The 144,179-nt window shown below is 40.1% G+C and overlaps 1 long non-coding RNA gene across 1 annotated transcript; it reads right to left on the bottom strand.

The window, feature by feature from the left end:
• Positions 1 to 71,158: 71,158 nt before the first annotated feature.
• Positions 71,159 to 131,795, bottom strand: LOC148045493 (uncharacterized). The gene is made up of 3 exons (XR_015696596.1): positions 131,501 to 131,795; positions 90,807 to 90,886; positions 71,159 to 71,463 (listed from the first exon to the last, which is right to left on the bottom strand). It is a non-coding gene; the product is annotated as an uncharacterized LOC148045493 (long non-coding RNA).
• Positions 131,796 to 144,179: the final 12,384 nt, after the last annotated feature.

Here is a 144,179-nt window from a genome sequence, read left to right as displayed (position 1 = left end):
GAAAGTGGGCACTGCTTAGGTGCCACTTGTTCTATAGATCCCATTTACCTTACATGTAGGAAAGGAACATGCATTGCTTTGAAATTTACCCTCAAAGGAGTGCTTCACTTGAGCATTGTTGAAATAGAACATAGCCTAAAACCATGGCCCAGTACTAAGAATATGTAAGGTATTAGTATGGCTTCATATTCTGAAGAATACTTTTGATTTACAATGCATAACAACTTACTCATATATTTATCTTACACACAATGCTTTCCAAAATTCTAACCTTCTAAATGTGTCAAAAAATAACATAAAAGCAAGGGCTTGCCAGTTAAAAGCCAAAGGGAAGAAAAATATGTTTTCAAATCTGCTGAAATACAAGAAATGGATCAGGTATATATGTTTCTTGAAAGGGAATTCCATAGGGAAGTACTGTTGTCAGGAAAATCCTCTCTCTTAATGCTAACTCTTAAGGCTGTCATGGATGTGCCACTGAGCAAAATTTCTGGTGATGACCGAAACTAAGAAGCATGCTCAAAAGCATACAAAGATTCCTTCAAATATATAAGGATTTTAAAACCCAAAGCAACATTTTAGTTGGACTTGGAAAAGTGCCACCAACTAGTACAGTCAACACCAACCTTTTTTTGATACTAATCAGCCAATAGCTGGTGGATCGTACCAAAAATTAATGCTTATGATGTATCATTTTCACTACATGTGAATTTGAATAACATAATGAACACTGGAGTCATTCACAGAATTTAAAAAATCACTAATCATATGGAAATATGGTTTCAAGGAACCTCACAAAATAAACGTAAAGTTTTGTCAGGGGACTCCCAATAAATAAGCAGCAATTCTAAAGGACTGCCTTTTTCTCAGTTCTTCTCAGATGCATCATTGGCTTTAGTTCTAATATAACTATAACTATGAGCATGCTTGTAAATAATAAATATACTCATTTGTGACAAAGAAGAATTTTTTTCCAGGTGAATAGGTGCAAATGAATGCAAAGGTATTGTTCATTTACCAATGATATAAAGGGTCACAATATATATACAATAATTCATGATATATTTGTGGTAAATTAATAAATTAGAAATGCTATGTTGATATTCATCAAGATGTTCCTTTGAATTTAAGGTGCGTAACTATTCTACTGAGAAATACTGTTTAAATAAGCAAGTTACAACCTTTAAATCTCACCTTTTAATGAATTTCTGAATGTTTCAGAAAGAATTTTAACCTACTTGTTTCCAGAAATAACTTTGAATTCCAGAACTGAATCCAAAGAATGTTAATTTAAATGCTCCACAGAACTAAATCCAAAGACTATTAATTGAAATCCTCCTCACACCACATTCAAGGTGTAATATAAGGGAGATAGGCTCCCATAGGCTTCTTTAGCTAATCAAAAGATTTCTCATGATTTACAAAAGATTAGACTTAGCAAAATGAAAAAGCTTGGCAACTGGTTCATATTTATGACTGTTGTGATGGCCAAAGATCATGTGATCACCTTTTGCCACCTTCTGACAAGCAAAGTCAACAGGGAAGTCCAATTCACTTAGCATTCACATTATTAACTTATAAACTGCAGTGATTCACTTAACAACTGAGGCAATAAAGGTCATAAAATGGGGACAAAATTCACTTAACAAATCTCTCGCTTAACAACATAATTGTTGGACTTAGTTGTGGTTGTAAGTTGAGGAGTACCTGTAGTGATATAGCAGCAGTCAATAAGATAGTAGATAAATGGTGCATGTGTGCTTGGCATTCAGCCCAACAGGACCTGAAGCTACGTCACTAAGCAGCAGAGGGAAGAGGGTCCAGTTGTGATCAGCCAGCAGAACTGGCAGCAGATTCAGACAGTGAGGAGGTTGGGGAGCAACATGAGCCAGTCCTGGAGTCTGGGGAAGGCTCTGATGAGGACTCAGCGTCAGAGGCAAAGATGGGGCCAGGGCATCTGACAGTTATCAGCTGCCTTCGGAGTCAGACATCACTGAGGCAGACAAACAACTGGAGCCTGTTCCCAGTGTGTGCATGAGCAGAGTTACTAGACAAAGGGAATAGCTAAGGAACAAGGGTCAACTTGGGAGTAAGGCCACAGGTGGATGGTGAATGGCCCTTACCATAAGGAATAAAAGAGGAGAGGTGTTTACAGGAGACAATTAGTTCATTCCTGCATTCTTGCCAAGTATTGTGGTGTCTGAAAGATATCAACCTGGCCACTCTTCAAGCCTGATAAAGTTGGTAATTGTTGACTATTTTGAAAGACTGTGGGCTGGGACTTTGCTGGAGAGGAATTCACTGTAAATTAAATAAAAGGGGTTTATCAGGATGGGGACTCGGTCTTGTGCTGCTGGGGAAGCCACTAGAATAGGTCCTAAAAAGGATAGTTGTAAGGTACCAAGTTGTAAGGTACTGATGCGGTGGCTCAGTGGCTAAGATGCTGAGCTTGTCAATCAGAAAATCTGGCAGTTTGAATACCTAGCGCTGTGTAATGGATTGAGCTCCTGTTACTTGTCCCAGCTTCTGCCAACCTAGCAGTTCAAAAGCATGTAAAAATGCAAGTAGAAAAATAAGAACCACCTTTGGTGGTAAAGTAACAGATATAGATATACTGTAGATGTAAATTAGAAAATAAATCAGAATGAAGATATGGAAAATAGGACGGGTCTAGAATCAAGTAACAAGACACAGATATAAAAATAATTAATAAGATATATATGATTAAGGAAATAAGGCATAAATCATAGGATAGAAATAGACATACTAGATAAAGAACTAAGATACATGTTTCTCTACAGGATTAAGGTGTCTAGAAAAAAAGGCCCATGTCTGGAATCTATAGACATCGTAACAACCTATAGACATAATGGATAAAAATTAACAGAAATTCCACAATTTCATATATATATTGAAAGTGATCTTATTGCTCTTCTCTAATATATATATATATATATATATATATATATATATATATATATATATATATATATATATATATATATATATATATATATATATATACATACACACACACACACACACACATACATACATACATACATACATACATACATACATACATATTCAATTTCAGATTCTTTTTCTTTTTGTTTGTAATTGTTATTTGTTTTCCCTTTTTTCTTTGCATGTTGTGAATTGTTCATTTTCATATTGTATATACTTGTTTCTAAATAAATTATTTTAAAAGCAACTAAATTAATGAGATAAATTAATATTGAATTAATTAAAAAGAAAACAAAAACAAACTTAAACAAACTTGGTGGACCACTGAGTCTTTTTTTGCAGTTAGTTACCTATGTTTCTATATTCCGTTTGAGGTATTGAGAGCCAAACAGAGGATGGACTTTGTAATTGAAATATGGTTTTTGGCTAACTAGCATGAGTTTTCTTGTATTTTAAATTTGCTTTTTCAATTGTATTGCTAATAATTTCTCATAAGTCTTAATCTGTAAGAAAAAGCCTCTCTTTCAGAAACCAGGAGTGGCAGGAGAGCATTCAATACATTGTAGATAGCAGTTTCATTTTTAGCTGTTCTCATGTCTCCATGAACAACAACAGCAACAAAAAGTCAAGCCAACTTTGGAAAGCATTGAGAATGTACTTACCCAAACCCATTTTGATGTTTTATTTTGCAAATGTTTCATTTACTTTTACTCAGGATACAATGCTCTTTTCTATGGCTGTGCTTACATATTATTGGATGCTGTAATTCTTGTGATGTAACTGAACAGGTAGCTATTTCTAAACCAATCAATTTTTGCTTTTAAGTTCTTTGTTGTGCTAACTATGAAAGTAAATGTAATCCATTTCTCAAGGTTCCCCCTATTCACTAAATTTTAAAATGCAAACATAGCAGCATTAATAATCAAAAATTATAATGTTAAAATGTTAGATTAATATAGCATAATAAATAAAAATGGAAGATCTTTACCAACTTAAAAATTGTCGTGGATAAAACTGTTACACAAATAGTATGAAACAGTTTTCTTTGAGCCAAAGAAAATATTTTGCAGTTAAAGGCCAGAACCTATTTCATGTTTCTCAACCTTGACAACTTTAAGATATGTGGACTTCAAGTCCCAGAATTCCCCAACCAGCTGAGAAACCCTAATTTATATATTCTTCCCCCATCCATGAAGCCAGCAGCAACCTTACTACTGTTTTAAAAGATGGTCAGTAAGAGGCTCAAAGGATCTGTATCCTAATGATGTATGGAATGCTGAATAAATACATCATACATTCAGTTCCCTAGATTTTGCAAGCTGGTCCTTTTTTCCTTACAATAAATCTAATAAAATAAGACCCTGCGAGAATCTAGTTTTCATGGTTGTGAGCAACTGCTAAAGGCTTGACATTTTGCAAGAGCTTAAATATAGCCATTATGAAAGTGCTCTCTGTAACACAAACCATCCAAGCATATCTTTGGGGTTCTTGGAACTAATAAGAGGGTCTGAGAAAATAATCTAAAGTGATAGAGAACCTTAACAGGAAAAAAATATCTCATTAGATTCCCTAATTTAAAACTATTCAGGCTTTTTAAACGTCTTCACCACCCTTTCCACTCTGCCTGGATGAAAAGCAAGTTCTAACAACCCAGGTTTCTTCTGAATTATAATTTTTAAACAACCCTCAAATTTTTTTCAGCAGATTGAAATAAATGCACATTTGATTATTAATAATCAGATGTACACCTTCCAGAAGTGGCACCATCATTGCACTAATATCAGATATAAATATATATAAAAAACAGCCCTTGGCAGTCATATAGCTCTAGAGAAAAACATCTTATTATAAGCCAATAGCATCCAACAACAGCTACTGTAAGTGATAGATACTGGTTCAGTTTTACTGAGCATTTCTAACCTTGTTCAGTCAGATTCAACCATTTACCATCTCCAGACAATAGTGCAGAGTCTTAGGCACCCTGGAATAAGACCTGGTCATCCACATTGGTGATACAGTGGTTCAAATTCAGCAATGATAGAGCAATACTGAATAGCAGCATGGGTTCAAAATAAAACTCTCTGAGGAATACCATCAGCCAATATCACTTCTGATGTTGGATCTTCCAAAACTAACGCCAACATAACATCTTGCTGCAAGATCCCAATGCTAGAACCTCAGAGGTAGGTTGCTCCCAGTTTGGCCCGGATCAGGCAAACCGGTAATAGCGGCAGCGGGATGCTCCACCCACCCTCCTGAACACTTTTGTGCATGTGCAGTAGTGTTGTATGAGCACGCCCGAACTGGTAGTAAAATAATTGGCAACCCACCACTGCTCTGGACAATATCTATCTTAATGGTAAAAGTAATGAAAGATCCAGTAGAATCAACATAAGGGTGTAAGGGTGCCACTCATGCTACCAATTCCTAACATATATTATTTTGCTACACAAACAAGACTGCAATGAATTGATTTTAGACAGATTTTATCAGATTTTGTTTCATCTATTTTTTTCCCTGAGGTTTAGGGGGAGGGAATCCCAAAACAAAAAAGTTTCTCTCATTGCATCATTAAACTCCTCCTAGAGTTCATTAGCACTCAATCTGGATCTTTCCTATCCTAGCCCACTGGCAAGAAATTTGTACTCTTGTTACCTATTCTGGAAAGTTATTTCAGGATGATTTATCATCTTTGGAGAATGTGTCTGTGCATGCACTTTCTCTCTTAACATCAAAAGCAATTCTGTCTTAATACAAGCTTTAGAAAAGTTGAAATAGAATACCACATAGAGGTTCAATCTCAGCAGCAAAACAGTCTGTTTTAAAAACTGTCAACAATAATCTGAACAATTTATCAAGATAAGATACTATGGACTTCTACCACTTTATAAAAACTATGCAAAGGCTGAACTTTCAATAGCAGTACAACTCATTCAAAAGCATACATTAATTCTTTAAAATCTAGGAAGAAGTGGCTCTTAACATACTGCTTCTCCTCTATAAAAGTTATATTTTTAAAAATCACATATTACTGATTCAGGATGTGTAAATAAGTCATTTTAACCGTTTCAAGATATCAATTCCACCTATGATTCATTTTTGTGATGATAAAATAATAATGGAATATTGCATTTGGGACTTTTAACCCTTAAAGTATTATTATTCCATACTTATAATTAATATTGGCAAAATAGCAAGGGACAGATTTACCAGCAATCATTGTTTAATTCCTAACTAGGAATTTCCAATATAGGATGGAAAAATTACTGGTGAAAACCCTACCAGGATTGTTTTTAAAAGATCAAAAATTCCAATGATGTATTTCTACCATTATGAATAATGATAAAAATAGTAAATATGTAAAATAATACTTAGATAGTTTTATTTTGAAAAATTGATTTACTAAACTCTTATGATTTTTTTTTCAGGGCAGGAAGCATAGCAACCACATCATGCTATACTATCTGCAGTTATATTTACATTAACAATACTTGCAAGATATACTGTCTATCAGTACATTGGCATTCTGACATTTTTGTTACATAAGGTAACATATCTATTGTGCATGTTCCAGACTTCAGATGTACTCAAATAATATTATCAGAATTCCACTGTCCAGAAATGAAAAACAGCAGAGCACACTGTTCCCATCTTTTTATAATACATCCATCGGTGAATCACCTCACTACAGACTGTACAAGATCTGCGCACTTAGAAAACTGCAATTGATTAACACAGGAACAATCTGCTCCTTGTAATGCAATGTAATCTAATGTAAGGAAATACATTTTTAAATAGGGGACCATTCCATTATTCAATCCTCTGAAGTCATATGCAAAGTTAAGAAGAAATATAATGTGAACCTTCCATGATATATCTTGGCTTGAGGAACCAATCAGAAACATGGAGGTACCTCAAATAAATAAAATTATTAACTTCTTAGGAAAGATTTCCTATGCCCATGACTTTGTGCTATTGTACTCAATTAATGTGACAGTCAGCTACGATACGATGTACTTCTGTTATTTATGAGTGCTAAGTAGTAATAAAAAGTAATCCAGTAATGAATATGATTGATAAACAAGACTGATCACAGAATTTTTAGTTGATTACTAATCAGAATTTGTACTGCAATTTTTTAAACATGACCTCCTTTTTGTTATATTGGAGATAATTTACAATTAGGAAACAAATACATAATTTCTACCACTTATCAGAATTTGAACTTACTGATCAATTAAATAATCTTCAGTCATCCATACCTTTGCTTCTATATTATCTAGAAACATTAATAGGCTAGTAGAGCTTATAATATTCATGAGACTTTCTTTAAGAAAGAAAGAAAATTATTTTGTTAATGTCAAACCTCCAGAGAACCATATCTACCTCCTATGTATACAAGGATATATATGTCATTTTCATTAGTAATTATTCTAACTTAGCACATAGAGATAAAATTATATTCCCTAGTGTAGGTAAACCAGAAGGCAATTATTCATTTAGTTTTTCAAATGCATTTTTATATTGATTGTGTTTAAGAGGGTTTTCCCATGTGATTGTATATAGTTCCATCCATACAAATGAGACAAGATGATGGTTGGAAAATAGAACAAGTATTTAAATAGAATAATTTATGAGGTTTAAAATCTACTAAGTAAATTTTAAGAAATCTATTTATATATTTAAAGATAAATACAATTAAGTACAAGCAGAATATTTTAGCAAGTTAGTTTTGCATAATCTTACATAACAATGGCAATTAAATGATGAGGTTTTGAAAATGTATCAGGTTGATGCAGTTTGTAGCAATATTTTATATAAATAGCTGCATGTGGTCTGCACACATTAAATGAAAAGCAAATGACCAGATGCCTTGTTATAATAGATCAACAGGCACAAGGAAATCTTGCTGAGAATGCTTGAAATATCTGAACACAAAATTAATAGTTCCTATTAATCACTTTCTCTAAGCCAGTTTCTTGATGAGAGCGCAAGATACGCAGTATAAAGGGAAGATGCTAACTTTAGTTTTCTTTGGACTCAGAACTGCCTTGTAGGGTCTGAAGAAAGGAGCAGATTAACATGTTTTAACCTATTTAAAGTCCAGTAATGCAAATCCTGGGCCAGATTATATCAACTGCTTGGCAATATGGCATCCTCTTTCTTGTAAAAAAAACAAACGAAACAAACACAGTGGAATTTAGATTTTATATATATATATTTATACAAGAATAATCCATAATAATTATTAAGCAAATGCATTAAATGCATTAAACATATAATTAAGACACACATGAAATAATTAGATATATCCCTCTTCAGTAACCACTCATCCATAAAGAGATTAAAATAATACTCCTTCTCAGCTGTATCTCAGATTGCAGATGAATAGACATATGTCTGAATGCTCCTTTAAATTAAAAACAAACAAACAAAACCACTATGTGCTGAATTAATACATAAAAAGAGGTTTAAATCTAATCTAATAGAAACAAGGAGTTTATTATATTGATAAATATTCAGGGACCATCTGCATACCTATACAAACATTCACCCATATATAATCTAAAGTGGAATAATTTAATATATCTCATTCCATTTTGCTTATTACAGTACTGATTCTTGCATCATCTTTCAGAGCGTGGATCAGCACTGGCCAGCATTATCTCAGTGAACTGCAACATCACTGAACACAAAAGATAAAATATTCATTTTTACCAGCACTTTTGAAAAGATGACAAAAGATGCATCTTGATCAGTACTAGGCAAATATCTTGATAATTATGGGCTAGGATCCTAGATATTACAGCAATAAAGGCAGCAACCCAGTCAGGAATTATGTATTTGCAAAGCCATTGAAGTAATCACTGCTTCTGAAATTGTTACAGTAAAAGAGGGGATTCCCGTTTTCCTTATATTGATTGCCATTGGTAGCAGCTGGCCTTTTCCACTGGCAAGCTGCATGAATTGCTGCTGCCTGTCACTATGTCAGTAAAGTATGTACTGCATGGAAATTGCATGTTAACTCGCGTCATCACCAAAGCACTCTGTCTATAAACAATGCTGGAAGTACACAAAAGAGGTTTCCTGACACTTAATTTTTTTCATGCGGCATAGAATTAGGTAGACTGTCAAACAATGGGAAGATGTTTTCTGACACCCTTTTCATTTGAAAGCATGTCTGAACTTTACCACACCATGAAGAAGAGGTTATATCCTTGCCTTCATCTATGCACTGCTTATTTTTTTATAGAATACAAAATGAATGATCTATACTCTTATTTTTATAAAGAATCATCATTAAGGCTTATATTTAGCATTATTTTGCATTTGTGCATGTATAGGAGGTTAATAAAACTTAATAAAACTTCTTCCCTAAGAATGGAGAGATAGTCTTCAACTTACAACCACAACTGAGGCCAAATTTTATATTGGTAAGCAAGGCAGTTGTTAAGTGAGTTGCATGAGCCATGATGCCACAGTGGTAAAAGTGGTGCAGGCTATTTCTGTTGCCGGATGCCTGCAATTTGGTAATTCAAATCTCACTAAGGCTCAAGGTTGACTCAACCATCCATCTTTCCAAGGTGGGTAAAATGAGGACTCAAATATTGTTGGGGGCAATATGCTGTCTCTGTAAACCACTTAGCTGTAAAGCACTGTGAAGTGGTATATAAACCGAAGTGCTATTGCTATTGCCATCCTATTTTACAAACTTTTTTTTGCCACAATGAAGCAAAGCTCTGCAGTTGTTAAGTGAATCTGGCCTCTCCCATTAACTGTGTTGGTCAGAAGCCAGCTGGGAAGGCTTTAAGTTACAAATGGTCATCACATGACACTGCAACAGTACAACTGTTATAAATACATGTCAATGGCCAAGTGCCCAAATTTTGATTGCGTGACCATGGGGATACAACAACAATCATAAGTATGAAAAACGATCATAATCCACTTTTTCCAGTGCTGTTGTAACTTGAGATGGTCACTAAATGAATGGTTGTAAATCAAGGACTACCTGTAAAGTCAACAATTCAGTTTCAAGATATAAAAATTCACCATCTAAAAATGACAAAAAAATATTATTTCTATCCTGATAAAACTTCACAAGTTTACTGGCCTCTATAACAGTGCAAAATTGCTAAGCCTTTTAAATAAACTGCAGTTTAAGTGCAGGCTGAATGCATCCTGATCTAAACCAGCTGATCATATAATTGCTGAATTCCAATAGCCAAGCTAATCATGGCTTAGAGTCTAAACTGAGGTTTCCAAAGTACAAACGGAGCCACATTTTGAGTTGCTTGATTTCCACATTATATTTATTGAGCAATATTCTATCTCGGCATAATTGTTTTATAGGCATCATAGATTGTCACTGTTATTTTATCAATCTAGACTGTACTTCAAATGTAAGTCTGATTTGCATGTAATATAACAGCAGTATCATAATCAGCCATTGCTTACAAAATTCCCACTTAGAAAATACAGTTATAGCATCTAATTCTAGGTCAATCAATGTCAAAACCCATAGTTTGTCAATTTAGCCATAGTATAAAGCAATACATCAACTTTATAAAACCATGATTTGACATGACATCTTAACTGAGCAGATGAGTCTGGAACCAGATAATAGCATATGTTTACGTCATGCCTTATTTACTTAGCAATGTTATAAAATATGTTTTACACCATCTTTATGAATATTTGGGACTACACTGCAGTGTATGGAGCACTGAGAGGTCAACAAATTATATTTTAAGAAAGCAGTTACTAAAAGCTGGAAAAATTCAATTTGTTATTGACAAAAGAAATAGTATTGAATCCTCTACTGAGAAAGCAGAACTTGTATTTACAGGTTTCTATTGAACATGCCTCTGAAATCCAGTGATCAGTTAATATTACAAATATAAAAACTGCAGTATTGTACGTATGTTAGAAGTTAGGTAGATTACTCAGTTATGTTCTTCTTCTCTTTGTTCCTGGAAATAGGTAATCTCAATATAGTTAAGGCAAAAGTCTTGTAAGTAGCTCTGACAATAATACATAAACATTCCATTTCTTACTGTACAACCAGCAGACATCAAAACAGTGAAGAAACACTGAGGCATAAATTATAAAGATCAAGTTGTTCAGACAGAGTGTACATCCACATTCCCTGAGAATTGGTAATAATGTTGTAAATCAGATGTGCACATTATGTTTAACTTAAGAGTGCTTATTGTTTTCAATTTATCGTTTGAATTTCCCCTTTTATTACTTTTAACAGGATTCCATAACTGCATCCTAGTGAGACAGAGAAAGTGTATATGTGTATACGGTGTGTGTGTGTGTGTGTGTGTGTGTGTGTGTGTGTGTGTGTGTGTGTAGTTATATCAATTCACCCACCCCTAAAGTACTCTAAGTATGATGGTAAATTAATGGTACCTAGAAGACTAGTCTTTATACTGTAATTTAAGATATTGGTATAGGATGGTGCCAAATATGTTAATTACAGTCAGAAGAAATTGAATCTTTAAGTAACAATCTCATCAGATATCTAACAATACTTAAGAATTGACAAAATAAGATTCTGATATTCCAGCAATTCCCTTTCATGTGCTTATTTCATGTGATGTTAATGCCCAGTTCTGTTTTGTAGCTGGCCAAATCATTTTATGTATCATATTACCACAGGGGATAGAAGAAGCATTCCCTTTTCTTTCTGCACCACCAGAAAAAAATCAGTCTCCTCCAGAGAAATGTTCAGCTTTTATATCAGCCAATATAAATCAGGTCTCCACAGAGTATTTCCCTTGTTTTACAGTGACATCTATCCTGCAGTTCTAGGGAATCCCCAGGTCATTCACTCAACATCAGCACCGTTTAGTGTGGACAGTTCCCCTCTGCAGTAATTCTAGGACAATTTGCCATTCCTTCGCTATAAAAAAGTCCAAATTATAGCTAATTAATTAACCAAATAAATAATACTGAAAGTACATTCCAGTTCAGACCAATGTGAAGCTGTAAGAAATTATATCAAATGAAAATGACAGACAACATTTCTGAATTTGACTGAGAATTATCCTTCTCCAGCACCTCTGCTTCTGTCTTTCTGCCCTCTATCCACACATCTACTCCCCGCGACAATGCAAACATTAAATAGTACTGGCAAGACTAAATTTCAGGTGTTATAAACATGACTAGGCACTCCACTGACAAACAAACAACTTAAAGCAAGCATCTCACAATCACTTATACGATGCCGATGCATTTAGAAAAGGAGTAGGAAGAAGAGACTGAACATTTTGCAGCCCCTGAAATAACAGAATCAGCATATGAGAAATTGCTTAATATGGTTTACGTTGATGGAAGCAAATTTTGGGAGTTGGGGGGGGGGTGTGAATCAAATGACATTAAGGTTGCTCTCACATAATGACTGGGCCCCATCAAGGATCAAGCAAAAATATCTGTACAATGTCACATGTCAAATACTAGGGAAGTACTTTATACACAGAATAAATTGGCAATATTGTACAGTATAAAGCAAAATTTACCAGAAGCTGGAATTGTCACCCTCACTAAAGTTAGCAATCAAACACACCAAGACAAACAACGTCAACATCCAAAGCCTAATCCGGCCTGCTTTCAAAATGCTTCCTTTTTTTTTCTTCCCAAAGGAGGAAAATGCACACCTGAGGCCTTTTCGGATGAGGCAAAAAGGAACCATCATCCCGCCCCCGTCCCCCTGCAGTGTCTCTTCCTCTCCTGAGGGCCTGAAAGACTTCACCAACTATAGCCAGCTCTACCTTTTCAAAACACAACAACGGCCAGGCAAGGGAGAAAGCCTTCTTTCTCACAATCTCCAAAGAGGAAGAAGAGGCGAATGCTTGCTTGTTGCTCCGAGAGCTTTCTCAAAGTTTCCCACCCTTGTCACTCAACTTCTGATGGGGAAAAAAATCAGCCATCGAAACCCACTTGGAAAATCGTTGAACCCGCGACAACCCAGCACCACCGTGCAAAATCACATAGAAAACCCAGGGAGCGTGAAAGTGGGGAGGGGAGAAAATAAGGAACCGGACGGCCGACTTTAACAACCCTTACCCCCCTTTTTTCTTCTTCTTCTTTTTCTTCTTCTTTTTGTTCTTCATTCACCTCCCATCTCCCCTAGGCGATCCGGGCCAGCCCAAGCGACCTCTTTATTTTCTCCCCCTGCCCCGTCTCTTTTTCCAACCGCCGCCCGCTGACTTACCACATCCCCGGGTACACAGCGCCCTGCTGACCTCCTTCTTGAGATTCCTGCCCGTCTCCAGGGGCGGGGAAGACGCTCGGAAGAGCGGCGGCGGCGACGACTCACTGCTGTTCCCGCCCGAAGCTGCCACGGGCTCCATGAAGAAGACGTAGCGACCCTCTTGCTTCAAGGCGGTCCCGCAAGCGGAGCCCCGCTCTCCGAGCAGCAGCCAAAGCAGCGCGTTCTTCCGCAGCCCGCCGCTTTTCGCCGGCCACACCTGGTGCACGCGCACTCGAGCTACGGCGGAGGCGGGCGCCGGGCTGGGGCTGCCGAGGTGCGGGAGCGGGGGGCTGGGAGCCGGCGAGGAGGGGAGGAACGTTCCTGAGGAGGAGGAAGGGGAGGAGGAGCTGGTGGTGAGGATGATGGTGGTGGCGGCAGGTTGCCCGGACAGCCTCAACGGCGGCGGCGACCCCAGCGACGTCGTTTCTTCTCCTCCTCCTCTTCGGCCAGCCGTTAGTTCGGCCACGCTGTGAGCCAGGACCTTGCCCTCGATCACCACGGAGGCGAGCCGGACCAGCCCCTGCACCGAATCCTCGCCGAGTGGCGAGGAAGAGCACGACGCGGCCGCCCCGGCCACCAGGGCCGAAACCCCCAGCACCAATAGGAGACTCGGCAGCGAGCGGCTGCCGTTACAGCAGCGGCGGAGGAGGAACATAGTCGGCGGGGAGGAAGCGACCGCAGGGCGCTCGTAAGGCAGCCCTTGAAGCAAATCCCGGCCAGTTCCCGCCAGCTGAGCCCCCCTCACCCCTGCGCTGCGTTCCCGCCACCTGCGCGCCGCCTGGTCTTGCGGAAGGGAGGGAGGCGGGGGGAGGGTGCCGGTGGTGCCGCCGCTCGCTGAGGAGAGGAGGAAGAAGAGGAAGAAGGCGGGAAAGCGCCTGAGGGAGGATGGAGGGCTGCTTATTCCGTAAAGCCCGGAGGGGGGGCTCTTCCCCTTTTTTCCCACCGAACCTCTTCGTGAGGTGGAAAAGGGAAGCGGCTTCGAAGAGCGCCCAACTGTTAACAATCCTCTCAATGCCGGAGGTGGCTCCCGCAACGCCTGAAGCCGGGGCAAAGAGAGAGAGCCGAGAGGCCGGGAGGCGGCGGACTTGCCAAGAGGAGAGTAAGCGCGGCCACTGCCAACAGTAGCGGCAGAGGCCACGTGTTTCCCCGGCTCTGTTTACCTTCGGCTCGGGCTCTGTGTGCGCCCGCTTTGGCGCGCATTCTGCCAGCAGCTGCTCAGTCGGACAGGGAGGCGGGGAGGTGTGTGTGTGTGTTTGTGTGTGTGAGAGAGAGGTTTTGTTTTGCCCTCGCACTTTTTCCTGCTTCACCTGAGAGAAAGTTCTCCTGCTCCCTTTTTCCTCCCCTCACTCCCAGCCTCCTCTCCATCCTAAAATAGGGGTGTGTCTGAGGTTAGTAATAGCACTTAGACTTATACTCTGCTTCACAGTGCTTTCCAGCCCTCTCTTAGAGATTTAGAGTCAGCATATTGCCCCCAACCATCTGGGTCCTCACTTTACTGAAGGACTTGGAAGGATGGAAGTCAAGTACATTCAGTACAGGTAATCCTTGACTTACAACTCCAAAGGAGCCCAAAATTTCTGTCACTAACTGAGACAGTTTTGCCCCATTTTACCACCTTTCTTTTAAGGTAGTTGTTAAGTGAATCACTGCAGTTGTTAAGTGAATCACTACAGTTGTTTAATAACACAGTTGTTAAGTGAATCTGGTTTCCCCATTGATTTTGCCTGTCAGAAGGTGACAAAAGATGATCACGTGAGCCTGGAGCACTGCAACCATCTTAAATATGAACCAGTTGCCAAGCATCTGAATTTTGACCATCATGGGGATGCTGCAACAGCCTTAAGGATAAAAAATGCTCATAGGTCACTTTTTTCACTGTCGTTGTAACTTTGAATGTTCCCTAAATGAACTGTTGTAAGTAAAGGACTACCAGTACCATGCTCCATACTGAGAGCAGATAATCTGAGGTCTGTATCTCTCAGTGACCCTGATTTGAAAGTTTGCTTCTTCCACTTTACTGGGAACTTATTTCTGAATATGCCTATCAAAGATTAGGTATTAAGGTAAAGGTAAAGGTTCCCTTTGCACATATGTGCTAGTCATTTCCGGCTCAAGGGGGAGGTGCTCATCTCTGTTTCAAAGCTGAAGAGCCACCGCTGTCCGAAGATGTCTCCATGGTCACGTGGCTGGCATGACTAAATGCCGAAGACGCACAGAACGCTGTTACTTTACTACCAAAGGCATTTCCTATTTTGCTACTTGAATTTTTACATGCTTTCGAACTGCTAGGTTGGCAGAAGCTGGGACAAGTAACAAGAGCATACTCTGTTACATGGTGCTAGGAATTCAAACCACCGAACTGCTGGCTTTTCTGATCAACAAACTCAGCGTCTTAGCCACTGAGTCACCGCATCCCTATCAAACATTATAGTATACCATATCCATATAATTTGATATGACAATGAGCAACTCATCTTGAATGCAGAATGAATTCACTAGTCTCCAAACAGTTCAGCTTCAGTGATTACAGGGTTAAAGGTGTTTTGCAATACTTTAATTAGGTAAACCAATGTTTAGGCTATTTTCTCTTCAAATACTTCTGCTACAATTGGATCACTTCACCTGAAAAATCATAAAATGATGTAAGAAAAAAATTGTCAATCAAGCTTATCATTTGGGTTCTTCCTTGCACTGATATGAGCCATTTAAATTGATAAAATTATGATGAATTCAGTTTGGTGGTACAATTTCCTGTGTACCTAAAAATTTGGTGCATGTAATGAAAGGGAAAAATAATATGTCCTTTTGTAATTCAGAATCATGACTTTCATCTCACTTTCCCTTCTCTTATCTAGTTGTTACATGGTATAAATTGCAGTTTGCTAATTTGTAGCATGAGAAGATGTTTACACTAACAATATAGAGTTGGTACAAAGATCTTCCTAGAAGTACAATACAGTGCACTTTTATCTAGGTGGCTGTGCAAACATAAATAATGTGTCATTAATACATGCACATGTTTGTAAACGTGGAGGTGGCATGTAGAATGCATTTCCAGTTATACAAGTTGATGTGTTGCCTCCCACTTTAGTCAGGCATATGAAGGTTGTTTATGGAGAAGATTTTATATATACTCTCAACAGATGGCAGCACCTGGCTTATTTTGTCTAGATTATCCTTCATTGGGAGAATACCAGGGAATCCCAGAGTTTGAGACTACCCACTGATGTTGGAAAAAAGTAGAATTTTTCTTTTTAGATTTTTTTATTATTCTAATCAGACAAAACCCCTGTTTTATCAATTAATGAGTTATGAGAGGTTAGAGCAGCATCTTGTCTTCTATTTTTTTTTCATTCCAAAGATCAATACCCTAGAATGGAAATATAAATTAAGAATGCTTTTAAAATAATCCCTAAAGACACAAAAACTTTCAATGATGAACGGATTACCTTGGGAAAATGTGTGACCTTGATTTACTTTGACTAAATAAACCTTTGTCTGGATTAAACATATCTTTGTCCAAATTGGACTTTAGAAATGCATTAAAAATCTGATTTTCTCCTCCGCTGCTGGAGCTCAGATATTGGCATTCCTGTCTGGAGGAATGTAACAGTTGCAAGCTCCTGATTGCCTACCATGGGTTTGTTTTCATTTTAATTAAATTGTTTATTTGCTTTGCTTATTTTGCATTTATTGTAAACTTCTCAGAGTCCCAGTGTTTGAGTTCAGCAGACATATCAATGTCTTAAATAAATAAATTGCATTATTTAGGGATAGATCTCTGCAGGATATGCTTGTTGTATAAAACTTCTGTGTTGTAAACCTGCAGTTTTGCTACAGACTGCAATCTAATATTTAAAAACTACCAAGGTACCAAGCTATAAATCATGAGTTCTAATCCAACTGGGCTATCTTGGGCATAGTCATACTCTCTCAGCCCTAGGAAGTAAGCATTGCAAACATCTAAAAATGCCAAGAAAACTGCAGAGACTAATCCAGGCTATTGTCAGGAGTCAAAAAGTGATTTGAAGACTCATAAAGTTGACATTGCTTTTCATTTGTAAATTTCGTCATTTTTCTCTATGGTTATTGTTGGCATAGGGTTGCAAATTGAAAATAATAATTTTTATTTTCATTTTTATTTTCATTTTTAAGAAGTACTGCATATGGAGATTTTAATAGGTGAAGCTATATTCCGCTACATTATCACTTAATCATTTATTCATCTATCAACCTACTGTAGACCAAAACCAGACCAAGCACAGTTGCAAGTGTGCAACTGCTCCTAATCTGTCATATTTATTATGGAATTAGTAGCAACCCATTTTTTAAAAATAGAATGAAGAAAAGAGGATGACTGAACAAGGAAGACAATTAATCTCTGATCTGATTATGGCTTCAGTTTTATTATATACAAAACAGTAATGGCTGGCAAAAATCATGCATCAGGAAAAAAAACTTGTATTACTTAGGCTTTAGTCTCTGTTGAATTCATTTTATGCACTCAGACACAAACTGAAACCACTTCTAACTCCATGTAATGAGCAAATGGCAGGTTTTTCCCTCACATTAAAAATGTTACAGGAACAATGTCGTTATCCTATAACAAACATACAGTAGTTTATTAGGCTGTTGGAAAAAAGCAATGCACAATAAAAATGCAACTCTTCCCTATAGTATTAGTGTCCTTATCTTCAAAGCATATTGTGGATGTTCTTTACAGCTACCTTAAAATTTAAGAGAAAATTATGGCTAGTTTTTATATAGTTTATTTCGGAAACATCAAATTGTGTTGAAAGGTTCAAATCATTTGCTGCAAAGAATCCTGCAAATTCTTTGAAAATTTGATTAGGAAATATTATCAAGAGACCTAAGTACACTTCCAAGTTTACCCCTGGTGCAAAGCAGCCCTCTGCTAAGAATACCGTAACTCTTTGTGTGCTTCTCAACTGCTGAGTGAAAGAAAACAGCTAATCAACAGCTAGATAGGCAGCATGAAGGAAGTGCCTGCTTGTTACATGCACTGCATTAATGTGCTCCCATTGCTTTCATAGTTAGCTAGTTATCTCACACATCTGCTTCGTCTTTTTAAAATGAATGCATCATCTGATTTTTTAAATTTTGGCCATAATAAATTATCCCTTTTGAACTGGAGCTAGAGTATGTGAACTTTTAGGGTTACAGGGAAATAATTACAGCAACCTTATTTCTCTGAATAATGTCTTTAATATCCCCCTGCTTTTACAAGGTTCTGTCTGATATAACTGAGGACATTTTAAGAACACAAACTGAATTAAGATGCACAGAGAGTCAAAATGCCCTGAAGACAAGCAAAATATTTGTACCAGATGTCAGCCCTGTGTGAGAGGGATTCACTGAGCAGTTTTCTGTCAGATTCTCCTACTGTTCCAAGACGCTGAATCGTTATATCTCGTCTTCATAATGTACCAATTTTGACCTACAACTGGCATGAGGACTTTATCTGTAGTTGCCAGGCAACTTTATAAAATTCCCTTTATTGCTGCTCACATTTGAACTCAGGCTAACCAAAAAGCCACTTGGAATTTTTCAGGTCCAACTTCTGGCAAGACTTAGTCCTAAACATTGGAGAAGCAGTAGGAACTCGAGGGGAACCAAAGGAGGAAAGGATAAGGCTTCTTCATCTTTGTATCTGCATATTTGTGCACAGATAATTTTGTCACCAAGACTGAGGAAATGGACTAAATCTTCAAAGTATAGTAACAAACAAAAGAAATTATATTCCGGACTGCTTGTTTCCAAAACCAAGAGGGGTGTTCTTTGTTTTTATTAATATCATGATTTGCAATAATCATTTCTTACATTTCTTTACCACCCAGATCAGTGGTTATATAGGTTCTGCAGAGATCAGTTAAAGATATTATATACAGTAAAACGTCCTGAAAAGACAATAGAGAAAACAGCACAATAATCAAGATAAATTCATAATCAGTTATTACTTTCATCACAGTGTGCAAATAGTGTATTTTATTTAACATATACAGTATTAACAAATATTAACACATTTCAAATAAATATAATAAATAAATATTTAATGTTGCCCTTAAAACCCAAATATATAAGATACAATTTAAAAAGAAAAACAAATCTGAGAAGGGAAGGTGATCTTGAACAGTGTGGAGCAATTTTGACTTTACCCAACAATCCCAGCCAAAATGACTAGATTTGTGGTCTAAGGTATCTGAAGGGAAATAGGTTGGGGAAAAGAAAATTGGGAGAGAGAAAAGTCAGATAATATAATCAACCAGTATAGGATGTGTTCTTGTTCATGTGTGTATACCCTTGCACAAGCACACACAAACAGGCACAAAAAGTTATGCACTATAGAGAAAGAGAAAGCTGAAAACTGAAAATAAGGTTGTTTGATACTCATAGCTACTGCTAACTCCTTTTGGCATCTCAATCATACTCTTCCTGTTCCAGGTAAATGTATCCTATATCCAACTGACTCAAAATAAAGAGAAATAGATCTGGATTTAGCCATATTTAAATTGATTTTTGAAATCCTGGTGAACTGAACTTCCATTGATTTCAGTGTGTCTTTCCTGAATGATTTAATCTGGATCCAGCTCCTGTTTTCCTGTTCTCATAATTGGAGAACAATGTTTTAGTCATTGATTTCTCTTTTCCCCAAAAAACCATCATGTTATTCAATCGTAACATGAATTTGACTGTGAAGAGACATATAGGATTCTTCCAAACATATTTTTGCTGAAACATTAGTAAATATTTGTAATTTTAATTCACCAGGAATGTGTCTAATCCCGTTTTGAATCTACACATGTCATTACATGTCATGGTATATCCTAATAGGTAATGGATTCTACAGAATAAGTGACCGCCAAATTATTTTTCCATCACCAGTTTGCTAAAATAGTAGTTACCATCAGAAACAAATACTCTGGATAGCCTCTGGATTTTGTGATGGGACCGAATGCCAAGTTTATCCAACCATCTGTTTTGTTTTGTTTTTTAAAAATATCATCTTTGTAGTCTTGGCTCCTATTTTATTGTTCTACTTTTTGCCTAAGGCTCAAAACATACGGGATTAGCAATGTAACTGCAACATGGCTGATGATGCTATAGGCTCTGTTCCATGTACAAAAAATAAGTATGTAATAAACCATGGTGGGAGAAGTTTTGAATGTGATAGCTATGTTGACTGCCCCCAAAGGAGTGGTAGCTGTAGTGTGATCCTCTTAATTGCATGGGAACTGCTTTTTCACAGCCTGTTAGTTCCATGAAATAAAACCAAATGAGATCTTACATTTGAAATATGGAACTACATGGAAAAGGCAAAAAACCTGGTGAACATTTTATCAGGCTTCCAAATCCCCAAGTAATTTGTATTGTTTTATTCGTTGTTGCTTTAAGCCACTAATGCTTCATTGCTTTTCAACCACAGTCCAAATTAGTGAAGCATTTGTTCCAAGTATAGCAAAAAATTAAAAAAATCCTTGTCAGTAAAAACATAATATGAGAAAAAGTTGAGGTTTGGCAGGGTCTTTACCCAGTATCCAATTTCTGTTCTTCCTTTTAAATAATTTCATTTAGCTTGGTTAATCTTTCAGGAAGTTTCTTAATAGTGTATATGGATTTTAATAATCCCAAACAGTGAATTAAAAATATGTTGAAACTATTAAGTATTCATTTGTTTTTATCCCATTTTTATAATTAACTCAAGATAGAAAACATACTTAATACACCTTTACCCTTCTACGTTCCCCATAATCCTGTGAGGTGGCTTGGGCTAAGAGAGAGTGACTAGCCCAATGTTACCCAGCTGGCTTTCATGCCTAAGGGGGGGACTGGAAATCATATTCTCCTGGTTCCATCTGATGCCTTTATCACTACACCAAACTAGCCCTCTGTCTAGAAAATGTACTGCATGTGTGCGTGTTGACAAGTTTTATCTTGTTTTTATTATGCTTCATTAAAAGGTTTTCAGTTAAACAAAGCAAAACAGTATTAACATAAAATCATGAATGCAGAACATTATGGAGAATATATTTAGAATTTCAATCTTTATTTTTCATACACAGAAGTCCAGGTGATTCTCCTTGTGGGATATGATTTCAATAACGTTAATAATTCATTTTAGCAATTGATGGATGGATTATGTGCCACCAAGTTGATGTTAACTCCTATTAGCCACATAAGTAGAACTTGGGGGATACATTTTTAGCACTAGTCTTCAAATTGGTTAAAGAATTTTTAGCATTTTGCCAACTGTACCTTGTACAGTCTATATGAAACTTTTCTCCCAACCTTCATCCTCCAAGATATGTACGTGCATATATATCATTAATTTCTTTTTCCTTTTCATTATGTTAATCAATAGACTAATCTAAAAAGCACAACTAGGACCTGCATGCTTACAATGTACAATCAGAAATTAACATTAACTAACTTCTACTTTAGATTTTCAATGCTGCCAATTTGAAGAAACATAATATTTCCATTGTCAAAAGACAGGCCAGCCACATTAGAAATTAACTAATATAGCACTTCGTTGAATGAAATAACAGTATTATTTTCATCTCTACGCTCAACTTGGTGTTGCTTCAATCTGGCTGCAGAAGTCTGAACAACCACTAGATCAGTGGTTCTTAACCTTTTTGAAAGAATCGCCCCCTTGAGCCATTCAGGAAGTTATCATTGCCCCCTCCCCCAACATAACCTCTCAGTCACAACACAGGGAAATAATTCTTCAATTTATGCAAACACATAAATTTTGTTTTCTTTAAAATTGTCATCAGGACATATCAATGCAAATAATTTATTTCAAGTCTTTTTCTCATATTTCAACTGTGTGAAAATTCTGATGCCACCCATCACTTTACTCCCAAACTTCATGATACATGTATTTCATTATTATCTTATTTATTCAAGACACTTAAATGCAATGACTACTGAAAAGAAAATTCAATTGCAAGAAAATGAAATGCCCGAAAAAAAGGTCTTCGAAATGAAAGGCACTAACTGCAGATTAAATTTTCAACTGCACTGGAACACTATAAAACACATGTGGGCTCAATAAACCTAGTTTCAACAGTTGCATTGACATTTCAGCTGACATCACAGGAAACAGCCACTCAGCATGCGATGTTTCAAAAGAAGCATTCACCCCTCCATCACTGCCCATTCTGGCCAATGGTGCGCCACTGTATGGGTAGAGTAATAGAGGATGCTGCGCAACGCGCATGAAGATGAGCGATGCATATTCACATATGTACGGCGTTCTGTACTGAAGCTAGCTGGAGGAACATTTTAAAACACAGTTCAATCTACTAATAGTGAGTGATCTGATGTTTTTGTACGACAGAAATACAGCGGTTCACTGTACAAAAAAAGTCTCAAAAGTGTCCCCCAAACTTCTCGCTCCATCGCCCCCATATCGCCCCCCCTTCCGTTCCTTCATCCCCGTGTCGCCTCTTTTCATTTCATCACCCCCCCTGAAAAACAAAATAGCCCCCTGGGGGGCGATATCGCCCAGGTTAAGAACCACTGCACTAGATGACATAGAAGAAACATAGAGATACTACTGTACATTAATCATTCACTTGGAACTTGTGGAGCCCAGATCTGGCAGCCCCAGCTTAAAGTAAAATCAGAACCTCCTTATTGACCTAATCACCTATAGTTCCCAATTACTGAGAGGTATAGAAGCAGAGCAGTAGAAACAATAAATAACTTACAAAATATACCAAGGAATGAGATTTCTTACATGGATCAGTAACTTTTCAATGACATTGCTATGAGATCTGATTCACAGTGTCGTCCAAGTTTCAACATTGCACAACTTGCCAATTATTTTAGACAGATGAATGTGAATCCTAAACATTCTCATTGTATTACTTTATCTCTCAAAGGTAAATATCCTGCCTCAATAGTTTAAATACTTAGCTTAAATATGTAAACTGAATTGTCCTTGATCAGACACCATAAATGAATATAATTGTAATTTTGTCATTTCTTTTGTTTCTCCTTCTATATGAAGACAATGATTGTTGTTTTTTAAAATTATACTGTTTCATCTAATTATGTCTTTACAAATTCCCCATATTTATTGCTGTTCATTTCTGCAATTTAAAAAAATGTCAAAACATAGTAGATAAGATTATCAGCCTCAAAACAGAATGATCTTTTTGTACATAATGAGAAGAATTTTTAGTGCATGCAGCTTTATTTTTTTTAAAAAAGGCTTAGAGATGCTGAGGATTTTAGTCCTTGCAAATTATAAAATGACCTGATTGATTGATTGATTGATTGATTGATTACATGCCATTGAGTTAGTGTTGACTTTTAATGAGTACATAGCTATATCTTCTCCAGGATAATCCATCCCCAAACTGGTTAGTTAGTTAAGTATTCCAATTTTCCAATCTTCACTGCTGTAATCAAATCCACCCACCTGGTCATCCTTTTCTCTTTTCCTTTCATCCTCAAGCATGATGAACTTCTTTGGAGTTGACTATACAATATTTCATCTAGTTCAGGGCTGTCGAAATTACAGCCCATGGGCAGGATGCATCACACACTGACCACACCCACACCCGATTTAACAAAGGGGGGGGGAAGTCCCAATATGTCACGTGATGCTGCCATGGTAACCTAAGTTTGACACTCCTGATCTAGTTGATTATGTATCATTAAGTAGTTTTTTACTCCTAACAGCTACATTTAAGCTACAATGATTACATTTCTCCATGACAATCGGTCTCTAATTTAATTTTAGGTTACCTGATCATTGACTTCATTGTATCCAAGTAATATATTTACTATATCCTTCCTGAATATAAAAGCATTGCTGTTCTTTCTTTTTTATGTGTTGAGTACTAAATATTAAGACTTTCTGATAAAAGGGTTCAATTCCAGTCGATTTCTATTTGCCAGTGCCTAAGATACTAATGTTTGTTTTATGCAATTCAACTTTCACTTTTAAGCTTTCCCATATTTTGGCTTCTTCTGTTCCATGTTCCTACTGTAACTGGATTCTCTTTTCCTTCGTGGCAATAAAAACTAGACAGTTTTAATCTAATTGTGTCTATAACACTAGTCCTACTCCAAAATATTGTAAACTCTTCTTCAGCATGCCATCCAATAACTTTATCTTGCCTATCCATGTGATTTTCTTGGAAAAAATACAGGGATGCTTCATCAATGCCTTCTCCTGCACAATATGAAATTATGCCTTTTCCATTATTACTAGAATAATAATCCATCTGCAATGTCATCCTTTATAGCTGCTGCCCAACATGGATACCTGTTTACTTTAGCTATGCAGCTGGGTGTTGTGGCCCACCAGCGACCGGCGGAGCTGGCAACAAGTCGAACAGTGAGGAGGTTAGGGAGGAACATGGGCCAATCCTGGAGGCTGGGGAAGGCTCGGACAAGGGCTCTGTGGCAGAGATAGGGCCAAGGGTGTCTGGCAGTTCTCAGTTGCCTTCGGAACTAGACAGCAGTGAGGCAGAGGAATAGCTAGAGCCTGTTCCCGTGTGTGCATGCGCAGAGCTGCTAGAAGAAAAGAACAGCTAAGAAATCAGGGTCAACTTCGGAGTAAAGCCACAGGTGGATGGTGAATGCCCCCTCCCATAGGAAATAAAAGAGCAAAAGGGGAGTGGGCTTTTGCAGGAAACAATTCATTCATTTGTTTATTTCAGGAGTGTGAAGATTTGTCTGTGAATCTCAGAGACTCTGTGCCAAGTCTTTCCTTGCACAGCACTGCGTTTGGAAAATATTTACATGGCAGCTTTCCAAGCTAGATAAGGTCTGTGTTCATAAATTCACCTTTGAAAGACTGTTTACCAGGCCTTTGCTGATTGTGAATGAGAGGAATTCACATTCGTTTAATAAAAGGGGTTTTGTCAGGACCAGGAATCTGCTTCATGCTTTTTGGGGAAGCCTAGGTCAGAACACTGTGATCTTCATTTCTTGGGTGACTTTGTATATGCTCTCAGAGTATATTCCCAGCATTCTTCATGGATTCCTCCCTGGAGGAATCAGGCAGCAAAGCAGGATTTGAAGAGGACCTGATGTTTACTTAACAAAAGTAGATCAGAGGTACATCATATTCCACGAATCTTCAAATGCTGAAAGTACAATTTCCAGTAAATTCATATGAAAAAATTATGTACAAGCATGCTGAGTGGGGGGGATTCTCATTTAAATATATTTTTCTAGAAGAGGCATATTCAAATACATTTTTAAAAAAGACATACTTGGAGAGGATCTTTTTTTAACATAAGGATGAGGGTAGAAATGGAACATAATGAAATGATAGTAATAATTGCTTCTAGAACATCTTGAATTTCATGACCATTTGGTGACATTGTTTACCATTTTGTTCCATTCATTTTCTTAATTAAGTTCAGCTAGAGTCACACTTCTGAGAGTGTGGGCTCGAATTCTGGAGAACTTGTCACCAAAAAAATCTGTTGTTCCTTAAACTGCCATATGAATCTTCCTTGCTTTTGTTGGAATAAAGCACTGGTGTCATCATTCCTTTGAGAAGATGGTTAGGTGCTCTTTAATTATCTTGGATTGCCATTCCTTCTGTCTGCAATAATTCTTCTTAGACAATTTGACCAAAATTCCTTCTCAGAAAGTATATGATCCCAGTGACTCAATGCCGTTCAGGTAGTAGAGAAAATGGAAAATGAACATTTTTCACCCAATACATAAACATTTATGAATGTATTTGATTCAATTATCCTTTTTCATAGTCTTAAATAATATCATGTCCTCCATCCCACCCTCACAAACACATACAGATAAAAGATACTTTGTTTTACAGCAGTGATAGTTCAAAACTGGATCCTTGACTCACAACAAGCAATTACTAATTGTGCTATTACTTTGAATAGTATTATGATTTGTGGCACTGTCAGTCAGGTGTTTAGATGTGTTCAGCGTTTTTACCCTCCTACTTATTATTATATACTTTATTCATTAAGCATGAAACTCAGCCAATTGAACATCCAAAAATGCATTACAAATACCAGTGACTGGTGTTAATGGTTGATACGGTTTGCTGCCAGCGTCCTAGGTATCAACCAAGTACCTTCTTAAAGTATAAGATGTTCCGAGTAGCGCAGTTTTTTGCAGCTCCGCTGGTGTTCTTACAGGAAGCTGTAATTTGTTGATGTATGTTGTAAAATTCTTGAGAAATGGTGCCAAGTGCCCCGATGACAATGGGTATCACTGTTACATTCTTCATCCATAGCCATGTAGTTTTGATGGCCTGGTCACAATATTTCATTATTTTTTATAGTTCTTTTTCTTCAATTCTGGCATCTCCAGAAACAGCGATATCAATAAACTGTACACTTTGGCCCTCTACACCTGTGATATCTGGTGTGTTGTGCTCCAAATGATGATCCGTTTATTATTATTATTATTATACGATTGTATCACAGCGGCCAGTTGTTTCACCGGATTTGGCATTGGTTACTAGTCGGGCCCCACCCAGGGGCCTAGGACATCATGACTTATTTTCGTAATATGCGTGCAGATCCAAGCAGTGCGGCTTTCACCATTTGACTGATGGTGATTTTGTCAATTTTTAACTGTTTTAAATGTAATTCCAGTGCTTTGGGAATAGCAGTGTGCCAATTACCACTGGAATTACCACTGCTGGTTTGTGCCATAGTCGTTGAATTTTGATTTTTAAGTCCTGGTATTTTGCTATTTTTTCATGTTCCTTCTCAGCGACCCTGCTATCACCTGGTATTGCGATGTCTATGATTGTGACCTTATTTTTCTCAACCAGCGTGATGTCTGGTGTATTATGCGCCAGTATTTTGTCCGTTTGTATACGGAAATCCCACAAGATCTTGACCATCTGATTTTCGGTGACCTTTTCAGGCTGATGTTCCCACCAGTTTGTTGCTGTTTTAATATTATAATTTTTGCACAAATTCCAATGGATCATTTGTGCTACTGAATTGTGCCGCAATTTATAATCAGTCTGCACGATTTTTTTACAGCAGCTGAGTATGTGATCAACAGTTTCATTAGCTTCTTTGCAAAGTCTGCATTTGGCATCATAAGAGGATTTTTCGATTTTGGCCTTTATGGCATTTGTGCGGATAGCTTGTTCTTGTGCAGCCAGGATTAGTGACTCTGTTTCTTTCTTTAATGTACCTGTTGTTAACCATAACCAAGTTTGTTCACTGTCTACTTTATCTTTTATTTTTTCCAGAAATTGGCCATGCAGTGCTTTGTTCTGCCAACTCGCCATTCTTGACTTTATCACATCTTTTCTGTATTCTTGTTTCGTCTGTTGGGCCTTCAGTAGATTTTTGTTCTTTACTTCGATTAATAGATGTTCTTGACTTTCTTTTAAATAATCAGCCAGTGCATGTTTTTCTTCTTCAACTGTTTGCTTAACTTGTAATAATCCTCTGCCACCTGATTTTCGGGGCAGATATAGTCTATCAGTATCACCACGTGGATGTAAACTGTAGTGCATTGTCATTAGTTTCCTGGTTTTTTTGGTCCAAAATGTCCAAATCAGCTTGTGTCCAGTTAACTATACCAGCTGTGTATCTTATAACTGGTATTGCCCTGGTATTTATGGCCTTGATTGTATTTCCACCATTCAATTTAGATTTCAAAATTTTCCTAACTCTGTTGGTGTACTCTCGCCTGACAATAGTTTTTACTTCTCCATGCTTGATGTTATCCAACTGCAGAATGCCTAAGTATTTGTAGGCTTCATTTTCATTGCATTTAATTAGTTGGCCATTGGGCATTTCAATTACCTCACATGCAGTGATTTTGCCCCTTTTTATAGATACTGTGGCACATTTTTCCATGCCAAACTGCATTGAAATATCGGTGCTGAATACCCGGACTGTATTTGTCAATGATTGGATTTCTATTTCTGACTTTCCATAGAGTTTCAAATCATCCATATATAGTAAATGTGAAAATTTTTCAGCTTCTTTGGCTGTTTTGTAGCCTAGTTTCATTTTTTTAAGATTACTGATAGTGGGATCATTGCGATGATGAAGAGAAGAGGTGAAAGTGAATCATCCTGGAAAATTCCGCGCTTGATGTTAACCATTCCGTAGATCTCATTCCCTACTGCCAACTCAGTTCTCCATTGTTTCATCGCCTTTTCAGTAAAGGATGTAATATTTTTGCTAATGCCAGTTGTTTCTAAGCATTTTATGATCCAACTATGTGGCAGTGAGTCAAATGCCTTTTTGTAATCAATCCAGACCATATTCAAGTTTGTTTTTCTGTTCTTACAATTTTCTAATATCATTTTATCAATTAGGAGCTGATCTTTTGTGCCCCTGCTCCTTCTTTTGTTGCCTTTTTGCTCTACTGGCAAGATGTTGTTTGTTTCCAAATAATCCATCATGTTATCTGCAATAATGCCTGTGAGTAATTTGAAGGTTGTTGGCAAGCATGTTATTGGTCTGTAGTTTTCAGGTGTTGTTCCTTTAGTTGCATCTTTCTGAATCAAGTATGTTTTTCCAGTTGTCAACCATTCATCAATTTGGCCCTTTCATTCAGTTGCCTGGCCAATATTGCATGTAAACTGGTCAGATATTTGAGCCAGAAACCATGTAATTGGTCCTTTCCAGGTGATGTCCAATTCTTTACCTTTTTTACTCGATTTTTGACCATCTCAGTTGTTATTTCTAATACTTGCATTTCATTTTCATTTATTTGACATTTATAGGCCGCCCTTTTCCCTGAGGGGGCTCAGGGCGGCTTACAATTAATGGGAAGGGGGTGCAAGACAAGACACAAGGAAAAAAAAGTGTGAATAAAAAAATAAACCAATAAAACACAACATTCATTCAGCATTCGGGTGGGGCGAGGTCAGAGTCTTATCCCCAGGCCTGACGGGATAGCCAGATCTTAAGGGCTGTGCGGAAGGTCTGGACGGTGGTGAGGGTACGAATCTCCACGGGGAGATCGTTCCAAAGCGTCGGAGCTGCAACTGAGAAGGCTCTCCTCCGCGTAGTAGCCAGTCGGCACTGACTGGCAGATGGGATTCGGAGGAGGCCTACTCTATGCGATCTGATGGGACGAAGGGAGGTAATTGGCAGAAGGCGGTCTCTCAGATAGTCAGATCCACTACCATGAAGGGCTTTATGAATGGTGAGTAGCACCTTGAAGCGCACCCAGAGATCAACAGGTAGCCAACGCAGCTCACGGAGGATCGGTGTTATGTGGGCGAACCGTGGTGCGCCCACGATCACTCACGCGGCCGCATTCTGGACTAGCTGAAGTCGCCGGATGCTCTTCAAGGGCAGCCCCATGTAGAGCACATTGCAGTATTCCAGCCTAGAGATCACAAGGGCTCGAGTGACTGTTGTGAGGGCCTCCCGATTCAGGTAGGGCCGCAACTGGCGTACCAGGCGAACCTGGGCAAATGCCCCCCTGGTCACAGCTGACAAATGGTGGTCAAAAGTCAGCTGAGGGTCTAGGAGGACTCCCAAGTTGCGGACCCTGTCTGAGGGGTATAAATTTTGACCCCCCAGCCTGAGTGATGGAGCGTTGGCCAAATTGTTGGGAGGGAAGCACAACAGCCACTCGGTCTTGTCCGGTTGAGTACCAGTTTGTTAGCTCTCATCCAGTCCTTAACGGCCTCGAGACCCCGGTTCATCACGTCCACCGCTTCATTGAGTTGGCACGGGGCGGACAGATACAGCTGTGTATCGTCCGTGTATTGATGGTATTTTATCCCGTGCCTCCGAATGATCTCACCCAGCGGTTTCATGTATATGTTGAATAGTAGGGGGGATAAGACCGAGCCCAGCGGCACCCCATAAGTTAGGGGCCTCGGGGACGATCTCTGCCCCTCCACCAACATCGACTGCGACCTGTCCGAGAGGTAGGAGGAGAACCACTGCAAAACAGTGCCTCCCACTCCCACCTCCCGCAGTCGTCGCAGAAGGATACCATGGTCGATGGTATCAAAAGCCGCTGAGAGGTCAAGGAGAACTAGGATGGAGGCATGGCCTCCATCTCTGGCTCTCCAGAGATCATCGGTCAATGCGACCAAAGCGGTTTCTGTGCTGTAACCGGGCCTGAAGCCGGACTGGAAGGGGTCAAGGTAGCTAGCTTCCTCCAAGGTACGCTGAAGCTGGAAGGCCACCACCTTCTCAACAACCTTCCCAACAAAGGGAAGGTTGGAGACTGGACGATAGTTATTAAGAACGGCTGGATCCAAGGATGGTTTCTTCAGGAGGGGTCTCACCACCGCCGCTTTAAGTGCGGCGGGGAAGTGCCCCTCCCGAAGGGAGGCGGTAACAACCGCCTGGATCCAGCCTCGTGTCACCTCACTGCTGTTGGCAACCAGCCAGGAGGGACACGGGTCCAGTATACAGGTGGAGGCGCTCACAGCTCGCATAGCCTTGTCCACATCCCCGGGGGCAACATCCTGAAACTCAACCCAGAGATGGTCTGCCAAGTTATTCCCCTGTGTCTCAGCTGGATCTGCAGGGGTGGAGTCCAAGTCCGACCGAAACCGAGCAACTTTGTCCGCCAAGAACTGGACATAATCCTCAGCCTTACCCTGTAAGGGGTCCCCTGCCTCCCTCCTATTTAGGAGGGAGTGGGTTATCCTAAACAGGGCGGCTGGGCGGGACTCGGCGGACGTAACCAAGGTGGCAATGTGTGTTCTTTTAGTTTTCTTTAGTGCCCGGATGTATTCCTTGGTGCATGCTGTCAGAAGTGCTCGGTTCGATTCGGACCTATCGGACCTCCACACGTGCTCTAGGCGTCTCCTCCGGCGCTTCATCTCCCGGAGCTCCTCGGTGAACCAAGGAGGCCTCCGGGATCCGCCGACCCAGAGGGGCCGTAGTGGCGCAATCCGGTCAAGAGACTCTGATGCTGCCGAGTGCCAGGCAGTAACAAGAGTCTCCGCCGAACTGTGGGCGAGAGTATCAGGAATAACCCCAAGCTCCGTCTGGAACCTTAGGGGGTCCATAAGTCGCCTGGGGCGGAACCACCTGGTCGGTTCCTCCTCCCTACGGTGGGGGTTTGGCCTCCGGAAGTCTAGCCTCAGTAGGCAGTGGTCTGACCACGACAGGGGTATGATCTCATTACCCCTCAGACCAAGATCACAAATCCACTGTTCCGAGAGGAATACGAGGTCGAGTGTGTGACCCGCTGAGTGGGTTGGGCCTCGAATTACCTGGGTCAAGCCCATGGCTGTCATGGAGGCCATGAACTCCTGCGCTCCATCAGAGTGTTCACCGAGCGAAGGCAAATTGAAGTCCCCCAGAACCATAAGCCTAGGGAACTCAATTGCTAGCTCGGCTACCGACTCGAGGAGCGAGGGGAGGGCTGCTGCAATGCAGTTGGGGGGCAGTTAGGTTAGCAGCAGACCCACTTTACCCTTGAGGTCCAGCTTCACCAGTAGGGACTCACATCCGACAAGCTCCGGAGCAGGGATCCTACGAGGTGCTAAAGACTCCCGGACAACAATAGCCACACCGCCACCCCTTCCCTGGGCTCTCGGCTGATGAAGCACCTGAAATCCGTCTGGGCACATCTCTATGAGGGGGACTCCTCCCTCCATGCCCAGCCATGTCTCAGTAATACATGCCAGGTCTGCCCTCTCGTCTAAAATTAAGTCCCGGACGAGAGGAGCCTTGTGAACAACAGACCTGGCATTTAGCGACAGCAGCCTGAGACCAGGGTCCTGATTACTCGCGCCATCTGACCTTGGAGTGGGACTCATAGGGCCGGAAGGAGTGATCTCTGTGGTGTAGCGAGCCCTCCTTCCCCGGTAATGGCCAGCCCTAAAGTCCCCGCCATACCTGCCTCTCCCTGTTATGACCGCAATGCTCCGACCCTCTCCCGTGGGCGTAGTCCCCCCAACCACCCCAATGGCCCCCGCATACCCCGGCAGGTCCTCCGAATCAATCTTTCCCAGGCACTCACTCAAACAGTCCTCACAGAATAGTTAAAAACACAAATTACAGCAGTAATAATAATAAAAGTGAGGTCATTCACACCATCCCAGACAATCCCATGCACTCACATACCAGATTAAAAATTGAAGATTAAAAATTGCGCAGGTTCACAGAGTCCGTACTAGACTTATGATAGTCCAAAGGTGTCTTCCGCCCTCTCCTAGGGGAGGGCCACACCTTGAGGGGGGCTTCTCTAAAAAGTTCAGTATAGTCCAAGGAGGGGAGGGGCTGGGAGATAGGGTGAGTTCGAGTATCAACTGCAGTAATGAGAACTGGGAGGTTAACCATGATGTAAAAAACTTGGTGGATAAGTTCATTCCAACAGCCTCTTTCAATATCATTTCCAAGGGTCGAAAGAGTCGAAAGAGGGAGGGAAGAAAGCTTGTCTCCGATGGAAGAGGAGGGGGGGGCGTTCCATTCAATGATCGAGCCCAGCGTTCTTAAGGGCCCCAACGCGTCCGAAATCAAAGTCCAAGGTGGTCAGTGTAAAAGGCCAGCAATGTTGGTGTCCTTCGAGGCTGGCAGCCCGGAAAACCAAGTTTACCGGTCCGCTGTCAGCTCTAAGTCACAGGACATGTATATCACTCCCCCACTCCCTCGACTCAGTCCCAGGGGCCAATTTCCCTCTCACCAGCTCTCCTTTTGTTTTTATCAATCTCCGCAGTCTCCACAGGTTTTTTGTTTTTCTTTCCTTCAAACCACGATGTTGGGCGGCGTTAAGCAGCTTCCGCGGCAGCAATGTCGGCGGGCAGCAATAGCAGCAATAACAGCATCTCTCAGTACCCGTGTCACTTCTCAAACTCCCCCTCTCGCCAGCTTTCTTTTTGCTCGTCCAGTCTTCGCCGTCTCCGCAAGTTCTTTCCGATCAAGCCGCGATGATTAGGTGGCACTAGGCGGTGTCTGCGGCCAGCGATATCAGCAGCTGGCAATGACGATGTCTCTCGGCGCTCTCGGCATTCTTCGAGGCTCGGCGTCTTTCCGAGCTGGCAACTCGGAGAGATCGAATTCTCCGCTGCCGCTGCCAGCCCCAGGACCATTAGATGTTTAGGCAGCCTCACCTCCCTTGGGTCGAGTCTCGAGTGCCGAAATCCTCCTCTTTACAAGATTTTGTTCTAGTACAGAAGCCGAGCGGCAAACCCGGCAGCCATCTTTCTCGCCCATGCGCAGTAGAAGCATTTGTTTGTTGCCAATGCTTTTCTCAAAGTCATGTATCTACTTTGCTTCCTTGTTGTAGTCCTTTGCATTTTCCCACAATTCTTTCCAGAATTCAACTGTGGCCTGTTTTTCTGGTTTTTCACTTTTGGTGTCGCCATTCACATTAAGACTTTGATAAAAACGCCGTTGGTCTGATCGAAATTGCTGATTTTGTTTATATTGGATGATTCGTGCCTCATATCTTTCAATTTTTCTAGCTGTTTCTGTTATCCGCTGTTTTACAATCTCTACAGCTTCATTGATGTTTCTTGTATCCAATCTATATCTTCTGATTAGCCGATCTATGGTTTTGTTGTTTTTAAGCCGTTGCTCATGCATGTTCTTTAAGTTACTAGCATCTGCCCTTAATTTTTTGACTTTTTGTTCTAATCGGATTTTCCACTTTGGCTTTGATGCTTTTTCTGTTGTGTGACTAGGTACTTTGATTTTAATGCCTAGTTCATTGGTGACTATTACAGCTGCGCTGTACATTAACTGGTTCGTTTCCAAGATGGATCTCGATTCAATTGTTGAAAACACTGCATTAACCATTTTCATGATAGGGGCCAAAATTTTCTTAGGCACATTTTTTAGTGATGGTAAATGTTGCCTTTCCTCATTAAGCAGAAAATGCTCCATGATCTTATCCTTCAATTCTTTTTGTTTTTGAGTTAGTTCATCAGTTGGTTCAGTGATAACTGGTTCTAGTGGTGGTGGTGTTATTTCCTCCCCGAGAGCTTCTTCTGGGAGTTCTACTATAATGTCTTTAGTTGTGTCTTGAATATCAGTTATTTCCGCTTGTGATATTGTTTTTTTGGTTTTGCAATTTGCCTGAATTTTCTCACGTTCAACTTCACTAAACACTTTATTCCGTATAATAAATCGCCTTTGATCTGCTAGTCGTTGTTCACTAACATTTGAATCTGGATATTGTTCTTTCCATAATTCATACATTCGCTTTAAATAACCTCTTTTTTCTGGCTCTGAGTTGTAGTAACAGGCCATTATGGCACCGTTTTCATCTGCACTATATTTTTGTCATTTTGTTGGCTGGTCCACTTGTAGCCCACTTGTCAACAGATGTCCAGGGACTCCAACATCCGCCATGGCCCTTGTTAACCCGTGCAACGACCGATGTGGTATAAAATTTTTATTCGTTTCTTTCACCATATTGTATGGGTTGGCGGGGTTTTTTAATGGGGCCAGTTGCCAACCTGACCCCAACCCTCCTCCTTTCCCTTCTGGGCTTGGGACCGGCAACGGCTGAGTTGTTGTTGTTGTTATTGTTGTTGTTGTTGTTGTTGTTGTTATTATTATTAAATTGTATCACAGCGGCCAGTTGTTTCGCCAGATGTGGCATTGGTTACTAGTCGGGCCCCACCCAGGGGCCTAGGACGTCGTAATGTATTTTCGTAATATGTGTGCAGATCCAAGCAGTGCGGCTTTCACCATTTGACTGATGGTGATTTTGTCAATTTTTAACTGTTTTAAATGTAATTCCAGTGCTTTGGGAATAGCACCCAGTGTGCCAATTACCACTGGAATTACCACTGCTGGTTTGTGCCATAGTCGTCGAATTTCAATTTTTAAGTCCTGGTATTTTGCGATTTTTTCATGTTCCTTCTTGGCGACCCTGCTATCACCTGGTATTGCGATGTCTATGATTTTGACCTTATTTTTCTCAACCAGTGTGATGTCTGATGCGCCAGTATTTTGTCCGTTTGTATACGGAAATCCCACAAGATCTTGACTATCTGATTTTCAGTGACTTTTTCAGGTTGATGTTCCCACCAGTTTGTTGCTGTTTTAATATTATAATTTTTGCATAAATTCCAATGGATCATTTGTGTTACTGAATTATGCTGCAATTTATAATCAGTCTGCACGATTTTTTTACAACAGCTGAGTGTGTTGTTGTTGTTGTTGTTGTTATTATTATTATTATTATTATTATTATTATTATTATTATTATTATTATTATTATTATCTATTATTATACAATTGTATCACAGCGGCCAGTTGTTTCGCCGGATTTGGCATTGGTTACTAGTCGGGCCCCACCCAGGGGCCTAGGACGTTGTAACGTATTTTTGTAATATGCGTGCAGATCCAAGCAGTGCGGCTTTTTGCATTTGACTGATGGTGATTTTGTCAATTTTTAACTGTTTTAAATGTAATTCCAGTGCTTTTGGTATAGCACCCAGTGTGCCAATTACCACTGGAATTATTACTGCTGGTTTGTGCCATAATCGTTGAATTTCGATTTTTAAGTCCTGGTATCTTGCGATTTTTTCATGTTCCTTCTCGGCGACCCTGCTATCACCTGGTATTGCGATGTCTATGATTGTGACCTTATTTTTCTCAACCAGTGTGATGTCTGGTGTATTATGCGCCAGTATTTTGTCGGTTTGTATACGGAAATCCCACAAGATCTTGACCATCTGATTTTTGATGACTTTTTTCAGGCTGATTTCCCACCAGTTTGTTGCTGTTTTAATATTATAATTTTTGCACAAATTCCAATGGATCATTTGCGCTACTGAATTGTGCCGCAATTTATAATCAGTCTGCGCAATTTTTTTACAGCAGCTGAGGATGTGATCAACAGTTTCATCAGCTTCTTTGCAAAGTCTGCATTTGGCATCATCAGAGGATTTTTCAATTTTGGCCTTAATGGCATTTGTGCGGATAGCTTGTTCTTGCGCAGCCAGGATTAGTGACTCTGTTTCTTTCTTTAATGTACCTGTTGTTAACCATAACCAAGTTTGTTCACTGTCCACTTTATCTTTTATTTTTTCCAGAAATTGGCCATGCAGTGCTTTGTTCTGCCAACTCTCCATTCTTGATTTTATCACATCTTTTCTGTATTCTTGTTTCATCTGTTGGGCCTTCAGTAGATTTTTGTTCTTTACTTCGATTAATAGATGTTCTTGACTTTCTTTTAAATAATCAGCTAGTGCATGTTTTTCTTATTATTATTATTATTATTATTATTATTATTATTATTATTATTATTATTATTATTATTATACAATTGTATCACAGCGGCCAGTTGTTTCGCCGGATTTGGCATTGGTTACTAGTCGGGCCCCACCCAGGGGCCTAGGACGTCGTAACGTATTTTCGTAATATGCGTGCAGATCCAAGCAGTGCGGCTTTTTGCATTTGACTGATGGTGATTTTGTCAATTTTTAACTGTTTTAAATGTAATTCCAGTGCTTTTGGAATAGCACCCAGTGTGCCAATTACCACTGGAATTACCACTGCTGGTTTGTGCCATAGTCATTGAATTTCGATTTTTAAGTCCTGGTATCTTGCGATTTTTTCATGTTCCTTCTCGGCGACCCTGCTATCACCTGGTATTGCAATGTCTATGATTGTGACCTTATTTTTCTCAACCAGTGTGATGTCTGGTGTATTATGCGCCAGTATTTTGTCGGTTTGTATACGGAAATCCCACAAGATCTTGACCATCTGATTTTCTGTGACTTTTTCAGGCTGATGTTCCCACCAGTTTGTTGCTGTTTTAATATTATAATTTTTGCACAAATTCCAATGGATCATTTGTGCTACTGAATTGTGCCGCAATTTATAATCAGTCTGCGCGATTTTTTTACAGCAGCTGAGTATGTGATCAACAGTTTCGTCAGCTTCTTTGCAAAGTCTGCATTTGGCATCATCAGAGGATTTTTCGATTTTGGCCTTAATGGCATTTGTGCGGATAGCTTGTTCTTGCGCAGCCAGGATTAGTGACTCTGTTTCTTTCTTTAATGTACCTGTTTTTAACCATAACCAAGTTTGTTCACTGTCCACTTTATCTTTTATTTTTTCCAGAAATTGACCATGCAGTGCTTTGTTCTGCCAACTCTCCATTCTTGATTTTATCACATCTTTTCTGTATTCTTGTTTTGTCTGTTGGGCCTTCAGTAGATTTTTGTTCTTTACTTCGATTAATAGATGTTCTTGGCTTTCTTTTAAATAACCAGCCAGTGCATGTTTTTCTTCTTCAACTGTTTGCTTCACTTGTAATAATCCTCTGCCACCTGATTTTCGGGGCAGATATAGTCTATCAGTATCACCACGTGGATGTAAACTGTAGTGCATTGTCATTAGCTTCCTGGTTTTTCGGTCCAAAAGGTCCAAATCAGCTTGTGTCCAGTTAACTATGCCAGCTGTGTATCTTATAACTGGTATTGCCCAGGTATTTATGGCCTTGATTGTATTTCCACCATTCAATTTAGATTTCAAAATTTTCCTAACTCTGTTGGTGTACTCTCGTCTGACAATAGTTTTTACTTCTCCATGCTTGATGTTATCCAACTGCAGAATGCCTAAGTATTTGTAGGCTTCATTTTCTTTGCATTTAATTAGTTGGCCATTGGGCATTTCAACTCCCTCAGATGCAGTGATTTTGCCCCTTTTTATGGATACAGTGGCGCATTTTTCCATGCCAAACTGCATTGAAATATCGGTGCTGAATACTCGGACTGTATTTGTCAATGATTGGATTTCTATTTCTGACTTTCCATAGAGTTTCAAATCATCCATATATAGTAAATGCGAAATTTTTTCAGCTTTTTTGGTTGTTTGGTAGCCTAATTTCATTTTTTTTAAGATTACTGATAGTGGGATCATTGCGATGATGAAGAGAAGAGGTGAAAGTGAATCACCCTGGAAAATTCCTCGCTTGATATTAACCATTCCGTAGCTCTCATTCCCTACTGCCAACTCAGTTCTCCATTGTTTCATTGCCTTTTCAGTAAAGGATGTAATATTTTTGCTAATGCCAGTTGTTTCTAAGCATTTTATGATCCAACTATGTGGCAGTGAGTCAAATGCCTTTTTGTAATCAATCCAGACCATATTCAAGTTCGTTTTTCTGTTCTTACAATTTTCTAATATCATTTTATCAATTAGAAGCTGATCTTTTGTGCCCCTGCTCCTTCTTTTGTTGCCTTTTTGCTCTACTGGCAAGATGTTGTTTGTTTCCAAATAATCCATCATGTTATCTGCAATAATGCCTGTGAGTAATTTGAAGGTTGTTGGCAAGCATGTTATTGGTCTATAGTTTTCAGGTGTTGTTCCTTTAGTTGGATCTTTCTGAATCAAGTATGTTTTTCCAGTTGTCAACCATTCATCAATTTGGCCCTTTTGTAAAATTTCATTCAGTTGCCTGGCCAATATTGCATGTAAACTGGTCAGATATTTGAGCCAGAAACCATGTAATTGGTCCTTTCCAGGTGATGTCCAATTCTTTACCTTTTTAACTCGATTTTTGATCATCTCAGTTGTTATTTCTAATACTTGCATTTGTTTGTTGCCAATGCTTTTCTCAAAGTCATGTATCCACTTTGCTTCCTTGTTGTAGTCCTTTGCATTTTCCCACAATTCTTTCCAGAATTCAACTGTGGCCTGCTTTTCTGGTTTTTCACTTTTGGTGTCACCATTCACATTAAGACTTTGATAAAAACGCCGTTGGTCTGATCGAAATTGCTGATTTTGTTTATATTGGATGATTCGTGCCTCATATCTTTCAATTTTTCTAGCTGTTGCTGTTATTTGCTGTTTTACAATCTCTACAGCTTCATTGATGTTTCTTGTATCCAATCTATATCTTCTGATTAGCCGATCTATGATTTTGTTGTTTTTAAGTCGTTGCTCATGCATGTTCTTTAAGTTACTAGCATCTGCCCTTAATTTTTTGATTTTTTGTTCTAAACGGATTTTCCACTTTGGCTTTGGTGCTTTTTCTGTTGTGTGACTAGGTACTTTAATTTTAATGCCTAGTTCATTAGTGACTATTACAGCTGCGCTGTACATTAACTGGTTTGTTTCCAAGATGGATCCCGGTTCAATTGTTGAAAACACTGCATTAACCATTTTCATGATAGGGGCCAAAATTTTCTTAGGCACAGTTTTTAGTGATGGTAAACGTTGCCTTTCCTCATTAAGCAGAAAATGTTCCATGATCTTATCCTTCAATTCTTTTTGTTTTTGAGTTAGTTCATCAGTTGGTTCAATGATAACTGGTTCTAGTGGTGGTGATGTTATTTCCTCCCCGAGAGCTTCTTCTGGGAGTTCTACTATAGTGTCTTTAGTTGTGTCTTGAATATCAGTTATTTCCGCTTGTGATATTGTTTTTTGGGTTTTGCAATTTGCCTGAATTTCCTCATGTTCAACTTCACTAAACACTTTATTCCGTATAATAAATCGCCTTTGATCTGCTAGTCGTTGTTCACTAACATTTGAATCTGGATATTGTTGTTTCCATAATTCATACATTCGCTTTAAATATCCTCTTTTTTCTGGCTCTGAGTTGTAGTAACAGGCCATTATGGCACGGTTTTCATCTGCACTATATTTTTGTCGTTTTGTTGGCTGGTCCACTTGTAGCCCACTTGTCGACGGATGTCCAGGGACCCCAACATCCACCGCGGCCCTTGTTAACCCGCGCGACGACCGATGCGGTATGGAATTCTTATTCGTTTTTTTCACCATATTGTATGGGTTGGCGGGGGGGGGGGTTTACGGGACCAGATGCCAACCTGATCCCAACCTTCCTCCTTTCTCATCCGGGCTTGGGACCGGCAACGGCGGAGTTGTTATTATTATTATTATTATTATTATTATTATTATTATTATTATTATATACTTTACTCATTAAACATGAAACTCAGTCAACTGAACATTCAAAAATGCATCATAAATGCCATTGACTGGTGCTAATGGTTGATATAGGTTGCTGCCAGCGTCCTAGGTATCAACCAAGTACCTTCTTAAAATATAAGATGATTATTATTATTATTGTTGTTGTTGTTGTGCAAATTTATATGGCTGCCCAACTCACGCAAGATGACTCTGTGGCTTACAACATTAAAAATCCACAACCTAAAAATTCCTAGAGCCCCACCTGCCCCACCCCCTGAGCAGCAAAATAAACTGTCATACCAATCACTGGATCAGCTACATATTACCCTGTATTCCTCTAGTTGTTGACAGAACATGCGTTCAGGATCTTTCAGAAGAGTAATAAGTAGGGCAAATCTTATCACTGGAGCAATGATATTTGGGAGAGAGCCAGAGAAGGGCCTTTTTCTTGGTCTAATGAGATATAATTTCCCAATAGATGGTATGATATTCCTTGCCTTCCCACTCTGGTGGTTTGGAGAGATGTAATGGGGGAGGTGAGCCTTCAAAAAAAACCTATGACATGACTGAATTATTCCTTTGGAAGTATTTACCCCCAGTTTAAGAATCACTGAACTACAATGCCTCTCTGCTTAAACAGAATCTGAGCCAATAAGTCATCTACCTTCCTGGCAAGGAGAGATAAATGTGTTAGCTACACGTAGTCTCTTAATTATATTAATTTTGCACAGTTCACAAAGCATTCAATTTATAAACTAGTTCAGCTTTCTTAAAGGAATTATTACTTGCCTTATATTAAAGGTAAGCCATATAATAGCTAAACAGATGGTACTTGTTAAAGATAAATTCTGGCCACTAATTGTCAACAATAAAAAATAAAAAGGAGATGGGCCTGCTGTTTGGAAAACATGGTAGAATGGTAACATGTTATATGGATAGCAAAATGCCTATTTTGTTCCAGTCTCCCTCCCTAAAAGGAATCTTGCTCAAATTGTCTAAAAAGAATTAATGCAGATGGAAGGAGTGACAATCCAAGATAATTAAAGAGCACCTGACCACCATAAAGAAATTTTAGAGCCATGGTAGCACAGTGGTTAGAATGCAGTATACTTCTGCTGACTGCCAATAGCAAGCAGTTTGGCAGGTCAAATCTCACCAGGCTCAAGGTTGACTCAGCCTTCCATCCTTCCAAGGTCAGTAAAATGAGGACCCAGATTGTTAGGGGCAAGAGGCTGACCTTGGAAACCACTTAGAGAGGGCTGTAAAGCACTGTGGAGTGATATATAAATCTAAGTACTATTGATATTTAGTGTCCAGGTCCAGATTATTTACATCCAAGGATCTTCAAGAAGTCTGTGCTTGCCGTGTTAGAGATAAATCTATGAAATTTAAGAAATCTCATAGAGGTTAGTTGCAATATTAGAGGATAAATATAATTTTATGTATTTTTAATAAGAGGAGGATAAGAGGAAAAAAGAGAGCTCAGGTTATTACAGAGAGGTCAACTTGACCCTGTTGCCAACAAAACTTTGGAACAAATTATAAACAAATCAGTTTATAAATATTTAGGAAATACGCATTTCTTGCCAGTAGCCAGAATGAGTTAGCAAGTCATGCCACACCAACATGTTCTCCTATTACAATAGAAAGACAAATTTAGTTATCTATTAAAATGTGGTCAGTACAGAGAGCTAGACTGCTACAGAAAATTTAAGTATTGAAAATTAAAACCACTACTAAATGTTATCACCAAATGTCTAGACTCAGTTCAAAATCTGTCATGAAATGCTAATACAGAAAATGCTGAAATGAGGATGGATTTTGCTACCATTAGATACATACAAAGTTGATTAAATAACTCTATCCAACAAGTGTGTATTAATGCTTCAGAGTCAAATGGAGGTTATGAATGACATACAACAGGACTCCTTCTATATCGTGTACTAAACAACATATGTATAGGCAGATAATGGTACAAAAATTGGAAGAACTGGAATGTAAAAATATCTGTTATTGATATCCCCAAATTATTATTATTATCATTAGATGGATTTGGGAGAGAAACAGCACTCAGATCAATTGAATTCATCAACTGTTTCTTTATCATCTTTCTGTAATTAAGAGGCCCACATTTGAAAGCAATGCAAATATTGCTGTTTGAAATTTTCAGCATTCTGACCCTAAGTTAGCAAACTCAGACAGTTCCCTTGAAATGATGATCAGCAAGTAGAAACTCACATATTTGGGACATGTAACATGGTGGCTCAGTGAGTAAGGTGCTGAGCTTGTCGATCAGAAGTTCGGCAGTTCAGGGGTTTGAATCCCTAGCACTGTGTAATGGGGTGAGTTCCCATTACTTGTCCCAGCTTCTGCCAACCTAGCAGTTTGAAAGCACATAAAAATGCAAGTAGAAAAATAGGAATCATCTTTGATGGGAAGGCAACAGCATTCTGTACACCTTCAGCATTGAGTCCTGCCAAGCACATGACAACAGAGATGTCTTCAGACAACACTAGCTCTTTGGCTTAGAAATGGAGATGAGCACCGCCCCCTAAAGCCTGAAACAACTAGCACGCATTTGCGGGGAAACCTTTACCTTTACTTTGCTATTGATGCAGCAGGAAAAATTATTTTGATAGGCAAGGTAGAAGAGAAAGAGAAAAATAAGAAATATGTTTTTATGGACATAAAGAGGTCATAGAATGTGGTTGGAACTGATATAGGCTATTACCAATGTTAATAAACATTTATCCATTCAATCACCAAGATCTAATTTTTTACAAATAGTATTTTAAAAAATATTGAAATACTGAAAATACAAAAGAAAAGAGTCAACAATGAATAGTGATGTTTCAGTTAAAACAGTAAAAATATAATACTGGTTAAACAAACTAATTAAAGAAGTAAGCAAGTTATTTACAATGTCTCAAGTCTGTAAAGCAATTATGAAAAATCAAATAATTAATAGTATAAATCTCCGATACCAATAACATTTCAGATTTCATCAACTATCAAACTCTATGATTTGGGATCAAATTACAACTTTTCAACTGTTAAGAACTAAATATAATTATCAGCTTTCAAAGCCAGAAACAAACATCCCAATTAAATAAATGCAGAAAGGAATATAATCCTAATCAGTTTCCTAAAAACTATAGATATTAAGATAAAGACCCAATGCTATAGTTGGAAATCATAGGTTAAAGCTGTTATTCTATGAGGGTAACTACAAGTAAGTCAAAGACATTCTAGTTTCTCTCATGTCTCATATTAATTAATCTATCTGTATTCAATGTCTAATGGGAGTTAATAGGGAAATCCCTCTTTAGATATAAATTTATCTTGATATAATATTAATTTTAATAGCATTAATCTTAGACAATTATTTCAGGGAAGTTTGGACTGTTGGATTATATCCATTGAAATTACATATATACATTTCAACTTATTTAATTCAACATGCTATGGTAAACTTTGGAGAGGATGTCAAGCCGAGTATTTTATAAAATCCGTATATATTGGAAATCTTTATCCTTTGTAGAAATCTCAACTGTAGTAGATCTCAAAGGTAAAAAATTAGACTTCTTGCGATTAATTATATAGCCAGGCTATAAACCATACTGCCATATAACTTCAACAAGCTTTGGTTATAATATTACATAATTATCAAGAACAGCCACAATATCATCAGCATGTAAGAACTGTATTTATTCAGTAAGAGAGTGCCAGCATGCCTTTAATATTTAGATTTAGATTTAGATTTGTTTATTTATAGGCCGCCCTTTTCCCTGAGGGGACTCAGGGCGGCTTACAATCAAAAAAGGAAGGGGAGTGTGGGACAATACGAAAAAAGAAATGTGCACAAAATAAATTAGACAATAAAACTCAACATTCACTCAGCATTCGGGAGGGGCGAAATAAGATTATCCCCAGGCCTGACGGGTTAGCCAGTTCTTGAGGGCTGTACGGAAGGCCTGGACGGTGGTGAGGGTACGAATCTCCACGGGGAGATTGTTCCATAGTGTCGGAGCCGCAACAGAGAAGGCTCTCCTCCGAGTAGTCGCCAGTCGGCACTGACTGGCGGATGGAATACGGAGGAGGCCAACTCTATGCGATCTGATGGGACGCAGGGAGGTAATTGGCAGAAGGCGGTCTCTCAAATAGCCAGATCCACTACCATGGAGCGCTTTATAGGTGGTGAGTAGGACCTTGAAGTGCACCCGGAGACCAACAGGTAGCCAGTGCAGCTCACGGAGGATCGGTGTTATGTGGGCGAACCGTGGTGCGCCCACGATCACTCGCACGGCCGCATTCTGGACTAGCTGTAGTCTTCGGATGCTCTTCAAGGGCAGCCCCATGTAGAGCACATTACAGTATTCCAGCCTAGAGATCACAAGGGCTCGAGTGACTGTTGTGAGGGCCTCCCGATTCAGGTAGGGCCGCAACTGGCGCACCAGGCGAACCTGGGCAAATGCCCCCCTGGTCACAGCTGAGAGATGGTGGTCAAAAGTTAGCTGTGAATCCAGGAGGACTCCCAAGTTGCGGGCCCTTTCTGAGGGTTGTAAGTTTTGTCCCCCCAGCCTGAGTGATGGTATGGTGGTCAAATTTTTGGGAGGGAAACACAACAGCCACTCGGTCTTGTCTGGGTTGAGTATCAGCTTGTTTGCTCTCATCCAGTCTTTAACGGCTTCCAGTCCCCGGTTCATCACGTCCACCGCTTCATTGAGTTGGCGCGGGGCAGACAGATACAACTGTGTATCGTCCGCATATTGGTGATATTTTATCCCGTGCCTTCGGATGATCTCGCCCAGCGGTTTCATGTAAATGTTGAATAGTAGGGGGGATAGGACCGACCCCTGCGGCACCCCATAAGTTAGGGGCCTCAGGGACGATCTCTGCCCCCCCACTAACACCGACTGCGACCTGTCCGAGAGATAGGAGGAGAACCACTGCAAAACAGTGCCGCCCACCCCTATCTCCCGCAGTCGTCGCAGAAGGATACCATGGTTGATGGTATCGAAAGCCGCTGAGAGGTCCAGGAGAACTAGGATGGAAGCATGGCCTCCATCCCTAGCTCTCCAGAGATCATCAGTCAATGCGACCAAAGCGGTTTCTGTGCTGTAACCGGGTCTGAAGCCAGACTGGAAGGGGTCAAGATAGTTAGCTTCCTCCAAGGTACGCTGAAGCTGGAGAGCCACCACCTTCTCAACAACCTTCCCTACAAAGGGGAGGTTGGAGACTGGACGATAGTTATTAAGAACAGCTGGATCCAAGGATGGTTTCAGTAAACCAAGGAGGCCTCCGGGGGCCGCTGACCCGGAGGGGCCGTAGCGGCGCAATCCGGTCTAGAGACTCCGAAGCTGCCGAGTGCCAGGCAGCGACGAGGGTCTCCGCCGAACTGTGGGCGAGGGTATCAGGAATAACCCCAAGCTCCGTCTGGAACCTAACAGGATCCATCAGTCGCTTGGGGCGGAACCAAGGAGGCCTCCGGGGGCCGCTGACCCGGAGGGGCCGTAGCGGCGCAATCCGGTCTAGAGACTCCGAAGCTGCCGAGTGCCAGGCAGCGACGAGGGTCTCCGCCGAACTGTGGGCGAGGGTATCAGGAATAACCCCAAGCTCCGTCTGGAACCTAACAGGATCCATCAGTCGCTTGGGGCGGAACCAGCTGGTCGGTTCCTCCTCCCTACGGTGGGGGTTTGGCCTCCGGAAGTCTAGCCTCAGTAGGTAGTGGTCTGACCACGACAGGGGTATGATCTCATTACCCCTCAGACCAAGATCGTAACTCCACTGCTCCGAGAGGAATACGAGGTCAAGCGTGTGACCCGCTGAGTGAGTTGGGCCTCGAATTACTTGAGTCAAGCCCATGGCTGTCATGGAAGCCATGAACTCCTGCGCTCCATCAGAGTGTTCACCGAGCGAAGGCAAGTTAAAGTCCCCCAGAACTATAAGTCTAGGGAACTCAACCGCTAGCTCGGCTACTGACTCGAGGAGCGAGGGGAGGGCTGCTGCAACGTAGTTGGGAGGCAGGTACGTAAGCAGCAAACCCACTTGACCCTTGAGGTCCAGCTTCACTAGCAGGGACTCACACCCGACAAGCTCCGGAGCAGGGATCCTACGAGGTACTAAAGACTCCCGGACTACAATAGCCACACCGCCACCCCTTCCCTGGGCTCTCGGCTGGTGTAGCACCTGAAATCCGGCTGGGCACATCTCGACGAGGGGGACTCCTCCCTCAGGGCCCAGCCATGTTTCAGTAATACATGCCAGGTCTGCGCCCTCATCAGTTATCAAGTCCCGGATGAGGGGGGCCTTATGAACAACAGACCTGGCATTTAGCGACAGCAGCCTGAGACCAGGGTCCTGAACACCCGCGCCATCTGACCTTGGAGTGGGACTCCTAGGGCCGGAAGGAGGGATCTCTATGACACAGCGAGCCCTCCTTCCCCGATGATGGCCTGCCCTAAAGTCCCCGCCATATCTGCCTCTCCCTGTGATGACCGCAATGCTCCGACCCTCTCCCGTGGGCGTAGTCCCCCCAACCACCCCAATGGCCCCCACTTTCCCCGGCAGGTCCTCCGAATCAGACATACTCATTCACTCACCCAAGCAGTCCCCACATAAAAGTTAAAACATATAAAGTACAATGGTAACAAATAGTAAAAGTGGGACATTCACTCAATCACATACAATCTCATGCACTCATCATACCGATTTAAAAATTGCGCAAGAGAGGGGAAACTTAATATTTTGAACTTCTCCTCTGTAGAGTCCAGCAACAGGGGCAGAGCCCCAGAGTTTAAAAAGTTTGAAATAGTTAGAGGATTAATGTCAGTTGGGAGAAGGTGCCAAGCAGGCCCCCTGCCCATGTCCTATTCGTCCCCTGCCTTCTTCTTTCTGCAAAGTTCAAGTGCAGGATGGTATACAGGAAAATGGCTGGGAGTCTCAGCAAGGCTGGAGGTGGATTCAAATATCCCAGCTTGTTCCAAAATGTTGGTCTTAAGGGTAAAGGTGGGGGTAAAGCCGATCGAAAGGCAAGGACAGTCAAGCGTCTAAAATGGGGGCTCCTAAAGCAGCCACGGATAGCAGCGGCAACAGCAACATAAGCCGAAAAACAGGCCATGATAGTCAAAAGTTCAAAGGGTGAGATGGAAGAGGGGGTGCGTTTGGTCGGCAGCAGTAACAGCAACGAGCCTAACCTTTCGGCCCACGGCGTCTCAGGAACAAACTCACCAACCACCCTGAGGACAGCTCACCCAGCGTCTCAGCAACATGAATAAAATAGGACCATGACAATCTGGGTCCAAAGCTGAGCGCTGCATCCACGATGGAGGGTGGAAAGGGGGGGGGCGTCCAGTTCAAAGGCCCAGCGGCGCCACGCAGAACAAAGGCAGGACCGCGGCAATCTAACACAAGCTAATACAGCGCTGGAACTGCCATCCGCTAGAAACCGCCGTCCACAAGAGGAGGGAGGGGAGGCTTCACGTTCCAGCGGCTCCGTTGCTTCTCACAGGAAGGCAAGCTGCGGCGGTCCGTCAGCTGGAAGCCGCCGCCCACGCCGTCTGTAGGGGGGGGAGTCCGCCTGCAGGCTTCTCAGCACCGCCCGATACCGCGTCGCCCAAATCCGTCCGGACAGCGTTTTTCCAGGTGCTCGTTTTTCCAGCACCCTCTCAGGATCCTCATACCCAGGCTTTGCCCTTCAGTAGTCTGGCTACAGAAGAGGGTCGATTTTTTCAAGGTTTCCTTTCTCCTCAAACCCCGAGCGAAAAGCTCAGGAAGCCATCTTCCTCGCACCTTGTTGGTTAACCACTGCCTCAATATATTAGACTTACGCCCACCTTTTTATTGCATAGTTACTCACTCACTGAGCAACAACCCCGTGGAGCAGATGGAATTGAGAAAGTGTGACAGGGAGTTCCAAAATGTTGGTCTTAAGGGTAAAGGTGGGGGTAAAGCCGATCGAAAGGCAAGGACAGTCAAGCGTCTAAAATGGGGGCTCCTAAAGCAGCCACGGATAGCAGCGGCAACAGCAACATAAGCCGAAAAACAGGCCATGATAGTCAAAAGTTCAAAGGGTGAGATGGAAGAGGGGGTGCGTTTGGTCGGCAGCAGTAACAGCAACGAGCCTAACCTTTCGGCCCACGGCGTCTCAGGAACAAACTCACCAACCACCCTGAGGACAGCTCACCCAGCGTCTCAGCAACATGAATAAAATAGGACCATGACAATCTGAATATCTTAAGATTTAATATGTTAAATATTATTAAGCTTTTAATATTATTGAGCTTTTTGTGAATTTAAGTGTCAATATTTATCTTTTTAATTTTACATTGTTGTTTTTATCTTGTTGTAAGCTGCCTGCAGTCACTTGATGGTATCTTGATATCTTGAGATAAAGGCCACCATGTCTTTACTATGTTAAGATTGTCTAATAGAGAAAGTATTCAAGAACCAAACTGGAAATTAAAAGAGACCAGGGACTTCCTTGTCAAGTTCCATGATGTAATTTAAAATATTGAGAGACATATCTACTGGTAATTACTGTAGGAACAGGATGATTTGTAATCCAAAGTACAAATGGAAATTCATACCTTTTTAAAACATAGCTCATAAATTCATCCTAGACGAAATCAAACATCTTTTTAGTATCTAAATTAGAATTGCTGATTGTTGTTTATGTGCAGCAATGCCAATCAGCAGGGGAACATTGTCAGAGATTTTAAAAATCTAGACACAGGTGGGTATATTATGGGTTGTATTACTTTGTGTAGTCTCTTAGCTGATGTTGCTGTTAATATCTTTGCTTTTGTGTTAACATTCTTAACATTCAAGCAAGCAAAGATGTGCTACAAGCTAATACATTTTGTAGGATGTTTCTCATGTTTCTTCTCTCTTAATTAATGTGAATGAACAAAATATAATCCCCTCACACACAACAAAGTACCAATAGGTCTATCAATATTCTACAGCATTCAGCAGGAAAGCCATCTAGTTTGGGGGTTTGTCTAATTTCATAGATTTCAAAGCCTCTGTAAAACTAATATCAATAGTTGTCCCAGCATATTTTTATTTTCTTGGGAAATCTCTTCCCTTTAATTGTGCCCCCCACACACTCTTTGCTGTTTAGTCACAGAAGTCTCTGTTTGATGTAAGAGAGTACAGTATTAACAAAACTATTAATTAATATTCTGTTTTGAAAAATAATTGCCCATTATTAGTCTGTATTTTGGAAACAAAATTCAATTACTTCTGTTGTTCAAAAATAGGCCAAAAATTTCCCAGTTTTCTTCCCAGGTTCTCAATATTTTTTATTAGTAACTTTTAAAGTATGTACAAATTTTCTGAATTTAAAAGCTAGAATATAAATTTTGCTTAAGGTAAAATTTTGATATGATTCATCTGTGGTGTTTATAGCATACAACAATAGTAAACCTTAACTATCAGTTCTAGCTGCATAAACTTGGAGTCTCTACATCTCTGTCTCGGTACACCCATGTTACACCTATCCTCCGTGAGCTGCACTGGCTCCCTATTGGTGTCTGGATGCGCTACAAAGCCCTACATGGCATTGGACCTGGATATCTGAGAGACCGCCTCCTGCTACACACCGCCCAACGTCCGATAAGAACTCACAAGCTAGGCCTCCTCTGGGTGCCGTCGACCGGACAATGCTGGCTGGCGACCACTCGGGGTCGAGCCTTCTCTGTAGCTGCTCCAGCTCTGTGGAACGAGCTACCAGCAGAGATCCGGACCCTTCCCACTCTCGTGGCCTTCCAAAAAGCCACCAAGACCTGGCTGTTTCAACAGGCCTGGGGTTGCTGATTTTTAAATCAGGTTCAACCCACAGTTAAAGCCAAATGTATGTTGTGCGTTTTAAACTATGTATGTTCTCACCCCTGTGTGTAATTTTATTTTATTTTCGTATTTGTAAGCCGCCCGGAGTCCTCCGGGATTGGGCGGCATATAAACTCATTAAATTGCGAATTGTCTCTCTCTGTGCCCCCCCCTCCACTTTTCTGAAGCAAAGAAATGATCACCTAAATAGATTCCTTAAATGTATGCAGTCCAGAAGCACTTCTTATAAGTTGGGCAATTTATTAAAATAAATAAATAAATACAATGTGTGCCGTACAATTATAATCTGGTTAAGCCCCAATTAATTTTAAAAAAGGAACTTATTTCCTTCTTAATAAGATTCAGCAATACAGTTTTAGTAAGAAGTAATGTATTCAGGTAGTATCTAGAGTTAACTGATTTATAAGTATTACTTTTTAAAATTACAGTCACAGGAGCATGATCTGAAATTGCAGCAAGGCACGAAGAATCCATAACCCATTGAGTCACTGAAAAAGAAGAAATAGAAAAATAATCTAATTGAATTTTTTATGTGCATGTGAACAAAAGTGCTTTTTTAGACATAATGCTATCTAACTTTCTAGTAAAATGCATTGTGTTATTTATTTGATTGGCATTATAAAGCAGGTTTCCTGTTTAAAAAAATATTGAATGAAAAGAAAAACATTTAGTAATCAAGTGTAACATAAGAAATTAAAGACACAACATCGCCACCCCAAATGAAACAAAGGTATATATGCAGTACAAGTTAAATATACAATGCAATATAATGCAATATATAACTGTATGTTTGTATATGTATGTATAGTATATACATACACAGTGACATATATGTATATAGAGTGGTGCTTAAAAGTTTGTGAACTCTTTTGAATATTTTTTAAATGCTTACTCCTCACCTAGTCTTGGCATTTAAAGGAGAGAACTATAAAGGAAAATGAAAAACAAACTCTTATAAAAAAATGAACAAAATGTGTTTGGAAAAAATGCTGAAAGGTCATATGTTTTGTAATACAAAAGAGAGCACAAAATATTGCAAGGTATTTTACTCCCACCTTAACCATTGAATGTGTTTCTTTGTATGACATACTGAGCAGCTGAGAACTAAGAACAGCATTTTGCTCATCTTGCGAAATGAAGAGCTGGATATTGTCTCTAAATTTTCTGAAAGAGTTTGCCTGTGTTTTCAATCACAGGCCTTGCTCGATAAAGTCAATACTGTAGCAAATTCTTGTGCAGATCATTCTCTATTTCATCTAGTGTGATTTAAAACCTCACTTGTAATTTTCCTGAAGCTAATAGAATTTCCATTAGAGTATGCCTTTGAGCCTTTTGATGAATCAGGGCCTCTTTCTAAAATTTAAAAGCAACTTGTTTTTGTTTTGGCTCAGAAGAGCATTTTAAAAATGCCTCTGGATGAAAGCAAGCTGATTTGAAAATAAATGCAACTTTAATTGAATGCATAGCTGATTCCAGCACTTCCTGATGGGATGTTAGATATGTCATCTGAACTGGATAATGCAAATTCCTTAATTATGTGTTTGGCTTAGCATCACCACATAGCTGCAATTAGTCATCAAACACAAATCTTTGCACATATTATTTCTTAACTTGCCATTTTAAAAATCTATAGCTTTCTTATCAGTTACTCAATGTCATGACTTTATAACGATTCCATGGCGGGGGGCAGTATTTTTCTTACAAACTTCCCTTTTTGGAGGATTGATTAATCTGGATGATTATACTTGCTAGGATCTAAGGTTGTAAATATTCTGCTAATAATATGCAAAGTAGTAACAGTACTAACAATAGCAAGAATAAGACTACATTTATGGCTTCCAGTGGGGGGGGGGCTGTCTGTGGAAGCTGGTTCTTAACAGCTCCTGATTCTTGGTTGTGTTAAACTGTCTGAAGAGCAATTCATCAGCCATTTGACAGCTTGTTTACCTTTTCTTTGGGCTTAGAAAAACAAGGTGAGATAATTATGCTGGAGCAGTGTGCCAACTAACTTTTCCAGACCATAAATTTGGGAAGGGAGGAAGGGCACCCAACAGCAGAATTCTTTCCACACCAAGAACCCTGATGCTTTTATTTGCAGCACAAAGGCATCCACCCATCCTCAGCACAAAATCTGATCTACTGAATCCAGAATGAGCAGAGCCTATACACGTGAACTTTTAATTGTATGTATTAGCTTCATTTTTACAAGAATTCCTTCTGATAATTTACTTGTTAAAGAGATATACAAAATGGCGCCGAGCAGCTTCATAGTACTGGTCGGACTTTGAATTCCTACGGAACTTAAAACTTCAAAGAAAAGGAAGTGAACCTTTGGCCTTGGGTGTCTTTCTGGGACCTAGAGGAAGGGAGAGGAGTGGAGCAGCTCTCCCTCCTCCTTTATACCATCGCTTTTATATCACATTAGCGCAGTGCTCCACGAATTTTAATGAATGTGGTATGTATGGTGTGCCTGTTTGATGTCTGTACCCACTTTTTAAAATCTCATTATTGTTGTAGTTTTTGTGTTTTAATTGACTGATGTGGGGACTGTCTGGGTGAGTGGCTGTGTATGTATGTTAGGATTGGGATTATAACCTGGTACCTCCTCCACTGAGTGCAATTGCAGAAGTGGTAGGGAGGGGCAGGCCTACCTCCCATCCTAGTATGACTGATTCAAATTGCCTGCTGGAAGGAGCGGAGGCCGTGAGAGGGGAAATGGGGTCTATGGTTGCGGGGGTGGGCCGGAGCATTACGGTCATTATGGGGAGGGGCAGGTATGATGGGAACTTCAGGGCTAGCCATTACCGGGGAAGGAGGGTCCGCTACGTCACAGCGATCCCCCCTTCCGGCCCTGTTAGTTCCACTCCAGGGCCAGATGGCGAGAATTGTCAGGGCCCTGGTCTCAGGCTGTTGTTGCTAAATGCCAGGTCTGTGGTTCATAAAGCTCCCCTCGTCTGGGACCTAATAGTAGATGAGGGGGCACACCTGGCATGTATTACTGAAACCTGGCTGGGCCCAGAGGGAGGAGTCCCCCTCACTGAAATGTGCCCAGAGGGATTTCAAGTGCTCCACCAGCCACGACCTCAGAGAAGGGGTGGGGGAGTGGCTGTCATCGTCCGAAGGTCATTAGTTGCTCGTAGGATCCCTGCTCCAGAGCTTGTCGGGTGTGAGTCCTTTTGTTGAAGTTGGACCTTGGGGGTCAAGTGGGCTTGCTGTTAACGTACCTACCTCCCAAGTGTTGCAACAGCCCTCCCCTCGCTCCTCGAGTCAGTAGCCGAGCTGGCAGTAGAGTTCCCCAGACTTATGGTGCTGGGGGACTTCAACCTGCCTACGCTTGGTGAACGCTCTGATGGGGCGGAGGAGTTCATGGCTTCCATGGCAGCCATGGACTTGACCCAAGTAATCCAGGGTTCGACTCATTCAGCGGGTCACACACTTGACCTCGTATTCCTCTCGGAGCAGTGGAGGCGTGATCTAGAATTGAGGGGTATTAAGATCCTGCCCTTGTTATGGTCTGATCACTTCCTACTGAGGCTTGACTTTCGGAAACCAATCCCCCACTGTAGGGAGGAGGAACCAATTAGGTGGTTCCGCCCCAGATGCCTGATGGACCCTATGGGATTTCAGACGGCGCTTGGAGTGATACCTGACACTTTCGTCCACAGTCCAGTCGAGTCCTTAGTCGCTGCCTGGAATGCAGCGGCGATGGGGGCTCTAAACCCGATTGTGCCTTTGTGGCCTCTCCGAGGTAGTGGATCCAGGAGAGCTCTTTGGTTTACCCAGGAACTCCGGGAGATGAAGTGCCAAAAGAGAAAACTAGAGTGCTGCTGGAGGGCCAGTAAGTCTGAGTCAGACTGAGCACTGATGAGAGCCTATATCAGAGCTGATCTCGTGGCAATACGGGCGGCGAAATGTTCACATTTTTCCGCTCTTATTGCGTCCGCTGAATCGTGCCCAGCCGCCTTGTTTAGGATAACCCACTCCCTCCTGAAAGGGAGGGACACGGATGAACCTTTGCAAGGTAGAGCTGAGGAATTTGTTCAATATTTAACGGATAAAGTCTCTCGGATTCGGACAGACCTGGACTCCAATTGCACGGTACCAGCCGAGGTACCGGGGGAAGGTCTTGAGCGGAGTTTATGGATTGAGTTTCAACTTGTCATGCCTGAGGAAGTGGACAAGGCCATGGGAGCGGTGAGCGCCTCCACTTGTATACTGGACCCGTGCCCTTCCTGGCTGGTTTCGACCAGCAGGGAGGTAACACGCGGCTGGATCCAGACAATAATTAACACCTCTCTCCGGGAGGAATCCTTCCCGTTCCTCTTAAAGGATGTGGTGGTGAGACCCCTCCTGAAGAAACCGTCTCTGGACCCAGGCATTTTGAGCAACTATCGTCCGGTCTCCAACCTCCCCTTTGTAGGGAAGGTTGTTGAGAAAGTGGTGGCCTCTCAACTCCGACGGTCCTTGGATGAAACTGATTATCTGGATCCCTTTCAATCCGGTTTCAGGCCTGGCTACAGCACGGAAACTGCTTTGGTCGCGCTGATCAATGATCTCTGGAGAGCCAGGGATAGGGGTCAGTCCTCTATCCTAGTGCTCCTTGACCTCTCAGTGGCCTTCGATACCATCGACCATGGTATCCTTCTGCAACGGTTACGAGAGGTGGGAGTGGGAGGCACCGTTTTTCGGTGGTTCTCCTCCTACCTCTCAGACATGTCGCAGTCAGTGTTGGTCGGAGGACAGAGGTCAACCCCGAGGCCCCTCAATTATGGGGTGCCGCAGGGCTCGGTCCTGTCCTCCCTCCTATTTAACATCTACATGAAGCCTTTGGGTGAGATCATACAGTGGCACGGGATTAAATACCACCAATATGTGGACGATACACAATTGTATCTGTCCGCCCCTGCCAACTCAGTGAAGCAGTAGAAATGATGGTCCAGTGCCTGGAGGCTGTCAGGGTCTGGATGGGAACGAACAAGCTTGCACTCAATCCCGACAAGACCGAATGGCTATTGATGTTCCCTCCCAAAGACTGGCTAATTATTCCATCTCTCAGTCTGGGGGGTGAAATTATATGCCCCTCAGAGAGGGTTCGCAATTTGGGAGTCCTCCTGGACCCACAGCTGACTTTAGATCACCAGTTATCGGCTGTGACCAGGGGGGGTCTTTGCCCAGGTTCTCCTGGTGCACCAATTGCGACCCTATCGGGACCTGGAGGCACTTCAGATAGTCACTCATGCCCTTGTGACCTCAAGACTGGACTACTGTAATGCACTTTACATGGGGCTGTCCTTGAAAAGTGTTCAAAGACTTCAGCTAGTCCAGAATGCAGCTGCGTGAGCAATTGTGGGTGCACCTAGGTACACCCACGTTACACCTATGCTCCGCGAGCTGCACTGGCTGCCCATTGGTCTCCCGACTCGCTTCAAGGTGCTAGTTGTTACTTATAAAGTCCCACATGGCATCGGATCTGGGTAGCTGAGAGACCGCCTCCTGCCAATTACCTCCCAAAGACCAATTCGATCGCACAGGCTTGGCCTTCTCTGGGTTCCATCTGCCAGGCAATGCCGGCTGGCGACCCCCCGGGGGAGAGCCTTCTCTGTTGCTGCTCCGGCCCTCTGGAACAAGCTCCCTGTGGAGATCCGGACCCTTACTACCCTCCCGGCCTTCCGTAAAGCTACTAAGTCCTGGCTGTTCCGGCAGGCTGGGGGCTGTTAAAGCACCCAGCCCTGTCTTAATTGTGACTGTTGTGGATTTTAAAATTGTTTGTATTGTCCCTCCCCTGTTTATTGTGAGCCACCCGGAGTCCTTCGGGAGTGGGCGGCATACAAAACCAATAAACCTAAACCTAACCTAACCTACTAAACTAAACAGCAATTGCTGTACAATCGGCCAGCATAGTTGTATTAATTGGCTGAAGAAGATTAAACTTGGAATGGCTTCTAGGCAAAAGGTGTCCCCCCCCTCCTTCTAATGTTTCAAAAAGTGTGGGCAGCTCCCCTGCTCCTGGTACGAAATTACAGTCATTACTTCCCCCCCCTCATTGTTGCAGGGGAGCTGTTGACTAAAGAAATTTTTCAGAAAGAACTGTCTGAAGCTTTTAAAAATCATGCAGTTGCGATGGGAACAAAAATTATGGAGGAGATATCTGTTGCTCATAAAGAACTGTCTGATAAACTTGAGACTTGGGTTCAGAAGATCAGGGACGACATGTTGGGGGGGGGGTTAATTCGCTATCAGAATATGTCTCTGGAATTGAAGATAGATTAGAAGATCTTAGTGATGCCAATATTAACTTGGTATCAAAAATGGATGTGGTTCAACAAAAAGTTGGAGATGCTGAAAAAGAAATTATTATGTTACAGTATAGAAAAATGGAATTTGCATTAAAAATAAGAGGTTTACGTGAAAATAACCAGGAAAATTTGAAACAGATTCTCTAAGAAGCCTTCGATAATTCCAGGTGGGAATTTTGAATGGCAAATTGAAAAGGTTTATCATGTTAACTCCTGGCTTGCCAGACAGAAGCCACTACCAAGAGACATTGTGGTGTACTTTGCTACAAGAGACATGAGAAATATGATATTGCAAGAATCTTATAAAACCAAGCTTCAAATTGGGGGTCAGGAGGCAACTGTTTTGAAGGAGGTACCACCTCAAATGCTAAGATCTAGGAAAGACTATGCTTTTTTAGTTGAAGAGCTTAAAAATCGTCAGCTACAGTTCAGATGGGATGCACCAGTTGGTCTAGTACTCATTTATCAGGGGCAAAGATACCATCTTAATTCAGTATGGAAGGCCCGAGACTTTTACAATAATATATTGAAGGCTGGACACTCCGCCCCGCCTGGACCTAGAGAAAGAGAACAAGAAGGACAAGATAGACAGCAAACTACACAAGTATCAACAAGGTTTGATCAACTTTCTCTCTCAGAAGTACAAGGAGCCAAGGAACAAAGACAAACCCGTGTGATTACCAGACGAATGGACCAAGAATTAAAGAAGCAACAATCACAACAAACAACTGTTACCGGTCAAGATGCTACAGGTACCAGTTCAGAAGCAGTGGGAGGAGCCATACCAAAGATTAAATTCTAGGATGTCCAGATGGCTCTAAAAAAGCTTCAGGGAGCCAAAGATGACAACTAAGTTCCTAACGTGGAACGTTAATGGATTAAATTCCCCACAGAAAAGGAAGAAAATAAATCACTATGTTAAACAGTTCAAGAATGATATAATTTGTTTGCAAGAAACTCACATTAGATCAACTGATCAAAAATACTTGATTAATACAAGACTTGGACAACACTTTACAGCTTCTGCTTCAGAGAAGAAAAAATGGTATAGTTATCTACTTAAGGAAGGATATGAAAGCTGAATTAATTGAAGCAGACCCCCAAGGAAGATATATTGCAATAGATTTGGTACTAGAAGGGAAAAGGACATTGCTACTGGGAATATATGCTCCCAACCAACAACAAGATGGATTTTATAAAAAGCTCCATGCTAAATTAGTACAGTGGGATTATAGGTCCTGCATACTATTGGGTGACTGGAACAGTGTTATGGATACCAAGAAAGATAAGAAGGATTCTCGGCCAAATACTCAAATGCGAGCAAAACTACCTAAGTCCTTTTTTGATATGATGGATGATTTTGAACTGAGAGATATTTGGCGAGAAAGAAATGCAGAACAATATGATTTTACCTTCTTTTCTGATAGACACCAATCCTTTTCTGGAATTGATTTCATACTAACTACCAATGATTTGCTTTCTAGGGTAAAGAAGACAAAGATATGTTCCAGAGTTTTATCAGATCATAATCCGGTTTGGATGGAGTTGGGAGTTGTGACGCAAGCAAAATCTCTTGGAGACTGAATGAAAATTTATTTAGATATGAGAAATATATTAATGAATGTAAAAAATTGTTAACAGAATACTTTGTATTTAATATGAATAAGGGTACATCTATGGAAATAGTATGGGATGCAAGTAAAGTGTATATGAGAGGAGCTTTGATAAATTTAAATAGATTACATAGATGCAAACAGGGGGAAAAGCGATCTGAACTGGAAGATGAAATTAGGAAGAAAGAGCAAGAGTTAATTTTAAAACCAGGAGATAAAAAGACTAAAGAAGCAAATTACCTTATTAAAAGACCAATTTAATATGCTGATCTCAGACCAGGTAGCTACCAGTCTGTTATATGCAAAACATAACACTTTCTGTAATGCAAATAAATCTGATAGGTGGTTAGCATATCTGATTAGGAAAAAACAAAAAACTCGTAACGTAGCAAAATTACAGTACAGAGGGAAAGAAGTGTAGCAACAGGATGAGATTCAAAAGGTCATTCGTGAATTCTTTATAGCATTGTACAAGGGCGATAAAATTCAAGGTTTAGATATAGAGATACCTGGATAAAGAAAAAATATCTATAGTTAAAGCTGAGCAGAGGGAGAGATTGAATCAACCAATAACTTCGGGGAAAATTCTACAGGTAATCAAACAGTTAAAGGCAGGGAAGGCACCGGGTACAGATGGCTTGACAGCGGCGTATTATAAAAATCTACAATTAGAAATGGTAGAACCTCTTAAGGAATTACTTAATAAGATTCAAATGGAAGACAAGGTACCCCCATCTTGGAAGACAGCTTTTATATCCCTGATACCCAAAGAAGATCAAGATATTACCCAACCAAAAAATTATATACCTATATTATTACTTAATGTAGATTATAAAATATTTACCAAAATACTAGCAAATAGGTTAATGTTGGTTATTCAACAATTGATTCATAATGATCAAAAAGGTTTTATTCAAGGGAGACAAATGAGAAGTAATGTAAGATTAATTGTTAATACATTAGAATATTTGGGAAAGAATAACCAAATCCCTGCTGCGCTCATATTTCTAGATGCTGAGAAAGCCTTTGATCGAGTCAATTGGCAATTCCTGCTGAAAATACTGCAAAAAAAATGCAAATAGGAGAACATTTCTTACAATCAATAAAGCAATATATCAACAACAAACAGCTCAAATTATAGTTAATGGAAGTTTAACAGACTCTTTTCAAATTGAAAAAGGTACAAGACAGGGTTGTCCCTTGTCCCCATTATTGTTTATCATAACTTTGGAAATACTGTTGAATAAAATACGGGGCTCGGAGGGCTTACAGGGAATTAAGATTAGGCAACAAGAATATAGAGTACGTGCTTTTGCGGATGATTTGGTTATAATATTAACCCAACCGCAGGAATCTAGTAAGGTCTTAATGAATATGATTAATCAATATGGTCAAGTGTCTGGATTCAAAATAAATTTAGGGAAAACAAAGATATTAGCTACAAATATGAATACTAAACAAAAGGAAGACCTAGAAGGAATGACAGGATGTGAAATAGTTAAAAAGGTCAAATATTTAGGAGTTCATATTTCAAATGAAATATGGGAGGAGAAGAGCGGTTTGTCTTTGTGCCGGATGGCCGGCCAGGCAGGGAGCAGGTCGGGTGGGGGTGAGTGGCTGGCTGGCTGGGGAGGGACTCACCGCTTTTCTCCCAGCCAGCCAGCCACTCACCCCCACCCGACCTGCTTCCTGCTTGGCCGGCCGGCTGGCCGGCACAAAGACTCACCGCTCTTCTCCTCCCAGCCAGCCAGCCAGCCACCCCCACCCGACAAGGGCTCACCGCTCTCCTCCTCCTCCTCCTCCTCCTCCTCCTCCTCCTCCTCCTCCTCCTCCTCCTCCTCCCCGCTCGGTGCTGGGCTGGCTGCTGAAGAAATGGTGGCTAGTGGTCAAAGAAAAACCTCTCCAGAATCACCCTTGCACTTGCGCAGTCGCTCAAGTGCAAGACATGATTCGCTACTCCCAGATCAGGAGGCGGGAGAATCAGTGCCTCTTTTGCATATTAAATCTTTTGCTTTTTAACTCCGCCTTAACTTTTAAAAGGCGAAAAATTCCTTAAGCAAAAGAGGCTCCGAGTTCTCTCGCCTCCTCCTAGTTAACTCTGAGAGCAGACACCAAGCCACTGTGACTTGAAATCTGGTAGCAACTATCCTGGCTTTAATTCATTAAAAAAAAATATTTAAAACTCTTTCCTTTCTCTCAGGAGACTGGGGAGGCTCCGCCTCCCTTGCCTCTAGTGACTGCACATCCCTGCTCCATAAACCATTGGGGGATGTCATTTTCTTCATACTAAAAAAGAGCCTGGGAAGTAAAGTATTCCATGTACAAAATTATCTGTATTCAGATGAACTTTGTATGAAAAGGAACATAGAGTTCTGGACTGTTGGTTCCAGATGGTATGTAAGACAGAGCTGTTTCATTCTGGACAGAATCCAGTACTGCATGGTTCCAGATGGAAAAGTATATTCAGCTGTTTTGGTCTCTTTGTTGACTTGAGTTGATATTGACTTGTCTTGTGTGACTTGGATCTCTATTATCTTATAAGATTTAGTGCTGAAGTGAGACTTTTGCTGGTAACTTATTTATAGGATAATAGGATGATTTTAATTAGATAGAAAGAGAGATGTTTCCCCATTCTATCCCCATTCATATGATTTTCAAAACACCCCTTTTGAATTAAAAAAAAATCCACCCTTCAGATAATAATTGCCCAATAATATCCCAAGTAATGCCACCACTACTGCTCATGGCTGTGAGATGGATTCCAAGTGTAATTGAAATCAGGGGGTTTGTGTTCAATTTTAAAGCCTTACATGTTTCAGAATCTAGATATAACCAAAGTTGCTTTCTCTGAGGCACCTGGTAAATTCTAGCTTGTGGAGGGTTTCATGTCTGAGAGAATGCTGAGGGTACCATGCTGAGGGTCTTCATCCTTGAGCTCTCTAACTACTATCTTTGGAATGAATCTAGGACAACTTGCCATGACCAACTTGCCATGGCCAACTCATTGCAGCCAATTCACTATGGGACAACTCACCATGGGACAATGTGCTGACTCAATAGTATATAGCTAGTATAAGAATCAAGAACTGTCTCCTTTAAGAAACTACCTCATGGGAAATGTAGGCAGAACTGCCTTGTGGGAAATGTAGTTCCATAACATGTGACCACATCTGTGTTCCCCAATTGGGCAGCGACATACTCTGCTCGGGAAAAGTGATTTATTACCATTTATTTATAACTCCTTGAAGAGTTTTCTGTGTTAATTGAGAACAATGGGCTAAACACATGTATCCTCACCTCCGCTTCACCATAGGAATGGAAAAGCATAGTTTTTTCACATCACGCAATGGACAGATCAAGGTCAGATGTATCTTAATATTGAACTGTATGTTTGCTACTAAGAATTCCTGTTAATAAATTGATCTGAGAGACATTAATCCTAAAGCGTGAAGTTGAAGCTGACTGGCCCCTGGCATGGTTACACTCTGGATCCAGAACAGTGGAAAAACTATGAATGAAAACCATCTCCTCTAGCAAAAGGACTCTGTGTGGCTAAGTTCCCCCAGTAATGGAACTCCTCCCCCATCTTCAACAGCTCCCTTCTTGAGAACAGAGAGAGTGTTATTTCTAATCCCCTGCCTTCTCTCGAAGCAAAAGTAAAGCAAAAGTAAGAGCGTGAATTAAAAATCTTTGCCTGCAACAAAGTTGCCTTCACAGGATTGGCTCTATCTGCAATAAATTGAGCTTCAGGGAAACATCAGTGAGACAAGAGACTTTAATGTGTTAGTTTGCATGACAAAGCAAGATCAATTTACCCTGAAAAGCCTGTATGTCTTACTGAGGGTTTCCTACAGAAATAAGAACAGTGTGTTTTTCTCTCTCCTTGTTTGAAAACTCAACTTTCCCTCCATATAATTCAGCTTCATAGCATTTGGAAAGGTTCCATAGAAACGGTATTTGAATGAGTGAGAGATCAGCCAGACCAAATTCCTTTGAAATTTTATTGCATGTTGTCAAGGCAAAGAAATCTCTAAAGGGGCCCATCACCTCCCAAGACAATTCAATTTGTGTGTGCAAGCAGTGACTTCCAGTGGGACTGCAAATTGCAGTCCAGCCAAAAATACAGTTTATCTTTGAGTACAAGCTGTAAGCAAGTGCAATTTCCACTGAAGAGACTGAAGTATGTTTTTGCTATTTCACTACCCTTTGTTTATGAGTTATTGAAAGAAGGTCAAGTCCTTTGAGAAGTTTCACATCCGGCCAAGTCACCAAATGGATTCCAAGTTTGGGTGAAAATCCCTTAGGAATGCCAAAGCTGGAGAGGAGCTGGGTGAGCCTCAGAAGGGATAACGCCATTGCCAATAACTCCAGACAGTAATACCACAATGCACCCTAGTGGTTAATAAGTGAATTGCACCTGCGTCTGCAAAGTATCGCAACACATTCTAACGGCTGATATGTGAATAGCCCCAAGTTTGGAAGCACAGCAACGCACCCCCTAGTGGCTGACAAGTGAATTGAACTCAAAGAATTTAAAGAAATTCTCTGAATTAATCCTGGTCATAGAATTATTGAATCTTTCCAGTCATGGCAGAAGGATCAGACTCACCAGACCCCATGCTTGAACCCAATGCAGATTCAGGATTAGGTGACCAAAGCTCAGATTTAGATATCCAGCTAGCGGAAGGGTTAGAGGCAACTCAGATATCCTATGACCTAAGGCAGTACAGAAAGCCTACACAGATTAAGCGGTCAAACCTCTTGGAGGAATGGAACAGCCTCTATCAAAAGTATGGGAGTTGTTGGGAGAGGTTGCAACCCTTCTGCGACAAACTCAAAGAGGATCTACCACCCGAACATCTCCGAACCTTAAGTGAGGACATGGACATATGCTACGCACAAGGGGCAATATATGGAGAATGCCTCTGCAACATCCAGAGTCAACTAAAGGATGATAAAGAAATCCAGGATAAAATGCTGTTCATTCAGACGTTAAAAGAGGAACATGTAGAGCAGTTTCGACATGGCAAAGACCTTATCCATACCAGCCTGAGGAGGGAGACTGTCCTAGGCAAGACGGCTGAGTCCGATGTGCCTCATCCTTTGCATGCATCATCTCAGCAGTCACACAAAGCCTCCTCTCACGTTTCTAAGAAAGCATCCTCATCTAGTCCCAAGGATACACAAGGAGGGGAGGCCATATCTGTGGTATCTCATCGTTCACACAGGTAACTATGGCAGTCTTACGTAGCTTCCTCCCACATCTCCAGAATAGCCTCACCTTTCTGAGCAAAATCAATCTGATCCCGAGCGGGTAGCAATGTCTCGCAGCAATCTTCCCACTTTAGTCAAAGGTCACGGGCATCTCTAGTTGCAGAAGCACAAATGGAAGCTGAGTTGGCCAAAGCAGATCTACAGACAGCTAAAGAGGAGCAGCTGCTGAAGGAAGAGATGGCAACTTTGGAAACCAGAGCTCAAGCAGAGAGAGAGAGGCTGCAGAAGCAGAGAGCACATCTGAGTAAGCTAAAGTTCAGGGTCGACTAGAATATCTTCGACGCGAGCGGGAAGTGAAAAGAAGACTAATACGAGCCAAAGCTTTATATGTTGAGGCTAATGGCCACTTCCCTGACTTTGATCCTGGAATTCTAGAGGAAGAAACTCCTGACGCAGGTGTGAAAGCTTACATAGATGACCAATGCGTGGCACAACAGGGACAATCACCAAACCAACAAACTAACGAGGTGTATCACGTCATTCAAGTTGCATCACTCGACCCCTCCCCTGGAATGGGAGAATTTACCCCGACAAATCCAGGCACACGAGGTGCCCACAACAATTCCCCAGTGACAGCGAATAATCCTCAACTAGTAGGAACACAAGTAGCCGCAAGTAGCAATCTCAATGCCGAAGCAAAGGATTTCCAACCAATACTGCAAGGCAATTTGAACATCAACAACAGAGTAATCAACACGAACAACTGGCAGAGCAACATCGAAACAACCTCTGCCCATGCTGTGGCAAGATGAAGCCACACAGAACCTTTGCGAAGGAAAATACCAGCTGTTTTCGGCAACCGTGTCTATACTCACAGATCACAATGGCCTGAACCAACAGGAGACCGCTGGTCCTGAACCCACCAAAGTCCTGGAGCACACCGTACCATCTCCCCAGCATACAAGACCAGAGTAGAATGGCAGTCCTGCCAGAGGAAGGTGGACTTGGGATCTCAAGAAACACAGAAGTTCTCTGACATGCCAGGCCAACCCTATCGAATATGGAAGCACATCTTCCTATGGGCTGTTCATGCCGAGAATGTGCAGCCAGACAGAGATATCATATATATGATGGCCTGGCTAGGCCCAAAGTCTGCACAAATGGTTACAAGTATCTACCACACCTCTCTGAAGGATCCAGTCACAGCCTGTAAAGAGGCTTGGGAAGAACTTGATAGGCAGTATAGTACATCTGCGATGACCGAAGTCACACTCTTGAAGCTGATCAACAATTTCCCTAATATTGGTCGGCACAACCATGACCAGTTGTGGTCATTCTCCACACTCATTAAGCAACTAAGGTTAACTCAAAAGGACCCCAAACGAAATGGTATGTTACGCCTCGACCAATATGCGATGCAGCTACATATCGTTCAAAAGTTACCAGAACCATTAATTGAAGAATGGATCAAAGTTTATTTGCTTTACAATCAAAGACAAGATCCCCCCTTTGCTGTCCTTGCAGATTTTGTCCACCAGCAAACAATGACGTATACTGATTCCCAAACTCAAGCCTTTAGAAGGCCAGGGTCCCCAGGGGGCAAAAAACGTGTTCCGAACCACGGACCGATTAACAGTCCCACATGAGACACAAAGGAAAGAACCTTTGCGTCGGCCTACAAAACCCAAGTCTTCAACTCCACCAGGAACACGCCAGATGTGCTACTACCAAGGGCAGTTCCAATTAAACCATCAACAACAAACAAAGTCCCATTCTGTCCATTCCACGAAACTTCCCACCCTTTGAATGAATGTAGAGAGTTCAGAATAAAGCCCATGGAAGAGAGGAAAGCTCTAATCAGGGAGTACCAAATCTGTTTTAAATGTTGTGATTCCACAGAGGACATAGCCAAAACGTGCATAGCCAAGGTGCAATGTCACCTTTGCAAGAGTAACAGACACCCTGGCGTCCTGCATCCAAACTCCACAGTGATGCATCAACCAATGGCTGACCCTCCTTCGAACAATAATTCTCCACAAGACACTGAAATGCACCCAGAAGCTAACACAGGTGTAAGTGTCAGGTATACCGCAGTATGTGGTGGTTCCTCCACCCCTCGCACATGCCTTAAGATCTGCCTAGCCAAAGTTTATCCTGCGACACACCCAGAACAGGCCGTGAAGATGTACGTAATTCTGGACTGGCAAAGCACCAGGTCGTTAGCAAGGTCAGCATTTTTTGATCTCTTCGACGTCCAAAGTGAAGAGATAGAATTCACAATATCAGGGTTCACTGGGTCCCAGCGCACGGTGGGGAGGGAAGTCAATGGATTCTGCATAGAAGCATTAGATGGAAGCGGAAAGTTCCCATTGCCGCCGTTACTAAAATGGGACGACCTATCAAATGATCACAGATTGCGACACAAGAGTTAGCAAACAACATACCTCACCTGAAACACATAGTCAATCGCCTTCCCCCTCCTAGATCCTGAAGCCAAAATCCTGCTCCTGCTGGGAGTAGACACCTCTGCAGCTTTTCTTCTGCAGGAAGTAGTCGAGGACCCAATGGATGCCCCATTTGCCCAGAAGACAAGACTCAGTTGGGTCATCTTTGGAACAGTGCATGTAGACAGGCTACAGGTCCCAACCCAGGCAAACGTCTTCGCAACCTCCACTCTTAGTAATGGGACAACATCCCACTCGAGACCGTGTGAAGAACACTTCTCAACTTCGCCAGTCAAGCCAGTTCTAGGAACAACAGTGTTCCAGACCAGCAAAGAAGACAACTTGACCTTGTCGATAGAGAACAAAGAATTTCTGAGGCTCATGGTCAAGGAATTCCAACAGGAGGCCACCAAGAATTGGATGGCTCCAATAACCTTTCGCATACCAAGACAACGGTTTCCAAATAACTATGAGCAACCTCTCTCTCGCCTCTTCAATCTGAGACAAATCATAAACATGAAAGCTCATTTAGTGGAGTTTCCAGACAAGATAGTCCAGAACGGACATGCAGAATTTGCTCCACCTCTGAGAATTGATGAGGAACGCTGGCACAAGACAACTTTCCACAGGACAAGAGTCACACTAATATGGAAGAAATGGTGGAATAGAATCATTAAAGAAAGGATGTAAAAAGAAGGACAAAATGAAATGTGAATGACAAATTATTTTAAATACTTAAATTGAATTGTTGAATTGTCCCACAGAGAGTGGTCCTGTGGTGATTTGTCCCATTGTGAGTTGGCTGCACCAAATTGGCCACAGCGAATTGGCTGTGGCAAATTGGCCATGCTAAGTTGTCTCATTCAACTCTGGAATAAACCACTCTGAGATATCCAAACTTTCCCTCCGTATTATCTTTTTGAAGAGCTCTGAAGGGCATCTGAGGATCTTTGAAGACAATACTACATCTAAATACTGGTATATCTGGGCTTTGCTATTCTATTTACATTTCCTTATGTTGAGCCATGTATGCTGTTCAGGCTCTGAAAAAGTGTTCAGTATGTGTGCATTTATTTATTTATTTCAAAATTTATTTTATTTCCAATGCTTTTATGCCACTTCAATCATTCTCTCTCTAAGCCTGTTTCCTGTTAATGCGGAGATTCAGAATGCTTTTATGTAGTGAGTATCTTCATCTTCAAATGCTCTGAAAATTCCACAATCAACAGGGATTATGGGCAAAAAGCAAACAGAAACAACAAACCTTCTAGCTATTTGAGTGGCAAAGCTTAGGTTTGCATGTGCACCTTCTATTCATATGCTTGGAAAGTACTAATGCAGTCCATGTGCACGTTTGAACTTGTTGAGTTTTGACCTCTTTCTGCATTTTTTTTTATTTAGCAGATCAAGGATTAAAAAGGGATGGTAGTGATGACTAATTATTTTTTCTGATAATGTACTGTAAAGGTTATTTATATTTAGCAATAGCAATAGCAGTTAGACTTATATACCGCTTCATAGGGCTTTCAGCCCTCTCTAAGCGGTTTACAGAGTCAGCATATTGCCCCCAACAACAATCCGGGTCCTCATTTTACCCACCTCGGAAGGATGGAAGGCTGAGTCAACCCTGAGCCGGTGAGATTTGAACCGCCGAGCTGCAGAACTAGCAGTCAGCTGAAGTGGCTGCAGTACTGCACCCTAACCACTGCGCCACCTCGGCTCTTCTATTTTTGATTCTGGTAGTGAAGAATTTTGTAGCAGAGGTAGAGATCATTTTTGTTTCCTGGGCCTGGGTCCCTTCCTTCCTTCCTTCCTTCCTTCCTTCCTTCCTTCTTTCCTTCCTTCCTTCCTTCCTTCCTTCCTTCCTTCCTTCTTTCCTTCCTTCCTTCCTTCCTTCCTTCCTTTTATTTTTTGCCATCCATCTCACGTCTTCTTCTCTCCTACTAGGTTCAATTGCATTCCTATTTTTATGCCAGCTTCATGGCTCATTTTAATTTATCCTCTCCCATCATAGCTTGAGTTTGCAAAAACCATTATCTGTTTTCCCTCCATCTTTTTCACAGACTCAGGTATTATATGAAATACAGTTTGTACGCCTATGATAACACACAAATGAAAGATTGGCAGATTATGTATTATGTAACCTTTTTATTTCATAAGCTTGTTCTGAGTCCTATTGTTTCTCGGTCTGGAACATCCAGAACTATTTTAGATCCTGAATTGTCTAGAGTTTGGTTTCAGATCTTGCATCATGCGCTGGCCACGGCCATCCCTGGTTTAGCAAAGGAGGAAAAAGTCATAAGACGCCACATGATGACAATGTGACATCGCAAGTTTGACACACCTGGTTTAGACTATGCCTAGTTTGAAATGAATACAATAGAACTCCCATAACGTACAGTTCTTTTTAAGTTTGAAACAAAACACTTTTTAAATGTTGAATATGTTCCTAATGAAAATATTTAATATATTCTTGCATGCAATGTGCATGCAAATTCCATTATTTTGCCTAAAAATAATAATAAAAATGAATATATGTTCCTTAAAGTTTTTCATATTTTAAAATATTTAACAGTAGAATTTTAAATCTATATTTCTGCTCTGTGGCAGGCTAGTTTAATAGAAAGAAGGACTAGAGGAGACATGATAGCAGTGTTCCAATATCTCAGGGGTTGCCACAAAGAAGAGGGAGTCAAGCTAGCCTCCAAAGCACCTGAGGGCAGGACAAGAAACAATGGGTGGAAACTAATCAAGGAGAGAAGCAACTTAGAACTGAGGAGAAATTTCCTGACAGTTAGAACAGTCACTCGTGCCCTTGTGACCTCTAGGCTGGAGTACTGCAATGTGCTCTACATGGGGCTGCCCTTGAAGAGTATTCGGCGACTTCAGCTGGTCCAGAATGCGGCCGCGCGAGCGATCGTGGGTGCACCTCGATTCACCCACGTAACACCTATCCTCCGCGAGCTGCACTGGCTGCCTGTTGATCTCCAGGTGCGCTTCAAGGTGCTACTTGTCACCTACAAAGCCCTTCATGGTATTGGATCTGGGTACTTGAGAGACCGCCTACTGCCAATCACCTCCACTAGACCGATAAGATCGCATAGATTAGGCCTCCTCCGAATTCCATCAACCAGCCAGTGTAGACTGGCAACTACCCAGTGTAGACTGGCAACTACCCTTCTCGGTGGCTGCTCCGACCCTCTGGAACGAACTCCCCGTGGAGATCCGGACCCTCACCACCCTCCAGACCTTCCGCACCGCCCTTAAAATCTGGCTATCCCGGCAGGCCTGGGGTTAAAGACTCTAACCCCTACTCGAATTGTATGACTGTTGAGTTCTTAAATGATGTTGTGTCTTTATGTTGTAAATTGTTTGTCCTTTCCCCCCCCTTTGAACTGTGAGCCGCCCTGAGTCCCCCCAGGGAAAAGGGCGGCATACAAATAAAGTGGAAAAAAAAAAGAAGAACAATTAATCAGTGGAACACCTTGCCTCCAGAAGTTGTGAATGCCCCAACACTGGAAGTCTTTAAGAAGATGTTGGATAGCCATTTGTCTGAAACGGTATAGGGTTTCCTGCCTAGGCAGGGGTTGGACTAGAAGACCTCCAAGGTCCCTTCCAACTTTGCTATTTTATTGTATTGTATTGTATTGTATTGTATTGATTAAGAACACACACATACATGCAAATGCAAACATATATAAACAGACTCATGGCATGGCTTCATTTACTCACTGAATTATTTACATTAATAAAATGAATTGCAGTGCAAGCATCTCTACAATTAAAAATAATATTTTTTTAAAAGAATTCATAAGCATAATTACTTCTGCAAAAAGTATGAGGCCGCTTTCAGTACAACAGTTTAGCTAAGTAAATAGAGACATAAAGAACTGAGAACATTTGCAGTACTAGCTGTACTTTGCTTTATAGAGAATGCTAACAGAGAAATTGGTCTCTCTCTTACTATTAATGTGTCAGTTTGACATTTAGAAAGGAATTAAATACAGCTGCTGAAGAACTCCCAAGAAAAATTTCCTTAATATGCAAAATGGAATTGATAAGATATGGGAACTACTATGGGAAGGATCATAAGAAAATAAATATATGAAGAAATGAACTACTTGAGCATACACTTTAATTATTGAACTGTGAAAAATGATTCATACTTATTTACATATTTTATTTTTAAAATAATTTTTACAGAGGATTTTGATTGCAAAATGGCAAAAATGTTCATAATATATATTCCACTATTATTTTAATCTTCATTTTTGTCAGAGCTATGCGCAAGTTGTGATTGCACAGAAATTCTGTTGGTAACTTGATGGACACAAAGAAAAAAAAAGAGAAGAAAAAAAAAAAAACCAGAAATATGCATCTGTTTCTCTTTTATTTTATTTTTGTCTTTGGGTGCTATTTTGATACCACTAATTACAGCATCCTTTTGCATAGACTGGATAAATGGGGAATTGGGCCCCCCTGTATTTCATCTGTTCTCTTCCAACATAGTCCAGAAAAATAGTTTGTTTGTCATATTTATATGGCTTTCCATCTCATACAACATGTTTCTGGGTCATGTATAAAACAATCATAAAAACAATTTTATAAAGCATTCAAAAGTATAAAAAGTAACATTATAAAAGACTAAGAGAGCATCGTATTACAAACTAAGGAGACATCTAATCAAATTACTATGCACTATCTCATCTTGTCATTTTATTATTGACATGAAACCAGAGATCATGTAATGCAGAGATCTAAAATAAGACGGATTTTTGCTTTTCTTATTGAAATCAGATGAAATCATATGGGACTGTCAAACCAATATTTGGAATAAATGACATTCAAGGTGATGACTGTCCTGCTTCAAGCTTATCAAATACACCAACTCAATTTACAAGTAGCTTATGGATGAGTATATTGAAGTCAATTACAAGAGCAGGCAATGAGCCAGGTGTGCCAATTCATGGAAACACTGGAAAATAATGGGAAGCAAAGTTTGCATGATAGATAGGTGCAACATGGGTAATTTAGAGGACAGTTGAAAGTGAAGCTGTAGGAGACAAACTGAACACAGGTTAGGGAAATAATAGGTAGCAGTGACAGAGAGCCAATGTAGTCCAAAATAGTCCATGGATCAAATGCAAGTTAATGATGGGCATTGGCATCTTTACTTCTTGAGGATCCCATTTGCTCCCCTTGTGAAAGCTGCTAATGTGTCCTGGGGCTGATAACCTGTCAGGATTATGTTGCACATCACCTTATTCTTCTGTACTTCCTCCTGCAGATTTTAGGCTGAGTCCACCATCAGGTGGTTTTGATTGGTTGCTCGCTCCTGCAGTTGGCAATCTTCAGCTTCAGAGGAGCCCATAACAATAGCAAAAAAACAAAACAAAAGCCCAATTCAAATAAGCTGATAAATAACTCAGCTGACTATAGAACTAGAGTGGGGCTAGCATATGTGGGTTGCAATTGTCAGTAGAGATGCAAGTGATTCATAGGATACATGGTGCTTTTCATTAACTTGGAGAGTGCAACAGTTATAAATCCTTTTGACCTATTACATGCAACCAGTTCTATCAGCAATCAATGCTGCATTGAGTATTAATCTGGCATTTCCAAACGGTCTTCAAAGGCAACCTATGTAACAGGCTTGTAACTAATATCTTAGTTACAAGCCTGTTACATAGGTTGCCTTTGAAGACCGTTTGGAAATGCCAGATTAATACTCAATGCAGCATTGATTGCTGATAGAACTGGTTGCATGTAATAGGTCAAAAATACTTCATCAGGAATTTTAGTTGCTAACATATTTCTGGGCACAGTTCAAATGCTACTGTCTACCTAACAGTTCTAACAGTGACTCAGAACATGGCCCCATAAAGCAGTTTTCTATCAGACATGCATAACTTGACACACTCATCATGGTGAAATGTCACATGATCCGAGCAGCAGTCTTGCTGAGTATTGTAATGGCATCCCATCTTCCTGTCAACCAGAAAAAGGATATTTCGTTTGCTTTAGGTAGATAACATTAATTCATCTATCATAATTTCTGCTTAAGTTTCAAATATTGTATATTTTTTAATTAATCCTACGGTTTTGCGATGTTTGTTTATAAACTGTTTTATTGATTTACCAGATATGAAACCATTTCATTCCCAATAACTACATGTGACTCATGGACAATTATCTGAGAAGAATAGAAGTTCTTAAAAATAAATTGATATACGTCCAATTGACTGAACATTTCACTGTGGATAAGTGTGGATGCTTTTGAAGATTTGCCTAGTTACAGAGTTGAGCATGGCCTCTTTCATAATCTTTTCCTGTTCTCTTCACATCATTTCTATCCAATTTTATTTCCCCACTTTCTTACTCCATCTCCTTTCTGGGTTTTTTCCCCCTCCCATCTCCTTTGCTTTTGGTAGGAGGAAAGAAGCGTGCACACCTGTGTTAGCCTCATTTAAAAATGATCTAGAAAAGATGTTTTGAACGTAATGAGTCAAACCTTCTCTCATTTTTTCCTCAGTTTTCTATATGAGACTTCTGGGGTAAAGATGCTGTTTTGAGAAAGCTACTCAATGTTAACCTGAATCTTAAAGTAGCAACACCTGTTTTTAAGATTACAAAGAAGCCTAAAAAAGCTTTGAGATCTTAATAAAGGCCAAAGTGTTCCACCCATGTTGGTTTCAAACATTTCCAATTCTTCAGAATCTTCATGGCCTTAATGTCTCTGGGTTCTTGTATGTGATGTAAAGTTCTTAAGATACTTTACACAGATAAAAGATGGATTGATTTTATAAATGAAAAACCTTATTTTACAGGCAATTAATTTTAATCATTAGTTATTAATTAGCTTAATGTTATACTTTTGTTGTTATAGCATTTTTAAAGTTGGCTTCTGCTAAGTATTATATATGGGAGAGTTATTATATGTAGCAGTAACAATAGCACTTAGACTTATGTACTGCTTTACAGTGCTTTACAGCCCTCTCTAAGCAGTTTTACAGAGCCAGCATATTGCCCCCAACAATTTGGGTCCCCACTTTAGCCACCTCAGAAGGATGGAAGGCTGAGTCAATCTTGAGCCTGTGGGATTTGAACTGCCAAATTGCAGGCAGCCAACAGTCCACAGAAGTTGCCTGCAGTACTGCACTCTAACCACTGCACCATCAAGGCTCATATATCTCCAGATGGGATGGGGATGGATATGCAGATGCAGATAGATAGATAGATAGATAGATAGATAGATAGATGGATGGATGGATGGATGGATGGATGGATGGATGGATGGATGGATGGATGGATGGATGGATGGATGGATGGATGGATGGATGGATGGATGGACGGACGGACGGACGGACAGACGGATGGACAGACAGACGAGGGAAGAGATAGACAGGCAGACAGATAGATCATACATACATACATACATACATACATACATACATACATACATACATACATACATACATACATACATATGCATAAGGGCTATTTTGATGCAGTAGCTAAAGATACTAGGCTTGGAAGAGGTCATGACTTTTAGTCTAGCTGGATGACTTCAGGGTGGGGGGCGGGGAGGCAGCAGCAGATCACTTCTGAAAATGCTGCCAAGAAAACTGTAAGGATTAATCCAGGAAGTCACCAGGTCAAAACTGTTTTGAAGTTTTACAATTTCTGATCTCCAGTCTTTATATACATGCAAAAGTATATCACATAATTGAATACATTTATAGGGGTGGTTTATTAGTTTCAGCTAGGATTTTAATCTGCATTGTTTATTCTTTACATTATACTCAGGGTTTGTCTTATAAGTAAACCTATTCCTTTTTTATGATAATGTAAAATACAAATAAAAATAAAGATAGTTAGGAAATGAAAAAAGGAAAGGAAAGGGAAATATAAGTGTAAACAGGGAAATGGAGGGAACAATAACTTCCAACTTTTTTCACTACAGAAAATACAAAATAACTTTTTACCCTGCCAGTTTACCAAATGCTAGCCATTTCTGAAATGATAAACTAACTTAATCAGCAAAACCTAAGTCAGAGTTTCAGTTTTTTCCTGCATCGAGCACAAACTCTGGAAGCAGTTTCCAGGTAAAAACGTGCTTGATATGTGCTTTTCTCTATTTAATGGAGTCAATTTTGCCATTGTATTATTTCATACTTGTATTTTAGGGCGGGAGTGGGAGGTGGCACATTTGGTGTTTTATGGAGAGGTGACTAAGACTTTTTCTCAGTAAGTCAATAAATAAATTAATACAAATAGAAAAAAATAATTTGAAAAACAGAATCTTGAAGGGGGGAAAATCAATGGAAGAAACAATAGAACAAAATAGAGTTTGGGACTAAGCAGGTCTGGCTGCAAACCAGTAGTATAGCAATTTTAGACTCTGCTGTTAATGATCCTCCAGAGTTAAACTTTGTTTAGATGGCAAGTTTTATTACTCCCAGTTCAAAATGTGGTCGGACAAAATGCACTAGGACTTCCTTGATATATTTCAGAAATGTCTGTTCATTTAGCTGAGGGATTATTTACTTACTCATTTCAATTTATATCCCAGCTTCCTAATTAAAATAACATATAGACTTCCCCCCCTCAAACTCAGTTAAAATTATTAACTAAAATTATTAATAAAAAAGCCAGGTTGAGGAGAAAATCTAAACATTCTTTTTTGAAGGAGGAAAGCTCGGGGTTTACACACCAAACTTTAGGAGCAATTCAGAAAGCCCAGGTTTTTGCACTCAAATCCTCTTCCAAAAAACAAAACAAAACTTATTTGCAGGAAAGAAGCAGATAAGAAAGGGAGGTTTAAGAGGCCAGCTGCCCTGTACTTTTTGGAAGTAGTATTGTCAGGACTGGACAAATTATTTATTAGTATGAGTAAGCAAAATGTAGTAGTAAAGTTTAAATTTGTGGGGAGCATATTAAATAAACCATGCTGATCAAATTTAGCTCTGTAACTGAATGAGATATAGGGACTCGGTGGCTCAGTGACTAAGATGCTGAGCTTGTTGATCAGAAAGGTCGGCAGTTCGGTGGTTTGAATCCCTCCCGTTCGAACGGAACTCCCGTTACTTGTTCCAGCTTCTGCCAACCTAGCAGTTTGAAAGCATATAAAAATGCAAGTAAAAAAATAGGAACCACCTTTGGTGGGAAGGTAACAGCGTTCGGTGCGCCTTCAGCATTTAGTCATGCGGCCACATGACCACACAGACATCATCAGACAGTGCTGGATGTTCAGCTTTGAAAAAGAGATGAGCACCAACCCTTAGAGTCGGGAGCGACTAGCACATATGTGCAAGGGGAACCTGGTGTGTACCAAGGACCCGTGGGTAGCCAGAAGAACTGAGGCAGAGACAGGAATAAAAGGCTAACAAGTTTATTCCCTTAAAGTACAAGCTAACACTTCAGAACCGGCTTAGATAGGAACGCGCGCTGCTCGTTTGGACAGCTCCCTATTTATAGAGGAGCTGTCAAACGATCAGCCAATCGGCTGTCGAGCGCTTTCCCGCTCAAACCTTTAGTCAGCGCAAACTCAGAACACAACACTCCTCCCCCCTTAAGTTCGCGCAGGCGTAGTCCTGCAAGTAAGCTGGACGCCGCCTAATGCGGCCTGATGCCCTAGGCCCTTCTGCTTCGCTTGGAGGCTCTGGCTGTTCGACCGAGGACTCTGCATCGGAGGACGGCGATCGCCTGGGCCGCTGGAGAACGCAGGATGGTGCTGGCCCACCAGGTAAGTCGCCGCTTCGGTTTGGGACTGAGGCTGCCGGATCGCGGTTGACCTCCTCGTTTCCTGGCTCTGCGTTGGTTGTCGTGCCCGTCTGGGTTGGCAGGTCGGTTGACTGCTGCTGGCTTGTTGGAGGTTGGTGCCTGCTCCGCAACTGGTCGCAATGGCGCTTCCAGACTCTGCCGTCGAGGAGCCTGACCCTGTAGGAGCAGGGCCCGGTCTGATCGGTTATTATGCCCGGTAGCCACAAGGGATGTCCTACATAATTCCGGGCATACACTGCCTCCCCCTGGCTGAAGGAACGGGGTCCCCCCCGGGAATCTAACGGGGTGGCCACGGAGTAAGTGGGGTGCAAACGGTCTAAGGTTGTCCGCAGTCGGCGTCCCATAAGGAGCTCGGCCGGGCTAGTGTTAGTCTCTGGCGAGGGAGTCGTATGTTGGGCGAGTAAAAAAGCGTCAATCCTTTCCTGCCAGGGAAGGTGGTCTAGCTTGGCCAGAGACTCTTTGACGGAGCGGACAGCGCGCTCCGCCGAGCCATTGCTAGCGGGGTGGAACGGGGAGGTGAGGGCATGTCGGATGCCTTGGGAAGCAAGGAAGGCTTCAAACTTGGCAGCTGTCAGTTGCGGTCCATTGTCGGACACCAACACGTCGGGCAGGCCATGGGTGGCAAATAAGCGACGCAGGGTCGCTATTAGCGCATCTGCAGTGGTAGTGGACATGTGGACGACCTCGAGCCATTTCGAGAAAGCATCCACAACGACAAGGAGCATGTGGCCGTGAATAGGGCCAGCAAAATCAATGTGAATGCGGGACCATGGAGCCGAAGGTGGCTCCCACGATCGCGGCTCAGCTTTTGGTGGCAGCGCCTGGGCACTTTGGCATTTCAGGCAGCCGGCGACATGGTCGGCGATGCCTTGGTCTAGCTTAGGCCACCATACATAACTTCTACCTAAGGCTTTCATGCGGACAATTCCCGGGTGAGCGTGATGAAGCTGCCGCAAGACAGTAGTCCTCAGTGAGGCAGGTACGACAACCCTATGGCCCCATAGCAAACAGCCGCGCTGAACGGAGAGCTCCGCTAGGCGAGATTTAAAGGGAAGGTAAACGGTGTCTACGGGGTCCTTTGGCCACCCCCGCTTAACCCAGTCTAGCACCCGGGAAATTACCTGATCCCTTGCGGACTCCCGGGCGATGTCGGCGGCAGAGAGAGGAAGATTGAGGTCGTCGATTAGGAAGACCGGCGCGGCAGCAGCAGGGTCGTCCACGGCCTCTGGCAGGGGGCAGCGGCTAAGAGCATCAGCGTGGGCGATCTGCTTCCCTGGTCTGTAGTTCAGCTGATAATCGTAGGAGGCCAGGAACACAAACCAGCGGGTCATGCGTGGGGAGAGAACCTGTGGGGCAGGGCGATCTCCTGCCATCAGCCCTAGCAGGGGCTTGTGATCGGTGACAATTTGGAATGGGCGGCCGTACAAGTAATGGTGGAACCGGCGCACCCCAGCCACAATGGCAAGAGCCTCTTTATCAATTTGGGCATAGTTACGTTCAGCGGCAGAGAGCGTGCGGGAAAAATAGGCAACTGGCACCTCTGCTCCGCTGGGTAACTGATGGGACAGGACGGCGCCCACCCCATAGGGTGAAGCGTCACAAGCGAGCACAAGGGGCAAATGCTCGCTGTACTGCACCAGCACATCGTTGGAAACAAGCAGGTGCTTGACTGCTATGAATGCGGATGCTTCCCGGCGGCCCCACACCCAAGGGGCACCCGAGTCAAGGAGGCGATGCAGTGGCTCAGCGACTGTCGCCTTGTGGGGAAGGAAGACAGCGTAAAAATTAAGTAGGCCTAAAAAGGCCTGTAATTCAGCTCTGTTTTTCGGAGTAGGGGCCTCAACGATGGCTTTGGTTTTGGCAGCCGTGGGGTGGATGCCCTTGCCATCGATGAGGAACCCTAAGAATTCTATCTGGGATACCGCAACCTGGCATTTGTCTCTCTTAACCTTCAGGCCCACTTTCTGGAATCTTTGGAGAACCATGCGCAAACGTGCCATGAGTTCCTCCATGGAGGTGGCTGAAACAAGGACGTCGTCGAAATAGGGGACGACGCCTTGTAGTCCTTGGAGCAGCCTCTCCATTAAGCTCTGGAACAGTCCCGGGGCAATGCTGACCCCAAACTGCAGTCTGCGGCAACGGAACGCACCTCGGTGCGTGACAATTGTCTGTGCTTCAGCGGCTTCATCGTCCACGACCAGCTGTTGATAGGCTTGGGCGAGGTCGAGCTTCGCGAACACAGTCCCCTCGCCCAAGGTGTGCAGCAGATGTTGAACCACCGGGACTGGGTATGCGTGGGAAGGCAAGGCACGGTTGATGGAGCAGCGGTAATCAGCGCAAATCCTCACGCTGCCATCCGGCTTGATGGGTAGCACAATGGGTGTTTCCCATCTGGCATGGTCCACTGGCTCCAAAATGCCCTGAGCCACTAACTTGTCCAGTTCAGCGTCCACTTTTGGTTTGAGGGCGATGGGCACCCGGCGAGGCTTCATCCGCACCGGCTGTACGGACGGGTCGAGGTTAAAGGAAACCGGCGTGCCCGTGTACTTGCCTAATCTGCCATCGAAGACTTCGGGGAACTCGTTGACCAGGCAGTCGAGTGCGTTGGAGCTGAGGTGGTGAATTCCATTGATCTGCAGACCCAGGGACTGGAACCAGTCGAGGCCGAGAAGGCTGGGCAGCCGTCCGTCGACTACGATGAGGGGTAGGCGGCCGTCAAACCCCTTGAACTGCACTCTGACCTTGCGGGTGCCAATTATTGGGATCAGGTTGCCCTGATAGTCTCTCAGTGTGATATGGCAATCGTTCAGCTGGCGTTTCGAAAGCTGCGGCACGATGCGTTTGATGGTGCTCCATGACACGATGGATGTGGCAGACCCAGTGTCGAGCTCCATCTCGCAGGGCTTCCCCTCGACCATGACTGTCAGTTGAATTTTCTTCTGAAGTTGGTTGCACGAGAGACTATGGTGAGAGTTACGGAGAATGGAATGGCAGTCCACTCTCGCTTTCTTAGGGCCCTCTGTTCTGGGACGATATGGCCGCGACCTCTCAGTCTGTGACTCGGACGAGGACATGGGCTGTGCGGCTCGGCACACTCGAGCGATGTGACCTTTCCTGCCACAGCGCTGGCAGAGGGCTTGCCTGAATCTGCACTCAGCTCTTTCGTGGTTACCTCCGCAACCACTACATGCAGATTTAGGCCTGCCCTTTTTCCGTTGCCAGCTCTTTCTGCTCGCCTCATCAAGGCGGTTGATGTCCTCATTATCTGCTTCAGCATCGGAATCTTCGCTTTCCGAGTCTGGCTGGCTGGTTACTGTGTTAAAGGCATTGGCAGGCTGCGCGGCGTTGGCGGCCCGGGCTTTCGCGATGGTGGCTAGGGAAGCAGCAGCTATTTCGGAGGCTCGAACTTCTTCGAAGGCCTTCTGGAACGACAAGTCTGATTTTGTTAGCAGCCTCTTCTGTAATTTGAGGTCGCGGAGGCCACACACTAAACGGTCGAGAAGGGCTTCATCTAAGTCCCGGAACTCGCAGTGCAGGGCGGCGGATCGTAGGGCAGCAACGTAGGCACTCACAGACTCCCCCTCAGCTTGGCTGCGCTGATGGAAGGCGTGCCGGCTGGCTATCTTAGACGGGGACGGAGCGTAATGGCTCTTCAGTTTGGCCATTAGCTCAGGCCACGGAACGGCCTTTATCGGGTCAGGAGCTGTCAGAGCTCTGGCTGTGTGGAAAACGTCTGAGCCACACACCGACAAGAAAAACGCGCATTTCCTCTCATCTGTCAGCTCGGTAAGGTCGTGTGCGACCAGGAAGCATTCAAATCGAGCCGTGTACGACTCCCATGTCTCGGCTCCATAGTTGAATGGCGCGAAATTTAACGTGGCCATTCCTGTCAGAACCAACGACGTCTCGTCGCGGTATGATTAAGCGCGGTTCTAGTGACTCAGCGAGTGACTTCAGCTATCAGTGACTTCAGCTTCTCGTACCTCAGTTTGGCAATCCCACCTTCGTCGCCAGTGGTGTGTACCAAGGACCCGTGGGTAGCCAGAAGAACTGAGGCAGAGACAGGAATAAAAGGCTAACAAGTTTATTCCCTTAAAGTACAAGCTAACACTTCAGAACCGGCTTAGATAGGAACGCGCGCTGCTCGTTTGGACAGCTCCCTATTTATAGAGGAGCTGTCAAACGATCAGCCAATCGGCTGTCGAGCGCTTTCCCGCTCAAACCTTTAGTCAGCGCAAACTCAGAACACAACAGAACCTTTACCTTTCAACTGAACGAGGCAAACAATTTTGTGGGCCACCTTCCTCAATGGGATGGGAGGGCTGCTAAATGTTAATGATTACTAGAATGTAATTGCTGAAAAAATAGGGAAGGATATTCATTTTCTGTGATGTTCTTTTTCTATCCCTTTCTCTCTTCCTTTATTCGTAATAATGCAACATAACATTTGAAAGAAATAGGCAAAGGGACTCCAGACTCTGTTGGTATGATAACTTGCCATACCAGAACCGAAGATTTGGTATGTGGGAAGAAACCAGCAAAAGAAAAGTCATATCTGAAAATGGGATGGATCCGGCAGCAGATTTAAAAAGTGTCCCTCAGTGGAATCCAAGGAGAGAGGCAGCTGAATGATATTAATATTAAGAGATTGAAAACAATTCCTTTGTTTGACTTTTTAAAACATTTCTCATTCTACCCCTGTTCTTTTTGGTCGAAGAATTTTTGAAATCAAGTAAGGATTAGCTGAATTTAAACCAAGGAAGCAAGCAACCCCGGATCTCCTCCCAACCCTGGTGCATGCACATACACAATCCACTAGTTTTTAAATGGTTTTGTCCCCACCATAGCTTTTCTGACCTTGGGAGGTTGAAGAAGTTAACAATAAACAGAAGCAAGGAGGGAAAGCCAAATTTGCATTAAGCAGCCTATTTGGGGATGGGATGGTTAATATTCATTTATTTCCATTGCAATGTGTGATGCAGATTTAGTAGTAAATGAATGCCTTGTGTTTGTTATCTTTTCATGGAAGCTTCTCTTCCCAGTTCTTCTCCTCAAGGGACACACTGCTAACTGTTTAGATTTAAAAAGAAAACCTATTTCGGTCTAGATTTTGCAAACATTCACTTAACAAACATTTATTCACTTAAGTGGAGGAGAGAATGGGCAGGAATAAAGCCAGCATGCCTAAATGAGCAATTCACAGCCATGGTTTTTCATGTGTGAAAGGAATCTCCAAGGAAAGGTAGGGGACAAATAATGAGGAAAGAGACTGAGTGACTCTCTGAATGTTAAGTCAGTTTATGTACAGCAAGGTATGTATACAAGATAAAATTATTTCTGATCTTAAGAAAATATATGTTTTTTTTAATTAAGATTGCATATCACCTGGCTCCCATCAGCTGCCAGGTGGTTAGTACAGAAAGCATCTACTGCCACTCGGTTTAGCTATTCTCTTATACTTCATTTTGTTTGAGATGAGGAATAATGTATAGTGTTCACATTACAACCTTAGGGTGACTAGAGTAATTAAAATACAATACTGTATGTCACTGTTCAAAGACAGACGTTCACTGGGTCAATAGGATACTCCACTCTTAGCAAAGATGACTGAGTGCTGCTTTTAAGAGCAGGGAGAAAGAAAGAGCAAGGTGTAAAAGCACATATGCCAATCAAGTTGCTTCAGGAATCTATTTCATGATTGTTTGGTTCAGATGGATCCAGGAACAATGGCAACTTCTACAGTATGTGAAAAGATTGACTCAAGCTTTCAATATACATCAGTGGTAGTCAACCTGGTCCCTACTAGTGGGCGTTCCAGCTTTCGTGGTGGGCGGTAAGGGTTTTCTGCAACTCTGCTTTATAAATTTTATAAAGTAAAATTACTTCCCTACTTTATAAATCACCATTACTGTGGAACCGGTGGGCGATTAGAAAATTTTACTACTAATAGAGATACAAAAGTGGGTGGTAGGTATAAAAAGGTTGACTACCCCTGATATACATGGTTCCTCCCTGCTCGTCCTCTTTCTCGCATTGGAGAGTAATATATATAAAGTATTCATTTATGATTTTATATGAACCATTGTGCCTAATGATGTCTAGGCATGAGGATTTCTGGCCCTAGTTAACAGTGAGGTATGATCAAGCCATATTTTCAGAATAGCACATGTGATAAAATCTATCGTTCAATATAACCTTCATTTTGATGCTGTTTTTAAACTTAACATTGTTGCATGACACACAAGTGTTTCCTGTCCTTTTTAAAAACACGTTTCCTTTTTATTGCACATATCTTCATAATTTTGAAGCCATGGTGGTACACCGCACAGAGTGCAGTACTGCAGGCTACTTCTGCTGACTGCTGGCTGCCTACAATTTGGCAGTTCAGGTCTCACCCACTCAAGGTTGACTCAGCCTTCCATCCTTCCAAGGTGGGTAAACCCAGATTGTTAGGGGCAATATGCTGACTCTGTAAACTGCTTGGAGAGGGCTGTAAAGAACTGTAAAGTGGTATATAAGATTAAGTGCTATTGCTATTTTGCTGCCTCCTGGCTGCATAAGCTTCTTGCATTGAAAAAAATATATCATGGGAGGATAGTGAAGCAATAGATTACCTAATAGAGTTACAAGGATGATGCTCATATTGTCTGTCTTATAAATAAAGTCAGGTAAAATTTACTTAACTCTTTTGTCTTCTTTTTTATTAAATTGAATTAGAATGGAGAAAAGCTGTGAAATATATATTTTGGCACAGCACTAGCTCAAACAAAATACAGTTTCCCACATCTCTTATGTAAACTGTCATTTGTTTAAAATGTAGAAGTGTATATTTCTGAACCCTTACTTGTGCTCAAGAGAAGAAAAAAAGAGAATAATTATGTAAGTCTGAGGTCTGACTTATTCATATAGAAAAGAAAAAAAATTATCCTAGATTTATCTGAATTTGAGTTCTTAACATGTAGCCCTCAACTTATGACCACAATCGAGCCCAAAATTGATATTCTAAATAAGAAATTTGTTAAGAGAGTTTTGTTCCATTTTACAACTTTTCTTTCCACATTTGTTAAGTGAATCATTGCAGTCGTTAAATTAGTAACACGGTTGTTAAGTGAATCTGGTTTTCCCATTGACTTTGCTTGTCAGAAGGTTGCAAAAGCTGATCACATGACCCCAGGACATTGCAACCCTCATAAATATAAGTCAGTTGTAAATTACATGAACCTGGGGATGCTGCAATGGTCCTAAGTATGAAAAATCATAGATCACTTTTTTCAGTGCCGTTGTAACTTCGAACGGTCACTAAGTGAACTGTTGTAAATCGAGGACTACCTGTAAATCCATTCTAGAGCTGGGAATTTCAGCCAGTTTTTTTAAACTGAAGAAATGAAACAAGATTTCTATGGACATTCAAAGCTATAATATATTTCACTAAAGTCCTTATTAAATAATTTGATAGACTACTGTTGTGTGATATATTTTGATATGTGTGATTTTGCTGTGGTATTTAATTTTCTTCAACTTGTTTCCCATACTTTCTTGTGCTGGAATTTCAATTTCCATTAAAAATATGTATCAGAATAGATATGTGTACTCTTTTCAGATATGTACTTCACTCTTAGTCCTATAAACCCTACTCAGAATCAATAAGGAACCTGACTGGGCAAGACTGACATATTACTATATTCATATCAGGGGTGGGTTCCTGCCAGTTATAACCTCTTCTATAGAAGAGGTTGCACAAATCTACAGTGCTGTTTAGAACCGGTTACAGCTCCCTCCCCTCGCCCGTCCGCACATCATCAAGATGAAGAGCGAGAGGAGGAATTCTGGGAGTTGAAGTCCACAAGTCTTAAAGCTGTCAAGTTTGAACACCCCTGTGTTTTTTTCTAAAGGGTTAGGGGTGCAAGGGTCTTGTAACTTGACAGCTTTAAGACTTGTGTGCTTCAAATGCCAGAGTTTCTGAGCCAACATTTTGGTTGCTAAGCAAGAGCGTTGTTAAGTGAGTTTCACCACATTTTACAAGTTGGCCATGCCCACCAAGTCATGTGGCTGGCAAACCACTCCCACCCAGTCACATGTATGGCAAGCCACTCCCACAAAGCAGGCCACACCTACAGAAGATGTTCTAAAAGAATTTGAAACCCACCACTGATTCATATGATATATTCTGTATAGAAACTCAGTTCATAGAGGGTGAACAGTCCTGCTAATGTGAGCTCCAAAGTCATCTCTTATTCAATATTCTTTTCTTTTTCTCTGTAACTTGTGAATTTTGATATATGTAATTGGAAATTTCTTTTCCTGCCACATTGGTCTTTGCAAACATATGTCTTCAAGTGTATAGACAATTTTAAAATGTTTTTCTTCACTGCAGTGCATTTATCTATCTAAGAAAGGATTGAACACATTTTTTTTCTGTGAAATTTCCTACAGAGAGCTGCATGTCAGCTGTGGGGAAATTACATGAATTTTACTCCCTCCCTCTTTATTACCCTTCTCTTCTTTCCCACTCCTCCTCATTTTCCTTTTGTTATCCAAGGTTTGAATCACTTTATCAGATATCTGAACTGAGTTTTTGTGTGAAGTTTTTGAGTCTTACATACTCATAGGGCCAATAGTTTCAATCATTGAAGCAGGGGTAGAATCATTACGCAGAATGTCATTTTATGCTACAGCTAACTCTCTCTCAGTTGACATATTTATGTCTTTTTAAGTAATAGTTAAAAATATACAATAATAATAGCTAATGGACAAAAAACCTTAGTACTGGAAATATCATTCAACCTAAGAAACATTTCCCTGCAGAAGCGACCCATCCCATCCTTTCAATGGTAAAGACTTGTTGGAAACTTGTGCAATTCTAAGAGAATTGTAATCGGTCTGATCTCTGAGGGGTGCCATTCTGAAAAAAAGGAGGAGGGAGCTGCCTTTGCCATTAATACACATGATAAAACCAGAACTCAAATTCAGAAGTGCAATAATCATGTCTGAATTTCTTTTCAGATTATGTACCAAAATACAGTATTGACTAAATGTACCCACTGCATATTCTTAGCTAAGCGGATCTATATATTTTTGTTCATAAATAAATACAATAATCTCATCAGGAAGGTGGAGAGAAAGAATTGTTGGGGAGGGGGGGCTTTAATAATGTGCACATCCAGTTATAAGATGAAGAGAGAGGCCTGAATCACCACCAGTCCAAAAGCAGAAATTCTGAATTTTGTGAAAGAATTGCAAGATATTAGGAAACATCCCTCAACTCAGTGGTGAAATCCATTTTTTTTAACTACTAGTTCTGTGGGTGTGGCTTGGTGGGTGTGGGGAAGGATGCTGAAAATCCCCATTCCCACCCAACTCTGGGGCCAGCCAGAGGTGATATTTGCCAGTTCTCTGAACTACTCAAAATTTCCTGCTGAATTTTACCCCTGCCTCAATTCCATCTATTCATTTAAAACAACCAGAATCTTATTTGGTCCTTAATACCTAAGAGCCCTGTAGTGCAGTGGTTAGAATACAGTATTGCAGGCTAATTCTGCCAACTGCCAGGAATTAGATCCTGACTGGCTCAAGGTTGGCTCAGCCTTCCATCCTTCCGAGGTTGGTAAAATGAGAACCCAGATTGTTGGGGATAATATGCTGACTCTGTAAACCATGTAGAGAGGGCTGTAAAGAACTGTGAAGTGGTATATAAGTCTAAGTGCTATGCTATACCTAGCCAGCCACTTTCTCCTTAATGATATCCAAGAATTGATGAGAGAAGACAAAAAGAAAAGATAACAAAGCAAAAGCTCCCATTAAGAAAAAAATCAAAAGGCTCAGGCAACAAATTACAGTACAAAAGAAAAGATGGTAATATTAATTTGGGTATCGCCTGAATTTGTAAGAATAAGCTTATCTACCTTTATATAAAACCCAGAACATAATATTTTTAAGCGATAGTGAACTATAATTCTGATTTTAATCCAGGAAGAAACCATCACTTCCATACTATCACATTTGTTGTATATATTGTTGCATGCAATAATTGCTTGAATTGCATCTGCTCTTTATAATGGTACAATGAGGACTTCATTGCTAGATGTTACCGTCTTGTAATTATGTGTAGAAATGTTCACATTTTAACATAGGAAGAAACAAAATGTCTGCACTTATTGCATGCAAATCTGTAGTAACAGAATACAATTTCAGTGAATGATGAAATCATTCTTTAATGATGCTCTGTTTCACAATTGTCCAAGTGCTGTTTGTAAAATCCATTTTATAGAACAACAATTTAGTGGAGATTAATCCCTGTGAAATTTGACTGACTCAGTATGTGAGTTCTCATTTTCATAGCTTGCTTTCAAATTGAAAACACAATCCAACATGCATATATCATCACTTCACCTTGGTGAGCCTAAGCATTTCCTAACTTTTCTTAAGTATTGGTGTAATGTAGGCAATGTGTCAAAAGAAAGATGACCTTTCCCCCCCAAATGTCATATAAAAGACAAATATAGTTGTGATATATGTTTGCATGTAGATTGCTCGCAAATCATTTCACTCAGAATGCCTTTCCCAGCAGCTATGTCTCAGCCAAATCTATTCTTTCCATAATTAGAAGAGTGTAAATGCTCACTGGGGAATATTTCTCCACCTTCCTGGAGTTGTTAAAGGCCGAGGGCTAACTTAGCATTTGTTTTAAAGATCCTGTGGTACAAGTTGTATAATGATAGCATATTTGTACAAGGAGACATCCTTGACTAATTTTCTCCATCACAAAATAAATGGCATCCTCATTCTCTTAAATGTGAATAATTTGCAATCTTTTAGCATTCCGTTTTATTGTTGAACGGTTCTTATTTTTGCACTGAAGTGATAAATTCCAAAGCCTAAATGTATTGTTTCATACTCTGTGCTTCCCTGAGCAATAGCAGCAGGCAACAGGAGAGTCGATGCATTTTTTATAGAATTGTGTTTGTGATTTATGTTTAACAATTTTTTGGGGGAAATAATTCCAAGCAGAATAACAAAAATACTTAATACTCAGGCATCCACAGCAGTGTTTAAATAAGCATCAGTCTCCACAGAAAACAGACCCTGTCCTGGCTGCCCTTTACATTTCTTTTCAACTGCTTCCACAAAACCTCAGATGTTTCTTCCAGTTTCTACTTCCTCTTGTCTCTGTGCGCCAAGGATATGTGACCTGCTGTCCAAGCATAACAAATAGCAAGTGACCATTGCTGCTCATTAAGCAAGCACCTTTAGCTATTCAGCTGAAGAGCACTGTGTTTCCACTTGATTTCAGACAGCTGAGCTCTCTTGATTAAAAGAAAGGGCAGATGATAAATCAGAGTGATGTCATTTATCTCTGAGATGTTGTTTTCAAGGAGTTACCTCATAAAAACTCACAAAAAACTCTTGCTTCAAGAATTGTAGGTTTTTGAATCCTTCAGACTTTATAAAGCCATGTTTAGTCTTTTAACTCTCTGAATCCCGAGAACATCATCAACCCCTGAAAGTCTCACTTTACTTCTACTAAGATGCAATTATGAACCAGAGGACGGGTGTAACCTATCTTTAATAATTTATGAAATAAATCTAGGGCTTTGTGTAATGTTGCTGAACACAATTTTTTTTTACTAACAGAGAGAGGGGAAAAAATAAAGCCATTGGCAAGTCTGAAGGATGCTAAATGGCAAGCAGTTGGAAAACAGACTGTCAAGATCCAGCAAATGGGAGCTACATGTTACAATCTTCAGGACCATGGACAGAACTCAGAGTTGATTATCCCTTCCTATTAGTGCTCAATGTTATCTGAGGCTGAACAGTCACCATTTTGTACCCACAGGTACTCAGAATTATTTCTACTCCACTGTTCAGATCATAAATATTTACTGTGGCAAAAGGAGCATTTCTTTGGGGGATGGGGAGGTGCTATATGAGCAAATAATCATTTCAATATATTCAGATAATACACAAGATACATAAAATGTGTCATTTTGGCTCCTTTGTATAAAAGGTGCCAATTGACAGTAATAAACATAAATTTCTATGAACATAAATATCCTGGGACAACATTATACTACCACAGTTATACTTAGTGTCAATTTCTGTTAAAAAGAAATGTGTTTCTTCATAATATATGTCCTAATTGATGGTTACTGAGAAGTATATATATTAATGCATTTGACGTCTCAAACATCTTTGAACAAAGTCTGTTCAAGATATATGTATGTATATGAATGCTAACTAAATATATTACAAACTGTAATGATATGTGGGGATGACACTGGGAGATTGGAGGGTGGGGAAAGAGAAATGGTGTCCAGGGAACCAACAGGTATGAGAAGTGATAGTTGTCTTTTGGCACACTAGTATCATGTTTTTCTTAACAGGAAGTCAGATCCATTCTGTATTTTTCACCCTTACTGAATCTGTTGATAGTCATCTGGTAACTCTGTTTAGGCTGATTCAGTCTCTGTTGGGTAGGGAGGCCCTTAAGACCATCCACTGGGCCATTGTGAGGATTATTCAAGCTATCTGGCAGATAAAGTGATTAATATTTGATCCACCATGGACTCTGATTAGGCAGGGTAGGTCAAGCTGCCTGAGGCACAGTTTTGTGAGTGATATGAAATGAGCCAATGATTCTTAAGGAAGTACACAGGAGGTTCTGTGGTCTCCTTAACTCGGCCTCCTGTTTCTTGGATCCAAGCCTCTCCAGGTCATGAAAGGGGCCAGGAGATGGCCCATACTTAGGTCCATATTGTAGTGCATTTCAAATTATCACTTGGGAAAAATTAAATCTACACTGTAGTGTAGAAGCTATTCCTTGATTTATTCAGCCAAAAAGGATTCCAGTTTTTAATTTATTTGAAAGCAGTGTGGGAACATGTCTATTTATTTATTTCAGCAATTTGTATTCTGCACCCTCTCTGGACTCTACTGTTACTGCTAAAATAAATCTGAGGGAATACAAAAACAACCTTAGGAATAAATATCCAAACTATCTCATGTAGTAGATTAAATGGGGGCAGAGATTAAATAATATATTTCTTTTATAATCTAGTGTCACTTTAGCCTAACATTAGGAAATGAACGGTTCTTTCCTTAATAGTCTTTTTGAGTCTTTCAGAGACTTCTGTATATCACATTTATTTATATGTTTGCTTATTCATATCCCGTTATTTTTACAAATAAGTCAAGGTGACAGACATATACAAGACACTTTCCTCTTCCTATTTTCCTTACAACAACAATCCTGTCACATGAGTTGGGCTGAGAGAGAATGACTGGCCTAAGATCATTTGGTTGGCTTTCACACTAAACTAAACAGGACTAGAACTCATAATCTTCTGGTTTCAAGTCTGGTGCCTTAGACTAAACTGGCTCTCCACATGCGCACTCTGTGTTTGAAGACAATCAGTATTTGGACTTGGGTTGTGAATGTTTACAGTCCAAAGATCTTGATCATGTCAAGTGTCATAGAGCTTCCTTTCTCCCATATCCTTTTATTTTTCATCCTTTTTTTAGTACTTAGAGTCCTGCTATAGCCAGAGACAAGGATGTATTTGGAATAATAGTCAGGATTGGACTGTTGGGCAGAAATCAATGACTTTGTAGCAAAATGATCAGGAAATACTCCAAATAGCAGAACTACTTTACATTTTGATGTAAAAGAAAATAATATTTTCTTTATATGACACTATGTATTATTATATATGTACATTTCAGAGCTGTGGTGGCGCAGTGGTTAGAATGCAGTATTGCAGGCTAATTCTGCCAACTGATAGCAATTTGATTCTCACCAGCTCAAGGTTGACTCATCCTTCCATTCTTCCATAAAATGAGATAAAATGAGGACCCAGATTGCTGAGGGGAATATGTTGACTCTATAAGATGCTTTAGAGAGGGATGTAAATCACTGTGAAGAGGTATGTAAGTCTAGGTGCTATTGCTATTTGTATAGCCTCTCATTTATTCTATTCATTTATTCTGTAATAGTGTTAGATATCTACAGTATTAGAGATTATTTCATTGCATTTGGCTACTTCTGCTGACTGCTGGCTGAAACTGCAGTTCGAGTCTCACCAGGCTTGAGGCTGAGTCTCAAGATAGACTCAGCCTTCTATTCCTCCAAGATTGATAAAATGAGGACCCAGATTATTGACAATATACTGACTCTGTAAATCACTTAGAGAGGGCATTAAAGCATTGTGAAGCAGTATATAAGTCTAAGTGCTATTGCTATTGCTATATTCTTTAAAAAAACCATCTCCCATTCTTACCTTATGTCTAATGTCTATGATGTAATTTCCCTGAGCTTTGAGCATCTCATGATCTTTTGAACCTAAGGGGGGAATAGGGTGCAGCTAGAGAGTTAAAATATACTTTGGGTTCCCTGTTGGTCTAGGAGAGGTTGCTAATCTTTTAGTAAGAGACGTTCTTGTGATTTTCTTTCCAGGAATGAAGCATATGTTCTTTCAGTTTCCTCTTAGTAAGAGGTGGTTAGCCAAGTGCTAAACTTTGCATGTTCCAATAATGTATTTTTTGTAAATAAATATTTTTCTGTTAAAATTATAAAAGTGCATTTCCGTATTCTGGTCAAGTTGACATATTGCTTTCAAGTTGCTTTCAAGAATTCTAACACACACAAAGATCGTTTTGGCGTTCAATAACTGAACATGGACTCATAAATAAAAGAATTCCTAAGAACTAGTCCTCTGCTAAATGCTGGAATTGGTGTCAGCCACATTTCAAGGCAAAATAGTTTGCCACCAGTATGAAAGAGGCCATATGCAGATAGACATAGCATCTGGAAGCCTCTGGCAGAAAAATGCAGTGGTACTATTTAATATTTTATATATTTACTGTATGTATTAAATATTTAATATATATTATATGGCATTTTAAATTGGATCCTTAGCAAAATCAAATGTTATCAATAAATCCAGATTTTTGAAGAAGGGGTTATATTTTACATTCAAAATGCAAGCTGCAATTTCCAATGTGAAATTTTAACTTCAAACTCTGGCAAAAGAGAGGAGAATTTGAGTTCTTGCAAATATTCAGAGCTTTAGTGAGGCACTTTACTGATGATGTTACCTAGTTCGTGTAATGAAAACAAATAAGATCAGAGAACACCAAGGGCCTGTCATACTTTATAGTCCCTACAGTTTGAAATCTAGGATTTGTCCCCATGGATTTTCCACATATATTCTGTTTATTTTCTCTTTCAGTGGTTTTAGCTTATCTCATACTTGGCATTTCCAATCCTTGCCATTCTTGGGACAAATTTTTCTTTTTCACTGCTATAACCTGCAAAATTTTCCTTTTCTGACTGTTTCAACCTTTAAAAAATTAGACTTCCTCCTTTCCCACATCATTATCATTGCTTATTTTCCCTCTTTCCTTTCTATCCTGAGGGGAAAGAATTATAATCCAACATCTTTTCCCTATAGCTATTCATAAAGCATAAAAGCAATGTGGGAAGACATAAATATATTCATGAATTAGTGCTATTAAAATTCTATCTGCATTAGGTGGAAATAAATTGTACTTACTCCCTGCAGCTGCAGGCCATCACAGCCAGCCATGGGTAGCTGAGAGAAGGGCAGCAAAAGAGAGGTCACATCAAATGAAGCTGGTATGAAGGGAAAACACTAAAATTAGAATAATCAACATTTGGTGGGTTTGCCATAGTGAAAAAAAAATCTTCTTCTCTTAATCTCTGGTCATATGCCAATTCCTTGAATAAAAGCCTCTTTGAATTCAGTGGAGATAACACCCACCTACACACACAGAGAGAGAGAGAGAGAGAGAGAGAGAGAGAGAGGGAGGGAGGGAGGGAGGGAGGGGGAGAGAGAGAGAGAGAGAGAGAGAGAGAGAGAGAGAGAGAGAGAGAGAGAGAGAGAGAGAGAGAGAGAGAGAGGGAGAGGGAGAGGGAGAGGGAGAGGGAGAGGGAGAGAGAGAGAGATTTTGTGACTTCAGCCTGGAGCCTGATTGGCCTGTGCCCAAAATTTGGACAAGAATGTAAACTATTTCAGTTTTACTAGAATCATTTTATTTTGAAGAAACTGTGAAGGGAAAGAAAACAAAATAAAGACATGAGAAGCTGACATCCTCATAAGGATCTTGTTGTCTCAAACGTTCTTGGCAAGTTGTTGGCTTGTGTGTTTTATTATTTCATTGTCAAGCAAACATACACAGAACAAAAGTGAGCAATCACAAAAGAGAAGGTTGGTAAAGAGGGACACCTTTGAACGGGGGGGGGGGCTTGATTAAAAATTTTATACGAAGCAACAAAAATTTTCATACAACGCAAAAATGGTATTGTAATATTTTTTTATTTCAACATAACTACAATTTACAAATATAAATTGTAACTGTTGCCAAACATCAAAATTTTGATCACGTGACCATGAGAATGCTGCAACGATCGTTAAGTGTGAAAATGGTAGCTAAGTGTGAAAAATGGTCATCAGTCACTTTTTTCAATGCCATTGTAACTTTGGTCACTATACCACCTTTCTTGCCACAGTTCTTAAGTGAATAACTGCAGCTGGTATTTTGTATTTTGGATAGAATCTTTTTAAAAATAGTCTAAGACAATTAAAAAAAAGATTCTATCCAAAATACAAAATACCAGCTGCAGTTATTCACTTAAGAACTGTGGCAAGAAAGGTGATATAATGGGCTTAGTGACCAAAGTTACAATGGCATTGAAAAAAGTGACTGATGACCATTTTTCACACTTAGTGACCATTTTCACACTTAGCGACCATTGCAGCATCCTCATGGTCACGTGATCAAAATTTTGATGTTTGGCAACAGATTCATATTTATGATGGTTTCAGTGTCCTGGGGTCATATAATCACCTTTTGACAAAGTCAAATGGGGAAACCAGATTCACTTATGTTACTAACTTATCAGCTGCAGTTATTCACTTAAGAACTGTGGCAAGAAAGGTGGTATAATGGGCTTAGTGACCAAAGTTACAATGGCATTGAAAAAAGTGACTGATGACCATTTTTCACACTTAGCGACCATTTTCACACTTAGCGACCGTTGCAGCATCTTCATGGTCACGTGATCAAAATTTTGATGTTTGGCAACAGTTACAATTTATATTTGTAAATTGTAGTTATGTTGAAATAAAAAAAATTACAATACTATTTTTGCGTGCATGAAAATTTTTGTTGCTCCGTATAAAATTTTTAATCAAGCCCCCACCCCCAGTCAAAGGTGTCCCTCTTTACTGAAAATCTGGTCACCTTGCTTTTTAGGATGCTGTCTAGATTTGCCATAGCTTTCCTCCCCAGGAGCTATGGAATTCGTATGGGATGCAAGCAAAGCGTATATGAGAGGAGTGCTGATGAATATAAATAAAACACATAGAAATAAACAAGGGTTAAAACGAACAGAACTGGAAGAGGAAATTAAGAGAAAAGAGTTGGAGTTAACAATGAACCCAGACAATACAAAGGTTAAGGAAGCTATTAACATATTAAAATCTCAATTTGACATGTTGATCTCTGACCAGGTAGCCACTAATTTATTATATGCAAAACACAATACTTTTTGTAATGCAAACAAACCTGGCAGATGGTTAGCTTATCAGATTAGGAAAAAAAGGAGAACTCGAAATATATCTAAACTGATTTACAGAGGGAAGGAGGTGTTTCAACAGGAAGAGATTCAAAAGGCCTTTCGGGAATTTTTTACAGAACTGTATAAAGGGGATAAAATTAATGGTTTAGATATAGACAAATATTTAGATAAAGAGAAAATACCTTCAGTTAGAGAAGAGCACAGGCAAAAATTGAATCAACCAATAACCTCAGGGGAAATTTTGCAGGTAATTAAGCAATTAAAGTCAGGGAAAGCACCAGGTACAGATGGCTTGACAACGGTTTACTATAAAAACTTACAGTTAGAAATGGTAGAACCTCTTAGAGAATTATTTAATATGATTCAAATGGAAGGTAAAGTGCCTCCATCTTGGAAGACAGCGTTTATATCTTTGATACCCAAAGAAGATCAAGATACTACTCAACCTAAAAATTATAGACCTATTTCATTACTGAATGTAGATTATAAAATTTTTACTAAAATATTAGCAAATAGGTTAATGTTGGTTATTCAACAATTGATACACACGGACCAAACAGGTTTTATACAGGGGAGACAGATGAAAAGTAATGTCAGATTAATTATTAATGCATTAGAATATTTGGGAAAGAACAACCAGATCCCTGCTGCGTTTATATTTTTGGATGCTGAGAAGGCCTTTGATCGAGTTAACTGGCAATTTCTGCTGAAGATATTGCAAAAAATGCAGATAGGAGATAATTTTTTACAGTCAATTAAAGCAATATACCAACAGCAAACAGCACAAATCATAGTCAATGGAAGTTTAACAGACTCTTTTCAAATTGGAAAAGGTACAAGACAGGGCTGTCCTTTGTCCCCATTATTGTTTATTATAACTTTGGAAGTACTGTTGAATAAAATACGGGGCTTGGATGGTTGAAAAGGGATCAAGATTAGGCAGCAATAATATAGAGTCCGTGCTTTTGCGGATGATTTGGTCATAATATTGGAACAACCGCAGGAATCCAGTATGGTCTTAATGAATACGATTAATCAATATGGTCAAGTGTCTGGCTTTAAAATAAATTTAGGAAAAACAAAAATATTAGCTATAAATATGAATACTAAACAAAAGGAAGAATTAGGAGTGATGCTAGGATGTGAGGTAGTTAAAAAAGTCAAATATTTTGGAGTTAACATTTTAACTTCAAATGGGAAATTATATAAGCATAATTATGAACCACTTTGGCACAGTATACAGATGGAGATGAAAAAATGGGAGAAATTGCACTTATCTTTGCTGGGTAGAATAGCGGCAGTGAAAATGAACATTTTACCAAAAATTTTATTTCTTTTCCAAATGTTACCTATACTTAAAAAAGATGCGAATCTTTTAGAATGGCAGAAGGGTATCAACAAATTTGTATGGGCAGGAAAGAAGCCGAGGGTAAAGATGAAAATAATGCAAGATGTACGTGAGAGAGGAGGATTGAAACTACCTAATTTAAAACTATATTATGATGCAGTGGCATTATCTGTAATTAGTGATTGGACTCATTTAACCAATGATAGAATATTGAATATTGAGGGACACGATCTGATATATGGTTGGCATGCTTACCTGTTATTCAACAAAAAATTGGTTAAGAATTTTAAAAGTCATATCTTAAGAAATGCTTTACTGCGGGTCTGGAAAAAATACCAATATAAATTAAATGACAAGATACCCATGTGGGCAATTCCTAGACACGCAATTGAAAATATGAATATAGCACAAAAACAGGATAGAATTACTTACAGGCAGCTTCTTACCTCGGAAAGGGGGGTATTACAATTAAAATCCTTAGAGGTATTAAAAGAGGAGAAGGTAGTTCAAACATGGTTCCAGTATGGGCAATTACAGGCTAGGTGGAAAATAGATCAAAAAATTAGTTTTATCCAAGTTGAGGATAATTTGTTTAAACAAATAAGAGATCAAAGCTTAATGCATATAAAGAGGACATATATAATGTATTAATACAGATGGATTCGGAAACAGAATTAGTTAAAGATTGTATGATAAAATGGGCTCAAAATATTGAAGAACCAATAATGTTGGAGACATGGGAAAGAATCTGGGTAAGAAATGTGAAATTTACACAAGCTCAAAATCTGAGAGAAAATTTTTACAAGATGTTCTATAGATGGCATTTAGATCCTAAAAAGTTGGCTTCTATGTATCCGAATGTACAGCCTAAATGTTGGAGGTGTGGTTCTCTCGATGCTACATATTATCATATATGGTGGACCTGCCAAAAGGTTAAGGCATTCTGGATAAAAATATGGTGGGTTATGCAAAATATCTTTAAAAGAAGGATAAAGTTTACTCCTCAGTTATTTTTATTAGGTATATGTACTGATTTTACAGTGGTAGAAACTAACTTGATTCTGCACCTAATAACGGCAGCAAGACTGTTGGTGGCGCAATACTGGAAGAAGGAAGATTTGCCTACAATTCAAGAATGGACATTGAAAGTTACAAACTTAGCCGAGATGGCTAAAATATCGGCATATCTTAAAGATCACTCAAATGAGAGATATAAACGAGACTGGAAAAAATGGATTGACTATATACAAAATAAATACGGGACCAAGAAATTCCAGTTAGCCTATGCTTAAGATCAGAAATGATTTAAATTGTTTAAAGTTAGTTCACAAGAAGAAGCTAAGGTCAATGTAGAATGTCATTAATTTCTTTATTTCTTTTTTCTCAATAGATTTTAGACTGTGTTAGTTAAAAATCCATACCGTGTATGGGTTCTGGGAAGTCGGGGGGGGGAGGAGGAGGGGGTTTGGGGGGGTGGAGGGAGGGAGGGGCATACAAAAAAATTGTACTTCAATGTTTTAATGATTGACGAATGATGAAATATTTGTGTTTTTTAAAAGAAATAAAACCTTTGGAATGAGAAAAAAGTGACTGATGACCATTTTTCACACTTAGCGACCATTTTCACACTTAGCGACCGTTGCAGCATCTTCATGGTCACGTGATCAAAATTTTGATGTTTGGCAACAGTTACAATTTATATTTGTAAATTGTAGTTATGTTGAAATAAAAAAAATTACAATACTATTTTTGCGTTGCATGAAAATTTTTGTTGCTCCATATAAAATTTTTAATCAAGCCCCCACCCCCAGTCAAAGGTGTCCCTCTTTACTGAAAATCTGGTCACCTTGCTTTTTAGGATGCTGTCTAGATTTGCCATAGCTTTCCTCCCCAGGAGCAAGCGTCTTTTATTTCCTTGGAATTGGGTATGTCTAGTTTAATGAAAAGAAGGACCGAGGTATTGTATTGTGGTTGCTGCAATTAATATACTTAATAACTCCATTTTTATTCTTTATTTTTTAATAATAATTTTCATAACAGTTGCTCCTGTTTTTGTAATTACTGTTTTATATTATTATTTTAGTGGATTGTTGTCACCCCTGAGAGTCATTTCTATTGAGATGTACACATTTGAACAATAAATGTATTTATTTTCATATTTAAGGAAAGGCATCATCTATAAACTAAGCAAAGGTGTAGCTTCCAAGATGTGCCCTTGGGATCTTGAAGTTGGTGGGAATCTACTCAGAGATTAATTGAGGAAAGCTTAATAACAGGGAGTTCTTAACTTAAATCCACACAGAATAAAACTATTTTAATAAATCCTATGCACAATAAATAAAATATTATTTTAAAATACATTAAAAAATAAAAGAAAAAAACCCACTTACCAGCAGGCTTGCACTCCAAGTAAACCCAGAATGATGTAGATTTTAATACAAATAACTGAGCAAATTGAAATGGTGAAATTAATCAGGGAAAAATGCCACCATTTTTCGGAGCAGACTTCCAACCTCCGTGCCCCTCCCCTCCGGAAAATCCAGGAAGTAACCTCTCTAACCATTTCCTGCAGCTCTATGGTACTAGATCATTTTTTTCTTATAAAATGAGGTAAAAGCGGTGCACGGGGGGGGGGGTCCGTTTTGTTGCTTTAACGTTTTAATATCTTCAATGAAAGTACTGAGACAGAGAGAGAGATAGGGATTAGACAGGGTGTCTTTTGTCTTGCCCCGGTTAGGATTTCTTAAGCAAATCCACTGGGCTTTCAACATGAAGCCAGAAAATCAGGACTTTTTAAAAACGCAGCGGGAAACGGGACAAATTGTTATAAAGCATGATTGTCACGCTGAAATCGGGACGTCTGGTCACCTTAACTATGCCCCAATTTCACCTGATTTTATAAATCTTTAAAACAGGACCTACTCAGCCCATGTGCAACAACCAAATCTTAATTAACATTGGGTTTGCCACAAAGACAAGGGAGTCAAGCTATTCTGCAAAGCACCTGAGGGCAGGACAAGAAGCAATGGATGGAAACTGAATCAAGGAGAGATGCAACCTAAAACTAAGGAGAAATTTCCTGACAGTTAGAACAATGAATCAGTGGAGCAACTTGCCTTCAGAAGATGTGAATGCTCCAACACTGGAAGTTTTAAAGAAGAGATTGGACAACCATTTGTTTGAAATGGTATAGAGCTTCCTGCCTGAACAGGGGGTTGGACTAGAAGACCTCTAAGGTCCCTTCCAACTCTGTTATTCTGTTAACATAGTTAATTTTCAAAATTTTCAAAGTTCATCAAGTATGTTTCCATTTTTTCCCAAAGGGTGAGATAAGGTGACGAGGCGGCGGATCCCTTGGTTCACCGAGGAGCTCCGGGAGAGGAAGCGCGGGAGGAGACACCTAGAGCACCTGTGGAGGTCCGATAAATCTGAATCGAACCGAGCACTCTTAACAACCTGCACCAAGGAGTACATCAGGGCACTTAGGGCAGCAAAGAGATCTTATATTGCCACCTTGGTTGCGTCCGCCGAGTCCCGTCCAGCCGCCCTGTTTAGGATAACCCGTTCCCTCCTAAATAAGAGGGATACGGGGGACCCCTTGCAGGGTAGGGCTGAAGACTATGCCCAGTTCTTGGCGGACAAAGTTGCTCGGTTTCGGTTGGATTTGGACTCCACCTTTGCAGAGCCAGCCGAGGCACGAGAGGACGATTTGGTAGACCATCGCTGGGTTGAGTTTCAGGATGTTACCCCCGGGGACGTGGACAAGGCCATGAGGGCTGTGAGCGCCTCCACCTGTGTACTGGACCCGTGTCCCTCCTGGCTGGTTGCTAACAGCAGGGAGGTGACACGGGGCTGGATCCAAGCGGTTATTACCGCCTCGCTTTGGGAGGGGCACTTCCCCGCCGCACTTAAAACGGCGGTGGTGAGACCCCTCCTGAAGAAACCATCCTTGGATCCAGCCGTACTTAACAACTACCGTCCAGTCTCCAACCTCCCCTTTATTGGGAAGGTTGTTGAGAAGGTGGTGGCCTACCAGCTCCAGCGGTCCTTGGAGGAAGCCGATTACCTGGACCCCTTCCAGTCCGGCTTCAGACCTGGTTACAGCACAGAAACCGCTTTGGTCGCATTGACCGATGATCTCTGGAGAGCCAGGGATGGAGGCCACGCCTCCATCTTGGTTCTCCTTGACCTCTCGGCGGCTTTCGATACCATCGACCATGGTATCCTTCTGCGACGACTGCGGGAGGTGGGGGTGGGAGGCACTGTTTTGCAGTGGTTCTCCTCCTACCTCTCGGACAGGTCGCAGTCGGTGTTGGTCGGGGGACAGAGATCGACCATGAGGCCCCTAACATATGGGGTGCCGCAGGGGTCGGTCCTGTCCCCCGTACTATTTAACATCTACATGAAACCACTGGGCGAGATCATTCGGAGGCACGGGATAAAATACCACCAATATGCGGACGATACGCAGCTGTATCTGTCTGCCCCGTGCCAACTCAATGAAGCGGTGGACGTGATGAACCAGGGTCTTGAGGCCGTCAGGGACTGGATGAGGGCTAACAAGCTTGTACTCAACCCAGAAAAGACCGAGTGGCTGTTGTGTTTCCCTCCCAAAAATTTGGTTAGTGTTCCATCGCTCAGGCTGGGGGGCCAAATTTTACACCCCTCAGACAGGGTTCACAACTTGGGAGTCCTCCTGGATCCACAGCTGACCTTTGATTACCACCTGTCGGCTGTGACCAGGGGGGCATTTGCCCAGGTTCGCCTGGTGCGCCAGTTGCGACCCTACCTGAATCGGGAGGCTCTCACAACAGTCACTCGCGCCCTCGTGACCTCTAGGCTGGAATACTGCAACGTGCTCTACATGGGGCTGCCCTTGAAGAGCATCCGGCGGCTTCAGCTAGTCCAGAATGTGGCCGCGCGAGTGATTGTGGGTGCACCTCGGTTCACCCACATAACACCTATCCTCCGCGAGCTGCACTGGCTACCTGTTGATCTCCGTGTGCGCTTCAAGGTGCTTCTTACTACCTACAAAGCCCTTCATGGTAGTGGATCTGCGTACTTGGGAGACCGTCTCCTGCCAATCACCTCCTCTCGACCCATAAGATCTCACAGATTAGGCCTCCTCCGAGTGCCATCTGCCAGCCAGTGCCGGCTGGCAACTACGCGGAGGAGAGCCTTTTCAGTAGCAGCTCCGACCCTCTGGAACGATCTCCCCATGGAGATTCGTACCCTCACCACCCTTCAGACCTTCCGCACCACCCTCAAGATCTGGCTATCCCGCCAGGCCTGGGGGTAAAGAGTATAATCCGCTCCCACCCGAATGTTGAATGAATGTTGCTTGATTTTAATTATACATTGTGTTTTTATGTTATTGTATGTTTTCCCCTCCCATACAAGTTGTTAGCCGCCCTGAGTCCCCTCAGGGAAAAGGGCGTCCTATAAATAAACCCAACTACAACTACTACTACTACTACTTATGATTAACAGAATACGTACCAGTAATTTTCACAACAATTGTTAAACCTCTGAAATCTACTCCTTTGTACCGGTAATTAAAGCATTTTCCTATCTCCTAAGGATTATTCTTTTTGCTTTTATTGAATCCCTACAAATTTTGGTCCTAGTCCATCCATGTTGGCAGTGGTGGGATTCCAATAATTTAACAACCAGTTCTCTGCCCTAATGATTTCTTCCAACAACCAGTTCACAAAACTGTTCAGAAAGTTAACAACCAGTTCTCCCAAAGTGATACGAACTGGCTGAATCCCACCACTGCATGTAGGGCCTTGATGACAACAGATAAACCTATTGGCAGCCAATTTTTGATGACATCTAAGGCAAGCATGATTTGAGAGACATTGTGGTGATCTGGGAAAGAGCAGTTCTGGAAAGCCTCATTTGTGTGACTCCTCTGACTATCCTACAAAAATAATTCAATTTTATGTCTTATTTTTAAAATAAAGCCTAAAATCTACTCATTTCTTGCATTTCTTCATGCTTCATGGGAATATCTTCATTCTCCCCTAAGGAATGAATTCTGTTACAGGTACGGTACTCTTTGACTTATGACTGCAATGGAACCTGGAACAAAGCAGGAACAAAAAACTTTCTAAGGCAGTCCAATAGGGATTGAATTCGCCGCTTTATTCTTGCTTAGAGGACTAATTATTTTTTTAAAAAGAGTTTCTTAGGGCAATCTTGAGAAAGAAAAAAAAACCTCACCACATGGAACGCTTTCACTTCTTCTCTACCTTCGGGAGCCGTCTCCGACTATGTCAGCCTGGGGGCTGCCTGTTTGCTGCCGGTTAGAAGCGCTACTCTTGGTCGATCAGGGACTTTGCAGTATCCCTGCAACCAGCAAGGTTTTGTCTTCCCTGTCACCATCTCTTTGGGATGGTTTAGGTCCTGCCGGACCGTCCAAGGGCAAAAGTGTCATTGGCAGACTCGGACTGTTGAGTCCGCACGATGTTCCGTCGCGACATTGGCTCCTCCTAGGTACCTGGAATTTCCACCGTATATCATGAACTCATGTGAACATGGGCCAGACTTTACTACTTTTTTGTGGTGGTTGTTAAGCAAACATAGTGATATTTAATTTTGTTGTACCATGTGCAATGACAATAAAGTAAGCTAAACAGTTTAGTGAATGTGGTGGCCATTAAATGAGTCTGTTGGTCGTTAAGCAAATTTGATAGTCATTAAGTAAATACATAATAGATACTTTCTGCTGGAAACCAGCCAAAACCAAGAAATTAGCAAAGAATTTTTTTTAAGAAATTGGCAAAAAAGAAAACCCATTGTAAATGACAGTGATGTGAGTGCAGAACTCTGCAACCAGTTGGAAAGGTGAGCTGGTTATTACTTGCCCAAAATGCAGTCATGTGACTTTGGATGTGTACGCAGCCAGTATAATATTGGAACCAGGTCATTTGCATCTTTATATGTGTGTGTCTGTGTGTGTGTGTGTGTGTGTGTGTGTGTGTGTGTATGCATCATATATTCTAATGGCTCCTAAGCAACTGGTCATTAGGTGAGGACTACCCGTTCTATGAAATAGACTAGGTGAGAATAACAATGAGCTACCCAGTCAAGTGTGGACTTGCAGCTGGATCTCGTCAGCCCCAAGTGCAACAACCAAATCTTAATTAACATAGTTTAAAACAAAAAGAAAACGCACATGGCATTATTTATTTTTGGAATCTCCCCCCCCCCCCGAAAACATTCACTGTAGTTCACAATGATCTAAAGATTTCCTTTCCCCTGTGCTTATAAATGGCAGCAGAACTTGGCATAAATGGTAACATTGTTTGTTATGCAAAGGGTGTAATGTTGGTTTTTATGTGCACTGTGAGTCGGCCTCTCTTGACTACTCTGCTGCGGAGAATCATCCATGAGTGACAATATAATGGGCTCCCCTTCTTCTTGACCTTTGCTTAGTAGCAACCACAACTCATTGCTTTTGGCTTCACTCTTGCACTTAGGTCTCTTACACACATACTGTAAATGTATGCCACTTTATGGGTATGTGCAGATGACAGGAGTAACCCAGTGCACTGCACTGCTCTGAGAGTGTGACAAGTCTCATGAACCAGTGGTAGATGAACACAGATCATCTAGTCAAATGGGGAGTCTCCATCAGCTTCTGCAAAAGTCTCTTCTATCTCTGAGTTGGAGAGAGTTGCCACTTAACCCTGTTGTTTCATACCTATCTACGTAGAATAGGGATCTCCAATCTTGGCAACTTTACGACTTGTGGACCTCAACTCCCCAGCCATGCTAGTGGAGGAATTCTAGGAGTTGATGTCCATGATTCTTACAGTTGCCAAGTTTGGAGAACCCTGCACTAGATAGCCAGTAGGGTGAAAATTGCACACATAAAGTGAGAAAATGTTGCTAAAGAAATCCTATCATAGAGGGCTTTCCTAAGTCTTTAGCTTTCTGCCAGCAGATAGAAGAGAGGGTTAAATGTTTATTACCCCTTCATCTCTACTTAAGCAAAACAGTAGGCCAAGGGAGGTTAAGTTAGCCTGAAACCATCCCAGGACTGTTCAGGGCTGAAACAAACTCCCACTTAACTGCTGCCAATTAAATTATGGTTTTTCCATGATACACTGAGACTCCCCATGAACTAATTAAATATGTATCTCAGCATGGAACACATCAAATGAAAAGCATTGCCCAGGACAAGAAATCCTATATATTGTATTTAACCTGTTCCTGCTGTTTTATACATCAAGGCCATGGATTGATTTTGTGTTCATTTAGTTCATTTAAATGGATTGTGAATTTTCTTATGATAACAGCATATGAAACCCGTATGAAACAACATTGTGATATTGCTTATGATACACTGCACTAGAGATGGTATGGTTTAACCTGTAAATGAGTGTAGGTCACAGCATAAAATATTCTGACTCATGGCTATTGGGATAAACTGAAGTAGATCTCCTGCTATCTTCTAATTTTGTGGCGGAATATCTAAAGTTCGCATGAGTGAGAAGAACAGATTTGCAACCTCTTACTCACTGCAGGAATCCAAATTAAAACTTTTAAACAGATGGTTTCTAGTCTCTTGCTTGTACAGGTCCAGTGAAAAGGAGCCATCACTTCTCTGAGTGATTGGTACTTCCATCAAATTGCTCCTACTATTTTGAAAGAAATATCTTTTGCCTGCAAGCAAGAACTGGTGGGACCACAAAAAAAATAAAGTAATAGAGAATGAAGAAGCTATAGTACTCTGGAACTTTAGAGTTCAGACAAGCATCTGTCACATAACACCCTAGACTTAACAATTTTCAGTGAGAAAAACAAAAAAGTCTGAATAGTGGACATTGCAATACCTGGAGAAATCAGAATGAGAGAGAGAGAAAAAAATCTGGAGAAAATAAAAAATTACAAACACCTGCAAACACGAGTAGAATAACTGTGGCAAAACATTCCAAATGTGTTTTTTTCAAGAGGCAACTGATTTTCTGGTTTTTCTTTGAAGATGTTTCGCTTCTTATTCAAGAAGCTGAAGAAGCTTTTTGGATAAGAAGTGAAATGTCTTCAAAGAAAAAAAAACAGAAAGTCCAGTTGCCTCTTGAAAAAACACCTTTGAGACAACCATGACCTGGATGGCTGAGAATCTCCATAGAAATTGTGGCAAAAGAAAGCAGTACCAATAGCAATAGGTGCTTTGAGTGCAATCCCAAAGCATACAGACCACCACTTGAACATCATTGTTCCTGAGGAAAAAGCCATCGGTCAATTGCAAAAAGTGGCTGTATTTGTTTCTTACATATTTTATTTGTATTTATTTATTTTATTTCATCAAGCATGTAATGGATATCATATATAAGTAAAAACATGATTTTGAATACATGAAATGGATACAAATAAAAGGGCACATTAGGACAGGGACGGTAGGCACATTGGGGCCCTTATGCACACCCCTTATTTGTGCGATGAGACCTTTAATACCTTCAAACAATAACATCGGTTTATCCCAGGGAAGGACTTGATAGAGGGATAAAAATGACAAATCCAGTCTAAACAGCTGGTTGACTGTGTGACCAACCATAATAATAATAAACCTGTATCCAACCCAACTCCCAAAAGCTCTGGGTGGTTCACAACATAAAAACAAAGAAATTACAATAAAACCAACAAAAGGGGCACACTAGATGGAAAGAAGGAAGAGAGAATGTCCTTGAGAGACAGGAGGAGAAGGAGGAGGAAGAGGTGGGCCACATATTAGGCATTATCAGATAAGAGGCAGATCAGCACTCCAAAGGCCCGGATTAAGACCTCAACCTTCTCAGCACTTTTGAATAACAATACAGTGGGACAGATATTTTTCTAAGACTGGAAACCTTATATGGACTCTTTTCTGAAAAAAAGGAAAAAATGAATTGATGATTAATGGATTTGAAGGTTAAGCAAGATGCAAAATAAAAGAGGGAGTGAAAAGATTTGCAAAAAAAATCTAAGAAGGAGCAGGACCAATGAAATTACTATTTATTATTATTATTATTCAATTGTATCACAGCGGCCAGTTGTTTCGCCGGATTTGGCATTGGTTACTAGTCGGGCCCCACCCAGGGGCCTAGGATGTCATAATGTATTTTCGTAATATGCGTGCAGATCCAAGCAGTGCGGCTTTTTGCATTTGACTAATGATGATTTTGTCAATTTTTAACTGTTTTAAATGTAATTCCAGTGCTTTTGGAATAGCACCCAGTGTGCCAATTACCACTGGAATTACCACCGCTGGTTTGTACCATAATCATTGAATTTCGATTTTTAAGTCCTGGTATTTTGTGATTTTTTCATATTCCTTCTCGTCGACCCTGCTATCACCTGGTATTGCGATGTCTATGATTGTAACCTTATTTCTCTCAACCATAATAATAATAATAATAATAATAATAATAATAATAATAATAATAATAATAATAATAATAATCCAGTTGTTTCGCCGGATTTGGCATTGGTTACTAGTTAGGCCCCTGGGTGGGGCCCGACTAGTAACCAATGCCAAATCCGGCGAAACAACTGGCCGCTGTGATACAATTGTATAATAATAATAATAATAATAATAATAATAATAATAATAATAATAATAATAATAATAATAATAATAATAATAATGATCACATACTCAGCTGCTGTAAAAAAATCACGCAGACTGATTATAAATTGCGGCACAATTCAGTAGCACAAATTATCCATTGGAATTTGTGCAAAAATTATAATATTAAAACAGCAACAAACTGGTGGGAACATCAGCCTGAAAAAGTCACCGAAAATCAGATGGTCAAGATCTTGTGGGATTTCCGTATACAAACCGACAAAATACTGGCGCATAATACACCAGACATCACACTGGTTGAGAAAAATAAGGTCACAATCATAGACATCGCAATACCAGGTGATAGCAGGGTCGCCGAGAAGGAACATGAAAAAATAGCAAGATACCAGGGCTTAAAAATCGAAATTCAACGACTATGGCACAAACCAGCAGTGATAATTCCAGTGGTAATTGGCACACTGGGGGCTATACCAAAAGCACTGGAATTACATTTAAAACAGTTAAAAATTGACAAAATCACCATCAGTCAAATGCAAAAAGCCGCACTGCTTGGATCTGCACGCATATTACGAAAATACGTTACGATGTCCTAGGCCCCTGGGTGGGGCCCGACTAGTAACCAATGCCAAATCCGGCGAAACAACTGGCTGCTGTGATACAATTGTATAATAATAATAATAATAATTTTTATTATTATTATTTGCTTATTATTATTAATGATCTGTTGAGAAGAAGGTCAGAAGTCATTTATATGTTTCTTAAATTTTTATTTTCTTATAGGTTTTTGGTTTATTTCTTTTTCTTTTTTTCTTTTGATTCATCTTTTGCTATGTAAAAAAATAAAAAAGTCTGCTGTTACCTCTTCCACTTGAGTAAACTGCTAATTTTCATGGAAATCATATGAGTGAATTTGCACTTGAAACCAGAAGCAAGACAGATATTCTGGCAAACAGGCAATCCCCCAAGTAAACCCAAATGCACTTCTTCCATTCTAAGACAAGAAAGAATAGGTCAAGAATAGTGTGCTTTCATATGTCTCTCAGTTGTCTCTCAAGACAAACATCCTCATCTCCATTTTTTCTTTTCATAAGGTTCATCTCCCATCCCCTGATCATTCATTATGCTACTTTCCTCAGAACCACTTTTAATTTCTCTGAACTGTTCTTACACTGTGCTGTCCAGAGTGAAGTGGTGTCTGGCCAAAGCTGACAGAAGCGAAATAATTACTTGCAGTGATTGGGAAATTGTATTCCTGTTCACATAGCCTAAAATTGCATTTGGCTTTTTGCAGACCCGTTCTACTTGTGGAACATATTTCATTTGCAATCAACTACTATTCCAAGCTCTTTTTTCTTAGTACCAACAATGACAAACCACTTCTGAAAAACTTTGCTAATGTAACTGCAAGGTCTCATCTAGGCAGTTTCCAAGAATCGGACACAAGTGAATTGGGGTGGGGGTGGGGATTACCAAGCCAGCTATCCAATGTTATATGCATGCTTTTGATTTTTATTTCCTAAGTGAATAAGTTTATGTCTATTTCTGTTACTTTCCTGCCGTTCTACAAACCTACGAATATAATGTTGAACATTATTTAAGTCTTTTATTAGCTATCTTTATTTTTTTCTCAATTTTGAATGGAAACAATTATCTACAGATTTGATAAGCATTCCTACATCTTTTAATGAGTGGAGAAATTATGTTTATAATAGCGAAACAAATGCCACTGAAGTTGAAAGTGTGTATGTGTATGTACACACACGGGGTATTTAGAAATTAAGACTACTGGATAGATATAGACAAATATATAGATGCTTCTATAAATGAGACCTAGTTTGATGTAGTGGTGAAGGCAATGTGAGTTCTCATTGCGTCTTAGGGATGGAACCTTGCGCTAGTCCTTCTGTCTCAGCCCTGGAAGAAAGCAAGGACAAAACACTTTCAAAACTTGTTAGGAAAACTGCAACCATTATTAGTCTAGGTTGTCACTTGGAGTCAACATTGACTTGAAGGCACAACAAGCCCTGCATAGCATAGAACCAAGTTACTTGCAGGACTTGAATTCTCCCCTGTTGTAATTACCTATCCTATTACACATCTGGATCCTTACCATTAGGGAACATCATCTGGCAAGAATGTGCACCTAGAGAAGAAATGGAGCTAGGGTGTCTGGCAAGAGCACCAAAGTTTCCCAGGGTGGTAGTGATACTTTCTAGAGAGAAATGTTTTGAGACAGCCATGACCTGGATGACTGAGAATCTCCAAAAGCATTCTAGAGAGAAGGCCAAATAAAGACACTGCATAATGCCAAGCTGGATGGGGGTGAGAGGAGGAGGTTTGGGATAGCCACAGTCTAGAATCTCCCAGGGTATATCTATTACATTAGAAGGTTATAGCTTTAGTCTGGCGAGACTCTGTCCATTAAGTGTAAGCAAATGAAGAATTGGACTCAATTGAATTTTACTGTGGTGTCTGGGTTTGGGTCTGACATGACCCAGGATAAGAGCTTCTCCTGTCATGGTGCTCAATCTCTGGAACATAATTCCCCAAGAGATCTGACTTATTCCAACAATGCTGAATATCTGTAACATCTTGAAGACCTAATTTTATAAATGAACTTGGGGTACTGGGAGAGTTAACCTGTACCATTGTTGTGTCAATTGTTGTTGCTTGGTATTCATCTAGGCTGCTGTATAGGCTATTTATTTTATTCTGCTATAATAATAAATATGTTTTGTTTTTATTCATTGTTAGACACACAAAGTTATGTATTTAAGATGGCAATCATATAAATGGAATGAATGGATGAATGGATTGGTCACAGCTGTAATATGTACTTCTTTTAAAAATATGAATTCTTTTTACCATTGCAGTATTTGTGGCACCAGACAGAAATTCAATTTTATCATGGATTGTTGGATTTGTATTTTCTACCCAAGCTGTCAAAACATGAAGTTATCTCTATTGCCCTTTGGCACTGTAAGATACTGTTGTCCAGCTTGGACTTCCTGTTTAAAAAAGAAAAGAGCACCAATATTTGTTAAAATCTTGGCAACTAGTTTGTTTATGATAAAGCAGCTACAGATGACCTCATTGCTAAATAGATCAACTGGAATGAATGCATTCCAAATCTTTATTGGCTGTATTTTATGAGATGGAACCAGAAGCCTGATATCTGAGAGCTAAACCACACAATATATCAATTGAGCATCCTGCTTACTTTCTGGTTTTATTTTCTCCATTTCAGGCCAAGCAAAAGAAGTTTACAGAAGGAAGAACTTTGCTGAAAGACCGACTCTGTCAGCTCTGTGGCCACAGAAAAATGAATGAGAATCAAGGACTTCTTCCTAAATTAAGAGGCCATTTCTCCCCACTCTTCCATAACGATTTCTATTCAAGTGGATAACAAGAAGAATTTCTATTGGTTGGTTTGTTTGTGTAAACTTTGAAGACAATGAAAAAGAACTCTGGAGTTCAATGCCCCAATCAGAAATGCCCCTTCATGGACCTTAGAATCAATCTTTGAGTTTGTCTGTGGGTTTTTTCCTCTACTCTGGAATTTAAAACTTTATTTGATTAGATATGTTTATATAGTAAACTATCTTTTCTTCTGATTGTTAGAACTCCTTATGTTTATTTTACCTTGTGGGGGCTTGGGTCTTTGAGTCTAAGTATATAAACTATGACTACATTTTACCCTCTTCCTTTCCTACCCTATGGTGTGTGTGTGTGTGTGTGTGTGTGTGTGCGCGCGTGCGCGCGCATGTACTTATGTGTGTAATTACTATTAAATTGCCAGCCTGAGTTCTGAAATTATCTTGCTCATTACTAGTTTCATTTGACTTCTCCTGGGAGCCATTTGGATTGAGAAACAAGGTCATTTCTACAGATTTTAATCCAGAGACTTCCCCAGTTATGTCAGGAGATGCTGGTGAAATAATGATGGAAAACTGATCCATTAGGCAAACTACTTAATAGACCTTACCAAGATGGTAAGCCTATAAGATGGCTTTTTCTTTTTTAATTGTTTAAAATAGGTCCTTTGTAGATGAACGTTATAAGGATATTGCATGTTTCATTTCTCATCCAAGAAGCTTCTTCAGCTCAAAAAACCCCCCCAACCAATTCTGAAAGAAAGCAATGGCAAGTCACTTTCTTTGGGGCCAAAAAAAAGTATGTGATTATATGGTCATTAGGAGTTGAAATACTGTATTTGTAATAACATAGTATAGCATGGCATGGCATGGCATGGCATAGCATCGCATAGCATAATATAACATAATAACACAACACAACATAACGTAACGTAAGTTCCAGTGGTGCAATTCAGCCAGTTCTATCTGGTTCGGGCAAACCGGTAGTGGTGGCAGCGGGAGGCTCTGCTCACCTACCCTGATGTCATCACTTTCCATTTTTGATGCTATGTGCATGTGTGGAAGGTCCTGCATGCACGTGCTCACATTTGCAAATCGGTAATGAAGGTAAGTTGATTTCACCCCTGAACATCACATCACATTACAACACAACACAAACACAAACACCAGCACAGCACAGCACAGCACAACACAAAATAACATGACATAACATAACTTGGTATGGTATGGTATGGTATGGTATGGTATGGTATGGTATGGTATGGTATGGTATGGTATGGTATGGTATGGTATGGTATGGTATGGTATGGTATGGTATGGTATGGTATAATTAATACAATGTGATGCAATGTGATGTGATGCAATGCGATGCAATACAATACAATAAAATACAATCAACCTTTCCTAACTACAGGCAGTCCTTGACAATTGGGACCAGAGTTTCCATTGATAAGTAAGGTGGTTGTTATGTGAATTGTGCCCAATTTTACAACATTTCTTGCCACAGTTGTTAATATATCACTGCAGTTGTAAGTGAATCATACAATCATTAAGTGAATTCAGCTTTCTCCATTTGCTTGTTAGAAGCCAGCTCACAAGAAGTTCACAAGTGGTGATCATGTGACTATGGGATGCTACAACTGTTGTAAATATATGATGATTGCTAAGTGCCCAGATTTTGATCATATGACTGTTGGCCTAGTGTGATGGTAAGTCACTTTTTCCAGTGCTGTTGTAACTATGAATTGTCACTAAATGAATAATTGTAAGTCAAGGACCATCTGTGTTAGGTTATAAATCCAGAATTTCTATCAGAGTAAAACAAATCTAGAGGACATCAGATCAAGGAAGATTGTGGCAGAACAGTGTTTTTATTAAGACTAGCAATAAATTATCCAGATAGATTATCTACTAGTAGTTTCTTCCCAAGCCTGGTTTCTTTTTTACCAAATTGAACCAAATACTTGTCAAGTGAAATTGAAAGAGTTTTTCCAATCTAGCATACAAACAATAACATTTTGTCTTCTGCAATCAGTGTGTTCTTTTAAGTATAAAAGCACTTCAAAAATTCTACCTTTTTCTCTGCCTTCCTCTCGTCATTGCTTCTGAAAAATAAAAATAGATCCTCTTGGACATAAAGGAACTATTTTGTAATGTTATTTTCATTGACAATGTAACATATTGAAAAAAGTTCTCTAAAGGAAAGTTAGAACGTTTTTAAAAAGAGTTTTAAATGTTTGCTTTCCGATTCTTCCACAGCTATTCCTTTCCTAATTGGTATCTTTAAGAGATGAGAGACTTAAATCCCCAGCCAGCCTGTACCTGTATCTGGATTGTACCACAATAGATTTAAAATGGGGCTTGATGTGATTTAATGCTTCTTTACATCTGAATGAATGAATGAATGAATGAATGAATGAATGAATGCTGTAAATAGGAAGCCATAAAGGAAATGCAGGCCTAGTCTTTGCCATGATGTATTGCTTGGCCATGCTTAGGATATTGCAAATATATTTTATCTGCTACAGGCTGAAGAACAGCATTCAGAAATACGTTTCTCACCTCAACTGCTGTGAGAAATAAGCCACTGTAAATTAAGCTTCAACACTTAAAAAGGTAAAGGTTCCCCTCGCATATATGTGCTAGTCATTCCCGACTAGGGGACAGTGCTCATCTCTATTTCAAAGCCAAAGAGCCAGCGCTGTCTGAAGACGTCTCTGTGGTCATGTGGCCAGCATGACTAAATGCCGAAGGCGCACAGAATGCTGTTACCTTCCCACCAAAGGTGGTTCCTATTTTTCTACTTGCATTTTATACATGCTTTCTAACTGCTAGGTTGCCAGAAGCTGAGACAAGTAACAGGTGCTCACCCCGTTACGTGGCACTAGGGATTCAAACCTGTGAACTGCCAACCTTTCTGATCGACAAGTTCAGCGACTTAGCCACTGAGCCCTTCAACACTTAGGAGGGGGAAAAGTACAAAAATTGCTTGTCTATTTTGCGCTGAGTTTCGTTTCCTCAGTTTACTCTGTTATGCATATGTTGTAGATACATATCTAACTGAGTGTGATGTATAAACATGTTCTGGAGCCATCTGCCTTCCCTTTCTTTGCTTTGCTGAACGTTCTGGTTATTTCAACCCATTCAATGAATCTGTGGGTCATTTGAAGCTGTCAGAAAGGCTACCAGTGGGTGGCATATGAAATTTACTTGCAATTATTGGCAGAACATTAACTTGAGGTTCCATCAATTTGGCAGTGCATTGATTCATGCAGGAATCTATCTAAAGGTCCATATGACCTTTCTCTGCATGTCAATACTGGGTAGTCACTGGCTTTAGATTGAACTTTTGCTGTTTTGTTAAAATAGATGTTCAGCAGCCAAAGGGTCATACTTCTCAATAATTGTCCTCAACCATCCATCTGCGCACTGACAAAATAGATGTTGTGCTATCATTTCTAGGGTGTGCAAATCAAAAGAATCCTAAAACAAATGCATGGTTAAAACCACTTCTCCCCCCCAAAAAACCTCTTTTTATAGGTAATTAATTTAAATTAAAGATAAAATGAACAGCTTTATATCTATTCCTGATTAGATTCATGTTAATCCATTTTGTATTTTCCCCCCTAAGGGGGGGGGACTTCTGAAATTATAAAACTTGATCATTTTTATAATGATTATATGCAGAACAATTCAATATTCTCTATTGGTCATTCCAGCCAAATTAATTACTTTTGATCATCCTTTTGCCAGCATTTTTCTCTCTCTTCCATCACTAAATTTTATACATATGACAACATTCAGATTGAATTGACCTGTGGGTTTAATTTTTTTTTTTTTTACTTTTGGTTAACATATTGATGTATTCTCATTATGTTCTTTTTCACAGTTTGTTTTATTGTTCTGTTATCTTACTTCTGTTTACCCTCTCTTCATTTCTCCCTTTTAATCAATGCAAGTCACCTAGAGTAGCCCCACAGCAAGATAGGCTGCCAATAAATTTAACAAACAAATAAATAACAAATAAATAGTATCTACTTTGTCATAATTCAACTCTACTACCACACATCAGCTGTTGAAATATAAGAAGTCTTTTTCTGGCAAGAATTTAATGTTTTCAACAGCCAATCTCCTCTTCAATGTTTTGGAAATTACCAAAAACCATTTTCCTTTTCAATAATAAAGTCTTCCTCAAGTCAGACTTGAATTCTAGTTATCACATCAACCCATTCATGTTATTTTCTAGGCAACAGTATTAAAATGTCTTGCCATTCCTTCTTCTAGGCAATCAATTGATTGATAATTAACCTTGCAGTCTGTCTACAGTCTTGCTATTTCCTGGTGCACTTTCCTCCAGGCAGTGATAAGGTTTTCTGCTTATCTTCTTGAGATTAGCCAAAGACAGGAAGATGCTGGCATTTGGATGGCTATTTTTTTACCTACTACAGTGGAACCTCTGGTCATGACCATAATTCGTTTCATAACTTTTGTCACAAATAGATTTGGTTCTGACCTGAATCTCATTTTGGAAATTAAAAGAAAATGGCGTGGAAGGGGAAATCAGCCATGAAAGAAAAGAAATTGTGAATTTTTTGGTAGGAAACCAATTTGGTCATAGTTAGAAGCATTCGTGACCAGTGGTTCTACAGTATTCAGAAGAAAAACATCTATGTTTGCAGTTCTGGATCTAATTTATATGGTGGAAGTGCCTTCAAAATGCATGTGAAAGCAGCATTCTTCATGTTTCAGTAACCCTCAGTTACGACTCTGCATTTCAGAATACTTTGTTGGTTCTGAACACTGACAGGATGGTTAAAAATAATTGATTTAGCCCTGGGGACATGTTTGCCAAACATGTTTTGCTTTAAAGCAGCTAACCTTGGTGTGAAGTTCCCTCTCTCCTTATTGAATCAATTGGGGCTTCATTTTGTAGAGTATTTCTTTGAAGAAGAGCATTGTGAGTCTTATCAAATGGAAACTGATCTTTTTCTGTGACTCTCTTTCCCTGTCCCCTTTTCTCCCTCTCTCTCTCCCTCTCTATACTGAAGTCTCTATCTTTGACATGGCAATTGTATGCATATGATGACAGATTCAGTTAAAAACATTTCTGAACCTTTGCGGTCCAAATTTTCTTTTTTACATTTTAAAAATGTGTAAACACATGCCAAGTCAAGGGTGGTGGTGGTGGGGGTGTTCTGTTAAGATACAGACTGTTGTGCCTTAAAATGGCTTCTACTGTACTGCCTTAAAATGACTTCTACTGTACAATGCAATGGAGTTGCCATGGTAACAGATTCACAGTATTCCACAAGGGGGCTCCCTCTGGTAAGGGGGAAAATCCAACATTAGAAATTACACTTCTGGAGGCACAGGGAAAACATTTTTAGGAATTTTTAGTTGCAGCAACATTCATGGAAGGAGGGAGGACAGCCCATTCCGTACTAACATTGCCACTTGACATTGCCATTCCTGTCTAATACAGAATTGGGATAAATAAATACTTGGACAGTGCCGGGTTATCAGTTAGTATGCAATAACAATGTGATCCAAACAACAGTTGAGTCTGAATGCTCATCCATGTTCTCATAAAATTAAAGGTCAAATCATCTTCAAGTCAGGTCTGACTCTTGGTGACTACATTGGTACAGACTTCTTGACAACATTATAGATGTGATTTCTCACTGTCTACATCCAGTTTGTTTTGCTACATCTCAATCTAGACAACAGCCTTAAAATTCCTCCATTAAAGTACTAAGCCTTAACCTGTTTAGTTTCCACGATCTCCATGAAATGCTTCTGTAGATGCTTCAATGTAAGAGGGAAATATATCAACTAGTCTTTGAGTGTGTAGAGTCCAGAAGTTACCTTGGAGAAAGCATGTTGCAATGCATTTAGCAAAATATGATTTAATCTTGGGAAAATAAGATAGTTTGGGAAAAAAATAAAGTGTTTCATTCTTGAGGAAAAGAAAGAAAATGCTGTCATGTCAAAATTCTGTAACTATAGCCTATTCATATCTATAAATTAGAGTTCCAATATTTTTTGTGGAATTTGTTTTATGCCTTGGCCTTCCTTGAAGGACTGATGTTAGGGTGTCACAAAACTCTTATTTTTCTTCTTCAAGTTAGCTATGTCAACTGTAGTTCAGATACTGTCACTTTTCCCCTTATTTTATTGAAGCACCCAGTCAGAGAAGGTAATGATCAACCATTCCATTATGATCACTATAACAAACTGGAATTCTTCACACATAGAATACCATATTTTTCAGAGTATAAGATGCATTCCATGCCCTAAAAGAGGGTGAAAATTTGGGTGCATCTTATATACTGAATGTAGCCCTGTACACCCGTTGGCCCCCACCTGTTGGCCTCTGCCTCCAAGCAATTTGTCTCCTTGCAGCAAACAGCAAACAACCTGTTTCAGTTTTAGTTTCAGTACAGCCTGATTAGCACAAGCAGTTGATTGACGATTGGCTCGGCCTCCTGACCATCAGCTGTTTCTGGCTGCAGGGATTGCCATTGCCTATTGCTGCCTCCGCACACCCCATTTTTGGCCTCCATATCCCATTTTGGCCTCCACGCACCCCATTTTTGGCTTCCTCATGCTCCATTTCCCACCCATTCCGATCCCAACCACTAGGATGGGCATGTGGAGGCCAAAAACGGAGCATGCAGAGGCTGAAAATTGAATGCAGAGGCCAAAAGTGAGGGGTGTGGAGGCAGCAATAGGCTATGGCAATCCCTGCAGCCTTAAACAGCTGATCATTGGGAGGCTGCTCCAACTGACAATCAGCTGCTTGTGCTAATCAGGCTGTGCTGAAACTGATACAGACTGCTGTTTGCTGCAAGGAGGCAAATTGCTGGGAGGCAAAGGCAGCTTTTTTCTTGTTTTCCTCCACAAAAGGAAGGTTCGTCTTATATTTTGGAGCATCTTATACTCTGAAAAATACGGTACTTTTTCCCTTGATCATAGTGTTTGCAGTTATAAGAGGCAGAGCTGAATCTGGAGAGAGGCATCTTCCTCAGGAGTACCATTTATTCCTGCAGGCACATGTATTTATTCAACTATGTTAATCCCAGCACGAGCTATGGAGCTGGTGAGAGATGTATCATGAGGGTCTACTGGGAAGGATAGATTGCAGAAAGCGAAACATTTCCCTATGGGTAGTTCATTTTTTAAGTCCACACGATAATAAAAAACCTTCTTTAATCTAATGTTATCTAAAAGTCCTTCCTTCACTGTCACAATAGAGTTCTCATTCTTACTTTGCCTGAAGACCTATACAAGTTGGAGAAAACATCTATTGTGCCTCATTCATTTTCAAAGAGGTAAGGGTCTATGTTGCCTGGCCCAAAGTCATTCAAGGTCTTGGAATCAACCTTGGTTACTGAGAAATTAACTTGGCTTCCATCCTAATTTTGATGGGAAGAAAAGGCTTTCATCTCTATTCATAAAAAAAAGTGATGCAAGCTTCCGAGAAAGTAGAGTTAAAAGTTGGAGCAGTGTTCTTGATTCAACTTCTGCTGCCACCTTTGTAGAATGTCAGCCAAATATATGTTCAAATAAATCTGGAGGAGATCAGAGAGCATTGCTTTCTCTTATGGTAGGAAAGGTACAGCTGCACAGCAAAAAATAGCTGGGTCAGTTGAGGAGGGGGTGGGGGAGATAATTTTATTGGCTTATAATTCAGCAATCCTGGTTATATTAAAGAAAGACAGGAGCTTTATTTTATGTATATAACACAGAATACAAGCCTACTACAAAATAATTGCATTCTGGAAATACTAACACCTATTTTATGGAGATAAATGTTGTAAAGTTAAAATCCAACCTATACTTTAAATTTAATGGAGGCAGCCAAAATAGGAGTTTTATAATAAGGATGAAGATACAATCCTACATAAGAAAGGATAAGGCTATAAAGTAGCAAAACAAAGGCCTCACACATTAGCATCATTTGTTTTACTTATCATTTGTCAAATAAACCACAGAATCTTGGTTTATGCAAAATTTTAAGCTTGATTTTTTGCTACTAATACAGTATAAAGAAATTGTACCGAGATTAATTGGCCCCCTTTCTCTTCTTTTCGTTAGCTGGAAAGCAGGCTTTTGTCCAATTCATCCGTCATCAGCATTAGTTGCAACAATGTCATTCTTACAAGTATAGCATAAGGTCACAAACTGCCTGAAAGCATTTTTACAGTAATTTATGTCGGCCCAAAGACCATGATCCTTAATTGTTTACTCTGAAGTAGATTCATCACATATTAGTTTGATGTATATGTTTGAAATAGCAATAGCACTTAGACTTATATACCGCTTCACAGTGCTTTTAAGCCTTCTCTAAATGGTTTATATAGAGTCAGCATATTGTCCCCAACAATCTGGGTCCTCATTTTACCGACCTTGGAAGGACGGAAGGCTGAGTCAACCTTGAAATATAAAAGGAACATAAAAAAAGAAAAAATAGTGTTGAATTCCAACCTTTTTACATGATTCTTAATGGCTATTTTCAGAAATGTTGCTTTCTGACTCATTAGATAATATTATTTAGCTAGGTGCCATAAAGTCTGATAGCCACCATTTATTCACTGTATTTCCACTCATCTCTTAGTCTTGCCCAGCATAATCACTTTTTCCTGGTCTATTGTCTACACCCAGTACACCTCCAAAGTAGAAGAGTTTCTGCTGGCTCATCATCTCTTCAAGAGAACAGTCAGGATTGATTGCTTCAGGGTTTGTTTGTTTTTGCAGACCACGGTAGTCTTAGTAATGGTCAGATCTACAATTTGAAAACTATCTTTTTTTCTCCACCATAGTAACGTTCAGCTTCCAGAGTCATGTATTACCACTGAAAAGTCCATTCCTGATCTTGTTTATGTGTCATTATCTTGGGCAAATTTGCAGTTTCCTTTCTGCCTATGATTGATTTCCTCTTCACTGTTCCAGTCAATGGGAAGAGATTTAAAAATAAATATAGATCTACAATATCTGGAATATCTGAAAACTTCCCTATCTGGCCAAGAGTAGTAATTGGTCTCATTGGTCTGTGTTAGAACCTGCTGGATTTCACACCTGATCTAGAATATGACCCCTTGTGACTTTAACTCACAAATGGGTATTTTATTCAGAGAAGATGCTCTTGTAAATAACATTTGCAATCTCCTGTTTAGCAAAGCACTCTTTCTAAATTATTTCCAAGGTCATTGTTATCTATTTCACGTCACTTTAGGCTGACATTATTTGTTTCCTCATCTCCCCCTCCATCCCCCGATTTATACAGCAAATGCATTTTCAAGGCTTTTACCTTCGGAAAGGGTATATTTGATTGGCATGAGCTTGTGCTCACTTTGAGCTCCAGGACTTTTTATGTGCCTGATGATGTAACAAGGGACATTACAAGGAGATCACTTCTTGTTTCCTCATTAGCTTTGCTTCTGATGGGAAAGGCCTGGAGCCTTTCCTACTTCAGTCCCTCCTAGGAGGCCTCACAGTCCCATTAGTTTTCTCTCAATCATATCAGGTGGCAGTGTGAAGAAAGGTTGATTAGATTGTGGGAAGCTATAGGAGCAATATGCCTGTTACAAAATTTCCTGGCTTTTTCGGTGTCTTTATCAATCTTCCAGAAGCAGTAAAGAATGATTCCCGCTGTTGCAATGTCCAGGTTGCTGTCAACTTAATTTTTATCAAGGGAGACTGGGGAAATTGATGCAGCAAGTATAGCAGTGAGGATTTGACATAGGGTCAAACTACTTAAGAAGTGAGTCTACAGGCCGAACTACATTCTCTGGAGTTGGGTTCATCAACTGCACTAATCTATGTTTTTTTTTTCTTAACCATGTTTATTTACTTAGTGGCAATTTTTTAGAGACATGTGCTGTGCTGAGTCTAAAGCCATGGTTTTAAGGGCCTAATACCTGGGTTCATAAAGCATGCTAAACTAAAATTGAACAAACTATATTACAGATTGAGATCAGGGGTGGGTTTCTACTGGTTTGGACCAGTTCGGCCAAACCAGTAGTAGTGTGGCGACTTGGGTTGCTGGAACTGGCAGCGACCCAGGCCTGCCACATCCCTGAACCAGTTCTCCTTCTTTTTGGCTTTTGCACATGGACAGAAGTGTTTTATAATATTGTGCATGTGCGCACAGCATGCATCAAGTGCGTGCGCTGTGCAACCATGAGCAAACTGGCAGTAGCAGCTGCTGGAACACACCCCTGATTGGGACAATGTGTGAGTTGTAGCATGCAATTAACTGGTTGTATAAAGAGTTGAGGATGCAGTGGCTGAGTGACTGGGTGGCTAAGACACTGAGTTTGTTGATCAGAAAGGTCAACAGTTTGAATGTCTAGCGCCATGTAATGGAGTGAGCTCCCGTTACTTCTCCCAGTTTCTGCCAACCTAGCAATTCGAAAGCATGTAAAAATGCAAGAAGAAAAAGGACCACCTTTGATGAAAAGGTAAGAGCATTCCATGTGCCTTCGGCATCTAGTCATTACCACGGGGACATATTCAGACAGCTCTGGCTCTTGAAACAGAGATGAGCACCACCCCCTAGAGTTGGAACACATATGTGCGAGGGGAACCTCTACCTTTACCTATAAAGAGTTGTGTGTGATCTTGAAGACTACCATGAGCAGTGGGAGACTTGAACATTTATGTTCAGTTGTTTGCCCCCAGAAAAATGAATTGCATTATATCACTCTTCTGCCACTTTTTTTAAAAGAAAAAAGGTCGCTAAAGTATTTATTTTCTTTTAAACATTAGCCTCCCCTCTCCATGACCTGAGTGGATTTCAAATACTGTGTGTATCTACTATATTAAAAGAGGAAACTGGTTAGATATTTATATATATAATGTATAATATAAATTAGTCTAAAAGATGGAGATTTTGGAACTCAGCCTCTATTTATACTCCTCCTCCAAAATGGCAAAAATAATTTCCTCAATTTTCTCAGTCCTGGCAACACTACTTCAATTTTCTTTTGAAAAATAAGCAAATGACATCTCTGCCTCACTGAGAGTAGCAACAAAATATTAAAATGAGACTGGCATAAAATAGCATGTCTTAAGGTTCAAATATTCCCAAGATGTATATTAAAAACCTAGAACTGCAAATCCATCAAACTCTGGACTTACTTAAACTAAATTTGCCCAGGAATGCAAGTTATGTGCAAGGTTTTTAAAAACTTTATATTAACTCTTACATTAGGGCAGAGTTCATACTGAGTCCCCCTTGACAAGAATTTTTCAGACTTGGAACAGAATAGGCAAATTTTTGAGAAGCTACAGTTAACCTTTGGGTTTTTTTAAATTCAAAAAGAAAAGAGTGATTGTGCAAAGTAGAATCCAGGCTTCTAAAATGTTAGTTTGTTTAGTCTCAAAATACATTTTGTTGAAAGAAAAAAATGCCAAAGCCCTACTTAAAAAGCTGGAACAGAACCAATTTCCTGCTGCGTATTTATTTTATTTTTTAAAAAAATCAACATTGTCGGTGTTTATTAAAAAGTTGTCAATGTTTGCTAAAAGGTTTGTGAGGGGAATTGGAAATAAGTTTTTCTGAGCGTTAAACATTTTACTGATAGTGATTTTCTTCACCAACTATAGTCTGATCAGATGGAATTTCTTTGTGGGATTATAAATTATTTTAATGACCACTTCTATAAATTTAAAATCAATTCTCAGATTCTGTATTTTCTGATTAAAATGAAATCATTGGGGGGGGGGGATATCAGCATTTGTGAGAACTCAACTCACCCATTCTGAATGCCCCTTAAAACATATGAAGTCATTGAAAAAGAGTTAATCTGAGTGTGTTCACGGACCATTTCCATTCCCAGGTGTAACCTTATAGAAAAAAAAAGTTTTCAAGGCAGATGTTACTTAAAGAAAAAGCTTCAGTCCAATGCCAGATTTATGAACCACAGTTTAACCTTAAGAAATTGTTTAACTACAATACATTAATGATGGGTTATGTATTTCTCTTAGCAATCAATACAAGGCAACAGTTTTGAAATATTGTTCCCTTTGGGGTAAAAGAAGCAAATGTTAATTATGCCTCTTTGTTCAGGGAGACATCTTCTTCCCATCCATGCTGCATTTTAGAGGAACATTTCTGAGAGTGGCTGAGGGTGCCTTTCGCTTTAGGAAAAAGAAGTTTTGTACCAAAGACTCTGGTGATCACGCTGTGATCCTGTGTGAACTGACAACGTCTATCAGGGCAAAATAAAACAAAACGAAGAGTTAGGTTGGGAAAAGGTAAAGGTTCCCCTCGCACATATGTGCTACTTGTTCCCAACTTTAGGGGGCAGTGCTCATCTCCGTTTCAAAGCCAAAGAGCCAGCACTGTCCAAAGATGTCTCCATGGTCATGTGGCCAGCATGACTAAAGGCCAAAGGTGCACGGAACACTGTTACCTTCCCACCAAAGATGGTTCCTATTTTTCTACTTGCATTTTTACGTGCTTTTGAACTGCTAGGTTGGCAGAAGCTGGGACAAGTAACGGGAGCTCACCCCCATTACGCGATGCTAGGGATTTGAACCACTGATCAACAAGCTCAGTGTCTTAGCCACTGAGCCACCATGCCCCTTAGGATTAAATCCATTTTCCCCCTAAGTTTTCGAGCGACATCCTCCTGGTCTAAAAGAGAGATCCCATGCTTAATTCTAGCCATTTCTTCTTTTTTCCTATCATCTAGTGGGTTCTGTTGCAAGGCTTTTTCTACAACCTCCAGTTTAGTTACCCATTTTGCCCTCTCTTCTAATTTTTTCTTGTGGGTACCTATTGTATGTTTAATAGCTAGGCCTCTCATATAAGCCTTGGCCATATCCCAAAAAACTTTTTTGAGCATGCCAACAAACCGGGTCGCTGGCTCTCTTATAGACTTCGAAAAGAAAGAGAGAGCAGACGTATAGCTCAACTGCAGAATAGTAAAGGGGAATTAGTAGAAACCAAGGGGGAGAAACACGAAATTATCCAAGGCTTTTTTCAGCAACTATATAGTAGGGAAGAAGTTTCTGAGGTCCAAATTAAGGAATTTTTAGATAATGCAAATCTACCCAAGATCTCAAATGAAGCAAAAGGGGTACTGAACCAAAAGATAACATTAGAGGAACTAGAAAAGGCAGTTAAAAAAATGGGAAACAACAAAACTCCTGGCATGGATGGTTTGCCAGTTGAAATCTATAAATCTTTTTTGGAAATTTTAGGACAAGAGATGATAGCAATATTTAATGCTGTCTTGACGGATTCTATTGCACCGAAATCATGGGCCGAGGCTTATATAACCCTTTTGCCTAAAGTTGGAGCTGACCGTACCCAAATTAAAAACTATAGGCCCATTTCACTTTTGAATGTGAATAGAGCCGAGGTGGCGCAGTGGTTAAATGCAGCAGTGCAGGCTACTGCTAGATCAGCAGTTCAGCGGTTCAAATCTCACCGGCTCAGGGTTGACTCAGCCTTCCATCCTTCCGAGGTGGGTAAAATGAGGACCCGGATTGTTGGGGGCAATATGCTGACTCTCTGTAAACCGCTTAGAGAGGGCTGAAAGCCCTATGAAGCGGTATATAAGTCTACTGCTATTGAATGTGGATTATAAAATCTTTGCAGCTATATTGGCAGATAGACTCAAATTTTTCCTTAACAAATTTATACACCCTGATCAGAACGGCTTCCTGCCGTCAAGGCATTTGAAAGACAATGTCAGAATTATTTTGGATGCCTTAGAATATTATGAAGCTCGGCCAGATAAACAAGTGGCCTTTATGTTTCTTGACGCACAAAAGGCTTTTGATCGGGTAAATTGGAATTTTATGTTGTCACAACTAGAAAACATGAAGTTTGGAGAAAGTTTCTTAAATGCAATTCGGGCAATTTATGTACGACAAACCGCGACAATATTGGTAAACGGAGAAGAGGCGGGTGACATTGTGATTGGTAAAGGCACAAGACAAGGATGCCCGCTATCCCCCCTACTGTTTATCCTCACATTAGAACCCCTTCTTAGAATAGTGAGAAGCGATACACAAATTAAAGGGTTACGAGCTAAAGCTCAGGAATTTAAGGTCCACGCTTTCGCCGATGACCTTGTTTTTATCCTGGAGGACCCTATGGCGTCTGGAATACAACTTTTACGTAAAATAGAGGAGTATGGTAGGATAGCGGGGCTACGTATAAACAAAGAGAAGACAAAACTGTTAATTAAAAATATGACTCTGAACCAGAAAAGGGAAGTACAAAGCCTGTTAGGGATCAACATGGCCCACAAAGTACAATATTTGGGAATTTGGCTGACGGAGAGATGTTCCTCTATCAAGGTAGATAACTATATGAAATTGCTACAACAGGTATCCAAAGATATGACCAATTGGAGTAGCAAACAATTGTCTCTGATGGGCAGGATTGCGACAGTCAAGACATATGTATTACCAAAATTTTTGTTTTTGTTTCAAACGGCACCAACTAAATTAGACAAAAAAAATTTTAAATCCTTGGAGACAATAGTGACACAGTTTATATGGCAAGGCAAGAAAGCACGAATCAAAGCCCAAACTTTGCAAAAACGCAGAGAACTGGGAGGCTTCGGAGTACCCAACTGGGAAGCATACTATAACGCAGCAATCATGACATGGGTGAAAGATTGGGTGATGTTGAATAGAAGGCGCCTATTGGCTATAGAGGGACATGACCTCCCCCAGGGATGGCATGCCTCCCTCTGGCAAGAAAGAGACACCCCCCATAGGTACTTCATGGGACATTATATTCGGAATATTTTGATGGGGGTCTGGGAAAAAATGAGGAAAAAATATTATCTTAGGGTTCCGTGTTGGTTGGCACCATTAGAGGCCTTAACGCATCCGAGTCTATTTAATTGGACAAGAAACATAACATATAAAGATATCATGACAGAAGATGGCAACATGAAAACAAAAATGGAATTAGAGCAACAGGGAAGGAATTTGGAATGGTGGGAATATTTACAGGTTAGAAACAGGTTTAAAAGTGATAAGGCACGTTTCGGGATCTACCCAAACCCTCAGGGGCTAGATAAGATCTTGTTTGGTGGAGACAAGAAAATGTTATCGAAGATCTACCAATTTTTGACCTGCCAAGATACTAATGAAGAGATGGACAAAAGCCTTCTAATAGTATGGGAGAGAAACTTAGGTTATGAAATTGAAATGGGCAAATGGTGGGATCTATGGAGTAAGACCATTAAACTTACAACATCTACTGCATTCAAAGAAAACATATACAAGATGGTTTATAGGTGGCACTTCCCCCCAACGAGGTTAGCCAAGATGTTTCCTGGGTTATCTCCATTGTGTTGGAAATGTGGAAGAAAGGATGGCACATTCTATCATATTTGGTGGTCCTGTACTGAGGCCACGAAATATTGGAAAAGGATTAAAAAATGGTTAAAAGAGGTTACCGGGGCAAACATTGAATGGAGACCTGAGAACTTGTTACTAAGCATCAAACCAGATAACATAAGCAGTTCAATATGGCATTTGAGCCTGCATATAATTGTGGCCGCAAGAATAACCTATGCACAATTTTGGAAATCCACCACTATACCGTCGGAAGATGCTATAGTTAAAAAGATCTACGAATGTGCAGAAATGGACAGAATGACGGGTTGGCTGAGGGACAAAGGAGAAACAGAACATTATCTTAGCTGGAACCTATGGTATATGTGGGCGACTAGGAGAACAGCAGGGACTTAAAATGGGGAAAGTTAACATAGGTACCGTAATAGATCCCTGAATCTTGCAATGAGAAGATGTGGCTTAGAGACCTAATAATGAGGAAAGAAAGAAAAAACTGGGCTGTGAATAACTGTCACCGTGGGGGGGAGGGGGGGTTGTATGTTTAAAACGGCATTTGTATCTGTATGTTTTACTTTATATTGTTATGTATGATTTGTTTTGCTTATGTCGTTGTATTTATGTCGTTGTATTTTTCTTTTTGTTTTTTAAAGGTAATAATGTTTAATAAAAATTATATTTTAAAAAAAATCCATTTTAAAGGGAAATGGATGTAGCAAAAGGAACAAAAAAATATTGGGTAAAAACTTCCTACAGCTGCCTAGTAAGTTTACTTTGTAAACTGTAAACCCTTTGTAAACCCTGTGTAATCTGGTATCTCCAGATGTTTTGCGTTCAAACTGCCAGGCTTCCAAACTAGCCTATACAGTTAAATGATTGTGCTGGCATTGGGAATAGAAGAATTACATATTTCTAGAGGCCAGAACTGAAATTCAAGTAGGCAACACTTTTGTTTTCTTTCACAGGTCACGTTCTTTCAGGACAATCCAGAGGTGAAGCAGGGAGTGAATGAAGTCAGAGCCAAAATCTTAAATACCTTTCTAACAGATCCTTTCCCTGCTCTCTTTCCATCCTCCTCTTTTCCCCCCCTTCTTTCCTTCTGATTCTCTTATCTCACCTCTAAGTAAAATATGGGGAAGGAAGAAACAAAAAGAAAAAATTGGCAGATGATCTTTGGTTGTTCCAAGGCTGCAGGTTGGCTGCTTAATTCAAGTGTCTCCGTCCTCTTTCTCAGCATGTTGTATGCCAGACAGTGTTGTACAATTATTAGTGTACAGTTCTTAGCACAGAGCTGCAAGATGCTCTCTTTTTTGGGGGGTGCGGGGTAGAAACAGCAATTTCCCATGAGACAAAATCCAAGGGAAAAATTCCATCTGGAGCTGAATGTGTCATCCCCTTTTCTAGCAAAACCCCAAACCTCATCAGGAAGAAGCCTGAAAGCAGCACAGCTGTTGTGTTCCTCGGTGTGTACACTATACATACTGTGATGGAAATCTATCTCTTCTCCTACTTTTCTTTGTCTTCTGTATACCTCCAGGCTTCAAATCTGTCACTGGTTTGCTTGCTAAAATCCTATTTATTTGAGGATATTTGTTTTCATCCTAAATGAGCCAGGGTTGAAAACAATTTGAGTAAGGGGAAAGAGATTTAAAGTATTCTTTCTGAAAATGGGTAACACTTTTGTATTTACTTAAAATCTCAGCTTGTCCATGTAGCCAATTCGACTTACTGGTTAGCAAAGTAACAAATACAAGGTTTTTTGTGAAGGTTTTCATAGAAGCAGTTATCAATTTACACAGGAAAAGGAAATAAATCCAGATGCAAACCTCATATGTTTTGTTAGGGTTGATTACCTAATGAGTGTTTATAAAATTGTATCTTTACACAAATTTAAATCTTAAATTTCCTCCAAGCTGAGTCAACTCCTAGTGATTCAGATCATTACTGTGGACCACGATATGAAAGTATTTTGGTCTTGCCTCTTTCTAAGGAAATTATGAAGATGATGATGATTGCCATCCAAGGCAAGACTACCTCTTCTGAACCTTCTTAGTATCCAAGCCAAAACAAAACTGCCTTGGTATTGACACCAGAGAGACCTTTAAACTTTTTGCAGGAGCAACTCTGTCTGATTTCCTTTTAAAAATAAAATAAGATAAAATTTGGAATACAGAATGAAAACTAACAAGAACTCACATTTAAAATAAAAATAGAGGAAAAATGAAAGAAAGAAGAAAAGAGCAAAAACAAAAATGCAGGAATCAAGGAAAAGAAAATAAATGATAAAGACATGACTTTTAATTTTATTTGGTGACCATATGGTGACTATATAGAGATATATTTCTTGGCAACCACATCAAAATTGTTTTGGGATATTCTGGGGTATTTTTTCAGCTTTTCAGTCTAGACTACAAAAATCCAGTTTCTCAGTAGTCTGCCATACAAGTACTATTGCTCCTAACCTTCTGAGGTGTGTGTGTGTGTGTGAGAGAGAGAGAGAGAGAGAGGGAGGGAGGGAGGGAGGGAGGGAGGGGGGGGAGGAGGAAAAAATGGAAAAAGCCCACAATGAATAACAACAAAAGTCCTAGTCATACTTATAACATATTTCCACAGATAATACAATTATTAATATGTAAGTTAATTCATTAATAATAAAGGGAGATGAGAATTAAGAATTTTTATCAATGTGCAGTCTAAACCTCCATTTAGTCCTTTGACCAGGCCTCCTTGCATTAAATTGCTCCTTCAGGTATAGAGAGAGGGAGGTCTTTAAACTACTATTAGTTCCTGAAGCACTGACATATTATTCAAAAACACATGCACACATCTACCAAAGTTAATGAATATTCCAAAACAAAATTAATATGAGACGTACCATATCCACTCAAACATAGAAATTCTCTGTACATATTTGTGTGTGAGAAACTCTTTGTGAATGTGTATTACATGCACAGTTGTCATGAGCCTCCTCTGTAGATTGAAATCGAGCAAGAAGATAAAGATTCTAGCTTAATATAACATTTTCTTTATAACTGAACATTTATAAAGTTTGCTTGAAAATTTTAGGATTTGTTTAGAATACAGGAATCTATGCAAATAAATGTCACACTAGTAACGGCCTTACAGAAATTACAGAGCTGTCTCAAGGATTTTCATTCAGGCATAGACCTGTCAGAGAAACAGATCATCTATTTATTTATTTACAGAATTGAAAACTAGATTTAGGTAAAGCCCATAAGAATGCTGTAGTTTTAAGAGATTTAGACAGTTGGGATATATCCATCTTATAGGCTGTACAGACCTCAGTTATTTTCACTTTTTCAGAAAAATACAAATAGAATAGCAGTTTTGTCAGGGGAAATGGGAGTACTAATACAGCTGGAGAAACTTGCTTACAGAATTCAAGATGGCTGGCATGTAGAAATAGATTTTCGAAACTACGTTTGGTCTGATGAATTTAAAATGGAAGAAGAAATAATTAGTTATTTACCCAACCATCTGTGTCAACAATGCAAGTAACATAGGCATTACACTCTCAAATTTTTGTAAGATGACTGAATTATAGAATCATAGGGCTGGAAGGGACCTTGGAGTCATCTAGTCTAACCCTCCTACCCAGGGAAGGAGACCTTATACCAGTGATGGCTAACCCTTTTGTAAAGGTGTGCCAAAATTGTGCATGCGTGAGTACGTGATCCACCCACCTGCGCATGTGCGTGCAACCCTCTGCATGGGGGACAGGGAGAGAGTATTCTCCTGGAGGCTTTCCTGAAGCCTGGGGAGGATGAAAACGGCCTCCCCTGGCTCTCCTGGAGGCCCTCCGGAAGGTGAAAATGGATCATCTCCGGACTTCCGGTTGGCCTGTTGTGCCCATTTCATCCTTCCCAGGCTCTGGAGGCCCTAAAGAAGGCCAAAATTCATGTGCCGGAGCTGAGGGCTGCCGTGCGCGTGCTGGCAAATATGGCTCCATGTGCTACTTCTGGCACCCGTGCCATAAGCTTCACCATTATAGCCTTACACCATTCAAATGGTTGTCTAATCTTTTCTTGAAAACCTCCAGCAATGGCATGCCAACAACTCCAAGAGGCAAACTGCTCCATTGATCAATTGTTCCCACTGTGCTTAATTCCAGGATGGATTTCTCTTTAACAAGCTTTGACCCATTGCTTCTTGCTCTACCCTCAGGTGCTTTGGAGAATAAAATGACCCTCTCTTCTCTATGACAGCCCCTCAAGTACCAGAAAATAGGAAGCTCACTTCTTGTTATTCAGGATACTGCTTATAAGAACTATGTGCTTAAAGCTCAAAGCATTGTTAGAGGCCCCACACATTCACTTCACGGTCTGTTTCTGTTGCTCCCCTCTGGGAGGAGGTTTCTAAGTATTTCTAGCAGGACTACCAGGTTCTGTAACAGTTTTGTTCCCTATGCTATCCATCTGGTAAACTGGTAAAATGAGATATTCATTTTTCTTGCCATGTACATATAAACATCCAAACTAGACCGTGTTGTTCCTTTGAGTCATATATATGGATATGTGGCTATATGCATAATTGTGTATTATTTATTTATCCATGTTTGCAGGTGGTGACCCTTTGAGAGCTGTATGCAATGAAATTTCATTTTAATGTATACCGATTAGTGTATATTCAAAGTGACAATAAAGTTATTCTAAGTCTAATCTTCTAGTAACTAATCTTCTAGTAATTCTAATCATTTTCTTCAGTAGGCTAACTTTAACCCTTTAAAGTTAAAGGGTTAAAAGTTAACCCTTTAACATTAAGTGTTAAAGTGACCTTAACCATTCATCATACAATTTAGCCTCCAGACCTCTTATCATCTTTGTTCCTCTTCTCTGCACTCTTTCTAGGGTCTGAGCATCTATTTTGTGTCAGTGATGACCACAATTAGATATAGTATTCTTGCCCAATATTACTGACTATTCCAGTCCAATATGACTGAAGACACATTGGGTGTTGTATTAGAGTTTTAGGGACTTAACTATTATTTGACTATGTTCAAATCAGAGTGCAACATCAAGCACACAAATCTTCCTCTCATCCTCTCTTATCCAACCTCTCCCCCACACATGATCATCACCCCTAAATATCATTAATCTTTAATGTGAAGAAACAAAATTCATGTTTCTCTTAGTGAAGGCAGAAAAGAAATCTTAAGTTTCACTCTTCTTCAGAATCATCTCCTACCATCTGTTTGTCAATTCTGGATATGGATGGCATGAATATCATTAATCTAGCATAGCTACAACATGCAGCAGAAGTCACCTACTCTTCCCTTGGGTTTTTTTCTTGGCAAATTGCCTAACATAGCTGTTAGCCAGACCACTCATAAGAAGCAGGTCTTTGTATGTGAGATTCTGTACATTTTACAGTGAAAATACTTATTTTATTTTTATTGTCAAATTTATTTTCTGACCATCTTGCTACAGAGGCAACTTTGGATGGCTTGCCACAAAATATAGGAGAAAGCTGGACTGATCACATTTTACCTCAGGAAGACACAGTTAATAGCATCAGAACAGCAGCAGATTCTCTCTGTGTGTGTGTGTGCGCGCGCGTGCGCACATGCGCGCGCATGTGTGTATGTGCAGGGAAGTTTTTAGAGGGCCTGTTTTTGGAAAGGAAGCAGAGGCAAGAAGTTATGGTGCACTGATAGATGTGGGAAGATATGAAGATATTGCATAAGATATTTCTATTTCTAGTTATTTTTGAGGCCCAACTTTTTTAAAGCACCAAATATATTCAGATCCCTCTCGTCAAAGTCTTATCATGCCCAATTCCTCTGCATCTGATGCAGTAACAATAGATGAGTGTGTATTAAATCTTTAGTGCCTCTTTTGTGATGTGCTTATTGTACCCCTGGGATATCCAGAAGGGATTTAGGAAGCATAATAAAATGTCAGATACATTGTGCAGCTATACTGAAAATTTATAGTCCAAGGTCTTGCACTGCTGAGTCCTCCTTTGCGGGTGAGTTTTAAATAATCTGAGACTTTTCTTATATGCTAAAATTAGGGTTCTGTTGAGAAAATGGATCAGAAGTAAGCAACAATATTGCAAATATATTGTTATAGTTTCATTGCTACATGTTGGCTTTATTTTTACTCTGGAAAGAGGGATTGCTTTAATTTAGCAGTCATTTACTTAAATTTCACCTTTCAAAAGGAAATTCCTCCCTCTTCATCTGAATAAAATAGGAGTTTTCAGCTTAATTCTTGGTACACTTCATAATCATCAATTATTATTTTTTGCTTCTAAAATATGGAACTATGGCCAGGGGTAGCTCTGAATACAACTCCAATCAGTAACTCTGCTGAAACAGCAAGGGACTGAATGTACCACTTTCCAGGCATTAAATTTGCCCCTGCAGCAAACCAATCAAAAGTATAAATCTTACTGAGGAAAATAATTGCAAAACAAGAGATTGCACATGCCAAGAATGAGGTAGCGACAATGCCTGGGAAAACTGTTCAGCTTTGCAACTATGTTTGATTTATACATTGCTTTTCTTCTTGAACATTGTGTTAGGATAACAAGTGAATAAGCAAATGAAACAACCCCATTTATAAAACCATGTAGCTGGGAGGCTATCCCAACTTTCTCTTTTCCTAGGTGAGATAAAAATGAAAAGAGATCAAGAACATGGCACAAAAGAGAGAACTGTGGCCATTTATATCCCTCAACTTCAAAATAAATGTATTTTCCCAGGATGACTTACAAGAGAACAAGACATTAGGAAAGAACAATAAAAGTGTAAGGAAAAAATGGATTGCAAAGTAAAACAGAGCAGGAGGCTAGGGTTATCAACTGTTAATATGTAGATCTTGGGAAATAAATACTTTTATCTGGTGGTAAAATAATGATGATGATGGGAGGAGGGATTCCTATGAAACAATGTTTGAAGTGAAGCAATTCCAGTGACGAAGAGCAATGAAAAAGGATTTCTTTGTTTGCAGCTTGCACATTTCAGGTTTATCCATGTATTATAAATAATTCCTTCATGCAATTAGTGCCAATGGGTTTATCTGAGAAGCGTGAAAAAAAGGACTAAGGGTAACATGACAGCAGTTTTCCAATATTTCAGGGGCAGCTACAAAAATAGGGGATCAACCTGTTCTCCAAAGCATCAGAAGACAAGACAAGAAGCAATGGATGGAAATTAATCAAGGAGAGAACCAACCTAGAAAGGGGACCTTTCCTGAGAGAACAATTCACCAGTGGGACAGCTTGCCTTCAGAAGTTATGGGTGCTCCATCACTGGAGGTTTTTAAGAAGAGATTGGATAGCCATTTGTCTGAAATGGTGTGGGGTCTCCTGCTTGAGCAGGGGGTTGGGCTGGAAGACCTCCAACTCCATTCCAACTCTATTAGTCTATATTCTATTAATCTATTCTTCTGTTATCTTATTAAACTATATATCTTATAGGGGACATGGGCAGCATAACATTTAATAATAAATAAATACATATGTAATAATAAATTGATATGATATGAACGGCAGAATAGAGAGGGGTTTACATCTTCTCCACAAAGTTCCCCAACATGGACTGCCTGATTTACTTAACTTTATTTTAAAGAAAATAAATTCAATTAATTGTCCTCCAGCTTTAGAAGGTATCATTTACCTTAAACAATTGTTGCTTTACTAACAGCCAGCTACCCAGTTTTTAAATCATATCAACCAGTGGTGGGCTTGTATCGGTTTTACTACCACTTCTGCATTGCATCCGGGTGGGTGGGCGGACCCTCCTGCCACTGCCCCTACCACTTTGGCTGAACCAGGCCGAACCAAGAGCAACCCACCTCTGATATCAACATTTCCCAATGCACTGTTTCAGACACAATGTATCAATAATATCAGCAATAAAACATCTGCAGGTGAATAAGGCAAGATAACAAATACATTTGTGTCATTGCTTTTTACTTTGTCATGCCAAAAATCTCTGAAGCAAATATCAGATAAAACTTCAATGATTTGTACCGAAGAGTAAATGTACTTACAGCTTTGTGGCTGAGTTTATTTTTTCTGTGTTGTCCACAATACCTGTACATTTTTCTGATGCAATATTGTTTCCAAAATATTGGTGTTTGAGCATGTTGGTTTTTCCCTAATCCTTCTCATAAGGATAATAAGAAAAAAACATACTTTCAGATGATGGTGGGGATATTCAGCTTAAATAAACAGAAAGCTTGTTGTGAAAGGCTATTCTACAGTTTGGATATACATAAATTCAGAAGAAAAGAAATATTTCTTAGCTGGTGGACATTGCCTTCTAGATCTAATCCACAGCTAAGACGGCATGCATATTTGGCTTAAGATTCTTGTTGGTACTGAAGGTTTTGTTGATGCAAGTCAACAGCTTGAAGAAATGCTCAGTGAACTCACAGCAGGAGAAAAAAATTGAACTTCTCTTCCTAGCCACCGAGTTTCTTTGGCAACTCCAGCAATTGCTTTTTAAATATATTTTTAAAATGCATTATGCATGTTCATCACAACCACGCAGTGGACATCTTGCTTAGCTGAGTATTTAAAGCACCATGCCCCATTTGTTTTTAAGTTATATAAGTGCAGCTTGCTGTTTTCAATGAATTATAGATTTGATATCTCCAATGACTAAATTAACTAGAGACTGTGTCACAGCTTATTTGACAGTTAATCTTGTAATGCCTCTTAGGATGATCTCAACAGACAGCTGTAACTTAACATTGATAAATAGGCCCATTTGGCATATATGTTTTTGTCACTTACCCAAACTGCCTCTAAAAATCAGACTTAACTGTTATGTTCTGAGATGTATTCCTAAGAATGGTAAGATGCCAAATGCATTCAGCTCCCAACAGTCAAACGCCTTGTCTCATTTTACGTGGGAAGCTTCCGAAGATCCAAGGTAGAACGTGTTCTACCAAGGGCATAGTTACATCAGCACAGTACTTAAAAAATACTGGTATGCTACTTCCAAATGGGAGCAGAATTAAAGAACTAAAAATGAACAACATAATGACTCATGTATTAGTCATGCAAAAGAATGGACAAAATCCAAATCCCTCTGAGTGATTTACTGTAGCATACCCATACAGAGTGTCTTGTGCCTGAATAAACATTATGTTCACAGTGTTCATGAAAGATGTTTCACTCCCTTATGCAGTTAGCGTATTAGCAGAGGAGATGGTTACTCTCCATGGTATTATCACACAGCTTTTCATAAGCACCAATACAAATGCAGGAAGACATCCCTTGGCCCTCCTTTTAAGAGCCTCAGTTGCTTGGGGACACAGCATTCTTCTGTTTTTTCTCTCTCTCCTAACATCCTATATTAATGTACTTTGAGAACAAAACTGGTGGTTAAGTAAATGGTGGGGAGAAACCCCAAGCACTGAATTCTTCATGGGATTACTAATTGTATTGATGTTAATGAAAAATGTCACTCCTTAATCATTTGAAATATTTAGAGGATGGGACACCAAATGAGGCCATTATTGTAGTGCCCTCTACAATTAAATTCAGATTAGTGCTAACTAGTTGGAACTTTCTCTCTTTCATAGCTCTGATAATCTTATGAGTCTACTTCCACAAGGGGAAGAAGTGTTGCACTAGTTCAGAACCAACTCAGCACAATGCTGGCTGTGAACCAATTTATTTCCAATTGAGCAGTGATGTATTTAACACTGCGGCAAAAGTGAACTTTTATTAACATTACTATAGTGCTGCAGAGTTTCTGGCCTATACCTTGCAACTAGGCTCTTTTCCTGTTGATATGAACTCTTCATTTGTGGAAACATTTTCCCCACTCTACATTCTAGCTTCTATTCAATATGGTCTTTTCTTTGCAAAGGAAGAATGATTGTTTGATAGCTTAGCAGCTTCTCCTTATAGCAATAAATGTGCATAAATATATACATACATACATATACGATATATAATTGGTGTCAAACTCACGATCAGTGGTGGGTTCCTACCGGTTTGAACCAGTTCAGGCAAACCGGTAGTGGTTTGGTGGCATGGGTTGCTGGAACCGACAGCGACCTAGGCTTGCCATGCCCCCGAACCGGTTCTCCTATGTGCCGCCATCCTTTTTTTTTTTTTTGCTTCTGCAGATGCACAGAACAAATTTTATTGCACTGCGCTTGCAAGCATATGTGCGTGAAGCATGCATGCGTGACACACACGAGCGAACCGGCAGTAGTACCTGCCAGAACCTACCCCTGCTCATGATGTCACATTGCCATCACATGACATTTTTTTCCTTTTGCAGAGCTGGGGTAGGCGTCCGGACCATGGGTCGCCAGTTTCACACCCCTGCTATATATATTGTGTGTGTTGTGTGCCTGTGTATGTATTTTGATCAAATGATGTAAATGTGAAAAGAGTGAAAAAGAGGTGTTTTTCAAGTCTATGACTGACGGTAGATCAGAATGGGGCATTGAATAGATATTCCTACTGGTGAGTTGAAGGGATAGACCATCGATTGACTTCTGCCAGTCTTAGCTTTGGGGTGGGGGGCACTGTTAAAAAAAAGGATTATGTGAATTTTCATGAGAAGGATTAGCATTAGCATATGTAGCATATCATGCAGCAAGAGATCTCCAGCATTTTTGTTCTTGGGTCTTCCCATATGATGTTTAGAGTCTTTAGGTCTTCCAGGAACGTTCTTCAACATATATTTTGAGGTCATCCTCTTGGTTGTTGGGCATCAGGGAGCATCCATCTCATTGTCATTATCTGCCATTACTGGCCCCAAACCTAGATGATGGCTAGCAACCCATCTCTGTAAAAATTATAACTGGTATGGAAATAACAAGAAGAATTTCAAGAAAATTTAGTCAACCATGAGGGACAGTAGTAATTATTACTACAAGTTTCTGTCCTCTTATTTTTCTCACCCCAGATGACAAATATGCTTCTATGATTCATTGGGAATCAGAAATAAATTGATTGATTGCCAAATTATGACCAAAAATATACTTCAAAATACATTTATCTTGAACTAGAAATCCCAAATGTCAGTTTAGGAAGAACAGCATCTTTAGTGGTTCCATAGAATTTAGTATACATTGTTTTCCATAGTGTAAAATGAAACAAATATTTGTTTGAAACTAGAATTACTTAATTGTTTGCCAACTGAGTGTGATACCTTTGTAATTAATTGTTTGATATAGTGCCATGATGGTGAACCTATGGCACGCATGCCACAGGTGGCATGCAGAGCCATATTTGCCAGCACGGCAGCTCTCAGGAGCCCTCAGCTGATTTTTCAGCCTTCCGGAGGCCCGGGAGAGCCTCTTTCGCCCTCCCCAGGCTTCAGGAAAGCCTCTGGAGCCTGGGGAGGGCAAAAATCCCTTCCTGCACGGGAGGGTCGTTCATGCATGTGTGGTGGGAGTTGCTCATGCACGCACAGGTGGGTGAGTGATAGTGTGCATGCACACACTTTTGGCACACTTTTAGAAAAAGCTTAGCCATCACTGATAGTGATATAGTGATATAGCATTAAAAATCAAATTCTAGTCCTTTCTTGTGTCTATTAGTCCATCCTTCTTCCAATGGATATTCCCCAGATGTATTAAGTTTTAAAAAAAATCAAAAAGACTTTGATCATATTTGGAGTCTGTTGGAGAAGAACTGCAACTTTCTTAAATAATATGTTATCTGATAGTAATAATATACTGTATAATTTATCATAAAATGTGGCCTTTTACCATTTTTGTGTACCCTGTTTTCCTGAAAATAAGACCTCCCCAGATAATAAGCCCAATCAGACTTTTGAGTGCATGCACTAAAATAAGCCATCCCCTGAAAATAAGTCCTCCCCAAAACTATTCCAACAGAGCAGCAGCCATGAGGTAGCCAAACTCACCTCCTCCTGAACCTCAAAAATAATAAGACATCCCTGAAAATAAGGCCAAGGGTTTCAGGGTTCCAAAGAAAATAAGACCCTGTCTTATTTTCTGGGAAACACGGTACATAATCACATTTTGTGTCATTGGTAAACGTAAAAACACTGAAAATGATTAAAATCAAAGGTCTGAGAACTTTCACTTGATTAAACATGTTTGATTAATCAGTTGCTCACATGAAATCACATGAATATCTACAATAAGCTCTGAATGCTAATTAAATACAAAATACGAAGTCCATTTTCAAACATCTCTCCTAGTTTGTATTGAATTGGTTGTGTATTTCTTACTCATTTGAGATACTAACAAAGTGTTTTAAGACTCAGTCTAATGCTTCATGCTAATGTCTTCTTGCTTTTGAACAGCAACAGTATACCAGAGATATCAAAATGGAGTTGGTGTCAGCCCGACCAGAAGAGCAATTTGCTTTAAGCATGCTTGCTGAACACCATCAATTCTTTTGGACAGAAGGTACATCGGCAGCTTTTACCTTAATGTTCCTGTTAATCTCAGCACACCTGGAAAAGCATCTTACAGAGGTATCACACACAGTTGGCAAAGGTTCACGGAAGTTCCACTAAGATTACGATACTCCTCTGTATGCTTCCTTTCATCTTGGATGCAGTAGACTCCAGTAGACAGTTGCTCAGTTTCTGTTCCACAAGCTATTTTTTTAAAAAAAATCTGTATCTCTGTTGTATCATCTCACTGAGAAACTGCATATCCTAGTGCTTTTAATAATTTTTTTAAAAGCTGCAAATGGAATGCATTTAATTATTGATAAAAACCTCAAGTGGTTAGCAGCATGTCATTCTGTCCTTGGAACAATACATGATGCATTCCCCTCTCCTATCCGGGATGAGTTAAATTGATAATGGCTTGAAAATGGCTCAGCCTCAACCCTATTTCAGCAATTCATGATGGTGAACAAAGCTTTCTGTCCTTCCAGTGGGCCCTAATAAATTCTATTGGCTTCACTGAGACGGGACAATAGAAAAATACAAAATGTGTTGATTCCCATTTCCCCTGTAGGCATTAGCCATAAGGAAGTAGGGAGTGTTGGGTCACTGAATCTAGGTCAGTCAATACATTTCATTGGACTTTAAAAAAAATCAATGTTTATTACCAGCTGAAAGATAACATTTGTCAGTTGAACTTTCCTAGAATAAGTTTAAATCATTCTTTTATATTTAAATTAAAATAATTTACTAGCTGTTTGAGAATAAAAAAAAATCTATTAAATTAAAACCGCTGTGGAATTGTGGAATTTTTAAATTATTCTTAAAATATAAGAGCCTTGATGTGAACATTTCCCCTTCTCAAAATGCACTAAAATACTTGAATTTTAGGAGAAAGAAGAGTTCTGCCCATTGTAATATAGCTGGCAATTTAGCTAACTATGAAAGCTTATTGAGTTGATCCACTTCAAATATGCATCTGGAAATGAAAGCAGATGTTCATTAGGCTTTGGCAAGAAAGTTGGATTCGCTTTGATGAAGCCTCTTGTCTGTGATACAGAGGTGAAAGACAGCATGATTTCCTTCAGAGGCCCTTTGTGGCAGTGCCCAGCCTTTCTTTGCCACTTCCAATTGCTTAAAGATTCTTCTGATATCTAACAAGACCACAGTAATCTCTTTTATCAATTAGAATCACTATAGGAGGAAGATAAATGGGTGTGATGGCTCAGCGGTTAAAGATGCTGAGGTCTTGTCAGCTGAAAAGCTGACAGCCTGAGTTTGAGACATGAGAACCGTGCAAAGGGTGAGCTCCAGTTCCTTGCCCCACCTCCTGCCCACATTGCAGTTCGAAAGTATGCAAATGCAAGTAGCAATAGGAATTACACTTAGACTTATATACTACTTTACAGTGCTTTACAGCCCTCTCTAAGCAGTTTCCAGAATCAGGATATGGCCTCCAACAATCTGGGTCCTCATTTTACGCACCTCGGAAGGATGGAAGACTGAGTCAATCTTGGTGACATTCGATCTGATAAATCAGAGGCAGCCGGCAGTCAGTAGAAGTAGCCTGCAGTATTGCGCTCTAATCACTGCACCACCGTAGTAGATAAATTGGTAATTGTAATTGTAATTTAATAAATTTATATGCTGCCCAATCCCATAGGACTCCGGGCGGTTTACAAAGTACAAGAGTAAAAATAAAAAGTTAAAATATAGGGAAAGAGAAAACAGATTTAAAAGTAACACACCATACACTCGACCTAATTGGGGCTGGACCTCGTTCATGGGGTCAACAGCCCCAGGCCTGCCGGAACAGCCAGGTTTTAGTGGCTTTTCGGAAGGCTGAGAGAGTGGGAAGGGTCCGGATCTCTGCGGGTAGATTGTTCCACAGGGCCGTACCCCTTTGGTCGGAAAATAATAGCTTTTGATGCTCTTTGGCATATAGTGATGCTGGCCATATGATCATGGAAATGTCTTTGGACAATGCTGGCTTTCTCAGCTAAGAAATGGAGATGAGCACGGTCCCCTAGAATCAGAAATGACTTCCTCCTTTATTATAGGAGGAAGATGATGCAGATGAAACAGAGCAACATTCTTTACTTATAGAAAAAGTCGTGATGTTTCATGAACAGCCTCAGAGGGATGCTTTGCCTAAACTGTGACTGCAACTGGATCTCTTTGAAATCCACATAGTGTTTATGATTGTATTAATTATTTTTCAAATCAGGCAAAAATTGTATCTTGAGAATAGAGACTTTTATATGCTAGAGGTTAAAGTTAATTTACAGTCTTTTCCTATGTGTTGCCAAGAAGATAATTAGGCTATGTTAATTTGCTGCAAAATTTACATTATATTTAAATAATAATGCATTGCACATCCCACTATTGTAGGAAATGCTGAAATTGTATGACCTATGTATCTATTGGATCAGCTCTCCAGCTAATGACAGATGAGCAGCTTCATAACTCTGCATTTTTTTAAATGCAAAGGATCTGCAAGCTCTGGCAGTAAAAGTTAAAGAACAAAGTGTAATGTTGTATGGGAAAATCCTTAGGAGACAGGATGAAAAGATGCTGCCTAGGAAACAGCTGATTAGTGAGTGGGACTAGAGACACCAAAGAGACCCTCCCTAGTTTCTCAGGCAGTAAAGAAAACAGCAGATGAATTGCTCTTTCAGACTTGCAAAATTCAGTTGATGCATCTTTTCAAGTAGAAAACCATAAAGTAGAATCATCTGGTCATGTTTCCTGACTGGTCTGCCCTGTAAGATTAGCATGAAGTGAAAAGTGGGTTTAAAATTAAACATAAAAAAGACCAAACTAATCACAATAGTAGAATAACTGACCTTAGAATTTGTAATGAAGATATTGAAGTAGGGGAGAGCTTTTAGGCAGTTTGATGTTGGAATTGGTGTTGGAGAACACTAAGAACAATGTGGAGAGCCAAGAAAACAAACTGGTAGGTGGTTGAACAAATCAATCCAGTGTTCTTATTGAGGGCACAAATGGCTCATCTTAAATTACCATATTTTGGGCAGGATCCAATCTGGGTTCTATTTCGGACACATTTATGTGAACATCCAGATCCCTGGAAAAAATTGTAATGCTGGAAAAGGTGAAAGGAAAGGATGACCAAGAGCACGGTCAATGATTCAGTTACATTGAAGATGGGTTGGAAAACCCAAAAGACCAGGTTAGGGATACATCATCATGAAAAAAAAAATCTACGTGGTTGCTAGGAGTTGAAAATGACTTGCTGGCACAAATCAGATCATTCTGTCTGATCTGGAACAGCTTTTAAAATATAAAACACTTTCAAACAGAGGACTATAAAACAGAACATAAAAAACCCCATGATAGCACAAGGATCTTGATCACCCTCCGTTTCATTTTTGAATGAGATTAGATAAACACTTGGAAACATAGTTCATGTGGAGCACGGCGAAAATAATTGATTTAGTATTGAAGTGAACTTTCACTGTATCTCATTGCCATCATCGTTATTCTTCCTGATACATGATTTGATGTGGTCAGTAGCTAAATTTCCTCAGCAGGAAGATTTGACCTACTATATTGAATTGCAGATCTGCCTGCCTGCAGCATTAAAAATGTGGGGTGGGGGGACACTGATAAAATAGAAGCTACTAGTTAAAGTGATTCAACAGATGAATTTAGGTGTCCTGTGTAAAAGCTTGCCTCATGAATGCAAACCAATAGACCTGGATTTTGAGAATATAAGAGTGAAAAGAATTTTAATAATATATGACGTGTCACATCTGCCGCTTGCTGCAAATTATAGTGTCTTCTAATGGGAAACATTTCTCATTAGTGCAGATTCATTTACTGTAAATATATTTCAAGGAAAGGAAAGCACAAATTGCGAACGCCATTTTCTTGTCGAGGCACATTTTTTTTAGCATTGTTAAACAAAATGCTTTGCCTATGGAGCATTTACTCTTCATTGCTTTGCAGCTAATAAGAAAACAAGCTTGATATTCATGACAATAAATTGAAATCCTTATTCCCCTAGTGTGTTTTTAATAGTGTTTTGGAAACATATCTGGTTTTTAATTAGAGTCGGAGGAATTTATAATTGCTTTGTGGTCTGTGAAGCCAAGCGTTCGTCTCTTTCCACAGAGAGGGAAAAAAGCTCCAGTGACAAACCATCCTAAGATTCTCCCTATATATGGAAAAAAAATATTGCTAATATTATATTTTAATGTTTCCAGGACCCGCCATAGCAACCGTTTTCAAAGCTATGAGGTAAACTGTATATTTACAAGATGCTTGTGCCTCAAGGAATTTCAGGACTATTAAAATACTTTGGTAAGTGGCAGGAAGCTAAAATTCAAAACATAAATGGGCCAAGATAAATTTTCTTACCAGCCAAAGGATTCTTGTGAGTGCTATCAAGCAAAATTCTTCACCCAGTTTTTACCTGACTAACTTTCCAGTAAAGCTAAACAACATCTGAAATGATGTGAGAATATCTGCAGTTGAAGGTGGGAAACTTTTCTCATTTTGTATCCTTCCATCAGTTAAACATTAAAGAAATTGGTATAATATTCTTGGTCTCTTTGTCAAGGATAACAGCATTTTCATGTGCTTAAATGCTAACATTTCATATATTTGCCTTTTTTTCTTTGTTACTTAGATTGTCTTTCGAAGATGTGATCCACAGCCTTTTTGACCCCTAAGCCCATCTGCAATTATGAGACCATGTTAAGGATGCTATGATGACCACACATGAACTTTTTAAAAGTTGCCATGATGAATGTGGACCATCACAAAATAAAATAAGGTGTAAGACTCCTTCTTTCACGCACAGCAATATCCCTGGGATGTGATGGCTCAGTGGCTAATATGCTAAGCTTGTCTATCAGAAAGATCGGCAATTCGGCGGTTCGAATCCCTAGTGCCACTTAATGGAGTGAGCTCCCGTTACTTGTCCCAGCTTCTGCCAACCTAGCAGTTTGAAAGCACATAAAAAATGCAAGTAGAAAAATAGGGACTACCTTTGGTGGGAAGGTAACAGCGTTCTGTACATCTTTGGCATTTAATCATGCCAGCCACATGACCATGGAGACGTCTTCAGACAGCCCTAGCTCTTCAGCTTTGAAATGGAGATGAGCACTGCACCCTAGAGTCAGGAATGACTAACACATATATGCAATTGGAATCATTACCTTTACCTAGCATCCCTGGGCCCTATGTTGGGAAACTTAGTAGAGCCAATATCCAGTAGCATGAATAGGAATAATAATAATCATGGTTTTTTTAATAGTAAAACAGCCAGAAAGATGGTCAGAGATTTTCATATTATGGCCCAGCCTAAAACTGTATGGAAATGGATTTAGGTAATAGATCGATGTACCATTGGGAGATTTATGTCAGGCATGAAAGACCAGGCGCACACATGAAGGCCCAATGAAACTGATTTATTGCTAAAATGACTATTCTCAATTTACAGCACCTACTAAATTTAGATAAGGATCAATGGATTTTGAGAGGGGTTGGACTGAGGTCACTATGTAGGGATTCTAGGCTGATCCCTTTTTTTAACTCCACCCCCCAGGTTCGGCCCATTCTTTTCCTACAACTTGGAAGCACAAGATAAAGATAGGCCATCATGGAAAGCATCCATTTGGTTGCAAGGAGTCGAAAACAACTTGATGGCACATAATCAATACAACAATCTTACGCTTTGCAAACGCTGGAATCAAAATCCAGAATTTCCATAACAAAATCTATAATTTGGCATACTACTCTTTGTGATATTTTGTAATGAAAATCTGCAAAATGGGAGATTCTTGTCCATCATTCAGAAGTAAATTACCAAGCATATTTTTCAACAGATGCCAAAGCCATACCTGGATCAAGCTGTGCCACAGACTGAAAGTAAAAGGAAATGTGATTTCTCTCACCATGCCCCAGACCAAGAAAGAAAAGGTTTGCAGGGCCAACTGAGAGAAAACTGCTGAACTGTGTTATCAAATATTTATTCTATATTAGAGGCAGTATGTGTTTGGAACTACAGTTTTCTCTTAGGGGCAGTTTTTGAGAAACAGTTACAGCATTACCATTCTGATGATGTATAGCTGTTATGCTTTCTGGGACTGGTCCCTGAAGAAGACAGAGGTTTTCAAATTGGCATGGCATCCAATCAATACAATTAATATTTTATACATTCTATAGAATAAATACTTTATATCAAATATCAGAATTCTTTTTCTTCTCTTGGTTGTTAGATTCCTGCAATTGTACTGATGGTATAACTAGTTGTTGTTTTTTTTTAAAAAACTTTTAGCTCAGGGTACCTCAATCTTCTGCCAACCTAGCAGTTCGAAAGCATGTAAAAATGCAAGTAGAAAAATAGGAACCACCTTTGGTGGGAAGGTAACAGCGTTTCATGTGCCTTTGGCATTTAGTCACGCCAGCCACATGCCTATGGAGACATCTTCAGACAGTACTGCTCTTCGCCTTTGAAATGGAGATGAGCACAGCCTCCTAGAGTCAGGAATGACTAGCACATATGTACAAGGGGAATCTTTACCTTTACCTCACAGGATTGTTATGAAGTTAAAACGTGGATGAGATAGATGGGTGATATTTGCCAACCTTCTAGTCTCGGCATCTCCAGACTTGTTAGACCTACAAATTCCATCTAAACATGTTGTCTGAGGGTTACAGTGGTTGTGATTAAAGAATCAGAAGAAACAGTTGGGCTGGGAGACTTGTGTCCTTCATCCAGAATTGCTCAGAGCAAGGATGGGTAAATTAGGGCTTAACAGAAAGCAAGTTCTGAAGTTACCTAACATAGCATTTGTATTTGATTGGTTTGAAGCAAGGTGGAGTATAATTATGAAATAAATCTGGTTTAAAGTGGGGTTCAAGGCAGGTACGTATTTACATATGTTTTCAAAGAAACATACTGCAATTTTTCTATGAGCTGAAATAAAATTAATCATCATAATTTTAGATTCTGAAATACGATTAGTCTTTAGAGGAAGAGGAGAGATTAGCTGGCAGTGAAATAATTATGTTTGGAAGTCAGCTATGATTGACTGCTTGCTGCTTAATATCTTTGGTTAACATGCTTAATAAAACAATGCAGGAAAAGAGAAAACTTGCTTAAAATTTAATTCTAGTGCTCCCTCCTGTGGGAAGAGGAGTGCATGTACTCCACTCCATAAAGTCTAACTGGAGACTCTCTTTTTAAATAACTTTATATATTTTATACTATCAAATTATGCTGATCACAATCCTTTACAAACTTACCTGGGAGCTAGTGATGATACTATCCTTAGTAGCTATCCAAATCAAATAATAATGAATCTATTTGAGAAATAAATGAGTACTTTGTTTAGTACTTTGAAGGTAAAAGAAGTGTAAAAGAAAAATAAAGCCCCCCCCCTTTTATTCTCAGTAAGACCAAAGAATTTGAACGAATGCAATAAATTTTGTAAATAAAAATGGTGACAGTTTACAAAGATTATTAGGTGCAAATAGAAATACACATTATTTGCGTAGCAAGAAGATAAAGCAGGAATGGCTACATTGATTACTTTATTTAAAGAGGAAAATATGCTCTTATTTGGATATCACATCTGGAATTTTGTGAAGAAAAAATGAAACTTTGATGTTGCTTTTGTTGATTAGAAAGATTTGGCTAGCTATATATTAATGGGTAAAAGCAAAAAGTTGAGGTTAGAGCATGTTTATCTTGTACTGTGCTAGGAAGAGTTGGAAGTCAATGTCCCCTTTTCTTTCTTTTTCTCTTTTCCCCTTGTATTTCACACCCCCTTTCCCTAGTTCCCTTCCCCTCCCTTAATTTGTATTTTATATAATAAAATAAGAATGATGTTAATACAAAAGAGAAATAGATGACCTGAGATCAGTTGAATGGATTTGAGAAATTGATATATTTTCTATTTTTTGTTTGTTTGCTTGCTTGCATATATCATATGACAATATAATATTAAACTAAACAAGGAAGTCATCCACCCACGTTATAACTAATATGTCCATTTCTCAAAAGACTAGAACAATTCATTGTAGATGGTTCACACGCTCCATACATATCAGGATTACAGTCTCTTATTGGAATGGTAAGTGGAGAACCTTTGCTTTGTTTCATCATGTCAAGAACTGCAGTGGCTACCAGTAAACTACTTATATAAGTGGTCCTTGGTTAACCACGCTCATTCAATGACCATCCAAATTTACAGTGGCATAGAACAATTAGTACTAACAAGCAGTCCTCAAAGTTCTGGCTATTGCAGCACATGGTCACAATCCAGGTATTTGGCAACTGGCTCACAAATGGGTCA

The sequence above is a fragment of the Thamnophis sirtalis genome, unplaced genomic scaffold (genome assembly GCF_051295495.1).
Source record: "Thamnophis sirtalis isolate CommonGarterSnake01/CBP01778 unplaced genomic scaffold, rThaSir2_p1.2 scaffold_5, whole genome shotgun sequence".
Classification (NCBI taxonomy): domain Eukaryota; kingdom Metazoa; phylum Chordata; class Lepidosauria; order Squamata; family Natricidae; genus Thamnophis; species Thamnophis sirtalis.
The sequence above is the reverse complement of the archived record's forward strand: the minus strand, read 5'-3'. Positions and strand labels throughout refer to the sequence as shown.